The following is a 144179-nucleotide window of genomic DNA, read 5'->3' as shown; positions in this document are numbered from 1 at the left end:
CTCACAATCTTGGACCATTGGCCCGTAATCGTTCACCAGCCTGCCTGCCTGGGTGCCCTAACTGCCCCCCTCCCCTTGCTGGCCTGGTCGCCCCTCATCGCTGTCCCGCCATCCTGGTCGCCCCACACAGCCTGCTTGTTCAGTTGTTAGGTCGTTCCTCACTAACCCCCTGCCAGCCTGGTTGTAGGCAGCCATCTTGTGAGGGTGTGAAGGTTAATTTGCATATTACCTCTTTATTATATAGGATAAAGCAGTCAGGTGTCACACTTATTTTTATAGGTGTGCTCCAAGAACATTTTGATTTTATACTCAAAGATATTAGCAATCAAAGTATTTTTGGAAGAAAGGAAACAATAATTTTGCTCACTGATAATGTCTTTTAGCTTTCTAAAAGGTGTATCTCAGGGTCAGGTGTTGAGTCCAATATTATTTCATTGCTTTTACTGAGTAAATAGCTAATATTTTATAAACTGTTTTCTCACTGTCCACATTTCTTCTCAAACGATATCTGTGGATTGTGTCTAGGTAGGAGACATTAAATAGTGAATTGTGTATCTGCATATAAATACACACATTTCACAGTATTTTTCTAGGGAGACTATCTTTGACATGCCACTTAATTTTTCCACAGATAAGTATATCTAATTTTTTCAAACTATTCATGTTTTAAGAAAACATTTCCATTGTGAGAGGTTAACAGTTGCCAATTAGCTATTTGTTTGGTAGGAACTCTAAGTTTACATATAATAAAGCCCATAATAAAGCCCATATATGACAAACCTACAGCCAACATCATACTCAACTGTTTATGTTGGGAACATGAATAAATGAAAAAATAGAAATTCACCCTAAGAACAGAAACAAGACAGGGATGATTGCTTTCACCACTTCAATTCAACATAGTACTGGAAGTCCTAGCCACAGTGATAAGACAAGAAGAAAACAGAAAAGACATCCAAATTGGAAAGGAGGAAGTAAAATTGTCATTATTCTCAGATGACATGATATTGTACAAAGGAAACCCTAAAGACTCCATTAAAAAAGCGACTAGATTTAACAAATCATTCAGCAACATAGCAGGATACAAAATTAACACCCAGATAATGTCTTTATTGCATTAAAGAAATATATTCTTTCACCAACATCTTTCTTAGAATCCTAAAGAATAAATAATTTAAGGGAATAGGATGAGGCTGATTTCATGAAATTTCAGTAGGATAAATATGTTGCTTAGGCAATTGAGTAAAAAATTAGTACAGGCCAGGTATGCAAATTAGGAGTTTTAATCAGAGATATCTGTGTATAAAGTTCTAGTAAATAGAATCCAAATGAGAGAAATATGCCCAGGTTGTTTTCTCCAATTTCATATATATTTATGTTGTATATTTAAAATATAAGTTTGTATACACATAATTTGCTTCAATACAAAAAGGTTTTTCAGGCATATATAGGAAATTATGTAATTTTTATAATTACATGTAATTTGTTGAAAGTTAAGCTTTCTGTCCTCAGTATTATATGTTGGTTATCAACATATTTAAGTTTTATCTTTTTAGTTTATAGATCTCTTATTTGTAGAAGAGGAAACTCTCAATATGATTATATAATTATAACCTTAAAAGCATAAATAGCTTCTCAAAAGAACTGCCACCCAGATGTTAATTATTATATTTTTATTGTTTGTGTAAAATTCTTCTGTCATTTTTCAATCAAGAGCCACTAGAAGTTTCATATGTTATTTTGAAAAGCAAGAGTAAAATCAACTTGGAGTATATGAGGTTGTTTTTATTTTTTTATTTTATTTTTTTTAATATATTTTATTGATTTTTTACAGAGAGGAAGGGAGAGAGATAGAGAGTTAGAAACATCGATGAGAGAGAAACATCGATCAGCTGCCTCCTGCACATCTCCCACTGGGGATATGCCCGCAACCCAGGTACATGCCCTTGACCGGAATCAAACCTGGGACCCTTCAGTCCGCAGGCTGACGCTCTATCCACTGAGCCAAACCGGTTTTGGCTATGAGGTTGTTTTTATTCACTATATACTATTTTACCATCTCCAACTCTATCCAAGTCTGATAGACAAGAAAAGAGCAATCATCAATTGAGACATTTGTAATTTTTTCATGTGGTCACATTATAAATAAAACCTATTAGTGTTCTGTGAATATATTCAGAATAGAAGTCATGCAAAAGGGACTGCATTCTCCCAAAAAAAAAAAAAAAGGATTTTCTGCACACATATTCATTATCAAAATGTTGCAGCTAACAGAAACTAGGGCTGCAAACATTACACGTAACCCTGGACAGCTATAACTCTGAGTGGGTCCTATGAGGAAAGGGATCTACACAGCCATCTGTTCCCAGAGATTCCTGACATTCTAGAATCGATTTACTGCTATCATAAGTCAATTAAGGACATTTGTTTTAAATAGGGCACACAAAAATAGGCAAAATAACATTGGATTGCCAACTTTTTGCTCTGATGGTTCATCCTGAGAATCTGAATAAATGAAAAGAATAGAAATTGTGAATATGCTTATTTTTGAAAGTTATATGAACAGCCCTAACATCTCACAAGTGAGCCCTCTCTCAAAGAAAGACACAGACATAGAGATTTGAGAAACCACAGGACTACTTACTGCTCCATTTTCACAGCTGGTACTTATCAAATCTGTATTAACACTGACGATTAATGAAATTATTTTCTTGGGTTCTCTAGAGCTTTGTTTACAATTAAAATAAATTTGAAGCACAGATGTATGATTTGCTACTTTGATCTGGAGATCTAAAACTGCTTGCAACATGTTAACATTTTTAAAGGATGATTACATTCAAATTCACATAAAAAGATAAGGATGCTGGAAAAATCTGTTATAAAACTTAGACATCTTCTCCAGTGTGTTAATTATAGCAGTACATGCAAGGTGATGCAATGGCAATAATCACTACTACAGAACTACCGGAAGCCGATCCATCCTTGCTGTTTCAAGGGACCTGGCATATATGGCATACTGTTCTTAATATGTTTGCTCACCTTCTTGGCACTATGTGTTTTAACCAAGGTCTCCTCTCTGAGAAAGGTTGCTTCCCCAGGTAGGGATTTTCCCCTGAAGTTAGGGAGGGAATAAAACCCCTCAACTAAGTGCCAGGCGGGTAATTAATCACTTTAACTACGAACAATCATGCTTAAGCTACATAATCTTTACTCCCTGGAATGGAGATAAGAAACGCCCTAACCTTTGGAATAGAGATTGATAGGATTGGAATCAACTGGTATAAATACAGATGTAACAACACAGAACTTAGAAGACAGAACCTACACTCAGAACCTAGACACAGAACCTACACAGAATCTAGAGACAGAACCTAGCGAGAGAACATGGCAAAATATCCTGGACTGAATCTGACTACAGAAATTGGCAAGAGAACCTGACTAGAACCTGGTGACTGAACCTGGCTGGAGAACCTTGACAGAACCTGGCTGGAGAACCTAGCAAGGGAACATGGCTACAGAACCTGGCTGGAGAACCTGGAGAACCTAGCAAGAGAACATGGACACAGAACCTGGCTGGAGATCCTAACCAGAACTTCGCTGGAGATCCAGACCAGAACTTGGCTGGAGATCCTGGCTAGAGATCCTGGCTAGGCTGCTGATCAACTGAACACTGTCTCCGTGTCATTCCTTCTTCGCCGACTCCGTCCACACCTTTGGGAACCCCTGGACCTGCTGGGGTTGGACCCTGGCACAGAACAATCCAGATCTCACAATATACTTGAACCCTCCTTTCATAGAATCTGTGTGATCTTGCCTTAGGCCGTGGTCGGCAAACTGCGGCTCTTTGGCCCCTTGAGTGTGGCTCTTCCTAAGCCTTAGGAGTACTCTAATTAAATTAATAACAATGTACCTACCTATATAGTTTAAGTTTAAAAAATTTGGCTCTCAAAAGAGATTTCAATCCTACTGTTGATATTTGGCTCTGTTGACTAATGAGTTTGCCGACCACTGCCTTAGGGGAAAGGTAACTGTACTTAGCATATGAAAATGCAAATAGTTCTTTCATTTTTAAAACTATGTAACCTCATAGTTCAGGGGTGCTGGTAATGATAACTGTATGCTGTAGATAGGCAGCGATTTATTTTAAGGGTGATCTGGGCACGGCATTTCACATCTACCCCATCTCTCCAGCATTTTATCTGCATTACCTAACAGCATGTGGCTAGGGATTTTAAATAATTTACTGGTTACAGAATATTCCTTGCATATATGATCCCATTTAATCTTCACACCCATCTTGTAAGGTAGGTTTGGAGCAAAGTGTCAAGCAATTAGAAAAGTAGGAACTGTAGATAGCAGATGTTGTCATTAGACTGTAAATGCAAGACTGTTGTTGACTATATTTTTCAATTATAGTAACTAGTGACTATATTTTTAAATTATGGTAACTAGTAAATATTTTTAGCTTAATTCATTCCTGTCAAGTTGAAGTTATAAGATTTTAGGTGTACATTTAGGAGCAGCATATTATGAATGAGACTGCTGACCTTCAGTAGCTGAGGTCAGTGGAGTTTCACACCAGTCATTTTTACCTTAGAAAATGCGAAAAAAGAGAAGCTTGGCAGACAAACCAACTCACAAGAAGAAATGCATGAGTACTTTTCCAGAGGAAGAAAGTCCACATTTGAGAAATGCAACTGAGTTAGGTTTTATAAGTAATGTAGCATTGTTGAACTAGGGCAGAAGTATGAATAATGTCTATACTTTGTATGTAGAGAGAAAATACACAAAAGTCTAGGCAAAAGGACTAAAACATCAGCCGAGACCGGTTTGGCTCAATGGATAGAGCGTCGGCCTGCGGACTGAAAGGTCCCGGGTTCGATTCCAGTCGGGGTCATGTACCTGGGTTGCGGGCATATCCCCAGTGGGGGATGTGCAGGAGGCAGCTGGTCGATGTTTCTCTCTCATCGATGTTTCTAACTCTCTATCTCTCTCCCTTCCTCTCTGTAAAAAATCAATAAAATATATTAAAAAAAAGGACTAAAACATCAGTACACAGCCATAAAAGAGAGTTAAAAAATGCAACTTTTCTAACTAATATGCTTATATACACACACACATACATACATACATATGTGTAATATATATGTAATATATGTATATGTATATATATATATATATATATATATATATATATATATATATTCTATTTTAGAGACAAATTGACATAGAAAAACTATCACAGATTATTCAGTTATCTAATGCAAAAGGTTGATACAATTAAAATGTTCCTGAATACCCAGAAAGTTTAGGTCTATTGACACTATAATAAATTTTTGACTACCATTTTCTAAGAATTCTGTTATTCTTAGTTTCTCAGCCCCAGAATGCTGACACCAATGAACAGTTAGAACTAAGTTTATGAAGATGCAAGCAATACAGTGATATTTCTAAGAATAACAGCACGTTTGCATATTATCAGCCCAAGCATGCAATTCTGGGAAATCCAAAAATGCTCCTACATTGCTAAGTGGCATGTGGAAATGAGGAGGGACAACGCTCTGTATTGCCCTGGGGAGACAGCGGAGGATGGGGAGCCCTGGGACTCTGAGGACACCACGACTCTTCCTGTGCCGCCTTTCTTGCTTCCCGACTATAGTTTCCTTTGGAACCTGGCAAGGACGATTCTCCTCTGAGGGAAATGCATTGACCTTAACAGACAAGGTGGCCAAGCAACGATGGGACTTTTATTAGATATGCTCTTCAAAAGTGAAGGGTATTTTATTATTATTTAGTTTCAGAAGGTGGTGTGTAAATTACCATAGCTTCAGGGCACCTATAGTTTATGTGCTCAGCATGTATGTATGTTTTATGAAGCTATTTAATCTGCAATTCACTTTTTTAAAAAAAGCAATCGCCATAGCAACGGACATCATAAAGTTTTGTGCTGGCTTTGACACACGAAGTACTGTGCAGATGCTGCCATATATAAACTATGTAGCCTGCTTAAGCTAAGAAAACCCAGTTTCAGAAAAGTGGCAGTTAACTCATTATTTTAGTCATTTTCTTCTCATCACCGTAGGCAAATAATGAGGGTAGTGAAGTTTCAGCGAAGGGAAAATTACTGAACGTTAGCTGCAGCACTGCTATTGGCTGAGAGGGAGACTCTTCCTTAAAGTAGCCTTAGTATTTTTAAAAGAAATTCTAATTTAATATGTCAGAATTTTCCTTTTAATTATAAGGTATTCTCTGTAAAGAAAATAATTACCCCCATGAGCACATACAAAATTCATAGGAATGGTGGAGACCACTTGCTTTATTTTCAGTAGCATAGTAATGCTGTGTCCATAAGAAGTCATTTCATTTCAGATCAGCACAAAAATAATGGAAACATTTAAAAATACTTCATGTAATTGTATCAATAATTCTGAGCATTGTTATATTTGATATTAGAATATATAATTTTTCTGTTTGTAACACAATTAATAGAAAACATTAGCTAAATGTCATGATTTAAAACAGATATAGTATGTTAAAAAAGTTTAGCTATGAAATTTGATTTAAGACAATATAATTCAACAAATAATTCCTAATATTTGAAATCTTTACAAACTATTTTTCCTAACTTTTTATTTTGAAAGTTTGTTTTAATGCTGACTGTTTCTTCTTATTTAAATTGTCTTGCTTATTTAAATTTGTTTTTCAAACTATTTCAAACAAATCAGTTTGTAAGATAATGACTATCTGGGATAATGAATAACTTAAATAAATTTAATATTTAATTAGGCTAATCACTCAATACTTACTGACAAAATTTTATTACATGTACATAACTCTTCTAGATACTATAGGGATAATTTAAAATATTCTTTATATAATCTCTGCCTTTAAAGACCATCTACTTATATAAAAACCCTGGGTGTAACATCACAGCCAGAAGCCCGACCAACTGGAAGGAAGTCAGTCCTGCAGAGGTTGTCTTGGAAACGGCTGTGCCCTCCCCCAGCTGTTTCCTGGAGGGCGAGGTTTCAGGAAGGAACCTGCCCTCAGAGCAGAGCGAGAAAGTGAAATGATTTGTAATGGATCTATTATTGAAGCTACCTTTGGAAATACTATATCTATAGATCGGTGGTTCTCAACCTTGGCTGCACATTAGAATCACCAGGGAATCTTTTTAAAATCCTGATTTCTGGGCCTCATCCTCCAGAAATTCTGTTTCTTTGTTACTAATGTTGTGGACCCACCCCATAACAAAGAAACAATTTCTGGAGGATGGGGCCCAGGAATCAGGATTTTAAAAAGATTTCCAGTGATTCTAATGTGCAGCCAAGGTTGAGAACCACTGCTATAGATAATATTAAAAATATATCTAAATGTGCAATTTTTTGTCCAAACAATGAGCACATTCAAAAATTAAATGAAGAAAATTTGGATATACTCGATGGAGATTTTCACACATATTTGAGTGATGATTCCATTGATTCCACAGATGATGCTGAAAAGGAAAATTTTCCCATCGAATTTCTTAATAGTATTACTTCTTCGGGAATGCTGTGTCATAAATTAAAATTGAAAGTGGGTACAATCATCATGCTATTGAGAAATCTCAATAGTAAATGGGGTCTTTCTAATGGTACCAGATTTATTATCAAAAGATTACGACCTAACATTATCGAAGCTGAAGTATTAACAGGATCTGCAGAGGGAGAGGTTGTTCTGATTCCAAGAATTAATTTGTCCCCATCTGACACTGGCCTCCCATTTAAAATAATTCAATGACGGTTTCCCGCAATGCCAGCATTTGTGATGACTATTAATAAATCACAAGGACAAACTCTAGACAAAGTAGAGTTTTTCCACATCGTCAGTTATATGTTGCTTTCTCTCGAGTTTGTAGAGCATGTGATGTTACAGTTAAAGTTCTAAATACTTCATCACAAGGGAAATTAGTCAAGCACTCTGAAAGTGTTTTCACTCTTAATGTGGTATACAGGGAGATATTAGAATAAGTTTAATCACTTTATCAGTCATTGTTTGCATCACTGTTGTTTTCATATCATGTTTTTGTTGTTTTCATATCATGTTTTTGTCGTTTTTATATCATGCCTCTGTTGTAATATCCTTTTGTTACTGTGTATTTATTAATAAATTTATATATTATTTTCATATACATTTTACTAATTTCCTTTCATCTCTCACACTTCTATTATAGAAAGGGCAAATAAAAATATTAAAATATCACTGCTAATTAATTCCCTTTTTAAAAAATATATTTTATTGATTTTTTTACAGAGAGGAAGGGAGAGGGATAGAGAGTTAGAAACATTGATGAGAGAGAAACATCGATCAGCTGCCTCCTGCACACTCCCCACTGGGGATGTGCCCACAACCAAGGTACATGCCCTTGACCGGAATTGAACCTGGGACCCTTGAGTCCTCAGGCCAATGCTCTATCCACTGAGCCAAACCAGTTAGGGCAATTAATTCCCTTTTAATGTGCACTAATTTTGTGCACTGTGCTACTAGTATTTTATAAAATGGGATAATCAATAAGAAACAGCTTAAATAAGAGGTGTATTGTGTGATTTATGAAATTAAAAATCATCTAATTATCTTCAAATCTACTTTGCATAATCCCCTCATTACTGCTACATTTTGTTGTTACATTTATATTATACTAGAGGCCTGCGACACGAAATTCGTGAATGGGTAGGGTCCCTAGGTCTGGCCAGCGATCAAGGCCAATTGGGGCCTTTTGGCTTCCGGCTGGGGCCTTCCTTCCCCAGCTGCCAGCTGCTGGCCAGGACCTTCCTTCCCCATCTGCCAGCTGCTGGCCAGGACCTTCCTTCCCCAGCTGCCAGCTGCTGGCCAGGGCCTTCCTCTGTTCCGCGCCGCCCCTGGTGGTCAGTGCACGTCATAGTGAACAATTGAACTCCTGGTCTCCCACTTGAACTCCCACGGGGACAATTTGCATATAGATATAGATAGATATAGAGATAGACATAGACATAGACATATCGATATTGATATCGATATCGATATCGATATAGATATAGATGATATAGATATAGATGATGATATAGATATAGATATAATCTAGATAGATATAGATATAGATTAGATATTGATGTAAATATAGATGATATAGATATATAGATAGATATAGATAGATATAGATATGAAAGAAGATGATACAATTCTATTATTTACCAAGAACAGAGATATATTCATGAAAGATTACATATTTAAGTTCACATTCTAAACAAATCCAAAAGGTACTGAAGCAAAACAATCAGGGATTTTATTCAGATAAAAGTTTGCATACTGGGAGACACAGCCTCTGGTAGAAACTGAAGTATGCTCTCTGAGAGTACTTCTTTTTTCAAAGAAAGTTTCCCACCTATAGTTCCTATTTTAGTCTGTTTCATGTAAATGAAGTTTCCAAATTATTTAGTTTGGATGGGTCAGCATAAATGCAAATAAGGATACATTTTATGCAGTTTTGATCTGTGTGGGCAGGTTATTCTGTTGGTAAGTGATAATATGGCACTGATGGAATAAAGAACTTCCCTGTACTGCTTGACTCAGGGCACATAAACAGACAGGAAGGAATAGCATGGGAAACCAAGAGTTTAGCTTGTGTTCTTCCTCCCATACAGGGTACTACTAAGCCCCTGGTGGTAATTGACCACTAGGTTCTAATTTTGAATTTAGGGCCAATTAACCAGAGGGAGCCTGAGTCCCCCTCAATAGATAAATTCCATCTTGGGGTTCACATTAGATAATCTTCTTGGTATCCACAACATATATGGGGGGGGGCCTTTGAGGTATAAAATTTAATATTGGCTTTTCCTCTGTGGGGGAGCACTGATTTCTTCCTTGCCTCTGGAAATAAAGAGCTTGACTCAGGGTGCACAAACAGCTATAGAGACCTCATCTAAAAGCTTCATCTCTCCAGAAGATTTCTCCCCGGACAGGCTTGTGACGTGTGCTTTTCCTTGTCTGGTTGCACCTTGGCTCTGAGTTACAGCCTCTCTGAAAGCTCAACATTCAGTTTCATTTAGACTTGGGAATCTTTGTCTGGTATCAACCACTGTCTTACATGATATCAGGTAGTGTGATTCCTCCAACTTTGTTCTTCTTTGTCAAGATTGCTGAGGCTATTCGGGATCTTTTATGGTTCCACATAAAATTTTGAAATATTTCTTCTAGTTCTGTAAAATATACCATTGGTATCTTGATGTCGAATAGGAATTGTGTTGAATCTATAGATTACTTTGAGCACTATGGACATTTTAATGATGTTAATCCTTTGTATCCATGGACATGGTATAAGCTTCCACTTATTTATATCTTGATTTTCTTTAGTGTCTTATAATTTTCTGAGTACAGGTTTTCCATCCTTGGTTAAATTTGTCCCATGCTTTTTGTTTTTTTGTTTGTTTTGTTTTGTTTTGTTTTGTTTTGTTTTGTCTTTTATTGTTTTTGCTGTTGTTTCTGAGGCAATTATGAATGGGATTATTTTCTTCGTTTTCTTTTCTGATAGTTCATTATCAGTGAATACAAATGCAACTGACTTCTGGATACTTATTTTGTATCCTGCTACTTTACTGAATTTATCTATCAGTATAGAGGATTCTCTATGTACAGTATTATGTCATCTGAAAATAATGAAAGTGTTACTTCTTCCTTTCCAATTTGGGTGCCTTTTATTTATTATTTTTCTCTTGATTGCTATCGCTAGAACTTCCAGTGCTATGTTGAATAAGAGTGGTGAAAGTGCACATCCCTAATTTGTTTCTGATTTTAAGGGAAACCCTTGTAGTTTTTGCCCATCGAGTATGATGTTGGCTGCAGGTTTGTCATATATGGCCTTTGTTATGTTGAGGTATGTTCCCTCTATTCCCACTTTCCTGAGAATTTTTATCATAATTGAGTGCTAGATTTTATAAAATACTTTTCCTGTATCTATTGATATGATCATTTGGATTTTATCCTTCATTTTGTTTATGTGGTATATCATGTTTGTTGATTTGTGGATATTGTAATAACATTACATCCCTGGAATAAAGCCCACTTGATCCTGATATATGACCTTCTTTAATGTATTGCTGGATCCAGTTTGCTAATATTTTTGTTGAGGATTTTACAATCTATGTTCATCAGGGATATTGGCCTATAGCTTTTTTTTCTTTGCAGAGTCTTTAGCTGGTTTTGGAATTAGGGTAATGCTGGCCTCATAAAATAAACTTGGAGTCTTACCTCCGCTTGAAATTTTAGAATAGTCTGAGACGGATAGGTGTTTATTCTTTGCATGTTTGGTGAAATTCACCTGTGAAGCCATCCAGTGTAGGGCTTTTATTTGTGGGAGTTTTTTTTTATTCCTACTTAAATTTCCCTAGTTGTAATCTGCCTATTCAGATTCTCTGTTTCTTTCTGTTCTAGTTTGGAAGATAGTTTTTTTCTAGGGGTTTATCTATGCCTTCCAGATTGTCCAGTTTGTTAGCATATACTTATTCATACTATTTTCTCACAATCCCTTGAATTTCCGTGGAGTCAGTTGTTACTTCTCCTCTTTCATTTATGATTTTATTTGGGTCCTCTCTTTTTCTTGATGAGTTTGGTTAAATATTTGTCATTCTTTTTATCTTTTCAAAGAACCAGCTCTTGGTTTCATTGATCGTGTGTGTGTGTGTGTGTGTGTGTGTGTGTGTGTTAATTCTTTTAAGATTATTTATTGTTTATTTCTGCTTTGATATTTATTATTTCCTTCCTTCTTCTATGAGCATCATTTGTTGTTCTTTTTTAAGTTCCCATTAGTGTAAAGTTACATTGTTTATATGAGATTTTTCTTGTTTTTGATATAATCCTAAAAACTGGTTTTCTTTTTAAAGGATAATCAATCATATAGATACTAAAACTAAGCATTAATAATGTGAAAATTAAACAATATACTTAGTGTTTTATTTCTTTCACATTTATAATTCAATACAATGTGTTTTGAAAAAAATCTAGAAATAAATATTTTGAATTTTGTGGCCTGTGTTTCAAACCCAAATGTGTTCATCTCATTGCAACATAACACAATTTGCCAAGTGAGTTGGTGGCTTATTTCTTTCTGTGTAAACTCGATGTTTATTTAGTGTTTCAATCTTTAACAAGTTATAAAATCTTTATATGTGCCAGGTACTCTTTTGGTGCTGATGATATAGCACCCAACAAGACCCACCAAGTACCTGCTTGAAAGTAACAAATTATAATATAAAAAGAAAATTTAAAAAAACCCATGTAATATCCTATAGCAATAAATACTATGAAGAAAATAAAACAGGACGAATGATGAGTGGGATGGTCAAGGAGGCTTTGTGAAGTAGTCACAGTTGAGTATCTGTTTAAATGATAGGAGAGCTGCCTATGAGAAAGTGTGAAACAGGAGTACTCCAGGCAAAGGAAACAGCTGAAGCAAAACCCTCATGGAAAACAAGATTGACCTGCCTGACAAACCAAAGAAGATTATTGTGACTATGCCTCAGAGGGCTAGAGCAAGGCGATTGGTTATAGATGAGAAGGGAGAGGTGGATAGAAGACAGATCATGTTGGGTCTTATTGGCCATGTTAAAAATATTTGGGTACAATATTAAATATTTTAAAGGTCTATTTAACAAAAGAGACTACTATGAATGTGATGTGGACAATTACTTGTTGAGGGTGGGAAGAAGAGCAAAATAGGGCAGCCAGTCTGATAGCTGTTCTGGTAGACCAGGAAGACACACTGGTGGCATCTACGAGAACTGGAGATGGTGACTCAGAGATCAATTCAGGATTCATGTTAGGTCAGAGATAACAAATTTTGCTAATACAAAACTGAGAGCAAGAAAGGAATCCAGGATGGCTTTTGGCTTTTGACCTGGGTATCTGAATGGGAAGATAGAGGAAGAAGCATGATTAACAGGACTAACGCACACATTCAGGCTTGGGATAGAATACCCAATTCCATGCAAATCTAGGCACAACCTCTCTGTACCAAAGCAGGGGAAAAATGCCTTGCTAGTGATTATGAACACTTTCTAATCTGTTTTAGCTAGTATTTAATGAATGACAACACCCATTAGGTACAGTAGCATATGTATTATCGGGGAGGAAATGTTTTAAAAACATTAACTTCAACTTAATATGCATGACAATATTTAAATTTCACAAAGCAGGAAGCCAGTCTTATCTGTAGTGTAAGTACCTGTTATACCCTTTGTAAGAAGTGACTAGTAAATACTAATTAATAAGTTGCAGCTCAAGGCCCAGACTACTTTCTTTGTACACCTACATCAAACTAACTGAACATCATTATTTTCTTAAATAATCATGTACTGTTTCTTTAATCCTCACCCTTTCGTTCTGAATTATGAATTGACTTAGAGTCCAAAAACTAGTTAAAATATTTTTATATTAATTTTCCCCATCACATGATTGAATAGATAAAGCATACTCTATAAACACATGTTAAATGAAAGAGATTCATACCTTGGGGAAAGAAATAAAATTAGAAAATAATTTTAAAGTTACATTTTTTTTCTGTTTTCTGCATCAGGAATATAATGGCTAAGGCCATAATAGAAAAATCAGCTTTTGAGACTCTATCTCATACTGATACCAGCATGTGAAACTCAGCAGGGACACTACATTTTGAGCACTAACCAGGTTAATCTGCACAGCAAATACCTTAGCTCTCAAATCTGAGGCAGCTTTCCGACCCTTCATGTCAGCTCTCTTTATAAACCATATACTTCACATAAGGATTCTGTATTTTCTGATTAAGAGAGGAAGGGAATGCTGTCAGCTAAATCAATACCTTACTAGTGGGAAAAAAAATAGAAAATTGTAAATAACAGCAGCAATTTTCTGTGATTGGTGAAATGCTCTGGGCAAAGCCAGCATGATTCTGTCCTAGGCTAGGAAATTCAAGTGCCACTCTAGACTTCTTATTCTGATCATTTCAAGATTTATAAGAGGAACAAAAGGACAACAATATGTTTGTGTAGCATTTTTCCTGCTGTGATATTTTAAGCTTTGTGAACAAAACTATTGTAATTACTGATAATTGACACATGTACCTATATTAATTATTTCATGGGCTCTCATGAGCTGATATTTGTGAAGTGCTTAGAACATTGCTTGCCATATATTAAGCATCCTATTCAGGTTTTAGAAATAAATAAATAAACAAACAAATAAGTAAAGAAATAAATAAAATGCCATTATATCAGTGATTTTCAAACTTTTTCCTCTAATGGCAGACATAAAGTAATTACTAAAATTCTGCAGCACACCAAAAATATATTTTTTGCCAATTTGACAAAAAATATGTATAGTTTTGATTCATTCAATGGATAGCTACTATTGTGTTGACTGATATCATTTTTTTAAAATTTTTTTTACAATCTAAGGATGAAGAAATCAGTGGCCCTGACTAAACAGGTACCGCATGTTTTCAAAATTCTTGAGGCACACCAGTTGAAAATCACTGCATTATATGGTAAGTGTGGGGACAAACTTTTGGGATGTTTCTTTGTGTTGAATAGCAAGCGTTACTGTGACTATTCACATCAGTAAGCTGTGGTAAACAGTGGTGTGCTGGCAAATGTTCTGCAACCCATTTTCCAAAGAAATAAACAAACAAATAAAAAAAACCCAATTTGTAACATTTCACAATTTCTGTGGTACAAATATTCCAACTATGGATGATTTCAAGCTTTCGATGTGGTATCATTGAATAGTGTAGTTGGAGGAAATGGGAATACTCACACACTGATTATGGGATGATCACCATTGTTTTTATCACAAATCAAAAGTCCTAAAAAATAACAACCTAAAATATCTTTATCACTATGTGTTTTCCAAACATTTTATCTCAGTCTGGACCTTCTTTTTTTTATTATACGTTCTACACTTTCTCAATTCTCCTCATTGGCCTTTGTTCTAGGGTTTTGCCAGGCTTAGCTTAGAACTAGAAGGGCAAACACAGTACACATGCCATCACTGGCCCCAACAGTATCTTTTATGCACCATCTACGTAACTATAATCTTTCCTGATCAGACATTAAAAATCCATCATCCTCACCAGCACAGCACTCCAAAAAGCCACGTCCAGTTCACTGTAGTTTGACAAATGGTTACAACTGTTTTCCCAATCTCTCTACTTCCAGCTCCGATCATCTACATTCAGTCATATTATCAATCACTAACATTTATGGAATCCCTTCCATGTGCAAAGCAGTACTCGAAATGTTTTACATGTCAGAATTTTGTTTAATCCTCCTAGCACTATTAAACAAGTTCTATTTTAAAATCTATTCATACAGGTCAAATCAAGAAACAGATTAAATCAATTTCTCTAGGTATATGTCTTATAAATGCAGAGCCTGGAATCAAAACCAGGTATTTGACTTTCTTATTTGACTTTCCTATGGTCTTTAACATTGCTTTCAGGAAGCCTTTAACAACCCCATTTCCCCACTTCTCCTGAAGCCCCCCTTTTTTATTGGTCTTTTAGTCACATCTATTCATATGATAATCACATTTTTTTTCCTTACAACTTTGAGCATAATTCAGTGCTATATCACAGTTTTATATTGTCTAACTCAAACCCATAAAATCATTTTTCCTTATCATTCACCAAGAATTTGAATTCTAATAACTAAATTGATTTTTTTTCTAAAATAATTATAGGAAAGCTAGGCTGGCTTCCTCTTTTCATTCCCCATATGGTTAAGTTATTCTCATATTCTTTAGGAATGATATAAAATATGCACTCATTATCTAAGCCTTAATAGATATTATTGTGTATTTAAAAATGGTATGCGTGCTTTATTCCTATGCTTTTCTATTTTCATTGGTTACGTTTTCTTTATTTTAATTTAAATGAATATAATTATACACTTAGCAAGGTGTTTATGTACAAATATATAATACATGAATTTTTCATTTGCAAAATATATGCTATTGGAAGAAAAGTAGAAAAATTCAGACAGATTAAAGAACAATGTGAATTCAAACTGTATTGTTGGCACAATAGCTTTAGATAATCTTGAATAATTTAGAGAGTGTGTATTTCAATTGTTTCTACTCATAATTCTAAAATTTATAAATGCTTTAAGCATATAAGACACCTAAAATAAAACAAATCTTTTCATTTAAGTATAATGTATACAAAAAAGGATAGATATTACATGCCTCTTCTTTATCAGCCTCATCACTTAATTCTTTCTGATTTGTGGCCTCAAATTTAATTACCATCTTCAGGAATTTATTTTTTCCTGTAGAGGTACTACTGGCATTAGGTATGATATTAATAATCCATTTTAGAAGATAATTTTTTTTTGTAGTGAGCCTCACTTCTTGGTTATCTGGCTTGTTCTTTTTGAGAAAATCATCCTGCTTCTGATGAGTCCTAAATCATCTGAAAAAGCAGTGTGTCCAGCACCACGCATCTGCTCGGTTGCAGGGCTCTCATTTCATCACTCCTTTTGTCCATCAGAAAGACTGGCTCTAGAATGTGCAGTTTACAACCTAAGTGGAGTCTTTTCACTGATTGGCTTACATCCTCCAAAGTATGTAAAAAAAATTATTAGTCTAAACATTAATGACTTAAAATCAACATTTTACTAAAAGACATACATAATTGACTACTTAGAAGAAAGCTGACTTTTATTCTAGCCAGGTTATGTTAAAAATACAAATCTCTTTAAGTAATGATAAGTTTTTAAAAAGATATACTGTATTTTAGCTAAATACATTTAGAATGTCATTCATTTCTCTTTTATCAATTTTATGAGGAGAAAATTATAATTTTGTATAGGAAATTTTTTAAGAAATACAAGATCTGATGTTTCTTGCTTCAGTGCCCAAGTGCACAATAGCATTATTGTACATATGCAATGGAATTTGTGGTGAAGTATACCAGTAATGGATTATTTCTGCTTTTGTATTTTTGAAAAAATTATTTATTTTGACTTCACTATTAGTAAGAGAATTCTAGGTTCCTATATTTTTCCCGTCTTCAATACTTTAAGTATGCTGTTTCACTGTCTTTGTCGTCCATGTTTCTGACACGATATCTACTGCTATTCTTGTTTTTGTTTATTTATATGTGATATGTCTTCTTTCTTTAGCTGCTTTATAGTTTCCCTTTATTAATTGATTTTAAGCAATTTGATTATAATACTAGTAGCCTACTGCACAAATTTGTGCACATTGAAATGAAATTAATTAGAAGAAATATATTGGTATTACTATTCACCCTTTCTCTATAATAGAAGTGTTAACCAAATTAACAATCAACAATGACAGTTCGAAACACAGGCATGTGAATAGCTCCAGCGAGAGCTTTGTGTGTATTGTTCATGCGTGAGTGAACTTAACTTTTTATATATAGAGAAGAAACTTGCTTAATTAGATCTGCTTTCTGATTTAGCTAAACTTTTTCCAGCCCAGTGAAGCACCCCAACTTCTCTTTCAGGTAATTCTCAGCAACACAGCAGTAAATATCAACACAAAGCAGATTATTATTGTAGATCACGCAGAGAGAACAAAGGGTAAAATATTTAACTGCAGCAGTGTTTGACTATATTCTGTGCTGTGACAAAAACTTAAGTCATTTTCAAGGTCCACCATTTCCTACTTCTTTTCAGTCAGGTCAAGTTTCTAAACTTTCTAAATTTCCATTTTCTGGCTAATGAAAAGAAAATAGGATTCCACTGAGTCTCCTATACACCTACTCCACGACTTCTGTGAGGATCAAATGAGATGAGACATGGGAAAAAGTTTCACAGACATTTGGTTAAAGTATAAAATGTGTCCACCTGGCTATAAAGCAAGTTGTGCTTCTGAGTTGAAGAAACTGCAAGGAGGCTAGTTGCTAGGGGAGGAAGCGGGATATTGCTTTGTGATGTCATTACCTGGACAGACACTTAGCATATTAGCTATATATATATATATATATATATATATATATATATATATATATACACACACACACACACACATACTAGCGGCCCAGTGTACAAAATTTGCACACGGGTGGAGGGGGTGTCCCCTCAGCCAAGCTTGCATCTTCTCCAATCTGGGAGCCATTGGACATCCCTCTCACAGTCCTGGACTGCTGGCTCCTAATCACTCACCTGCCTGCCTGCCTGGTCTCCCCAACTGTCCCCCTCTGTTGACCTGGTCACCCCTAACTGCTCTCCCCTGCCATCCTGGTCATCCCCAACTGCCCCCCCACCCCCCGCCAGCCTAGCCACCCTCTCTGCCCCCCCTGCCAGCCTAATCACCCCCAACTTCCCCCCATGCCAGCATGGTCATCCCCAATTACACCTCTCTGCCAGCTGGGTCATCCCCAACTGCCCCCACTGCTGGCCTGGTCACCCCCCCCCCACTCACGGTGCCCCCACCAGCCTGGTTGCCCCACGCAGCCTGCTGTTCAGTTGTTTGGTCATTCCTCATTAATTCCCCTGCTGGCCTGGTCGCCACATGCAGCCTGCTTGTTCAGTTGTTTGGTCGTCCCTCAGTAACCTCCCTACTGGCCTGGTTGTAGACAGACATCTTGTGATGGTGTGAGAGTTAATTTGCATATTACCTCTTTATTATATAGGACTAGAGGCCCGGCACATGGAATTCATGTGTGGGTATGGTCCCTAGGCCTGGCCTGTGATCAGGGCCATCTCCCCCAGCGGCCGGCAGCTGGCCGCACCCCCCACACCTCGACCCCGCTGCCACTGACCCCCAGTTCCCTGTTCGCCATCCGGTGAATCAGAGCCTACTGGCCGGGGGTAGGAACCAAGAGGGCAGCTATTCCCACCCACTCACCGGCCTCACCACGGGTCAACCTCTGTGTGTGGGGCGACCAGCAGGATGGGGGCCTTGGCCTCACACTGTCTGTGTCCCCCGCCACCCACCCTGGTTCCCCGTTCACCATCGGGTGATTGGAGCTTGCTGGCTGGGGGAAGGGACTAAGACAGCCGTGGGCAAACTATGGCCCGCGGGCCGGATCCAGCCCGTTTGAAATGAATAAAACTAAAAAAAAAAGACCGTACCCTTTTATGTAATGATGTTTATTTTGAATTTATATTAGTTCACACAAACACTCCATCCATGCTTTTGTTCCGGCCCTCTGGTCCATTTTAAGAACCCATTGTGACCCTCGAGTCAAAAAGTTTGCCCACCCCTGGACTAAGAGGTGGTCAGTGCGCCTCATAGTGACTGGTTGAGCAGTTGTTCTGGTCATTCTGCTGTTAGAATCAATTTGCATATTGCCCTTTTATTATATAGGAGATGTGTCAATGTAATACTCTTTTTAAAAAAATGTTATTATCTTTTTATTGACTTTTTACAGAGAGGAAGGGAGAGGGATAGAGCGTTGGAAACATCAATGAGAGAGAAACATTGATCAGCTGCCTCCTGCACGCCCCCTACTGGGTATCAAGCCTGCTACCAAGGTGCATGCCCTCGACTGGAATCAGACCTGGAATCTTTCAGTCCATGGCCCAATGCTCTATCCACTGAGCCAAACAGGTCAGGGCTCAGTGTAATATTCTTAATGTCTCTTTTGATTGGGGCCTATTGAGCTTTGTGAACTTGGTAGTTAATGTTAAACTTTACATTTTTTGAGATAACATTATTAAAGGTATTTTTCATCTCTTATTCCCTTCTCTGTCTTTTAAGGGCCCTTATTATACTTATATTAGACCCAGAGCTAGTTTCAATTTTGTTGTATTTTTATTGCTTTGTGTAGCTTCAACTTCTATATTTTGTAGTTAGTTAATCTTTACTTCTGCTATGCCTAATCTGCTTTTTTTTTTTTTATCCAAGCCAGTGGTATTTAAATTTTCATATCTTTTTTTTTTTAATTTGTGGGATTCTGAGTTTAACGTTTTACAAATACCTTTCATATCTCCATTTAATATGCTCTAGTTTTATAGTAAGTTATAGCTTTGTATCCTCATTCTATCATCTGGATTATTTTTGGGTCAGTTTCATCTAATTTTTCTACTTTTTTAAGTTGTAATTGCCTGCTTATTTCTTTCATGAGTGTATTTTTTCATATTACCACTGTAAATGTTATCCTTTTGTGTTGTGGATATTTTTATATTATTTTAAATACTCTAAAAGATTTTTTCCATTTTTTTTTCTTGGAGCCAGTCAAGTTACTTGGACATTATGTAACGTTTATTTAGGTTTGTTTTGAGATATTTCTTTAGGGTTTTTTTAGATAGGACCAGAGCAATATTCAGTCTAGGGCTAATTTTTATCCACCATTGATACACCTACCTTCTACACACTGTGATGGTCTGGGCATTACAAGCCTTTCCATTTGATTACTAGGAACAACAACTCTTCCTATCCCTGTTTGAGCCTCAGAATTTTTCATTTCCAGCAGCATGGGTAAGAGAGAAAATTAGCCAAAAGTCTCTTGGAAATAATGAGTCGAAAATCAGAGTAGAAGACATATTTTGCAATATAAGTTAGTTAAATCCTTGACCTGGACCTAACTACAGAGGACCCTGGGAAATAACTTTGTATGTACTGAGAAAAGTAAACAGGATTAGGAGTATTTAGCCAGTGTCTGCCACAGGCCTATGAATGATTAAGTTTGCCTTATGTGGAATGGCTATGAATACTGTAAAGTAGGAGGAAAAAGGAAATTTCTAAATAAAATGAGTCAAGGATTTGCAATCTACACATATAACTCAGGAATATAGAGTAAGCAATATAGAATTATTTGAGTGTCTTGAAAAAGTAATGGTTATTATGAAAGATAGATTTGGTGAAATAAATGTTATAAAAATACTAGAGGCCCGGTGCATGAAATTCATGCAGGGGAGGGGGGTCCCCTCAGCCCGACCTGCACCCTCTCAAATCCAGGAGCCCTCAGGGGATGTCCTACTAATGGCTGGGGCCCGCTCCCCAAGGTTCTCTGGTCTCTGCGGGGCCTGCCTGCTCCACACCACGGCGATGGCCAAACGGGCCCTGCTGGGTGCTGCCTGGGGGTTCACTTGCCTGTTGGGCTCATGTTGCCGGGGTGACACCACCAGCATCCTGCCCGGCCACTATGGGCGCCGCCATCTTTGTCGCAGAGTGATGGAGTCATGGTTAATTTGCATATTGCTCTTTTATTAGATAGGATGTCAGATAATTAAAGGGGGTAAATGATTGAAGTGAGGATTTTGAAGTTTTGTTTTATATGCTGGTAAAAATTGATTAGGTCAAAACATTTGACATTTAGAAAGTCATGAAAGGGGAGAATCAAACTAAATTTCAAAGGGATGAGCTTGGTGATTAATGAGCAACCTGGGATAAACAGAAAGGAAAATCCTCATGGAAAATAGGGACTGTGTGTACACAGAACTCCCTGGATAAATTTTTTAAATTAGAGGATTAAACCACATCGTATTGGTGATAGATGGAATGCTGTTATGCATTTTGCTTCAAAGCCTATAACAGAAGAACAAAGGGACAAAAGGAGAAAAGTGTGTCATGAGTAAAGAGCTTGCTCTTCCATAGTAGAAAATAATCCCTTAGAACATTTAAGAATTCCGTATTAGTAGTTTATAACATCTTTCTGGTGTGCTATGTATTTAAAGTGTCAAACTATAAAATCATTTAAATTGCACAAAATTAGAAGTTAAAACCCTGTATGTGACTAACTAGTCACAGGAGTATTTAAAGTGAAGTGGAAATGTCAAGACCATAAATTAACTTTTACTTTAGTGGACTTCTTGACAAATGAAAGAACATAACTTTTGAACATAGAGGAAAATACCTGTTAGCAACCATTAACAGCTTACTAATGTCTCTTCCTTAAACCTGAGAGTGGTTTATCCGAATGCAAGGTATATTAGTATTAACTAAGATAGCTTGTTTTTATTCACAACCATCAACCCCCCCCCCCCACACACACACACACACTCACACTCACACTCACAGATATGAATATGCAAAAATGTGAACCTCTGCTTAAACATATTTGTTTTTGAATAGCACTTCCTACAATCTACTTGTGAAAAATATTTGCCATTTTATTGACCTTCATGCTCATCTCTACAATTGTGTTTTACACATAATGTTTCTGTTCATTTGATTGGCACAACTACACTTTATTTTACCACTGAGTTGACTGCCATTTTGATAAAGATTAGGGACAGTGTTTTGCTATTAGAACATTAGGCATTGATTTTTAAGTATGAATTAGAACAACTTTCCAGGGTAGGTGAGGAAGACTTAGGGGATACAGGATAAGATTGGAATGTCTACTGTCGCCAAACAGAACATTATTTCTAATAGAAAGCACTTAAATTTGAATATATTATTTCTCCTAAGGACACATTATGTAAGTTATCCCTGTAGTTGAGGAAGAAACAAAGGGAATAGTAACATAGTCCCAAGGTTTTTAGGTATACGAAGGATATGTTAGGAGAGGTTAGGGTAGGTCTTGCAGGCTTACTTCACTATCTACACCACTATTGGTCAGGACAGCCAAGGTAGCAGGCAAAACCATAAGAAGGACTCACCAGTGAGGACTTTAGTCACATGGCCACTTGGCTATTTTTAAGAATTATCAATGAACCAGGTGGTCTTAGAGCTATCATTAGAATCTCATGACCAAGGAGAAAAAAAGAGCTTTGAAAATGATTGTAAAAGGGAATATAAGAAAGTTTATAATAGCAAATTTGATTGCTTGTTGTGACATTGAGGAAACTAATATCCATATATACTAATACAGAAGTGCAATATGTCTGATTTGAAAACTATACAAATTTTCTGAATAAGCAGAGATAAATGAGCAGATTATAAAGAGATAGAAAAGTGTAATAGCTAACATATAATGGTAGCAATAAGAACAGTAGTTACAAATTTGAATAATTACATTTAGACATTTTTAATGTAATTCCCCTGGAGAAATCTTCATACAGAAAAAGAAAAGATAGCTATTTGGGTGAGAATAAATGTGGGTCTAACAATAAACAATTTTAGTCGTAATTTTTGAAGTGTAACTAAGATTAGAGCTGAAGTTTATCTTTAGTAAACATGAGAAAATTGAAACATTCCTATAATAGGAAAATTAGTATTTGAATTACATTAGGATAATGTGTCTTATAATGAGTTATATATGTACCTTCATTAACATGCTCAAACACAACACACACACACACACACACACACACACACACACACACACACCCAGAGCCATTCATTTGTATTGTCATCAAACAGTTATTGAGGCAACACTAAGTGACTAAGTGTCAGGCACTGAGCTACAATTTAAAGCATGGGTATAGATGGCTATAGAGATAAATAGCATATGAACTCCATCCATGAAAGACTCCTACCAGTAGTATTACCTTTTCTGTACCTTAGTACCTAAGCAGGGATACTCTAGATTGCATCTTCAAAACAAGCATTTTCAAATCCTTACTTTATAGAATTTCCATCAGAAAAAGTATATTGTATCTATTGGCCAGTGTGACCTGTGAAGAAATTTTATTAAAGCACGCAATTGAGTTGAAGCCTTAAGAAAATATCTTTCTGTCTGAACTGTGATTCTGTACATAGGCTATTATTCTATGATTAGAAATATATAAAGAAAGATTCATAAAAATCTGGTTTTAGACAATATGGTGAGATCATCTAGCTATATATTTTTTTAAATATATTTTATTGATTTTTTACAGAGAGGAAGGGAGAGGGATAGAGAGTTAGAAACAATGATGATAGAGAAACGCTGATCAGCTGCCTCCTGCACACCCCCTACTGGGGATGTGCCCGCAACCAAGGCACATGCCCTTGACCAGAATCGAACCCGGGACTCTTCAGTCCTCAGGCTGACGCTCTAACCACTGAGCCAAACTGGTCAGGGCATCTAGTTATATTTTATATATATTTTGAAAATATATAAATAAGGTGATATTTAATTGTCATTAGATGTTCAAAATATCAGACCTGATTGTTATAATGATACTAGAGGCCCAGTGCACAAAATTTGTGCACCGAGGGGGCAGTCCTTCAGCCCAGCCAGGACCCTCTCACAGTCTGGGAGCCCTTGGGGGATGTCTGACTGACAGCTTAGGCCTGCTCCCTGTGGGCAGATGCTCAACATCTGCCCTACCTAGCATAGTAATAAGTGCTCCTTTAAAAGGATAGCAGCAGGGAATGTTCTGTTGAGCAACATCAGTGAGTGAAGGATGGCAAGTGCTATATGGTGTACAGGATGATGAAATGCATCAGGATTTAGAGGCAAGTTAGGAAAAGTACAAAGGAGGAGTTGATCAATCACATAAAAGATGAAATGCCCTGAGTTGGTTTCTAGTAGTTTTCTTGTTCAAAGACAGACCAAACAAAGAAATTATGTTATTTCACTGAGAATAAAAGACTTTGTTTTGTTGTTGTTGTTTTGTTTTATTTTTCAGAAGATGGATTATGTGCTGCTTATAAAAGTATACTATTGGTTTAAACATTAAATTATGGCTTTTATTTAGTTATATATGCCTAACGCTGCACAATTTTGTTTGCAATTATTAAATAATTCAACCTAACCGTTCAGATTATACTGAATAAATCAGGGAATGATTGAGAGTCAGAGGAAACTGACCCGTGGCGTTGGTGGGATGTATAATATGGCAGAGAATGCTTTCTTCCACAAGATTACGTCTCTTTTTTCCACTGTGCTCAGAAGGTTCAACCTGGATGCAGTCAGTGAGAGCAAAGACTGCATGTGCTGGCCTCCACTATATGTGAGGCCACATGAATATGTTTGTGCCAATGGCATATTCTCAGAAACATGAAATATCGGCTCCTGGAAAACTTACTTAAAGTACGTACTACAGGCTCTATCCTCACTTTTTAACCGTGTTTCTTTAGCATTTGCTGTTTGGATCATGAATGTGTGAATAGGTACTCTTAATGGGTAGTGAGGACCAGAATTATTTCTTTTTAAAAAGTTCCATAAAGACAGATTCTTGAGGAATCCATGGATTCCAGTCTCCATCCTTGCCCTGACCAGTTACTTCTGGAATCTGTTTATGAAAGACAGAAATATATATTCTAACTTATACCAAACTTCTTTTCATCATTGGAATTTAATATTCTAACTGAAGCAATGGAGCATCTGGAAATGGTGATTTTTTTTTCTCTTCAAGGATTTAAATAAGTGATTTTAATGAACAGTACCTATGGTACTTTTGGCTATATAATTTCCCCAAAATCTTAGAAGGCATACTTGCAAATAACCACAGACAAAGATCTTGCCTAGACCTAGTTTTAGGATTTGCATTTCATATTTTTCTTTTGAAATTGGTTTTGAAGTAGACACTTTAACCTTGTCTGATGTCAATGCCGTGGATGACTTATTATAGAGAATGACATATTAAATATTAAATATTTCTGATTATATTAGCACCCATAATTTACAAAGTAAATACATGGAGCCCTTCTGCATTGCACTCATCTCCCTCTGTTTGAATAGCGGTATTAGTGAAAATTTCTTGAAATTTGGGGCAATAGTCATTTCCTGCTAAGGATTCCTCTTCCATTGTCAGTGTTTTTATGCTGCTTCACTTTGAAATCCAGATGCAACGAACCTTTTAAATCTTTCAGGATTCCTACTAGTTGTACAGCCTACAGTTTAGATTTTAGAAAGCAGATTCTTCCTTGGGGAAATTATAATGTTTCTCTCTCTTTATCCCTCTCCATTGCTTTCTGAAATAAATAAAAGTATATTTTTTAAATTAAAAAAATCTATAAACCTCAGAGAATGCATGATGTAATGTTTATTTGTGGAATAATATACCCACTAAAATAATCAGTATAAATTATTGCTACACCCAGAATTATAACCTTAAATTCAATTTACTGTATCTTACACCTACTTCAACCCTATTTCCTCATAAAGTCAATAAGAAATACTAGACACCAGCATAGAAAATTAGAGGTTGAAGGAGGGGAGGATGGAGGGTTGCACAGGTGAACTCAGTTTATGCCTGACAGAGTAGTTTATTTACTCACTTTGCTACTTATAAATATATGTATAAAGCTGCTTTGGAGTCAGTGAAAAGAAAAAAAAAACATTCAAAAGGAAGTGGCTGATTTGGTTATAACAGTCACTCTGGTTAATCAGGTTCTCCTATTTTAATTTGTCTGCTGGTAATTTCTCCACCCCCACCCTTAGTAAAATAAAATTTGAAAAAAATAATTGTGAGAGGCACCAGGTGTTCCTCAGGACGTCAGTATGTTCCTGGCTCATTTCATTAACAGCAAATGAAAGCTCAGGCAGTCCAGCCCCATTTTGCAGAAATTAAACAGGAAGGGCTGAGTTTAATTGCTTTGCAAGTCTGTTGTTATTGAATGACTTGCGAAGTTGGGTTTGAAATTCATTGGGAAGCAGCTTGATTGTCGGAGCTTAATCTCCAGTTAGCAGTTCCCTCTCACTCTGCTCTGCATTCAGACGCGCTCCCTCTGCTCAGATGAAAATACACAGAAGCTCCTCTTCCCTCAGTCTCTTCTAAGCAAAGAATGTCCCCAAAGCCATTCTCCTATGTAATAGAAATGGCAGTAAAAACCACTAGGCGCATTTTACCCAGGACATTGTGTGCCTGACTGTTCAGAATGATTTTTCAGTCTTCACTTTTTACTCTATTCGGTTTCAGAAAAGGGCATTGAAGTCCGTATGTGTTCCCAGTCATATAGCTGAGATGAGGCTGCTGAGAAAAGGTAACAGGCAGGAAAATGTTGGGGAGAAAAATGATGATGCACCTCTGGGACTATTCCATAGAATGACACACATGAGTATAGACATGTACTCCAGCTAAATGCTCTACCTATGTGTTCCTAAATTGTTATGCATTTTTTAATGGGGAAATTCTTTTTTTTTTTTAAGAGTGGGATGCATACAAACTATAGCTAGGAAATCATAAGCACACCAAAAAAGTGTTATTATGCAATCAGGAAAACAAATAAAACAAACAAACAAAAAAACCACGAGGAAACTTCTCCATTTACTACTAGTAAGAGCCATTAAATTGGAAATAAAGTGAGAGATTTGTGAAGGAAAAGACCAGTAGTCCTTGCTGGCCTCTTAGGTAGCCCCTCCCCTTCACGTTGATGTTGGTGATTAGCAATCTCATTTTAAATATCCCTTTCAAGGTTTCGTAGTAAGAACCAAAGGTTATGTTTTTATACCCCAGCTACTTCATGTCACAAACATTACAAAGAATCCCTGACATCGCCCTAGTCAGTTTGGCTCAGTGGATAGAGCATCAGCCCTCAAACTGAAGGGTCAAGGTTCAATTCCTGGTCAAGGGACTTACTTCGGTTGCAGGCTCAATCCCTGGCCCCTGTTGGGGTGCATGCAGGAGGCAACAAATTAATGTGTCTCTCTCACATCAATGTTTCTCTCTCTGTCTCTCCCCCATCTTTCCCCTCTCTCTAAAAATCAATGGGAAAATGTCTTCAGATGAGGATAAAAATGAAAGAATCCCTGAAATGTGCCATGGAAAAATGTGGGTGGCCCCAGAGTGAGATATCTGGTCTAGTGTAAATTAATCAAGAAAGAAGAAACACAAAGTATTATGTAAACATCACAATATGAAAAAAAAAAGATTGAAAAGAAAATTTTATCCTCTTGATTATTTTCTTTCTTTCCAAATATCTCTCCCTTATATGGCTCCTTCTTACTTGCTCACAATTCTGCCTTTTCATTTCATATTTCAACATTTTTTTTTCCTTTCCCGCCCCCTGGTAGTTACTACTTATACAGGCTTCCTGTTGCTGGCAATATGACTTTTAAGTTGAAATATGTAATTATTTATCTTTAACAATCTGTTAAAACTTTAGACCAAAGATGGGTATGTCAAAGTAGGCACTTTTAGAGAGAGAACATTGTTTTATATTCTATTTTCAGAAACTAGTAATGACTTCAGACTTGTGATGTTACTGAGGATATTGAGAGACAGACAGACAGACAGAGAGATACAGAGAGGAAAAAGGTAGAAGAAAAGGAAGAAAGGAAGGAAGGAGGGAAGTAATGAAGGAAATTACATAGGCATCAGATTTGTATGGAATCACTGAAGACCCTGAATAGTCAAAGCAATCCTCAGGAAATAGAACAAAGCCAAAGATATCACAATACCTGATCGCAAATAATACAACGGAGCTATAGTAATCAGAACAGTATGGTATTGGCAACAAACAGACACAGGTCAACGGAACAGAAAAACACACAATGGAGCGAAGAAAGCCTGTTCAATAAGTATTGCCAAGAAAATGGAAAGCCACATGCAAACGAATGAAACTAGGTTACAGTTTGTCCCCATATTAAAAAAAAAAAAAATTCAAAACGGATCCAAGGACTAATTATGCTGTTTTCTGATGTGGTATAAAGGAGGAAAACATATAAACATGTTTGCATGCTTATAATAAAAATAAAGAGGGATTAAGAAAAAGGGAGGAGGGATGAAAATAATGTGTATGTGCATTTTATATAGTTTAAATTTTCTGATTTTTGTAAATATTTATGTCATTAAAGGACACAAATTAAATTATAAAGAATATTAAAATAGCCATTTCTCAAAACTAAAACAAAACAAAAACAATCTAAACAACAAAAAACAACCAATTATAAAATGGAATAACAGACTTAACTGCATATCTAGTTGAAGGCCCAACCTCACAAAAAGATAATTACTTCAAATTGTTTAGAGAACAATATTTTGACTATACATCTACAATGTAATAATTTCAGAATAGAAAAATATGCAAATGTATCATACCTATATCTAGTAATTGTATTGTTATTTATAACTGTTGTATTTCTGTTTGGTAACTAAAACACAGCACAGCATAAATATTGAGTTACGCTGACTACTGTTAGGGACTGATCATTATCAGAGTTGTACTTTAGGCATGACCATATGGGGAGTTCTGCCAACTAGTTACCCAGTGAAATTGGTGAAAATAATGAGGGGAAAAAAATTTCCCCAAACTCCCCAATTCACAACCTCTGCAAATGGTCCAAAGAATAAACAGCAAATGAAGAAATATCTGTGCAAACAATCTATGAAAAGTCTATGGTATTTAACCCATAGTGGGCCCTTCCCATGCACTCACTCCTTGAGGTGGGGACTCCATTCCGGATTGCTGTAGCAAAGCGTACACTAGCTCTCCCCTCAGGTCCCAGGCAGAGGGCTGTCTTCCTTGGGGAAGTAGGACTTCAACAATTCCCATCATACCCCCACTGGCCTATTGCTGAGGCTATGTTCCTGAAAAGTGCAATTGAGAGTGGGGGGCTTTGTCCAATGTAACCCACTCTTAGAAAACTGGCTGTACCCTGGACATGACACACTGTGAACACTGGGGTGTCAGTAGACCTTGCCTAACTCATGGTTCCATGATCTACAGAAGACAGGAGAGAACTAAGGAATAAGATGATTGGGAGTAAACCTCCTGGGGTCAGAACAGACATCAACCACTCTCTTCAGAGACTGTACCTGCACAGGAGCCACAGTTTGATTGATTTATTTTAGAGAAATTTATGACTTAGGGCATTGTTGAAAACAATAGAACAGTTTGGTAGTGGGTGTTAACAGTGGGATATGGGGTATGATGAGAGAAACAGTGGAAGAGAGCCCTATTGGTATCTCAGTGTTGTCAGGGTAACTGTGACACATCCAAAGCTGTCCTTCCCAGAAGAGCGCCATGAGAGGCTTAACTCTATCAGGGATGGAAAATAGACCTCACTAACGTAATCCAACCATGCATGAAACAAACAACAGAGAAAATCAGTAAAAGCTCCAGGGATGGGGGATCACACAAAGAGGTACCATAACACATTATCTAAAATATCCGTATTCCAATAACAAAATTATTGCCCAGGCAAAAAAGCAGGAAAATAAGACCCAGAAAATAGAAGAAAAAGGGAGAGAGAAACTATCTGAGAGACAAGACATCAGATTTAACAAAACACGATTTCAAAGTAACCATTATAAATAAGTTCATGGAACAAAGGAAAAGCATGATTAAAAAGTAAATGCAGATATGATCAAATAGAGAATATAAGTAGACATAGAAGTTATTAAAAATATTTAAATGGAAATTGTGAAGTTAAAAAGTAAACTGAAATTATAAGAGAGTCTCAACAGTGGGTTTGAACTGGCAGAAAAAAATTAGCAAGATTAACAACTAACTTCTCAGCAGAAAACTTTAAAAAATTAATGCCAAAAGGCAGTGGGATAACATATTTAAAATGTTCAGAAGAAAGAAAAACAGAACAAAAACCCTTTTTTAAATGATAGATGTAAGCCTGACAATATTAATTATTCCTTTACATGTATATTGTTTAGACAATGCAATATAAAAGACAGATTTTGACTGGATAAAAGAGCAAGACCCAACTCTATACTGCCACAAGTAACACATTTTAAATATAAAGACACAATGGTTAAAAATGAAAGGATAGCCCTGGCCAGTTTGGCTCAGTGGATAGAACATCAGCCTATGGACTGAAGGGTCCTGGGTTTGATTCCAGTCAAGGGCACATGCCCAGGTTGTGGGCTTGATCCCCATTAGGGGGTGTGTAGGAAGCAGCCGATCAATAATTCTCTATAATCATTGATGTTTCTATCTTTCCTTCTCCCTTCCTCTCTGAAATCAATAAAAATATTTTTTAAAAATGAAAGGATAATAAAATATATACCATGTTAATACTAGCAAAAATAAATGTGAATAACTCTATTAATATTTATGTTTATATTAATGCACCTACAAATAGTGCTACAAAATACATAAAGCAACATTTGTAGGATTTCAAGGAGAAATAAACATTATCCAATTACATTTGGAGATTTTAATCTTTCTACTTTTGTTTCAATAATTTATATAACAGGTAGACAGATTTAACATGGTATAGATATCTTGAACAATGCATCAACCAGCTTGACTTGATTGACATTTATAGGCCACTGTTCCTAATGATAGCAAAACACATATTCTTCTCAGGTTCATACAGAACATTTAAAGACCATATTCTGGGTCATATAATATGACTCAATAAATGTAAATAGTTTCAAGTAATACCACATATATCCTCAGAACATAATGGAATTAGATCAGAATCAATACCAGAAAGCTGTCTAGAAGACAATATCCAAATATTTGGAAATTAAAGAAAACACTTCATCTGTATGGATCAAAGAAGAAATAAAAAGGAAATTATTTTAACTGAATGAAAATTAAGCCTCAAAATCTCACAATGTATTAAATCAGATATGGAACTAACTCAATGACAGAGCAGAACGGTAGGATGCATAACAGTAGTAAAAAGTAAGCTCTTATACATGAACATACATTTATATACATGTGAGATGTTGCTGAGAGGGTATCTAAGAAACAGATAGGTATTTTCATATGGACAGTGGAAATATAGGTCCTTAGAAGCAAAATTAAATTTTCATTGTTTACATTCTATGTTGCATGGAAGTGACATTCAGTGTTTCATAGTGTGTGGAAGTTTATTCAATACTCAACCTGTAATCGGCTACCCTAACACTGATTTGATTTCTTGAGTTCATATTTTGATGCATTTATCATTGCATGTATTTATGTTTTAGAAAGAAAGATGAAATATAAGTGATCTATCTTAAAATGGTAAGAATTAAAACCGACATTTCACTTGGTATTAAAAATCAATATAAACATCAATGTAAAATTTCCTTTTTGAAATAAATATGTGACCAAATGATTTTAGGTATGAGCTCTATCCAAATTTGTTGTTGTCTTTTTAATGTCTTTCTTGGTAAGTATGCACTTCAAAATGTATGAACTATAAATCAAAATTTCAGTGTGATCTAGTACAATAGGTATTATTTTTTTCTAGCATATAATTGGCAATGCATATGCACCACAAGATTTTTTTTAAAGAATTTGCAAGTGATATTAAAAAACAGTAATTCTTCTACTGAAATATATGAAAGTAGGCAGAGATAGTATTGTAACATTTTTTAATTAATTAATTGATTTTTTTATTTTATAAAGTATTACAAATAGTAGAACATATGTCTCCTTTTTCCCCTATTGACCTCCCTCCGAATTCCCCCACCTCCCAGGCGCATGCCATCACCCCCCTCCCCCTAGTGTCTGTGTCCATTGGTTATGCTTAAATGCATGCATACAAGTCATGTGGTTGATCTCTTAACTCCCCACCCTCCCCTGCCTTTCCACTGAAGTTTGACAGTCTGTTTGATGCTTCTTTGTCTGTGTATCTATTTTTGTTCATCACTTCATTTGACATGCATCTCATCTCACTAAATTGTAAATTTTAACTTTGCAACATATGTTTAATGTTGTGAAAAATTAGGCTAAAGATAGAGGATACAGTTAAAACATTTTTTCCTCTACCAAGAATGAATCACCACCTCTAATTTTACCAGCTTTCCGTGTTCTTTCAAAATCCATTGCTTCCCTGGGCTAATTAATGACCCTTTTAATAATGCTCCAGAATAGAATAGTACTCTCTCCCAAACCACTGAATTCTTTTCCCACTTAGCTAGGAATGTCATTGCAGTGCCTTTGGATGAATGGCTAGGGCTTCCTAAGCCTTGGCTCAGCATGTGTTATATACTGTTCTATGTTGTATTCCTGCAATCACTGTTAAGATGTCCTCTGCATTCTTTCAATTTATAAAAGTCTCTTTCATTTTAAAGCAAAATGCGTTTATGATTTCATACATTAAACATACAATCTGGGAGAAGGGGGTCCTAATATAAGGTGACAAGAGAAGACCTGACTTTGGGTGGTGGGCACAGGGTGCAATATACAGATTTTGTAACATAGAAAGTCACACCTGAAACCTATATGTTCATGTTGACCAGTGTCACCCAATCAATGTAATAAATCAACACACAGCATGTCTTCCTCGAATGTTCATGTAGCCGGCTGACCATCAAAGATTTGTGATTACTTTTTATACTGGAGACTTGTTACTCCGAAGCAGCTGTCTAGCTCAAGACAATCTGGTTACCTAATTCCCTTGGCTTCCCAGTGGGGGGCCCAAACAAGTTTTCACAGGTAGTATGTGAACAAAAGTGACATGCATCACTTCTTGGCTGAGGCAGTTAAAACAAATGCAAATCTCTGCACAATTTCTTCTCTCACCTTCCAATTGGATCCTAATACATAAGGCAAGGACAAGAACCAGTAGCTGTACAATCATAAGATGAAAGCAGGCTGGGTCCCTGAATGACCTCTTAGATAGTAGCTTCCTTAGGTATGGAACACCTTTTCGGACTTGAACAAAGTGAAGAATAAGCATCTGCATATTTTAACCGTTGCATATATTTGCCATTGTTTTGTAAAGTAGCTGGTATTATCTTAACTAATACAAATCGTTTTCTCTTCCAATCAAATATGTTTTAACTATTTTTTTAGCAAAAAAAAAAAAGGCCCCTGTACATTGGTAAATGCAAATAGTTGTGTGGAGGAAACGAAGGAGGTTATTATTTAAAACCTATCATTAGAAGTATTATAAGGTCCGTTCTTACCAGGCGGTTAGGATAAGTCAGACTTATGCAGTTAAATTATTTTCCAAGGCAATTTGGCTCCTAAAGTAGAAAGTGAGAATTGAAACATTTCAAATTCATGTGCTCTTAACTACAATGTATTACCTGATTTATCCCATTTCTTTGCAATTCGTGGGGAAGACCCTCTTTATAAAGAGGCATAGAGACATAAAAAAGCAATTTATTGATTTAAATTTATTGATAGAACTTTATTTCACTTTGAATTTAATCACAGACATAAATTCTCTGGGTATCTTTATAAGGTCTCTTTGCTTTCAGGGCACAACTTGGTTTTAAGATTTGAAAGATGTTTTGGGGAATGGGCAACCAAATATAATACATTTCAAATGATCATAATTGTTATTCAAGTTGGCAGTGCAGGATATGAAAACTCACAGATTTCCTGCAGTGTCTTACCACTTGGAAAGCTTTGACTAGCACACGCTAGGCTGAAAAAATGCTTCACAGTACTGTTAGGGATATAAGGTAGCATGGATTATCTGGAATTGCACTTTATCCACCGTTCATACAAAGGGAATAATAAAAATAAATAGGGAATAATAAAAATTAGGATAGGAGAGAGGTAACAATATGTATGTTGAATGGTGTTAGTCAGATTCTTGGCATTTCAAAGGTTTTAGCAAAGCTACAAGTACAACTAAAAAATACAGTATTATAGCCCTCACTGGAGTTTCTCAGTGGTTAGAGTGTCAGCCCATGTACCAAAGGGTCACCGGTTCCATCTCCAGCCCTGGTGACCCTGGTGACCCTGATGGGGGTGTTTGTGGAAGGCAGCCAATCAATGTGTCTCTCACATGGAGATCTCTCTCTCTCTCTCTCTCTCTCTCTCTCTCTCTCTCTCTCTCTCTCTCTCTCTCTTTTCTCCCCCTCCCTTCCTTCCACTCTCTCTGAAAAATCAATGGAAAAAATATCCTCGGATGAGGATTAACATAAATGGTAAGCAACAACAACAAAAAGTACAGTATTACAAATATGCAAAGACTGATTCATTAATGACAAAACACCTTCATCTTTTACCCAGAGCTGACCAACTCTAATCCTTATTTCATAAATGAGGAATGGCTGTAAGTAAAGTGATTGCTATTTTATTTTTTAAGTTTATATACATGATTAATGTACTTTTCAAAATAATTACAGAAAAAGAGAAATAATTTTCTGAATTTTATGAGGGCCATTCCCCACCCTTGACCTATAGTTGAACTGAACAGATACTATTTAACATAGAAAAGCTCTGTAAAAAATATTTGAAACAGACATTAGAAGAAATGACACATTCATCTACACTAATAAAAAAGAAACATGGTAATTGGCGTACGACCGCTACCCTTTTCATTGGCTAATCAGCGAGATATGCAAATTAAGTGTCAGCCAAGATGGCGGCCGGCAGCCAGGCAGCTTGAAACTAACATGAGGCTTGCTTGCCTCAGTGACGGAGGAAACCAACGTTCCCTGCCTGCGGCTTCAGGCCTCTGAGCGGGCAGTTTAAGAAACATTGTAACAAATACCGCCTGATTTCAGCCAGCAGATTCGCAACATTGTAAGCAAAGGCCAGAAACCTACTTTCAGCACCGGAGGGAGGCCTAAGAGCTGGAGCCAAGCCTCAAGCTAAAGCTGGCCCAGAATAAAAAAAAGAAAAAGAAAAAAAAGGAGTGGTTGGGAGCTTCAGTCCCAGCCTGAAAACAGCCCTCAGCCCCTCACCCAGACTGGCCAGGCAACCCAGTGGGGACCCCCACCCTGATCCAGGACACCCTTCAGGGCAAACCAGCCAGCCCCACCCATGCACCAGGCCTCTACCCTATATAGTAAAAGGGTAATATGCCTCCCAGCACCGGGATCAGCGGAGCCGAGAGGCCTCCCAGCACCGGGATCAGCATGACAGGGGGCAGCGTCCAAACCCCCTGATCGCCCTGCGACTCTGTGTGTGACAGGGGGCGGGGCCACAACCCGAGCAGCCCTGCTCTGTGCCTGATAGGGGGGAGCTCCTCCCCCCATGGGCCCTGCTCTGTGTGTGACGGGTAGAGCCATAACCTCCCCATCAGCCCTTCCCTGAGTGTGAGAGTGGCGGCGTCCCAACCCCCTGATCCGCCCTGCTCTGTGGGTGATAGAGGGCGGTGCCCCAACCACCTGATGGGCCCTGCTCTGTGTGTGATGGGGGCAGTGCCCCAACCCCCCTGATCGTCCCTGCTCTGTGAGTGATAGAGGGCAGTGCCCCAACCCCCTGATGGGCCCTGCTCTGTGCGTGACTGGGGTGGCGCAGCAACCTCCCCATCGACCCTGCCTTGAGTGTGACAGGGGGCGGTGCCCAACCCCCCAATCAGCCCTACCCTGAGCGTGACTGAGGGTGGCATCACAACCTCCCAATCTGCCCTGCTCTGTGCATGACAGGGGAAGGCGCCCCAACTCCCCAATCGGCCCTGCTCTGAGCCCAACCAGGGGCTGCACCTAGGGATTGGGCCTGCCCTCTGCCACCCGGGAGCAGGCCTAAGCCAGCAGGGTGTTATCTCCCGAGGGGTCCCAGACTGCAAGAGGGCACAGGCCAGGCTGAGGGACCCCCCTACCCTCGAGTGCACAAATTTTTGTGCACCGGGCCTCTAGTTTAATAATATTTCATTATGGAAAACTTTAAGCATAGTCAAGAGCAGAATTAACTTTCTTGTACTCATGACAGCTTCAAATATTATTAATACTTACCAATCCTGTTTCATCTATTCTCTACCGCAATTTGTGTATGTACCTACTCAATTTCATGTATACATACATATATACTTATTATAGTCACACACACACACACACACACACACACGTTTTATTTAACATCTCCGTAACACCTAAGAAAGTAACTAATATTCCTCAATATTACTTAATCCTTATTCAAATTTCCCTCCTTATCTCAAAATTGTCTTTTTTGTTTTGTTACTCTACTGTTGTTTTTATTAGGATTCAAAGAACTCTATAAGATGTATTTACTAAGAATACCTCCTTTATCCTCTAACACTCCCTTTTGACTTTTTCATTCTAGGTCTTTTCCGTAAGCTGGTGTAGAAATACATGGTATTTAGAGGAAACAGAAAAAGTTTATATCATAGTTTTGGAAAGATTGTAGATTAAAAAAACTCATTGTAAAAACTCTACATTGAGTTTTTACAAAGCATTGGAAATTTTAGTTTCCTTCCTAACATTTTTAATTTAATGCTCTCATTTCTTTTGATTTACGCTGAAAATATTTATATTCCTGTCCAAATACATGGTGGTAAAGACACATTTACCTGTTAGGCAAGGTATCTTATAAGCATGGGGCTTTCTTTCTCTTCCTGTCTTGCACATATTTTTGTTGAAGTGGAGTAAGTGGCTTTTGTGGGAAGCTCTGAATTCAGAAGAGCAAAACAGTCTATATTAGGAATAAAGTTTTATTTTATTTTTTAATGGCTATATTGAGAGGTGATTCACATACCATGGAATTCACATATTTAAAGTCCAGTGTAGCTCAGTTGGTTGAGCCTCATCCCATGCACTGAGGGGTTGCTGGTTTGATTCTGGTCAGGGCACATGCCCAGGTTGCTGGCTGGATCCCTATTAGGGGATTGTGCAGGAGGCAGCTGATCAATGTTTCTCTCTCTCCCTCTCCCTTCCTCTCTCTAAAAATTAATAAAAACATAGATCCATAGACATAAAAGCATCAAACAGACTGACAAACCTCAGAGGGAAGGCAGGGGAAGGGGATTGTAAGAGATCAATCAAAGGTGCTTGTATGCATGCATATAAGCATAACCAATGGGCACCAGTGGTGGGGTGAGGGCCTGTGCTGAGGGGTGGGAGCGGGCTGAGAGAGGTCAATGAGGGAAAATGGAGACATATGTAATACTTTCAACAATAACAAATTTAAATGAAAAAAAGTAAAGTCTATAACTCAGTGAGTGGTTTTTGGTAAATTTATTGATATGTGCAACCATCACAGCAGTCATTCTCATTACCTCAAAAAAATTAATAGTACCCTGTAGTTCTCTTACCACTCCTTCTCCTTTTTCTAATCCCAGCCCTAAGCAAGCACTAATTGACTTTCTCTCTGTATAGATTCCCTTGTTATGGACTCTTATATGAATGGAATGATATAAAATGAAGTTGTTCGTGTCTGCCTTCTTTCAGTAAGTGTAATGTTTCAGGGTTTATCCATGTTGCAGCATATATCAACACTTCATTCCTTTTTATGGTAGAATAATATTCTACCACATTCTGTTTATCTGTTCATCTATTGAAGACATTTGGGTTCTACCTTTGGCTACTATGAATAATGCTGCTGTAAATATTAATGTACATGTTTTTGTGTATACATATGTTTTTATTTCCCTTGGATATATACTTAGGGGTGGAATTACTGAATCATATGGTAATTTGTTTAATAGTTTCAGGAATTACTAAGCTGTTTTCCAAAGCACCTGCACCATTTACATTCCCAAGAGCAGTGTGTGAGAATTTATTTATTTATTTATTTATGTTTAGATATTTATTAATAACAATTTTAATATTTGATACATATTCAAATTATTCCAATTGCTTCCAAAATATTATATAGCTGTATTTGAATCAGAATTCCACTTAGATTGACACCGACTTTTTTATTGTTGATAATATGACAGATATCTCCCCATTCCCCTACCCCTTGTTCTCCCAGTGCCTCCCCACCCCCAGGTCTTCAGTAACCTATTGCCTGTATCCATGGGCTATGTAAGTATACAAGTTCTTTAGTTTATCTCTTCTCATCCCCCATTGTCCTCAACACTTACCTAACATTTATATTTTTCAGTTCCTAGTGGGTTTTCGGGTGGTATAGCACTGTGATTTTGATTTAACTTTTCCTGATGACTAATGATATTAAGCATCTTCTCATGTAGTTATTGCTTTTTAGGTATATCATTCTTGGAGAAAGGTCTAGTCAGATCATTTGCTCATGTTTCAATGGGGTTATTTTTTATTATTTTGATAAAAACATTATTTATGTATTCTGGATACAAGCTCCTTATCAGATATATGATTGACAAATAGCTTCTTCAATTCTATTGCTTATCTTTTCACTTTCTTGATGACATGTTTTTAAATTTTTATGTTTGTGAATTTTCCTATTTTCTTGAAACCAGGTCAAGTTTGGGAGGAGGGACAGAGGCATGCAAGGGGCTGGCCCCACCCCCCCTCCCCATGTGGGTTGTGAATCCAGAGGGATAGCTCAGCTGCAGAGTTCCCTCTCCCAGGAATGAGGCATCTCCGCACCAAGCTGCCAGGCTCCCCCTCCCCGAGCACCAGGGTTGGGAAGAGGAACCCACATAACATCTGGCTGTGAAAAATCAGCGCGAGTCTGTCCACCCAGGTGAGACAGAAGACTGCTAGAAACCCAGGCATTCCCTTAAAGGGACAACACACAAACTCTGGCTCGCAGACACTCACCCTACGCTCTGGCATAGAGGCACCGAAGTCATACAGAGAAAGACAATTGTGTGGCTTTGGAGCGAGGGCTGGAGAGACAGCCTCCATTGCCACGGTATTAAGTCCTTGGCGCACGGGCCATGGGCCCCATCTTTCCTGGGTTAAGCACTACCCCCACATGGCATTAGCCTGGTGAGCTAGGCTAGCTCCACCCAGGTGACTTCCTGGGCCCCCTCCTGGGACAACTGGCTATGGCCAGGGTTTTATCTGCAGCAGCCAGCCAGGGCCAGAGTTGCAGTCTTCCTAGCAAAGCTCCAGAGGAATTCTCGTGTATGACCTCTTCAATGTATTTCTGAATTCAGTTTTCTAATATTGTGTTGAGGACTTTTGCACCTAGTTCATCAGGGATATTGAACTATAATTTTCTTTTTTTGTAATGCCTTTGTCAGGTTGTGGAATCAGGGCAACCTTAGCCTTGTAAAATGAGCTTGGGAGCGAGCCTTCCTGCTTCTTGAATATTTTTTGAATAGTTTAAGGAGAATAGGTGTTAATTCTTTTTTGAATATTTGGTAAAATTCACCTGTGAGGCCATTTGGTCCAGGAAAACGATTACTGATTCAACTTCATTAGTTTTAATAGGTCTTTTCAGATATTCTGTTTCTTCTTGATTCAGTCCTGGGAGACTGTATGTTTCCAGGAACTTATTCATTTCTTCTAGATTGTCCACTTGTTAGCATATAACTATTTATAGTATTTTATTATAATCCTTTTTATTGCAGTGATGTCATTTATTTCTCCTCTTTCATTTATAATTCTATTTATTTGGGTTATCTCTCTTTTTTCTTGATGAGTCTGGTTACATGTTTATCAATCTTGTTTATATCTTGTTTTATTTTTAAATAATAACCACATAATTGCCAGCATTTCTACAGTTTGAATTTAGTTATTTTTTAATATTTCAATATTATAAGTAATGTAGCTTTAGGCATTTAGCTGAGCATGCTTGTGTGAATAGTTCTTGTGGAATAAATTTCTAGGAATAAAGTAGTTAATTTACAGATGGCATACATTTTGAAATTTGATTCCTGTAAACAATAGATGACAGTGTCTCTCTCTCTGTTGTGTAGCATTACTGTCTTTAAAACGTACTAGTTAATTCGCTGCTAGTGTTTATTATAGAAGAGCCACTATTTTAAATGTTTCATATGAATTTACTCATAAAATACTCATAACAACCCTATGAAGAGGGTTAAAATGCTCATAACAATCGTTTTCCAGATGAGGAGACTGAGGCACAGGGGTAATAATAATTGCAAAGGTCACACAGTCATGCATGGCAGAACATGGATTCCAAATCAGGCTGTCTCCAGAGCATTCCTCTTACCTGCATTTCCACTATGCTGCTCACATTCAATCTCACTTTAAAGGCAAATAAAAAGAACCTCCTGAGATTAAATAATATATCTAAATTCACACAGTGGGTGTAGAACCTGGATTCCCATTCTAGTCAGAAGTGGATTAGTTTAAATATAATTCACGCTACCTTATTTTTAAAAATAATTGTATGTATAAAATCAATCCAAACAATCAAGACTATTGAGCAAACTTAGGGACAATCTTTAATGCTAGTTATCATATAAAATTACATAAAAATTTCACAACGCTAGAAATTTATAAGTACAGTGATACTAATTATGGATATATTAAATTACATTCATATATTTGGGCCAGCTTATTTACCTCAGTCAATTATTCATAGATCCATTTCTGTGATCATACTTTAAGAAGTTAAATACCAACATGTCACCACAGATTTATGCCCCAGGAAAAATGTGCAAATGTGATTTTGAAAAATGCAAATGAGGCTTCACAATCCATGCCTACCCATAGAGGAAGCTTGATTGTGTCTCTTATGCAACACTTAAAAAAATATTTTTAGGTATATTTTATAATTTAAAGAGGAAGGGAGAGATAAATTGAAACATCAATGATGAGAGAGGATCATTGATCGGCTGCCTTCTGCGTGCCCCCTGCCTGGGATCGAACCCGCAACCTGGACATGTGCCCTGACTAGGAAATAAACCTTGACCTCCTGGTTCATAGGTCAAGGCTCAACCACTGAGCCACACCGGCTGGGCTATACAACATTTTTGCTTATTCCCTCTGTGACATTAGATGATATGTAAGTAACTGAGGATTGTTACTTGGGCTTCTGAGGTGAACATGTTAAAGAGCAGAAGGTGACATAAAAAATAAGGCTCACAAATTTGCCTCTCAAATAAATATATGGTTGAGTATGTGTGCATATATAGAGAGATGTATTATATATATATATATATATATATATATATATATATATATGCACATATATAAACCTTTATAATGGTTTAGAAATAATTTTTTTGCTTTCCTCTTTTAAAGACATTGATACATTGAGTATATACTTATAGGTATTATATTTTTATAATATATTCAGTATATAGTAACATAGTAATATTCATATATAAACACATATAAATGCATAAAAATATAAATTGGGCAGTGGTATATTGAGGATTCTTGAAAATGGAATGTTGATCTTTCATTATCTGAGATCACTGTGCTCTCAGCATGAAACATCCATTTGCAGGAACATGACAGGAAAATACCAAGAAACTTTAAAACTTAAAATGATAACATTGAGTTCCTTGATTCTCCCTATGCATTTTGCTACCTTTTAACATTTTCACACAGCAAATTTAAAAATTTACATTTACTATGAGCAATGAAAACTCAAAACACCACAAAGTGGGGATTTATGGATGTGAATATTCTTGGCAAGTTTCTCCCAGCAGTGTGTTGTTCAACAGTGAATATAAGCATTTAGGTCAAACAACTATGGCATAATTAGTAACAACCATTTGTTGGAAACAAGGCTTTAATGAGCCTTCTACATTGCTTATTTATAATTCATTTTCACAGGAAATTACATGTATTTCTGCAACTTACGTTTTTGCGAACTCATACTTGATAACTTCTGCACAAAACCAAAGGAACTACTCATAGAGTCACAGGGATTGTTGACTGTTTTGCTCAGTAACCTGACTTAACCACAAGGAAACGAGGCTGAGATATGATTCTGTTCTGGTATTGGATGGCTATGAAATTATGATAACTAAACTCATAGAGGCCTTTATTTTAATTATGCTCATCTATTAATTATTTAGTCTCTAATTTTAGACAGCTTTTGCAATTACCTAATAATTTACCCCTATGACTACGTAGACAGCTGAGAATCTCATGCATATTTTACAAATTTTTAGTCTGCTATAATTTAAATATAAAAATGTTACAAGATGAGAACTGAAGCCAACATAACTCCCTGTCCCAGTGTTAATACTGAGATCAAGCTTAAATGTCTTAGCTCCTTCCCTAAGAAATATCCACTCCAGAGAGATAAGACTGAACCAGGGGAACAGATTACTTGTCAAGACTGATAGCTTGCCCATCAAGAAGTCCTTTCTGCTGTGCTCACCAATCCTAAGGCACTTCATTATCAATTGTCCCGAATCCTAATCAGTTCCCATCTTGCAGGGCATGTCTTATTATCCTCCTTATTCACCCATGGTGAGGCATTACTGAGACTTGGTCACATTGAGATTCTCCCTTACGGTAGAAAGTCTAATATATCTAGCTATACCCAACCACTAGGCTTTTCTGGTGGTCTTTTGTGGAGCTCCCTATACCCTTGACCCAGTTTGAGCAATGTGAACATTTCTTACATTTACTTTATAAATGTTTTTTACATGATTTTATTTGCACAACTTGAGGTAAATTCCAGACATCATGCCACTTGACTCTTTAATGCTTCCGTGTGTAATTTCTAAGAACCAGGACAGTCTCTGATATAACCAGGAAATATTTTTCAAAATCAGGAAACGCCACATTATAAAACAGTATGATTGAATGTACACTCCCTATTGTATATCTTGCCTAAAGCAAATTTAAACCCCCATCAGTATTATAGATATGTATCAGACCTGTTCAAATAGAAGGGTCTGAGTTTTTATCCTCCTCATGAGCTAACAAGTGAGCCTGCTGTTGTGTGTGTATATACCTTTATCTTTAAACTGTATATATAAACATATACTATATATTTATGTGGTATATACACACACGCACACACATGTGCATGCCTCTGTGTGTAAAGTCCCTGCCTCTGAGTCAGACAAAAACATTCCATTACTCATTGCCAAATCAGCTGCTAGTGCAGCAGCTTACTTCATTTCCTCTAACCCCAATCTGGGCAGCGTAACGTGGAGCGGGACAGATTGTACCTGCACATGCAATGAGATTCATTACTGGAGAGTGGCCCTGAAATTGGGAAAACTTTAGCTGCATTCCCCTTCAAAGAGAGAGAAGCTTTATCGTGTGGAATCTCTTGGAAGAAGAGAGGCCTGCATCTTCTCTTCTAATGTTAGTGAAAGACTAAATTAGTTGAGATGTTTGCTGGGAAATTAGTTGAGTTGTTTGCTGGGGTCAGGGGTGGGGTGGGGGAGCGGGGCTTTTAAAAGTGAATATATCACAGCTCTTTCTAGATGTTTTCAAATGAATGCCTTACCTTTGAGAAAACTATGAATAAAAATCGTGGGAACTTCAGAGTTTTTAATATTCAAGGAATGCAGAAATGACAATATTGGGAAAGAGTCTAGGAGGCTTGTTTTGATAAGGCATTTCCCTGGAACGGTGCTGTTTTTACTTAGATTGTGAAGCCTTGCAGTTTGATAAAATTTACGAAGGGATGCCTTCTCCCTCTACCTTGTACCAATCAGCCTTGAATAAGAGAAAACTAAAGGCTTATTTTAACTTTGAGTGAGAGGAATTATTAAACAACTTCAAAATTTATAGGTCTAGATAACAAATGCAGCAACAAATTATTTTAATCAACTTTCTCAGTTTTCTAAACATTGCTATAAATCAGCTAAACTAAATAATGTGGCAGTTTGTTATTATTAAATTTCATTTTTAAACATCTCAGTTGAAAAAAAAAATGGTTTCAAGTATAAATAACAAGTTGATCTACACCATAACTCATTGAATAAACTCAGTATTGATTCCTCATAGTTGTAAAATATTTTTAGTTAATATATAAAAAATAGTTCTATAAATAAAATACTATCACTTCTCATATTTTTTTCTATCTTTATGTAAATTATTTTTGTTAGAAGGAGGCCAAAATAATCAAAATTTAATTGGGATGTATTTTTAGAATGTTGATTCAAAGAATGTTTCAATAAAGTTAGAATAGACTTTTGGGAAATGAGAAAAGATCCAGAGGTGAGAGGTTATCAAGTATAAAGAGTTTAAATGAAGAAACCAATAAAAGGAAGATATTGAGATCTTTTATAGAGGATCAGAAAATATAGAGACTTGATGCCTTTGAAATAAACAAACCAGGAAAAAACAACTGGAGGTTTAGAAGCAAGCTGAACTTCTGCCTGAGCAGTGCCTTTGGAGGCCTGAGGCAGGTGAGCTCAATGAATAGGAAGGATTTACTTGGCTTAGTCATCTAGACAGAAAAAGTATCTATGGAAAGAAAAATGCATAGGGAGTACTAATAATAAATTAGAAGGTCGGGTAGGAACTGTATGTTGATAAGCATCCTTTATATCACAGCAATTGCTGGCTATGTTGTTATATGTTTCTTAGCCAAACTCACCTAAAAGTCAAACTACTTTCTCACAAGCATGGTCTCCTCAGCCCCACACTGTAGCTACTATAGTCTTCTATTCCTAGTCACCATTCAGTGATGTCTAATTTCTGAAGCATCCTACAACCACATGTGCCAATACTGATCTATAAAACTGCTAAGGGAACTATTATATTACTTCATGAGGTGACACAAGAAAGCCACTTCACTGGAAAAGTCTTTGTACAAGTAAATTTCAACTACTAGCCAGACTCTGTACCTAGTATTTTCAATTCTCACATTAACTCCCTTACTATAGTGAACAACTATTTAAAAGTCAAGCATACTTTGACACTTAAATATCTCTTCTCAGCCATTCCCATTCTGTTTATTTGATTACAGTAAAAGCCAACACTGTTTGTACAATTTGATGCTGACACCCTGGCCCCAGCAGATGGGTCCAAGGTTGATCACTTGAACAAAAATGGGTTAATAATTGTCTGTCCACTGGGAATTTGAAATTGAAATAAGGAAAATTTAGCCTAAGTTCAAATATATTTGTGAATTGAGAAAATTTGCAATGACTTTTTTAATTGACATTTTTATGCCCACATGAGCTTATAAATCAACAAAGGATTCTAGAATTGAAGAAAGATAGAGTAACCCATACACATATAACATTGAAGTGAGGCCAGCTAGTGTGGTTCAGTGGATTGAGCATTGATGCATGCACCAAGAGGTCACCAGTTTGATTCCAGGTCAAGTTACATGCCCAGGTTGAGGGTTCTATCCCCTGTAGGGGGAGTTCAGGAAAGAGCCGATCAGTGATTTTTCTCTCATCATTGATGTTTCTATCTCTCCCTCTCGCTTCCTCTCTCTCTCAAAAGTCAATGAAAACATTTTTTTTTTAAATTAAGTGACATTCTGTCCACTTCCCAATACTGTAGGACATGATTCCAGTCTATTTGGAATCTCAGCCACATTCCCATTTTTGAGATTTATGAGATATCTAAAAAACATTTATCCTAGTAACAAAGTCTCCCCTTTTCTTACACAATTTTCAGTGGGTTCAAATGTTTACAATTAAAAGCATAATTTTCATTTCCAGAAGTCTAAACTAAGGCATAGGGAGATAAATTTAATTTTCAAAAACGACATAAGTTGAGAGGCAATAATAACAGCTCAGTCTTTTTGAATCCAAAGTTCTTGCACCTTTTATCAGAAAATACTGCATTGAGAATATTTGATGTTCACAAAATTCTTAGAACGTCTGAGATGAAGTAGCTACAGACAATATATTATAAATAAACATAAGAATATGTATGAGAATTTAGGCAAATTTGAATATCAGAATATTAATATATACTTTTTTGATTAAATCAGACAATGCAGGATAGCAATGCCTTTGGAGAATGTCTTTAACTGCATATTACATTAGAAACTAAAAAATTATACTCCTGACAGTTAAGTATTTTAGAAGTTTGCCAAGAATATTTGTCATCTCTGTTAAACTTTGAGACTAGAGACAGATGATTTTTAAAGAATTTAACATATTAACACTGGAATGTCATAGCACATCTTTTTAAAATATGTCATAGATGAGCACAATTGTTCTTTCTGTATTGGGCTAATCCATTGTAAAGTGAATATCATTTTAAGAAAATATGTAGATGGCGAAGCAAAATCAAAATTAATGAGGATATATAGAAAGATGTTTTGTTCATGATACAGAAATTCTTTCTCTAGATATCTTCTGAAAGATAAGAAATAATGAGGGAAATTTAACATTACTGTCATAGAGTGTCTTTAGCCAAAGTCAAAATTTGATAACCAAATTTGGTGACAACTACATTTATGATTTCTTCCCCTCCCCCAAGTTTATATGCAAGGGACTTTTTTAATCTAAAAAAAAAAAATGGGTAGATGGAAATAATTAAATAATGACATGACTTCTCTTTGTTTAATCTGGACAAAGTGTTATTGTAATTTTTTATGAAGAGACAAAAATATATAGGTAGTAGCAGAAGGAACCTTTTTGAAATGACTTTGAACAGTGCCATCAACTAAAGTGAAAAAGTATGACATAGTTCTGTTATAAAAATCATTTTTTTTTTAACTGATGTAAGTCTGACTTTTTAGCTTTAGGAGCCCATTGGAAAAAAGTACAGTTTTCTTAGAAGGCATCAGCAACCATTGATGTTATTCTCTTATGTGGTTTTGAAAATAGACAGCCTGAAAAAATGTGAGACATAATGAAAGTTTCTAATAAATAATAAAAAAGAATTTTAGGAAGCTATCTGGTATCATAGTTCACTCAGTTATGCGTGAAGAGATAACATGCATACAGCTATTATTTTTAATAAATCCTCAACCTTTGTATATCTGGAGGCATTTGGGATATAAGATCAAACTGAAGCACAAAGCAACAATTTTAAATTTAGCCACTTTTAAAATCCTATCTAGGAATCTTTGTTTCCTGGCAGCATATTGGACTAAGTGCCTTCATTGACATTTTCCCCTCCATCAATCTTCCCATTTAAAACAATGAAATATGCTGACAAAAATATTTTTAATGTAACATCTTAAATATATTCATGAGTAGCAGTAAAGTAAGTCATACTCAATTAAGTAGGCATTGAGGGCATTTGTCTAACCTCATGAATTTGAGCATGAGAGTTTTCAGACATGTGTGGTTTGGGAGACATAAAATAAAACCCAGACAAGCTTATACAAGGTTTAAAATTCAATAAATACCTTCTTCTAAAACTAAATCTCAAATGGATTAGAATACAAGTTTCAACACCAAAATATCTCTCCTATTGAGCTTATATTTTAATGGGAGGTGAGCACATACAATAAATAAAATGCTATACAGTTTATCTGATGGTGATAAGTGCTATGGAGAAAACAAAGCAGCCAGAGGGATAAGAAGTATGAAACTGGCATTCTAAACAGCTTGGTCAGAGAGAGCTGGCAAAAAATATGTTTTTAAAAAACATCTGAGTAAAGGAATGACTCGTAGATATTCTGGAGACATGCATTTCCGGCAAAGAGAACAGCCTGTGAAAATGGGCAAGTTCCCTTTGCATTTTGGAGAATGAACAAGGTGGCCAGTATGGCTATAGCAGAGATCAATAGGATTAGTAGAAGGAGTTGAGAATAAAGGGGTAACAGGAGACAAGATTGTAGAGGCCCCTTAAAGTCATTTGATCGTATGGCCAGATTTGTCTAAGCCAGTCTTCGTTCACATCTGTTGGCCAGGGTCATTATGACTGAAGCTCCTTTTCATTTTTAAACTCACCCCGTTTGGAAGTTAAGGTCACCTTATTTGTAAGGCATTATAAGAAATGTGGTTTTCCTTCTGAATAATATGTAAAGGCACTGTAAGATTTGATCTGATCAATCCCTTGAGTTGTCATATATTTCAATAAGGCAACTCTCGGTTTTTAAAAAGAAATAGAGTGATGTGAGGCATGGGTGGACTTCATTAACCACTAAAGGCTATGATGGTTACCTGAGCTAACACCAATGGAAATGCAGACCAGATTGATTTGGGAATGGATAAAACATTGTCTGGATTCCAGATATATTTTTCAGATGAAAGCAATGGAATGTTGTGACATATTAAATGTATAATTTGAAAGAAAGCATGAGGTCAAGATGACTCTAAGATTTTGCCTGTTAAAAAGAACAAGTGGTGTTGCCATTAGCTGAGATTGGGAAGAAAGCAAAGTTTGGAAGGAGCAAAATTTGGAAGAATAGACAAGTTCAATTTTGCATAAGATAAGTTTGTAATGACTATAAATAGACTATTGTATATGTAAGTGGAGTTTAGACCTGGTTATAGACATAAATTGTGAGATATCTTCCTCCAGTTGGTATTTGAAACCATGAAATTGGATGAGATTTCCAAACAAGTGAGGTAGACAGAGAATATAAGTACACTAAAGATTACAATTTATCAGGTAAAAAAAGAAATATTGGACGTTTCAAAAGGAAATGAAGGTAGGTATTTCTGAAACTATATTCACTGTCAGATTTCACCCTTAGTCATCTGCATCTCTCTTCTTCAGTTCAGTCTTACTTTCATGCATTTATTATGATCAAAGAGGAATTGATATTCCTCTAGTCATACTCATTTACTTTGTAACTTAAGGGGTGGATAAATCCAGGTGTGTTTTTTTTGAGTTTGCAGACTATCAAACAGTGTAGAAAAAATTATTGACCACCTGACAATCAAGGTTGAATAAAAATGGAGATACAGGAATAAAAATATGAGATTAGGGCCCTGATCAGTTTTGCTCAATAGATAGGGCGTTGGCCTGTGGACTGAAGGGTCCCAGGTTCGATTCCAGTCAAGGGCATGTACCTTGGTTGCGGGCACATCCCCAGTGGGGGGTGTGCAGGAGGCAGCTGATTGATGTTTCTGACTCTCTATCCCTCTCCCTTCCTATCTGTAAAAAAATCAATAAAATATATTTTTAAAAAAATGAGATTAGGTTGGGGGTTAATGGGGAGGATGAGGACACATTTGTAATACCTTAACTAATAATAATAATAAAAATTTTTTTTAAAAAAATGAGATTAGGACTATAATATAGTCACTGAATTTTGAGTGTCACTAATTTTTGGATGTGTGCATTAGCCTGGTTAGTAAAGCTTTCATTTCTATTTTAATATTCATCTCAAATTATACAATATAATGTAATTAGTAAAAATAATAAATAAACTTGTTCTTATAGTTATGCAGTATGTCTTCAGTTGTAGTTGTCCACTGCAAAAATAGGGTACCTATAAATTTTAGAGACAATCTAAATATGCTATTTCTTCCTAGGGATCTTTTTTTTTTTTTTTTTTTTTCCCTAGAATGTCATTCAATAATCTTCTGAATTTTACTCTTTTGACTTTTTCTTTTTGGTGAAAAGGAGCAAGTGTCAAACATTATTTCATTTATCAACTGAAACTTGACAGATGTCAATTTAAAAAAGACTAAAAATATAATATGCTAGCATTTTTTATTTAAACAAAGCAAAATAAAACTAGGTAGTCGTGTGAATGACAAGATATACCCACGATACCAAAACCAGTCAATTAGCCCTATCAAGACATGAAATGATGACATTCACAAGAGCACATTATCTGATTAATTATGCTGAAGGCATCAGGTAAATTAGATCTAGTCAAATAAAGCCAGACTTAGAGTCATCCAATTTAGCTATTAAAAGGTTGTTAAGTACATTTACTAATGTCATGTTGTTTGAGAAGCCAGCTCTCCATTCAGATTATTTTAAAGTACAGAAATGTTTTATTTTCATCCTTCAAAATGACAGAAGGGCCAATCATAGTCAAGAACACAGAAGCTCACAAAAGCAAAAACCTTTTAAATCAGTGGTTCTCAACCTTCCTAATGCTGGGAGCCTTTAATACAGTTCCTCATGTTGAGGTGACCCCCATTTTCATTGTTACAAATTGAACATAATCAAAGCATAGTGATTAATCACAAAAGCAATATGTAATTATATATGTGTTTTCCAATGGTCTTAAGCGACCCCTGTGAAAGGGTTGTTCCACCCCAAAGGGGTCGCGGCCCACAGGTTGAGAGCCGCTGATTTAAATAGAAACAATTGCTTTTGAAAATAAGGAACCACAAAATGTGATTACAGGTTGCCTTCCTTTTTGGCAGACTGGATAAGACAAGTTTTGTCACACTGATTTATTGATGCCAGTTTGCTGAGCTTTTAAAAAATACATTTTAATGTTTGTTTTATTATGTTTTTAACTGTAATGTTTTTTTAAAGCAAAAATCAAAAGGGGATCTTTTATAAATTTATTCATCATAATAAAGCTACAAGGAAATATTCTAAAATGTAAGGATGAGAAATTTATAATGGGGGAAAAAACTATAGAAGTCTGTTGATCATATGAAAAATTAAAGCACACTATTGAGTAGGACAAGAGGCCAAAAAGATAACTTTTAAGGATCAAGTAATGAGGATATCAAAATAACTCCTAATGGTAGAATCTCCAAGCCAAGACTTTATACACAAGCTCTTGCTTTACTGTACAGGGCAAATAAGTCAAAGTTAAGTATTTATTGTTAGCATTGTTTATCACAGTATTTTTTTATTCATAATGTAATCTTAATATTTAAGTAGGCATTGTGTGTACTCCCATTTGGGCTAATCTCTAATGTTTTAAAAATAATATAGAATGTTGTTAGTATAGCTAAGGTAATCAAAGAATAGCAACTGAATTAACTAAACATTATCTTATCTAGAAATGATTTGATTTTGTTTTATCATTATTAGTAGTAGTATTGTTGTTATTTAAATTCCAAAATGATTTAAATATTTTGTATCTAAATGAGGAAGTCATTAAAGGGTGTCTTAGGTTGTGATTAGCAATAGTCAGATTGGGGATAGCTAAATCAAGTTTAAGGATTAGTAAAATCCAAAAACACCCAGAGGAGCTAGAGTCGGGTATGGGTAAATTGTGAGGATCACAGCAAAAAGTGCAACACCCAGAAATCTATGGGTTTTTTATACACCAGGAATGAACTCACAGAAAGAGAAACTAAAAAACAAACAAACAAAACACAACACACAATCCCATTTACCATTGCACCAAAAAAAATTAAGATACCTAAGAATAAACTTAACTAAGGAGGTAAAAGACCTGTACTTGGAAAACTACAGGACATTGAGAAAAGAAATAGAAGAAGACATAAGCAAATGGAAGAACATACCATGTTCATGGATCAATAGAATCAACATCATTAAAATATCCATACTACCCAAAACAATTTATAGATTCAATGCAATCCCAATTAAAATACCAACAGCATATTTCACAGACCTAGAACAAACTCACCAAAAACTCATCCAGAATAAAAAAAGACCCTGAATAGCTGCAGCAATCCTGAGAAAGAAGAACAAAGTTGGAGGGATCACAATACTGGATATAAGCTATATTAAAAAGCCACTGTTCTCAAAACTGCCTGGTACTGGCACAAGAATAGACATATAGACCAATGGAACAGAACAAAGAACCCAGAGATCTACCCAAGCCATTATGCTCAATTAATATTTGATAAAGGAGGAAAGAGCATACAATGTCAGACATATGTCGTAGCAATATATTGACCGATATAGCTCCCAGGGCGAAGGAAACTACAGAGAAAATAAACAAATGGGACTACATCAAAATAAAAAACTTCTGCACAGCAAAAGAAACCATCAACAAGACAACAAGAAAGCCCACTGCAGGGGGAGAATGTATTTGCCAATACTATCTCAGATAAAGGAATTAATCTTTAAAATTAACAGGGAGCTCAACAACTTAACAAGAGGAAGATAAACAATCCAATCAAAAAATGGGCAAATGACCTAAATAGACACTTTTAAAAAGAAGACATACAGAAGGCCAAGAGACATATGAAAACACTAGGGTCCCTAGGCCTGGCTGGCGATCAGGGTTGATTTGTAGGGCAACTGGTGGGGTGATCGGGGAGCCCACACCGGCACCTGCCTTGGCCGACCTGGTGCTGCCCACTCACTGACCCCGCCCCCTGCCACCGCTGCAGGTCGCCTCCCTCTGTTCAATGTCACTAATCATCCGAGATATGCAAATTAAAATGACAATGAGGTACCATCTCGCACCTGTCAGACTGGCTATCATCAACAAACGAAAAGTGCTGTGGAGGATGCGGAGAAAAAGGAACCCTCTTGCACAGCTGGTGGGAATGCAGACTGGTGCAGCCACTGTGGAAAACAGTATGGAGTTACCTCAAAAAATTAAAAATGGAACTCCCATTTGACCCAGTAATCCCATTTCTAGGACTGTCTCCCAAGAAAACAGAAACACCAGTCAGAAAGGATATATGCAACCCTGTGTTCATAGCAGCACAATTTATAATAGCTAAGATTTGGAAACAGCCTAAGTGCCCATCAGCATATAAATGGATTAAAAAACAGTGGTACATTTACACAATGGAATACTATTCTGCTATGAAAAAGAAGGAACTTGTACCATTTGTATCACCATGGATGGAACTTTAGAGCATTATGCTATGCAAAATAAGCCAGTCAGAGAAAGATGAATATCACATGATCTCACTCATACATATATGCTGGATATAATGAACAACATAAACTGATGAACAAAAAATAGATCCAGAGACTAAGAAACACTGATTAGACTGTCCAACCTCAGAGAGAAGGCAGGGGAGGTAGTAAGAGATCAACCAAAGAACTTGTATGCATGCATATTAGCATAACCAATTGACAGGGACACTGGGGCGGGAGCGGGGGGCGGGGGACTTGTCCTGGGGGGCAAGAGTGGGGGGGTCAATCGGGGAAAAGGGAGTCATATGTAATACTTTAAGCAATAAAAAAAGTGCAACAGACATTAGACAGAGTGATATTAATAGGCGTAGAGGAATTTGTGAATGCAATACAGGCAGTGTGTCCAAATGGGAAAAAAAGAAAAGAAACACAGGATATGGAGGAATTAAAGGCCAGTGCAAAATAACAGGTCGGTAGTTAAAATGTGCAAGAAATTTAAAAAGTATTTAACATTAGCTAATTTTTTTTTCCATCTTAGTTTCAGCTAACATGCTTTTGAGTCCAAATATCAGAACTCTGCAATCAAAGTGGTCTAAAAATAAGCTATGATAAGCTATGAAGCAGAGCTATGAAATGTGCCACTTTAACAGAGCACCTAAACTCTGTTCTCTCTGATATATATATATATTGATATATATGTGTAATATCCAGTACCCTTGAAACAGACTATTTCAACTAAGGTTGCCAATGGCAAAAGCTAGTGAATCATGTATGCCTAGCTTAAAATAGGAGGACATGCTGGTTATCCTCATGGTAGTGTTGAAGGTTTCTGTAAAATGAAGCCAATGGGAGTTTGAAATTTTCATAGCCTGACAGTTTTCACAGTTGTCAAATAGTTATCTTTTGCTGGGAGGGATCAAAGAAACTGTTTGTGCATGGAGAGATCTGGAGAATATTATGCTGAGCCATATCAGCCAGTCAGAGAAAAACAAGTATCATGTGACCTCACTCATATGTGTAATCTAATGAACAAAATAAACTGATGAACAAAATAGATCCAGAGACATAGAAGCATGAAACAGACTGTTGAATCTCAGAGGGAAGGTTGGGGAGGGTGTATGGATGGGAAGAGATCAACCAAAGAACTTGTATGCATATATGCATAACCCATGGACACCGACAATAGGGGGGTGAAGGCCTGTGGTGAGGGATATGGGCAGGCTAGAAGGTGTCAATGGGGGAAAGAAGGGGACATATATAATACTTTCAACAAAAAAGATTTTTTTTAAAGCTTTGTTGTTTTTAAACTTCATTAAAATATGTTTTTGGAGTCATAGATTTATCTGAGACAAAAAGAGCTATTATTTAGGTGCGTTTAGGGCTCTGCCTGAAATAATAAGGTTTATATCTCAGCTTATTTTTATCATCTGTTGGATGGCAACCTTACCTCATTCAGCCTATAAAATAGGGTGCTATTCCAAGTACAAAATGTTATGATTTTATGAGAAATTTTGATCCATCATGTAGGACTTATATTGAGCTCCTACAAATAGGGTTTTTTATATTATTCTACCCAAATTTATTTTTAACACTCAGAATTCTGTTAAAAAGAAAATACTTAGGAGAGATTTATGAAAAAAAGGGGGGAAGAAAAAACGTTAGTGCGGGCTTCAGGATGGTTATTAAAGGAACAAGATTGTCATTGGGGAGCAGTTCTTTCTTTCTCTTTGTTCTGCAGTCATCTGTGATGGCTTCCTCCTACTGCTGGTTTGTGTTGTAGTGAAAGAAATCAATTAAACTAAAAAGCTGCCTACGATAACTGGAGGAAATGTTTCCTTTTATTATGCTCTTCAAGAGAGAAAAAGAGAGAAAGAGCATTCTCTTAAATATGCAACAAAACTAGCACCAAAAGATTCTTTCCTTCCACGTGGTTGGCCCAACTTAATTCAGGGGACAAAACCTAGACTAAAAACATGTCTGGAGAATGCCATGCTTCATGGACTTATTAGAATCCCTCCTCTGAATATGGAGGCAAGATATAGCTGAAGAACAGGAGGCTTTAGGAAGAAAGAGGAAGGGGAAATGATTGGGTGATCTATTAACTATGAAAAACTGACTTGTTTGGTTGAGAATGGGAGTAAGTCCCTCTTTAGAACTCGGAGCAGAATATGACATGAGTAGGAGGAGGTATTTTGGCTGTTTGGTTATAGTAGCATTTTTTTTTTTGGAATGTTGTCAACCTGGGTACAAACATTAGCTCTGTCATTTTTCATCTTTGACAACTTAAGAAATCAGCTTTTTATTGCCTTTTCACCCCTCACTTCCCAATAGGCATAACAGTATCTACATCTTGGGGTTAAACTGTAAACATAAAACCACACCTAGCCCATAAGAAATGAAAAACACACACCCCTATTTGTATTATTATTAATGTTGCTGTCCATTATTATATATTAATATTATTCTACTGAATGTTTTTAGATAAACCCCTTGCAAACAACCCACATACAAGGACATTGTGATTAGGTAGGAAAGGGGAGGAGCCAGTGTGTAGGTGCAGTGATAAAGGAGGAAGTTTGAAAAGCACAATCAAGAAGACATTCTACATATGTATGATGAGTAGCAGTATTTGAGATCAGCATGATGAAAGCAAGCTTTGTTATGAATGAGTGCGGTAGAGAGGTCCAAGACCCATCAGGACCGAGATGTGCTGGGAAGCATTTTTAGCACATAACTGACAGGCAGGATGCACTTTCCATAGTGCTATGTCAGGTACTAAATGTTGAATATCATATTTCACCTATAAAATTATTTCTCATAGTTTTCATTTAGTTTTCTCATAGCTACACGTTTAATTCTTATTTGCCTTTGTGATTGTTTCCCTAGAAAATAAACCGTTGGCAACTGGAGACTTGAACATTGATTAATGAGAATTTCTCCACCAAGAATATAGTGTGCTGAAAACACTAACCAAATGAGACTTCCTCTGATCTGAAGAAACTAGCAACTATTTCACAACCACTGATGATGTCATGCAGCAGCACAAGCAGAGTATGTGCTTAATGTAGGTGCTGTAACTTGCTCTTAGCTCAGTGACTGGTCCCCAGGAGCAAGGAATTGTGCTACCTGAAAGGAACCCAAGAATACAGCCTGGTTAAAAAGCTTAACTTTTCCAGCTAAGGTTTCTCAGGCCAACATAACGTTTCTCAGGCACACTTGAAACAACAGAACAGCAGCAGTAATACCATTGCAATGATAATTCCTGTGAAAATTAATGACATGCTTAGAGATGGGTCTGAAGGCAAAATAAAATGTACACTGTAATCGTTTTATGAGATGGAGAGAACCTGAAGTGAAAGGACATCAATAATCTCAAAGATAATTATACATTATTTACCCTCGTCGTAATACCGGCTTTTCCTTATTTATAGTAATTGCTAATTAGTATTATTCAGCCATTTGTAAGGATGGAAAAAAGGTTCAGTTAAACTACACAGAAAACTTTATATTCTCAGATAGTCTATTTAATTGAACTCTTCTGTAAAAAAAATCCATGGCTGTACAGTGTATTTAACCAAAAAAAGCTCTGAACGATTCCAGCATAAAAGAGATCATACCGATTTTCACTTCCTACAGCTTTCAGGGAGTCTATATTTTATTATGCTCCAGTTTCTAGGCCATTTTATATATAATGTGCACATGTCTACAGAATGGAGAGGATGTTTCTAAGAAAAGCCACAGCAGAGGAATCATTCCATTGCTCCCGTTTTAATGGGCAGAGAGAAGATGGCAGCGCTGCCATAGAGCATCACAGGGTCCCCTGCGAGCCACGGTCTGAAGTGCCGCACAGCTTGTCGGGGCCTCTGAAGGCAGCCGCCTGTGCCAGGTTCTTCTTACAATAGTAGCAACGCCTCTGCAAGGTCCCAGGATCAAAAATATTGATTTATTCTTGTCACCGGCGTTCTGACTTCTCCTGGCTCCTAATTAAATCCCACTTACATTCTTCTCTGCCATGTACCCTTCTGTTTTACATATGATAAAGCCGATGCCGAACCTAATCACCCTCCTCGGCGACGTGGCTAGGGCTCTAACATGGGAAAGGAGTGGGGAGTACCCAGCGACTGTAGGTTTACACCGTAAGCTGGTTGTTCAGTATATAAATGAAATGACTTAAAGTCTGAACATCTGCAACAAGTTTTTGTTCATGGTAGGATTTTAGCTCTGCTCATTACATTTTAACTCTAGGTGTACTGACTTATACAGTTCTTTAAAGTAGAATATACATATGTGCTTTAACTTTGTCTTCTTCCACTGAGCCACAGACGTGCCTAAAATTTAAGAAGATATTATTTTTTTATTTGGTTACTAGAGACCCGGTGCACGAATTCGTGCATGGGTGGGGTCTCGTGGCCTGGCTGGTGATGGGGGCTGATGGGGTGTGGGGGAGCTGGCTGACAGTGGGGAGGGACTGCAGGAGGTTGGCCTACCACGGGAGGTTGGTTGTGGGAGCACACTGACCACCAGCGGGCAGCTCCTGCATTGAGCGCCTGCCCCCTGGTGGTCAGTGCGCATCATAGCAATCGGTCTACCAGTCGTTCAGTCACTTAGGCTTTTATATATCTAGATTTTTTAGAGACTGTTTATTTTCCATCAACTTTACCTCAACAGTTTGTGGAAGAACAGTTTAAGACCACTGGGGCCGGGCTGGCATGGCTCAGTGGTTGAGTGTTGACCTACGAACCAGGAGGCCACCATTGGATTCCTGTTTGGGGCACATGCCAGGGTTGCAGGCTCGATCCCCAGTGGGGGGCGTGCAGGAGGCAGCTGAGATCTATGATTCTCTCTCATTGATGTTTCTCTCCCTTCCTCTCTGAAATCAGTTTTTAAAAAATCCCACTCAGTGGTTGTCCCTCCCCATTCGGTGGCCTGAGCAGTGGGGCTGCAGACCAGCCTTGGGGGGCAGCTGAGCGTCCGGTCCTCAGTAGGGAACTGCTGAAAGGCACCCAGGGCACCTACGCCTCAGACCAGTCTGCGTCCTCAGCTGAGCAGCAGTGAACTCAGTAGCTGGAGCCGTCCATTCACCCTGAGACTCCTCTAGGTCACAGCCTTTTCAGCAGTGGCTGCTCTTTCTTTTCAGTCTCATCAGGGTCTCTGCAGACATAGAGATTGGGTGTGATCTCCCTTGGGTGTTCATGGGAGATGGTGCCAGGCACGTGCAGTGCTTCCTGGACCAGCATCCACCACATGAGACCCACTGAGTGAGCCCCCTTGTTGCCAGGGCTACTCAGAGCTGGGGCCCATTAACATGAGACGCCTCTGTGGGAGGTGACGGTCATCCCTGGGGTGAGTAACCACAGAAGTCTCTGCTCCGGGAAGGCTGCCTGGATCTGGTTGGTGAAGCTTGCAGGAGTGATGGGGTCAGCAATAGGAGTGGCTCCAGTGGCAGCAGCAAATTGCAGCACAGCTCACTGGCTGGTGTTCCTGGATGATATGACACTGACATCAGTGGGGTTTTCCCAGGCAGCAATGGCAGAGCGGCCAGCAGAAGCTTCTCCCAGCTTCTTCTCAGACTTACGATGCAGGTGCCATCACTTTTCCTTTCGTAGGTGGACTGCTCCATCTGGAAGTGAAGATTGGTGCCACCTAAGTGGGTTCCTGCTGCAGGGAATCTGAGGACATCCTCCCCCTCCATTTGCAGGACATCAAGGGCTCTGGAAATTGTGAACTTTCCCCTTTAAGTTATGTGGAACCGAGAAAAACACCATATGGGCCCTTCTCCAGGCCGGGGGGTGTGGAAAGGAGAGGAAGATATAATTTTACTTAAAAACAATGAATAAGTTACTGCATAGTAGGAAAGCTTCATGGTGACATATAGAATCTGTGTCAAGATGTTTATCCTGGTTCTGCCATTCATTATTTGTGTGACCTCTGCTATGTATGCAATATTTCTAAGCTTTTAGGATAGATGGATTCCTGTCATAGATTCTTTCACTTTTTCCTTTATTCATGCATTCAGTATTAATGACTGATGCATTGGAGTCCTGAGTTCATGACTTCTTCCTCCAAGGGTAAGGCAAACATTTGGTTAGGGTATTGCTGCTTAAAAAGGCTAGCACCTAAAAAACTTTGTGGCTAAATACTCTATGGTTTAGTTTTCTTTCCATAAGTAACATTAATATTATTTCTTAAAACTTAAATTGATAATTTACATACTTAACACGTTAAAAAGTATCTTGTTAAGTATAAAGTTCTATACATATCAAGAGTGTAATTTTTTCTAGGATATGACTTAAACAATGACATTGTTATTGATAAATAAAATACATTCTGATATAAAATTTCAGGAAGGGAAATGCCAAGGAAGCCGAAGAAAACACTTTTACATAGAATTAATTTTATTCTTCTCAAGTTCTTAAAATGATATCCTCTGCTTTTTAAATGCGTACGTATCTGACATTCTGCTAGGCTTCTTCCTGCAATTCCTTTGAAGTCAGATTATGTATTTCTTACTTGAAACCCTTATGCTTGTGTTAAGATGAAAAAATATATCTATGAAGAGGACAAACACAGTGCTAGACGTTTTACTGTTGTTAAAGCTCTTTCTGCCTCCACAGAGAGAAGTCTACTGAAACTGTCACACAGGCTCACAATGTGCGACTATGAATTTTATGAGAGACAGAAACAGAGACAGAAATGTCAATAACAGCATCCATTTCAAATGCAGCGATTCTGTGTTAGATAAGGGGCAGCAGGAACTGTGACATGAACACCTGGCTCAGTAAATAGGAATTCCAGTCTGGCCTATCACTGGTCCATGAACAGGTTAAATATAAATCTTCTCCCTTTAGTTATCTTTATACATTTCCTATAATAATAAAAAAATGCAAAACAAGAGAGAAAAGAAAGTCGTTATGAAGTACAGACCGATGGCATCTAACTGTATATTCATCTAACTGTGTGAATATACACACATCCTACGAACAAATAATAAAATTTGTTCCTTGGACAATATAACAGGTGCCACCTGGCAACTCAAATCTAACTAATACTTAGCATTTTTCTACATTACACTAAAAGCCGATACATTTTTTTAAAAAAAAATAAGCTAAGAGTCATGACACTGAGGATGAAATACACAACTGTTTTTTGGGTTTTTTTTTCATTCCAATCAGAGCTGTAGAAATATACTTCTGTTTGTTTTGTTAGAGGCACCTCTCATGGGCACCAGAGAGATGTTACTGGACAGCCCCCTGAGTCAGTGGGAGAGGGCTGTCCCCAAGCCCCATCCTTGTCTTCTCATGTAAATGAATTTATACAGAGACCTTGGCTGCGTTGTGCAAAGCCCATTTATTAAAGCATGTGCCTGTATTGAAAAAGCAAAGCAAGCACATCTGTCTTATTTCATCCGGCTTGGAGCACAGATGGGGGTGTTTTTCTGGCTAGTCTGGAAAAGTGAATGTCTGTAGGTTTCAAAGATTCTTTTGCTGAGTATCTCGGTACAGGTTAAGTCTCAAGGTTTTCTTGTTGTGGTCTTCCCAGAATCCTAGCAACTTTATCTTGCCGAGCCCTGAGACTGCTGGCTTCTCTGCGTAGGGAGTACACCTGCCCTTTTTCCTTTCCCCTTTCCCCCTCTCTTTCTTCATTCTCTCCTTAGAGAGGTTTTTAATCATTTGCTCTCGGAGTGTCCTTGCCTGGGGAAGGTGGTGGTTTGGTATTTGCAGACCAGCTGCAAAGTACGCACAGTGTTTGGCCTTGTCCTAATTCTCCTGCCTCAGTTTCCCCTATTCCTCCTGCCCTGGAATCCTATAACACCTTTATTTGATATTAACTGGTGCTGGGCTTAAGGAAGTCTTCTTCTATTGTATGCCCTCTTGTGAAATCGAAGTACAAAATAGGATTGGAACTATGACTATAATGCTTTCTCTCTGTGGAATTAGAAAGACAGCCATCCCGTAACAGTCACCTCTCACTGGCTTTTGCCTCAGAGCACGTCCCCACATTCTCATCTTCTGCCTATAGCTCACCTGACTACCTAAATTTGCCCAATTAAGCAACAGGGATGAGATAGCAAGTATCATTCTGAATAATCTACTTCTTCTCCAAAGTTGGAGGGATCACGGTACCTGATATCAAACTATATTACGAGGCCATTGTAATTAAGACAGCCTGATATTGGCACGAGAACAGACATATACTAGTACCGTGGTTGGTAAACTGCGGCTCGCGAGCCACATGAGGCTCTTTGGCCCCTTGAATGTGGCTCTTCCTAAGCCTTAGGAGTACTCTAATTAAGTTAATAACAATGCACCTACCTATATAGTTTAAGTTTAAAAATTTGGCTCTCAAAAGAAATTTCAATCCTTGTACTATTGATATTTGGCTCTGTTGACTAATGAGTTTAACGACCACTATACTAGTAGATCAATGGAACAGAACAGAGAGCCCAGAAATGGACCCACGCCGATATGCTCAATTAATATTTGACAAACGAGGAGATAGCATACAATGGAGTAAAGACGGTCTCTTCAATAAATGGTGCTGGGAAAATTGGACAGATACATGCAAATAAAAAAAGAAACTAGACCACCAACTTACACCATACACAAGAATAAATTCAAAATGGATAAAATAATTAAATGTAATTCACAAAACCATAAAATGCTGGAAGAAACCATTGACAGTAAACTATCAGACATATCTTAGAGAAATATTTTTGCCAATTTGTCTCCTAGGGCAAGGCAAACAAAGGAGAAGATAAACAAATGGGATAATGTCGAACTTAAATGCTTCCGCACAGCGAGAGAAACCATCAACACAGTGAAAAGGGAGCCCACTGCGAGGGAGAACATAATGGCCAATGATACATCTGATAAGGGGTTAATCTCTAAAATATATAAAGAACATATACAACTCAACACCAAGAAGACAATAAAATTAAAAATGGGTGCCCTGGGTAGTGTGGCTAAGTTGGTTGGAGCTTCCTCCGGTATACCAGAAGGTGGCTGGTTCAATTACCTTTTTCTATGTAAATCCCTGATACACACATCCTAGTATTGACTAATTTCTGAAATGCACAATGCACTGCAAGTAGCTGATGCAGAATAATGAGCAAATGAAAGCCACTTTCTAAACTACAATGTTGGAAGGAGTCCCTCCCTCCATGATAGTTTAGACCTAAAAGACCCACTTTGTGAAGCATGCTATATAATAAACGTCTAATATGCAAACCGACTGAATGGTGCACTGACCCCAAGGGGCAGATGCTCAACTCAGGAGCTGCCCCCAGATTGGCCCTGATCTCCGGCAAGGCCTAGGGACCCTACCTATGCACAAATTTCATGCACCAGGGCTCTAGTATACACATATGTGTCAGCTCATTATTTGAGAAAAGAGGAATTGATACTCAAACATTAAATTTAGTTTCATCATTGATATTTATTTCTAAGATTGTTGTGCTGTAAAGATACAAGAAGCAAGCTTGATGAACAAATGAATTAATGTGAAAAAAAGATTATATTTTTGCATGTGTATATGCTCTTGGCTCTAAGAGTCTCTACTAAGAGAAAGTAATGAATTAGGTATGGAACTGAATATATTTGAGAGTGATCTTAAAAAAATTGTATTTAACACATATGCATGCAGTCCCTGAAAGTCAGGTCTATGTTTAATCAGACATATAGGTGGTTAAATAATAGAAATTAAGAGAGGAAAACTCTAACAAGGAAGCATTTAATTTTTTAAAATAAAAGAATCTTCTGAATTTTGTGAGATATAGGTTGTTTCTATATTCATTATGTCATGATTGCATTAAAGTTATTTTATTGCTAGAATGAATAAGTATAATTCAAATAGTAAAAGAAGACTGGCTGGTGCTATGTTGTTTAAAGCATCATCAAGATGCCAGTTGCACTAAAACTGATCAATTCTACCTGCCAAAAGTTGTTTTACTGTGAAGTATAAAGCTGCAAAATGAAAGTTTTATTTATATATGGCAAAATAATTCTTAAAGAGTATGGGGATGAAAACAACATATAGTACAATTTTTTCTTTAGAGAAAACATGTGGTTAGTAATTGCCACATTGTGGTGTTCATAGTTACTTCCTAAGCTCAGCTATGGATATGCTGGTTTTTATGTTATTGCTGTTATTTCCCAATACCTTTATTCATTCATGTTTTGTGTCTATATAATACAGCCATAACAAGAATTTTAAATTGCTTTGTATTTATTTTCAAATCAACTGTGCTTCTTCAGAAATGACAGTTATATTTATCACTTGGAATTAAAGTATTAAAGCAGTGACATAACAATTTAGGCAAGTTTTATACTAACATCCCCAAAATAAATAAATAAATTGCTGATACAAAATTTAGTTTTAGGCTTAACTTTTTAGAATTAACTGTCAATTACAGGCATGAGGGATGTCCCTATATTATAAAACTAGTTTTTGAGAAAACTTCCATAAAAACACTTCGATATAGAGAGTTTAGAACCAGATACTTTAAAAAATATATATTTTTACTGGTTTTAGAGAGAAAGGGAGAGTGAGACAGAGATAGAAACATCAATGATGAGAGAGAATCAGCTGCCTTGATCAGTTTTTACTTTCAGAAAGTAAAACATATATAGCATGTGCCCTAATTGGGAATTGAATCTTGACCTCCTGACTTATAGGTCTATGCACAACCACCAGCCAGGCTAACCCAGAGACTTGTTAAAGTCCATTTTTATTAACAATAAACACAGAAGAAAATAAATTTAATAAAGTCTAGGTGATACTGAATTGCTCCTGCTAAGTAATGTGTGATTATGACAAACCTTTATTTCCCCTCTGGGACATTTGTAAAGTAACTAAAAGAGAGTAAGGTTCCTTTTAAATCAATACTTCAATAATTTGTGTTATTTTTACAGTCTCTGAATGAGTGGTGATGTGGTCCATGTGATGCAAAGAAATAATGCATACACTGTATCCTTTCTTCTCCTTTTACTTTTTAGTAGGATTTAAGTTTTATTCTTTTATAATAATACTAGAGACTCAGTGCACGGATTCATGCACCAGTGGGGTCCCTTGCAATGATGAACAATCAGGGCCAGGAAGGAACCGTGGGAGGGCTCCTGGAGGTATCTGTCCCATCTAGCACAGTACTAATGAGGGTGACCAGGGCCGGCCAGCCAGGGAGGGACCATGGGAGAAACCATGGGAGGTTAGCCGGCAGGGGATGGACCATGGGAGGGCTGCAGGGCATGTCCGGCCCATCTCGCCCAGTCCCGATTGGCCAGAACCCAGCAGCAAGCTAACCTACCAGTCAGAGTGTCTGCCCCCTGATGGTCAGTGCATGTCATAGCTACCAGTCAAACAGTCAAATGGTGGAATGGTTGTTTAGGCTTTTATATAGAGAGATTTTGGGGTGGAAGGTGGGAGTAGGAGCTTGTTTTTATTTGTCGAGGAAGAAGTAGTGATCATTTGTGGATTCAGCATAGGTATCCTAATAAGATTCTGAACTAGGAGAACATTGGGAAAATCCCTGAATTTCCATTTCCAGGTTTTATAGCAGATAGAATTTACAGTTTAAGAATTACAGGACATTAAACACACACACACACACACACACACACACACAACATAGCAACATGGGAAAATACATAAGTGAATTTTGAATTCATTTCTAGTCCAATGTCTTCCTATCATTCCAATAAAAATCAAGATAAAATATGTTAACATCTGAGAATATGAAAAAAGTTAATATATTTATGCCCAGGAGAAAATAATTACAGTGAAAATATATATATACCAAAATGGTATGATAGAATTAAACAAATTTTAGCCTAAAACAACATTGAAAAGAACAATTAATATTTGTGACCAGCTGTAAAATATAGGATACAAATATTAAAGAAGAATGAACTAGAGCTTTTCTCAATTACCAAAAATTTTTAGGAAAATACATGCTTATTTGGAGATCTCTTATAAGTCTATATTCTAAAAAAACGGCAACACAATCTGTTGTTTATATAACAGAGGAGCTGGTCAGACGTGGAAGGTACCCACATGGGGACATTTACCCTTAGAAGAAAATAATCATGCACAAGTTGGGGAACCACATCTGCTCAGCTCCCTGCTGACTATTCCTGTGTCACCCCAGAGAAAAGGAGGAGCCAAGCAGCATAGATGTGGCTTGAGTCAAATTAGCAAAGTGGTTTCTTTGGAATAACATGGGTTTACAGCTTTGGAATCTTATATTTGAAATTAAAATGTTTTCCTGAAAAGTGACAGAAAAAAAACAAAAAACAACACTCTATCAATATTTTACCAAGAATCAGTGCCTACACATCCTACCTCAGTTCTGCATTATGAGCCAATGGCTAGGACTCATCCTTTTGTAAATGGAATTTGAGAGGAATGTGATAAGGTTTCAGGAGTACAATTCTATAGCATGTCATCTGTATACTGTACTGTGTGTTCGCCACTCCAAGTCAAGTCTCCTTCCATCACCATTTAACTCCCTTCTACCCTCTTCTACCTCCCACTAACCCCATTTTTCCTTTGGTAATCACCATGCTGTTATCTGTGTCTGTGATTGTTTTATTGTTTTGTTTTTTTGTTTGTGTTTTTTTTTTGGGGGGGGGTGGGTTTGCTTAATCCCTTCACCTTTTTTACTAAGCATCCCAGGCCCACTCCCCTCTGACAGCTGTCAATTTATTCTCTATGAGTCTGTTTCTATTGTATCTGATAGTTTATTTTGTTAATTAGATTCCACATATGAGTGGAATCATATGGTAATTGTCTTTCGCTAACTGGCTTTTATTCACTTAGCATAATGCTATCTATCTTCTTAGGGGAGCTCAAATTATTTGATCACTGGTCTGGGAGGAAAATACTATACCATATGCTGTCTAAAGGACCTCTCATCTCTGTGAATTCACATATTCTCATCCAAAGCAGTGCACTCAACTACCTAATGAGTGGTAAGGAGACTAATTGATGCTTCCTGTCTAGTGGTCATCTCTTACATAATCCCCCCGTACTTTACATGTGCGATGTTGGTACATAAGTGTTGGAGATACAATGATGTAACAAACAGATATATCTGTCAAGTTCAGTCAATTTGTGTTAGCCATATGTAGTTGGTCAAAGGATATGAACAGAAAAGTAAACATTTTTATTTTAACTAAAGGTCTTTACCTGCTATGATCTACTGACTACTCAGCACAAGTTCTAAGACAAACACAGGTTTAAATTTCAGCTCTGTCCTATAGTATTTGTATAATCTCAAGCAAGTTAGTCAACATTTTTAAAGCCGTTCTTGCAATTATAAATTGGATAATTACAGTTCACGTGTGGTGATTATGTGGGTTATAAGGGCAATGTACACACAGTGCCTGACACATCCTAAGCCTTTGATAAGTGTTAGCTATGCTGCTTGAAAGTTCTCCTGGTCTTGTAAACTAAGCTTATCTTCAGAAGAATCCCAGGGAAAACCCAACCACAAAGCCTGTCTCATGCTGGTTTCTTCTTATCTCTTTCTTCATCACATTTGCTTTATTCTCTCTGAATTTTCTCCCTTTGTGATAACAACAAACAAGAACAAACAGTACCATCTAGTCTGAGTTTGATCACTGAAGACAAATGAAGAAAACCTAGAGAAACAAATGTAAGAAAATATTATTTTTTTCAAAACTTAGTAACAAAGGCTCTCTTGGTGTTATAATGACTCAGTGCTCATTTTGGTTATCAATAGATATGCTGGGCTTGTTTTATCATTTTTACTAAAAATTAACAAATAAATCTATTGCATAACACATTGCTTAAATTGGTATGCTGGCTCCCAGAATGATATGAAACTAAAAGCTAGGGCTGTTTCTTAATATTTTTGAGATTCAGTTTTATTCTTTAAAGGGATCCTAATAAGAGCTACCTGGAAAGTTATGTTGAGATTTAATTAGCAGAGCATATAGAAAAAGTCAAGCACAGTGGTAGACACATGAACAGTTTTATACTATTCCACTTTATTGGAAAATAATTATGTACAATAAAATGCACACCTGATACATTTGCAATCTTTGGGCAAGTATATACTCCTGTGTAACCACCACAATACTAAAGACATACAACATTTCCATTATCCAAAAAATATTTATTATGCTCCTATTTAATAGTAATAACCCACTAATCCTGGAAACAGGCATTCATTAATCAGTTTCTGTCACTATGAATTCATTTCACATTTTCTAGAACATATATATATATATATATGTATATATATATATATATATATATATACATATATATATATATATATATATATATACATATATACATATATATAGTATTTTAGCTATGGCATCATATATTTAACAAAAGCATTCTGGATATCGATTATTTCAGAATAATACTTTAAAATTAGTCTAAAAATAAACAAATATAATATGTTCACTTCTAATTGCTGAGTGATATGCCTTTATAATAGTATACTATATTATATTAATCCATTTATATATGAGTAAACATTTAGTGTTTCCAGATTGGGGCATATATATTTACATCAACTTAAATATGTAAATACATATATAACTATATACATAAAATATAATATATGTATATAAAATCTTATGATTAAATATATTATATTCCTTTAAAGAACCAGTTTGATTGTATTGCTTTTTCTATATTGTTTGCTAGGCTTTTATTTTATGAACTAGAGGCCCAGTGCACGGACTCGGTGGGGTCCTTTTCCTGGCCTACTCCCTCTCACATTCCAGGACCTCTCAGGGGATGTTGGACTGCCAGTTTCAGCCCGATCCCGACAGGCCAGGCCAAGGGTCCTCACCCATGCATGAATCCATGCACCAGGCATCTAGTATACATTAAGATCTTTGGTTAATCTCTTCCCACCCTCTCCCCTCCCCACTTCCCTCTGAGATTCATCAGCCTGTTCCATGTTTCCATGCCTGTGCATTGAGCATCTGCCCCCTGGTGGTCAGTGTGCATCATAGCTATCAGTCAAACTGTGAATGGTTGAATGGTCGCTTAGGCTTTATATATATGAATTCCCCCTCATATTTTTTTTTTCTACTTTGGGTTTAATTTATTTTTACTGTCTTTTTTCTTTTAATCCTCACCTGAGGATATTTTTCATTGATTTTTTTAGAAAGAGTGGAAAAGAGAGGGAAAGACAGAGAGAAATATCGATGTGAGAGAAACACATCAATTGGTTGTCTCTTGCAAGTGCCCGGACCAGGGCCGAGGTGGGAGGAGCCTGCTACCTAAATACATGCCCTTGACTGGAATGAAACCTGGGACCTGTCTCAGGTCCATGCTCTATCCACTGAGCTAAACTGGCTAGGTCTACTTTTACCTTTAAGTATAAGTGTATATCGTTACTTGTAGTACTTTTTATTTTTTAATGCAAATAGTAAAAGCTATACACTTTCTTCTAAGTATTGTATTTAGTCACACATTTTGATATACTCTGTTTCATTATATGCTTGTTAAATACTATCAGTTTCCTATGTTATTTATTGGACCACACATTACATACAAATGTGTTTAGATTTTAAGGTATTTGAAAGATTTTTCAGTTTTATATTTGTTATTTGTATCTAAATCTATGTGTTTGTGGAATATATTCTGCACAATGTTCATTGTTTTCAATTTTTACAATGTTTAATAATTTTACATGTGGTCTGTCTTTGTGGCTATTACATGTGCAGTTGAGAAAATATGTATATTGTGTTGTTGAGTAGAGTGTTGTATAAATGTCATTTAGGTCTAGTTTGTTTGATGGTATTATATTATCTGTTCCTATCCTCATTGATTTTCCTCTGTCTACTTGTTCTATCCATTATTGAGAAAAGTGTGTTAAAATTTAAAAATAGAATTATGGACTTGGATACTTTTCCATTCAGTTCAGGTCTTTTTTTCCTCATGTATTTTGAAACTGTTCTGTGTTGCAAAATGATGTCATATACATTAATTGACAATTTTATTGTTGTGAGATATTCTTTATCTCTGGTCATATTTGTTTTGCAGTTTACTCGCTATAATGTTCACATAGTTAAGTTAGTTTCCTTAGTGGTTTTGTTTGAATGATATATATTTTTTATCATTTTATTTGTAATCTATATGTTTATAAGTTTAAAGTGTGAGTCTTTTTGAGAGCATAGAGTTGTGTCTTTTTAAAATTGTTATTCATTTAGACAGTTCATGCTTTTTATTTTAGTATTCAGATTACTTAAAATTAATAAACTATTAGTACGATTAGGTTTCATTCTAAATTTGTTTTCATTTGCTATCTGTTCCCTTTATCCTCATATTTTTCCTTCTTTTTTTAGGAATAGAATATTATTGGTATTCTATTTAGTCTCTACTCTTGATATCTTAGCTATGACTCTTTTATTTTTAGTGGTCAACTTAGGGTTTGCAATATGTATATTTAACATATAACTTTCTAAGCTGATATATTCACATTTAATTTAAGAATCTGTAAGAATATGCTTTCATTTTTACTTCCTCTTATTTTAGGTACTATAATTATATATTTCCCCATATTTTATAAAATCATAAAATATTCTTGTTATTTTTTTTACACAATCAATTATTGGTTTAGCTCATCAAAAAGGATCAAAAATCTTGTGCATATGTGTGTATATATATATATATGAAAATTTATAATTTACTGCTTTTTAACTTAATTTATAACTTACTTTTGATCTAATATAATTTCCCTTCCATATTATGATAGATCTCCTTTAAGACTTATTTGGAACAGTTCACCTAAGAATAAATTCCTTTAGTTTATTTTAGTCAGAAATCAGCCTGGTTTTGCTTTAATATATGGAGAATATTTTCAACGGAGAAAGAATTATAGGTTGACTTTTTTTCTTGCATTTTCAAAAATGTTTTTTTGTTATCTTCAGTTTTGCATAGTTTCTGATGTGAAGTCTGATGTGTCTATTATTTGTTTTTCTGTATGCAGTTCTTTTTCTTTTCTGGCTTTAAATTTGGTTATGATATGGTTCAATGTGCTGGAATATGATTATCCTACTTGCCTTTAATTTTTCCTGTTGTATCTGTGGATTTTGTTCTCATAAAATTTGGGGGGCGGGGGAAGGGGTGGAATCACCCACTATATTAAATAGCCCCCTTCTCTTTTTTTAAACAGTAATTACAAGACTGTCAATCAAATCTATAGCCCATACTCACTAAAGCTTGCATTTTTAAAAAAATTAGTTTGTTTTGTCTATTTTTTGCTCTGTACTTTAGTTTGGAAAGATACTACTATCTCCAGATGTTTAAGGTCATTGGTCTTTTCGTCAGGGTGTAAACTTTTCTTGATGTATCCTAGTGAATCTAGGTTGTTCTTGTGAACGCAAAGTGCCTCCACTTTAAGAAGCCAGAGTTAGAGCTTATGATTTTGTTTCCTAAAATGTTTTAGGTTGATTTCTGAGCTGTGCAAATATGGCCTTTGCAATTACTTTTGACCTATCTGATTGTTATGTAATGTGTAATTTTCAAAATATACTAAACATACTCCATAAATGGTTAGACATACTTAGATTTTGTCTTTAATAATGCTCTTTCAATTCTGGAAAGAATTTCCACTTTATTTCAGGACAGAATGATTTGGATTTTTCTAGAAACAACAAATATTTATTCCATTACCTATCACATACAAATCCAAATGACTGAAATTGTAACAAAGTAATTAGCTTATGTTACACTTTAAACTGAGAGAGGCAATTGTAAACTGCCATAACACAGATTTAGTAGAAAGCAAAGTTCATGAATACAAATAACATACATTTCTACAACTATTCATATTTCTTCTTCTTTACCTAATATTGGCAGAAATTCACCTGAAAGTTAAATGACCCAACAGTATAGCATATAAAATTAAGAAGCAAAAGGTATGTAAAATTAATATATTTAATAATCAATGTTTCAATATTCCATTTTACTAAGAAATTATTTAGCTATCTAGTGGTTACCCATTAATTAGTCTAATAGAATATTATGCCAAAGTTTTACCTATTAAGTTATCTAAGGATCTTGGAAGTTATGTTCAAATGTACCAAATATGAAACATAAAGCACTGCTGTAAAAATTTGGACAGGAATATAAATCAATATAGTTTATTAGAAATTTTTAACATTTATATTCTTAAGTGTTAAGTAAAAACAGCGTTACATTATTTTATCAGTAAACCAATATAAGATGTTTCAAAGGTTCAATAAATTAGGTAAACAGCATAATTTGATTGGATTTGTCAGTCCATGTTGGCATCTTGATGGAACTATCAAAATTGCTAAAATATCATTTCAACAGCTAAAATCATGATATTTTTCAAATATAAAATGCCATTTGTCAAATATTGTAGTCAACACAATAGTTAATAAGAAAGGAAGTAAGATGTGGAGACCAATTCAAAGAACATTTGAAGGCTTAGTTATTTATAGAAATGTTCACAATGACAATTTAAGATTGATGGCTTAATTTCAAAACTGACTAATATCCTGCTGAGCAGCAATCTAACATTTAAGTTATCTTTTTTATTGGACATAAAATATTTACATTTTAGTCTGTCAAATTCTATAAGTTAACATGTAAGTCTGGGAACTTTAATCGATAGTAAACAGTAAATTCAAGAAATGCATTGACCGAGAAAAATTTTAGGTCAGCCTAAGCCCTCATCTATACTAATAAAAGGCTAATATGCTAATTAGACTGGATAGACTAGACGTCTTCCAGATGTCCTTCCTGACAAAGCCAGGGCCCGGGCAGCACTGACCGGGGTTCTGGGTGCCTCTGGCCAACCAGAGGGAGGGAAGCCCAGGTGTCGGGTGCCTGCAGCCGGCCAGAGGAGGGAAGCCTGGGTCCTGGGTGTGGGGGCCGAGGCAGAAGCAGTTAGGGGCGATCAGGCAGGCAGGCAAGTGGTTAGGGGCGATCAAGCAGGCAAGCAGGTGAGCAGTTAGGAACCAGAGGTCCAGGATTGCGAGAGGGTGCAGGCCAGGCTGATGGACCCCCCTTCCATGCACGGATTTTGTGCACAGGGCCTCTAGTATAATATAAGTTCATTACCCAACTTTGTCCCTATTTCTATGTTTTGGATACTTTTTAAAAAAATATTCCACAAAATTAAGCACACTGATGAATAGACAATATTAAAAAAAGAAAAATATCTGGTTTTGGTAGTGTTGTAAAAATTAAGGAAACCCTAACCAGTTTGGCTCAGTAGATAGAGCGTCAGCCTGCAGACTGAAAGGCTCCAGGTTTGATTCCAGTCAAGGGCATGTACCTTGGTAGCAGGCACATCCCCAGTAGGAGGTGTACAGGAGGCAGCTGATCGATGATTCTCTCTCATTGATGTTTCTAACTCTCTATCCCACTCCTTCCCTCTGTGTAAAAACAAAATCAATAAAAAATATATTTTTAAAAAATTAAGGGAAAAGATAGAAATGGCACTAAAACTCACCTCCTACTCTCTCATGCATGTCCCCTGGCCTGAAATGGATTTTTCTTTTCTTCAGATGGACAAGGCTGATAATACAAGCAGTAGTAATATTTTCTGCTTCACTCTGCCTCTTTGTGGGAGTTTCCTTTATATTAATAGTCAGAGAGTTGGCAAACTAGACCTAGGGTTAGGTATTTATTGATTAAAACAAAAAATTATTAGAGAGAGAAGGAAAGCCTCAGACCAGGGCAGGTTCCCATAAGCCTCTGTATGTCAGAGCCTAAGACCTTCTGGTCCACCCCCTCCAGGGTTTCCTGCTTGGATGTATTTGTTTTTTGTTTTGTTTTTGACTCAACTGCAATAACTTACTTAGTATTCTAGGAATGTACTTTTTGGTAATTCATGTAGAACAACATTACAATATTTAAAATGTATTATATGTTGTAAACCAAATTATACTTGATATATGAATTTTGTACCTGTTAATATAACTTTCACTTCTCTTTCATTTTTTAAAGATTGTAACACTATTTTGCAGTAGGAAAACTCCAATATATAGGATTAACATTCCCTTTTCCAATAACAGATAACCATAAACACAACTTTAAAAACAGCTTACATAATATTTAATATTGCATATCTTATAAAATAGCTCCTAACATTGTTAGCAATATAATCAAATAAATAAATATTATCTTATTACTAAAATTGTAATAATATCCCATGATAGTTACATTTTTTGGTAATGTAAAAACCAATTCTAAACATATTAAATTTTATTCTTTCAAAAATTCTACGAGGTAGTAAAATAGGTATTACTAACACAATTTAACTTATAAGAATGCAGTAGTAAGAAGAAATCAATATTATAAAACATTACCTAGAGCTAATTTATACATACACCTGCTCTTTATAAGAAAAATAGAAATCTGGACTTAATATCAATATTGATGTCAAGGTGCAAAGACTAAACTATAAGAGAAACATCGGTATATAACTTTAAAAGTCATAATGATAAAATCATGAAAGAAAAGTCACAACAAAGCTTATATTCTAAAAAATTATTGAGAATAAGAAACTCTAGAACGTTGCAATGGAGTTTCAAGTAAGGGCTTATTTTTTCATTCACCTGGTGCAAAGCACTCAAGAAAAAAATTAATTACAAATGATAAACAGTTTCTTCTGGGTACATGTTCTTTTTCATTTAGTGTATCCTGAAAGGAATTGATCTTCTTGCTAATAAATGATAATGATTTTTTATATATTCTTCCTAGTTTTATTTTAATGTTGCTTTCTCAGTTACCAGTGATGGAATTTTCCCAGATTGACCTGTAATTAAAGCCAATTATTATAGCCAGCTTATTATAGCATATATCAAAAGTCACAGCATATTTTTCAGTAAAAGCAAAAGGAAGGACTTTGAAAATTTTATGTTCTTTGGATGTGGTATGTCTTTAATAAGACAAAACACATTATCTTTCAGTGTAACTAGCATGACCTATTCTCCAGATCTCTTTTTGATATGCTATGACCAAATGCAAATGATTAGTGAGATGGAAATATAACCCCCAATTAATGGTTGTATAATTCTTATCTCCAAACGGGCATTTTGAGGTAAACCTGAGATAATCATAGTTATAATGTTCAACTAAATGAAAAGGAGTCAGCCTTCTCCATGTTTCCTTAATTATTCTTTTATTATGGCCTCCTTTCATATTTAATTACATGGAGGAAAAAGAAGGCTCATTGTTATTACTATAGTATGTAGTCAATTAGTTATTTTGTTTACTTTGTCAATAATTTGAATCAAACTGTACACATAAATTCTACTTCCATTTATAGAGTTTCAAAAAAACCCCCAAAACAATTGTAGTTGCATACAGTCAATCTTCTACCAGTCACTGTTCTAGGATGTTGTAGAAAGAAACATTCTTAAGATGTTTAATGATATGATTATAAGAATTTAATATTTAGGAATTAATTAAAGAAACCAGATTTTTCTACAAAAATATACATTTTAAAGGGACAAATATAAGAGCCTATGATCTAAGGCAGGGGTGGGCAAACTTTTTGACTGGAGGGCCACAATGGGTTCTTAAACTGGACCGGAGGGCCGGAACAAAAGCATGGATGGAGTGTTTGTGTGAACTAATATAAATTCAAAGTAAACATCATTACATAAAAGGGTACGGTCTTTTTTTTTAGTTTTATTCATTTCAAACGGTTTGCCCACGGCTGAAAGGGAATTAACAGAAAGGCAAACAGTAAAACAGATGCAAATAAGGAAAGAAATATATTTGCAGTAAATATATATTTCTAGGTAATTATATCTTTTAACAATCAAATAATATTTTATAAAAGATGGATCTATATTTATAGGAATAGTGAGGCAAATAATTTATGAAAGAAGATTTTGTACAAGTAATGTAATTATAAATCATAACTTTATGTTTTATATTTTAAATTCAAACTATAATTTTATAACAACATTTTCAAAGAAATAAATTTAAAATGTTTAATAAGACTCATAATATACAACTTCATGGACAGAATCCTAAATGTATTTTTAAATTATTCTTGACATTGTTATTATCTAAGTATAATACAACACGATGGCATCTTATATAAAATAAATGCACCAAATATTTATAAAGTAAACTTGCCAAATATAAAACTTAACAATACTAGCTCCTCAGATGCCTCTTTCATAAACACTAACTTCAAATTAACCCCAAATTGCTAACTATAACACTATAAAATAATACAACTGTCTTTAAATTTTATAAATAATAGTATAGAGAATATGCTCTTTTTAAAAAATATGTTTTTATTTACTTCAAAGAGAGAGAGGAAGAGAGAGAGAAGCATTGATGAGTGAGCAGCATCAATGGGCTGCCTCCTGCACGCCCCCTACTGGGGGTCAAGCCTGAAACCTGGGCATGTGCCCTTGACCAGGAATGGAACCAGTAACCTCTTGAAGGACAGGATGATGCTCAATCAACTGAGCCAAACCGATGAGGGCAAGTATGTGCTCTTTTTTGGGTCTGGCATATTTGTCTCTACATTTTTTTAGTGTAATATGTATTCATATTTTTGTGTTTGGTTATAGTTGATTCATTTTTACTTCTGTATAATATTCCATTTAAACAATTGGCTAAATATATTTACTCATTCAGCAGCTAATGGGTATCTGATTGTTTATAGCTTATGGTTATTTAAAACAGTACACCTACATATATTATTCTTCATGTCTTTTGGTGAACATATGTGCATATAACTTTTGAGTACATATCTTGACATGGGTCAAAGTTATACATTTGTTCAATTACAGTAAAAAAACTGTCAGGTAGTTTACAAAAACGATGAAAACAATTTACGTATCATTCAGAGGTGTATAATTTTGTAACTGGTTTCACATCTCTGTAAAACTTGTTATATTTAGTTTTGTTTTTCAATTTAATCATTCTCCAGTTTATACAGTGGTATCAAATTACAGTTTTAATTTGAAACCCCCTTGAAGACTAATGACTATTAAGATCTTTGCATATGTTTAGTAATAATAGATATCTTTTGTAAAATGCCTGTTCAAGTTTTAGCCTTTTTATCCAGTGGGTTTTCTGCCTTTTATATGTTAACTAGAAGCCCGGTGCGTGAATTCATGCATGGGTGGGGTCCCTTGGCCTGGCTGGCGATCAGGGCTAATCGGGGCTGCGAGAGGTTGACTGTGGGGAGGGACTGTGGGAGGTGGGCCGGCAGCCTCGATTGGGGTCATTGTGGCCAGTCTGCTGGGGGAGGGACCGTGGGATGTTGGCCAGCCACCGGAGGTTGGCTGTAGGAGAGTACTGACCACCAGGGGGCAGCTCCTGCATTGAGCATCTGCCCCCTGGTGGTCAGTGCGCATCATAGCAGCCAATCAACTGGTCATTTGGTCGTTCGGTCACTTAGGCTTTTATATATAGAGATGTATATGACTTTTACTTATATCAATATTTATACATCCTATATAATAAAGAGCTAATATGCTAATTAGACCAAACAGCAGAATGATCTTCCGGATGACCATCCGGACTACCTTCTGGACAAAGCCAGGGCTGCGAGGGCCGAGCCTCTTGCATGAATTTCGTGCATCGAGCCTCTAGTTCTATATAAAATTTTTGTCATAAATATAAATGCATCTCCAACGTCTCTTATTCTCTGTCCTGACTTTCTTCTCTCTTAATGGTGTCTTCTGATGGATAGAACTTAATTATTTCTTGCAGATATTTATATATGTGATTGGGTTTAGTGCTTTTTGTGTCCTATATAAGAAATTTTAGCCTACTCCGCATCATTGCAAGCCTTGGATATTGTCAGTGTTCCAGATTTTGGCCATCCTAACAGGCATATAGCAGTATATCATTATTGTTTTAATTTGAATTTGCAACGAGATAAGCTATATTGTATCTTTTCAAATGCTTATTTTCTATTCATATATATCTTTTGATGAGATGCCTGTTAGGATCTTTTGTCTATTTTTTAAAAATTGGACTGCTTATTTTCTTATTGTTGTGTTTTGAAAGTTCCTTTTGCACATTTTAGATAAGAGTCCTTTGTACATAGAACTTTTGCAAATGTTTCTTCCAGCCTGTGGCTTGTCTTCCAATTTTCTTGATATTGTCTTTCATAGAGCAGATGTTTTTATCTATCTATCTATCTATCTATCTATCTATCTATCTATCTATCTATGCATTAATGTCTTTTAATGAAGTTCAGTTTATCAATTCTTTCTTTCATGAATTGCACCTTTGGTGTTATATCTAAAAAGACATTACTATACCAAAGGTCATCTAGGTTTTCTCCTACATTATCCTCAAGAAATTTTATATTTTATAGTTCCATGTTTTAAACTTAGGTCTGTGCTCAGTTTTGAGTTAATTGTGAAGACTATAAGGTCTGTGTCTAGATTTTTATATTATTTTTGTATGTGAATATTCACTTGTTCCAGAATCATTTGTTGAAAAGAATATCTCTGTTCCATTGTATTGTCTTACCTCCTTTGTAAGAAAATAATTTATCTATATTTATGTGGGTCTGTTTCTGGGCTCTCTATTATGTTCCACTGATCTATTTGCCTACTCTTTCACCAAGACAGTGTGATGTACACAGTTTTGATTATTGCTGCTTTGTAGGACATCTTAAAGTTGGGTAGGATAAGTCCTCCAAATTTGTTCTTCTTTTTCAATATCCTTTTGTCTATTCTGGGCCTTTTGCCTCTCTGTATAATTTAGAATCAGTTTGTTGATACTTATAAAATAACTTTTTGAATTTTGATTGAGATTTCATTGAATCTATAGAACAAGTTGGTAAGAACTAACATCTTGACAGTATTGAGTCTTCCATCCATGAACATGGAATGTCTCTCCATTTATTTAGTTTTTAGATTTTTGTTCATTAGAGTTTTGCAGTTTTCTTTATATAGATCCTGTACATAATCTGGTAGATTTATACTGAAGTATTTCAGGTTTTTTGGATGCTAAAGTAAACGGTGTTATGCTTTCAACTTCTACTTGTTCATTGCTGGTTTACAGAATAGCAAGTAACTTTTATATATTAACCTTGTATACAGCAATCTTGTTATAATTTCTTATTAGTTAAAGGGTTTTGTTGTTGATTCTTTTGAATTTTCTACATAGATGATCTTATAATCTGTAAGTAATGACAGTTTTATTTCTTCTATCCTAATCTATATACCTTTTAACTTTCTTTCCATATATTATTGCATTAGCTTGTTGAAAAGGTGTGGTGATAGGGGATATCCTTGCTGGTACTCCTCACACTCAGAGAAACTTCTTTGATAATAAATTGTAAAAGCATTTCCTGAAAGTATAGTCTTTGGTCTGCTTTTTCATCTAAATCAATATTCACAGACTATTAATTGAGCATATTAGTCTCTTTCATACTGAATAATATAGGATACCATGGGATTTCAGACTATCATCTAGTTTTTGTGTTTTATTGGTTCATTTGTGTTCACTCTGTACTTATTTTCTACTTATTTTTTCCTCTTTTTTTCTTTATTGATTAAGGTATTACATATGTGTCCTTATCCCCCCATTGTCCCCTTCACCCCCCAACTTGTGTCCTCACCCGCCTAGTGTCTGCATCCATTGGTTATGCTTATATGCCTGCATACAAGTCCTTTGGTTGATCTCCTCCCCTTCCCCCCACCCTCCCCCGCCTTCCCTCTGAGGTTTGACAGTCTGATTGATGCTTCTCTGTCTCTGGATCTGTTTTTATTCATCAGTTTATGTTATTCATTATACTCCACAAATGAGTGAGATCACGTGATATTTATCTTTCTCTGACTGACTTATTTCGCTTAGCACAATGCTCTCGATGTCCATCCATGCTGTTGCGAATGGCAGGAGTTCCTTCCTTTTATATTAATTGTTTGTTTGCTTTTATGTTTCCATTTTATCTCCTTTTTTATCTTATGAAATTTAACTTTTGTTTATTTTTTAGTGATGCTTTAGTACATATTTAGCAATGATGAATTAGTTTTAGTAATATAACACCAAATTCTAAGCCTATTGTATGTATTAAACAGGTAACATAAACATACCTGGCATAATAGTCTTCACTTATATAATTAGAGATATAGAAAACAGATCATTTCCATACATAAAAACTTATGCACACACAGACACACATAAACATGTACATGTTTAACTGTGGTATATATGTAGAAGAATATAAAATATGAAATTAACTTTGTGAGTTATATGTATTTATACATTTTGGGGAGTACAATATGTTTTATTGAAATGTCATTACAATTTTAATAATATTAGTAATGTTGTCTCACACACATTATACTAAAACAAAAATAATAGGATGGTATATAATATATAAATAGCATTATTTCTCTTTATTATCTGAAAAACATAAAGCCTCTTAAATTTTGCAATTTAAAAGCAATAAATGCAAAATTACTGACTATATGGCTACATAGCAATGGCTTTACAAACATTTTAAAGTGATAAAACAAAAATAACAATATTGTGAAAACAATATACTGCAACTAAGCTTTTTTATGATGCGCAATCAACAACTAAGTTCTATTCAGAACTCCAGTTAATGTCCTTGTCCCTTTGTTATTTTGGCTAGAAAACAGAAAAATTTTTCAACATCATCTACAATTCACTCTGTTGGATGAGGACAGAATTATGTAGGGAATAATTAAGAAACATAAATGGAAGAAAAAGCAATAATATTAGCTACATGATAGAATTAAAAAGACTGAGCAAAATGTTTTCTTTTATAGCTAATGGTACTGCACTTTATAATCATGCATAAATATAAATTATACATTTGGTGAATAATATAAATACTATAACGCATAATAACTTGAGCAATGTATTATACTTCTCCTGAAATAAGAACATTGATATTGTACAATGCTATTAAACAATAAACATGATAATTGGAGTAAAACCTGCATATATATGACTTCTCATCACAAAACAATACTGGTTGATTTTATAGCCTGTATATCCATAAAATACAAAGATAATTACTATATCTCCAGTATAAAATCTACTGATAAAATATGGTGATATGTATCATAAGTCTTTAAAGAATACCTAACTTTGATTTTATTTGGCTATATTTGGCACCCTGAAAGGTAAATGCTAGGCATACCTGATGGGCACCATCGATGTATCTGGTTTTTGCTTTATGTACTTGTAGTGCAGTAAGGAAGTCAGCTTGCGTACTGGGCTTTTGTACTTCCTCTTTGTGGTTACTATATTTTCCAAGTTTTGAGGGATTAGTCTGCTGAGCTCCCAGATTTACAACTCTCTCTGAGATGGGAATGACCAATTACTGTATGCATGGCAAGTTTAGTGTAATCATCTGAGTACAACATGGAAAATCTAGAAAAATGGGGTTAATGCTCCAGAACATAAGGCTATCAGAAAAATCCGGAGGCTCTCCTTGCTTTGCTCTTTATCTAAGGAGAAAATGTTGATACTCTACATGTATGTTAATAATAATTTGACTAAAATACATTTATCACTTTCCATGTTGTACGTAAGCTTATAACATTCAAAATTATTAATTTAATTAAGCATGGAGGCATGATTTATAAATGCATAAATTTTTTCCATGTTTGTGGAATCATAAATTAGACAGGTTATTTACTTCTCAGAATTGCTGAGAAACTAAATCAAATAATTGATATAAACTTTCTAATACTATATTAAACATCCATGTTAGTTTGCTGATGCTACCCATCTTTCATCATTTATTATTTTCTACCAGCGTTCCCTTTTAAGTCAACTAAATGAAGGACCATGATGTTCATGATATAGTACCAAGTTCAAGGATGATTGTATCATTCATTAAAATATTGAGAAGGAGCAACTGACTCATTGTATTAATAATATCTTACTGCTGTTGTAACAAAAAGCTGCAAACTTGGTGGCTAAAAACAACATGAATTTATTATCTGTGTTATTTACTAAATTTCAGTTTTATAGTTCAGAAGTCTGGAACGGTCTCACTCAGCTAAACTCAAGATGTAGTCCTGGTGTATTTATTCTTTTTAGCAGCTTCTAGGGCAGTGGTTCTCAACCTGTGGGTCATGACCCCTTTGGGGGTTGAATGACCCTTTCACAGGGGTCGCCTAAGACCATCGGAAAACACATATATATTTATATATTGTTTTTGTGATTAATCACTATGTTTTAATTATGTTCAATTTGTAACAATGAAATTGGGGGTCACCACAACATGAGGAACTGTATTAAAGGGTCGTGGCATTAGGAAGGTTGAGAACCACTGCTCTAGGGGAAAAGCTATTGTCTTCTTTTTCTAAAGTTCTAGAGTCATTCCTTGACTCATGGACCCATTCCTCATCTTCAAAACCTCCAACAATTCACTTTCTCTCACTGTGTCCCTGGGACACAGTTTTCATTTTGAAATCCTCTTCCCCGACTCTGAGTCACACTTCTATCTCTTTCTTCCATTTTTTAAAGATCATTGTGATTACGTTGGGTTCACCTAGATAATCCCAGATAATCTTCCCATGGTACCATTAACTGTTTAGCAACTTTAATTTTATCTGCAACCTGCATTTCCCTGCACATAATATCATATATTTACAGATTCTTGGGATTATAGACATCTTTGAGGTGCCATTATTTCGCTTGCCACACACACACACACACATGCTGAAAACTGATAGAAATGCTAAAAATTTCAAAATTAAATAGATCAGACATTTCTGGTTAAAATTTTGGAGGCAAAACAATTTCCTTTTCTTGAATCTCTACATTCAAAATAAGTAAAATTAATGGGTAAAAGTCCAAGTTTATATACATTTTATATATCTAACATATATATGTGAAACATATAAATTGTTTAAATCTTAAACCATATAAGAGGTTGATATCAAAATATTGTTCCTCTAAATCTGTGGCTTAGTACACATTTATTTAATAATAACTCTACAAACTAGCAAAGTAGCCACGTGCTATTTTCTTTTCATTGTAAGGGTAAAATTGAGATATTTGGGGTCGGGGGAGCAGTCACATGGGAACTAGTAGAAATCATGTAATGGCAACGTTCACACCAAGTAATACTAAGCGCGTAAAAATAGCATCTTGCTGAATGAAAAAAAGTATCCTGTCATTTTTATTTAATATGCTCTATCCTTCAACTACGGGCCTGACTTGAGGGTAAGTTATTATGGGAAAGTAAAAGCATCAATCTCTTTTGTAACTCTTACACTCTGATGGATGAGCAGAGCTAGATTCCAGGTCATAACAAACAAGACAGTTACAATTCAAGGAAAATACTGGAAGCCAGTGTCAATGAAAAACATGCATATAACACTTAAACAATCAACATTCAGTTATGTGTTTAATAATAATTTATCATGACCATGTAGAATTCGTTTTATGTTATTTGCCACAAAATAGATTAAAGGTAAAATATGTGATTATTTAAATTACTACAGAAAAATTATTTGACAATATTCAACAACCACTCATGAAAAAAATCTTAATAAATTTTAAATATAAAGAGACTTCTTTAAGCTGATCAAAGTCACCCACAAAAATCATTATTGCAAAATATAGGAATTAAAATTACTGGTGAAAGGTAATTATTATTCCCTCAAAATGTGACGAAGTCATTTGTGCCATGTTATGACCAATTTCATTTTGTGATTGAAGTCTAGCCAGCTCAGTGAAAAAGCAAAAGACATATAGGCATTTAAAACTTATCTATATATAAAAAAGCCCAGTGACCGAACGGCGGAACGACCAGAACAACCAGTCGACCAGTCGCTATGATGCGCACTGACCACCAGGGGGCAGACGCTCAATGCAGGAGCTGCCCCCTGGTGATCAGTGTGCTCCCACATTGAAAACACCAATCGGCTGACCAGAATGAGCAGCTGCCCCCACAGCATGCCGATCCCCACAGGCCACACACCCCACCAGTGCACAAATCTGTGCACCGGGCCTCTAGTTTTAATATAATTTTACATAAGAGTTACAAAGATGATACAGAAAATCCCCATATATTCCTTACCCAGGTTCCACTAAAGTTAACATCTAAAATAATTATAGCATATTTTTCAAAAATGAAGTAACTGACATTGTTACTATACAACTAAATTATATATTTTATTTATCTTTTATCAGTTTTTCCCATGAATGTCCTTTTCCTGTTCCAGCATCCAAACTAGGATATCAGCATTTTTCTTTTGTCTCCTTTGAATCTATGAATGTTCCTGAGACCTTACCTGTTTTTCATGACCTTAACACATCTGCATGATACTGGTCAGGTATTTTGTTGATTGTCCCTGCACATAGATTTGTTGCTGGTAATTTTAATATCGATCACTTGGTTAAGTTAGTGTGTGCCAGGTGTCTCCACCACAAAACTGTTATTTTCTTATCATATTGTATTTGTTAATGAGTCACTAATCCCAGCTTCCATTCAAAAAGAGGGAAATTAAACTCTACTTCTGGAAGGAGGACTATAATAATATATGGGAATATATTAAAACAACCACAGTAATTGACAAGTATTTGGGGGAAAATATTCAGAAACTATAAAACCATCCTCTTTCTACTTAAAATCCAGCCTTCTAATGTTAACATTCCTCAGTGGATCTTGCCTGTGAGTATTCCAGTGGACTAGTGGTAATTTTCTATTTCCCTTTATGATTGCACATTTATTAATTGCAATCATTCTATAAAGAAGATTTGTCCTGTTGGTCCTATTTTTTAATTTAACTTTATATTTATAACACTATGAGTCATAAATATCTATAAAATTATTTGGTTTATGATCCAATGTTATTATTTATTTGTTTCTGAAAACCTTAGCAAAATACATTTAAGATTCATCTGTGTTGTTGCATAAATCAAGAACTTATTCTTTTTTTGTTGTTAGTCTTCACCTAAGGACATTTTTTTCTTTCTTTTTTTATTTTGTAATCCTCACCTGAGGATATTTTTTCAATTATTTTTAGAAAGAGTAGAAGAGAAAGAAAGAGACAGAAATATCAATATGAGAGAAACGCATTGAGTGGTTGCCTCCTGCATGCATCCATACCAGGGCCCCGGCTGGAGAGGAGCCTGCAAACTATGTATGTACTCTTGACCGGAATCCAACCTGGGACCCTTTGGTCCTCAGTCTGATGCTCTATCCACTGAGCCAATCAAGCTTGGGCGCAAGGATATTTTTTCCATTGATTTTTAGAGAGTGGAAGGGAGAAAGGAAGGGGAAAAGAGAGAGACAGACAGACAGAGAGAGAGATGTGTGATGTGAGATAGATACATCAGATGGTTGCCTCACACACAAGTCCCAACTGGAGCAGGATGTAGAATCTGCAACCGAGTTGTATGCCCTTGACAGGAATCAAACCCAGACCATTCCTTGTGTGGGCTGAGGCTCTAACCATTTAGCAACGCTGTCCATGATAAGAGCTTATTCATTTTGATTATTGAGAAATATATCATTGTATGGATGTATTACAGATAGTTTATCCATTAGTTAATTGAAGAAAATCATTGTGGTTAAGACTGAGATGTGCCTCAAATGAAGGCATCGGTTTATGACTAATATCTGGTTTTAATAGATAATACACTGACAAATATTTTTATTGAGACTAGTCTATTCTTTTTCTCTTTTTCTTTTCTACCCTCCTAGATGACTTATAAGAAGCTTCTTGAGTTGGGCATTCCATATCCCAGTGACAAATGGGTGAATTAAAGTACCTACCAAAGTCATTTAATCCATGCCACTATATGCAAAACTAGTCTTGCTGAAGACTAACCACTCCTAGGCATTCTTTATCACACCACCTTATTTCCTTCATTCTGCATAATGAATCTCAAATGATCACATTCATGCCATGTTCATTTTCTGTCTTACTCTACTGTACTCTATGCTTATTGAGGTCAAGGCACAGACTGTGCTAACAGCCAGAAGCCATATTTTTTGCCATCTTTTCTTTTCTTTCTTTTTTTTTTTTTTTTTTTGCAGGTGGGGGTAGGAGGTGAGTAGCAGTAGGGGTAGAAGTTTGGTGGTGATACATCAAATGGCATGAACAACCAGAATGGTTATAGCCTGGCTGATACACTATGTTGTTTCAAGTGAGTTTTATGTTTCCTTTGACATTAACTGACAATTAAAGGGATATCTATATATAGACAAGCCAAGTGACCGGAAAAACCAGAACAACCAGAACAACTGGAACAACCGGTCGCTATGACTGACGTGCACTGTGGCTGGCCAACCAGCCCAATCCAAACTCCCATGCCCCCCCCCCCCAGTTGGTCCAGCCCCTGATCTGCCCTGGATTGGGGTAGGCTGGCCAGACCCCATCAGTGCAAGAATTCATGCACCCGGCGGGCCTCTAGTATTAGAATAAAAGCTACTAACACTTAACTCAATTCTGAAGTGTGATTTGTGGAAAGTCTTTTCAGTGGCTCATGTTCAACAGATTAGAAGAATCCTTTTCAGTACAATAGCAGGGTACTATGGAACTTGGAAGTCTTTTTAAAATAATAAATTAGTCATCAATCTGCCACTCATACTGAAAACATTTTGTGATTTTAATCTTTACTTTTTACATAAGTGAATCATAGGTGCTGTATTTTTTTTATAAAAAAATATTGTTTACAAAGTGGAATATAAACATAAAAGTTATGAGATAATGTCCTTAAAATCAACTTTAAAGTATTAATTTTACCAATTATCAATTGTTAGGACTACTTTAAATCTCCTTAAAATATATAAAAAGATTTTGTTTCTTTTACCAAATTTGTAAACTGATTTTGGGTTTCTTAATATAAGATATACTATTGCTCCCCTGAAGGAAAATATTTTTTATCTCACTTTCTTAATATAGAGTAATTTAATTTTGCAACAAAATATATAGATACCACTTTCCTACATCTTGGCTAGTGAAAAGAGAAGAGACATTCAGAATATATTATAAATATTATCCTTTGACAATTTTAGATGACAAACACATTTGCATAGTTCTTCATTTAGTTCAGGATTTCATCTCATGATTAGTACTGGAACATTTTCTAAGAAAATATTAATTTACATACATATTCAAGGAGATTGTCCAGGATGTAATTGCATAACATTGCTGATACCAGTATGTACATAGGAATCACTATTCATTAGATGAAAGTGTCTGATTAAGTTGACCTGCACATAAGTATCTCTAATCTAGTTTTCTAGTACTGTGCCCTTTCTTCCCTAATTATACAACAAACTGACATTAAAAATCCATGACTGAGAAAAAAATTGCAGTGCCAAGATTAGTGCATGTTTACTTTCATCAGTATTTACCATGACTGAAATGATTGCATAACCCCACAAGAGCTTATTATCTAGTTGAGAAGAGGAGAATAGAATATGAAAGATAAATACGAGTAAGAAACATTATCTGCAATATCTCAATAATCTATTATTTACTTCCAAGTAAATCTTGATAATAATATTTTCCAAAGGTGTTAAGAGATTTGTCTCCATCAGTGTATCTCAAAACATATCTCCTCTGTGTTATGAAGACCAGCTATGATATTAGTCATATACAATATTTTATTAGGGTCATAACCAGTTTGGCTCAGTGGATAGAGTGTTGGCCTGCAGACTGAAAGGTCCCAGGTTCAATTCCGGTCAGGGGCATGTACCTTGGTTGTGGGCACATCCCCAGTGGGAGGTGTGCAGGAGGCAGCTGATCGATGTTTCTCTCTCATCGGTGTTTCTAACTCTCTATCTCTCTCCCTTCCTCTCTGTAAAAAATCAATAAAATATATTTAAGAAAAAAAATACTTTATTAGGGCTCATTATAGATCAACCTAATAAGGCCTAAATCAAACCATCAATCAACTTCTCTGGCTCTATAATTTTCTATTCCTTTAATTCCTCCTATACATTTAAATTTTGTTTCAAATTCTAAACTACTTGTTCTCCTTTGATTCTTCATTCTTATTAATTATCTTTTCAAATCTCAATAAGTTATTTATTCTTTTTATTCCACTACCAAATTTTTACTAATTTTATTCTGATATAATGGTAGTAAGAATTCCCTAAGTGGCCTCACCCATAGCATCTCCTGTCTCCCTCCATCCTGTGCTTTATTCTATAAAACCATATCTACATACTTTTTCTCCAGTTCAGTGCAATCCTGGCACTAACTGTCCAGAGTTAGACTAAACTTCACAAGTTACGTGTGCACAGGTCTCCACAGGACTGCTCTCATTTCAAACACCTGCCACAAGCTAGGATGTACCCAGGCCACCCAAACAGCAGGCAACTAGCTACAAATTCAGAGGTTCCTATTTTCGTCGGCTGTTAGGCATTAGCAGAGTAGGAACAATAGGCCAGGTGCAGAAGGTCACCAACTTGGAAAGCCCCAGATACCTTGCAATGGGCAAAACTGAGAGACCTTCCCTCCTCTAGCATATCATTGGTCAAGCGGTTTGGACCCCCTCACCTTCCGTATCACTGGTCATGTGGTTGCGACTGTTCCCTGACCTTCCGTCCCCTGGTATGTTGCCCTTCATGTGGTCGATCCCGTTAGAGGAGGAACAGGGGCTGGAAAATAGCCTCATATTACTCCCATGCAAACCTTTGCACAACCGCTCCCTTAAGCAATAAGGCCCCAGGACAATGAGGTTCGGACCTACATCAAATGATCTTAGGAACATAGCCTCTGGTCTATTGACCGCAGAGACAGAGTTTGATCAAATTGTAGAGAACATTCAGGCCTCAGTTGTATTTCAGTTCCAAGTCCAGAGAAGCAGCAAGGCCAGGCAGGGGCAATAACTAATGGACCACCTGCATAACTAATGACCCTTCCCCCCCACCCATCTGGTACTGACCAATCAGTGCAGACCACAAACCTGAAAGAACACACCTGGAAAGCTGTTGAGTATTCCATTGTGGTCTTCCTCTGGGACCTCCTCTGGTGTCCTCACCTTTGGAAAGTTGATAAAAGCCCTCAAGACAAAGGACTCAGTAGTTTCTCTTTCTCTCTTTTTGTTTGTCTTTCCCCCTGCCCGCCCCCTCCACACACACACACACACACACACACACACACACACACACACATGCATGCACGTGCACTCGTGTCTTCCCTCCCCCTTTCTACCTTCAAGGAACATACTTTTGCTTCCTTTCTCCTAAGCTCCAAGGGCCCTTTTTTCCCCCCTCCATAACTTGTTTCCTGAGCCCATGCAGCCCAGCTGGCTCAGTTCGTCCAAAGCTCACTTCTACCTCTGTGACTGTCTAAATAAACTCTTGCTTGTGTTTGAGTCCTTGGCTCTGAATTCTTTCTTAGCCAAAGTCAAGGACCTAGGTCTAACATCTGCTGCCATTCACCATTAACACCTCTGTCCCCTCAGGTTTGACAGGTCACTAAAATGATTCACAGATCTCAGGAGAATTTGGTACTTAGGATTACAGTCTTATCATAGTCAGAAGGATCCAAATACGGACCAGACAAAAGAGGAAATGCATAAGGTAAGGTCTGGGTGGGACCCAAAAGCAAACCTTCTGTGTGCCCTTCCTGTGGAGTTAGGTTGCATCGTGCGCACAGCACATTGATTTGTTACAATATTTAGGATATTATTAACCAGGGAGGATTACCTGAGCTTTGAGGTTTTGTGTCCAGAGTTTTAATTGGGGATCAATAGGCACAAACTTTCAGTCGTTAAAAAAAATAATAAGTCATAGGGATGAAATGTAGAGCATGGGGAATATAATCAATGATATTATATTAACTTTGTATGGTGACAGACAATAACAGGACTTATCGTGGTGATCCTTTCACAATATAAATGAAGATTGAGCCACTGTGTTGTACACATAAAACTAATATAATATTGTATGACAATTATACTCCAGTAAAAAAAAGTGAAAAAATTCCCCAGCCAGTGTTCTCAGTGGTTAGAGCACTGTCCCATAGACAGAGGGCTGTGGGTTCAATTCCTGGTCAAGGGAGCATATCTGGGTTGCAGGTTCATCCCCAGGCTGGTAGGGGTGTGTGAGGGAGGCAACAAACAGATGAATCTCTGTTTCTCTCTCTCTCTTCCTCCATTCCTCCCTCCCTTCCACTCTCTCTAAAAATCAACTGGAAAAATATCCTCAGGTGAGAATTAACAACAAAAAAGTGAAAATAAACAAAAAAAACAGTTTTTATTGAGATTTTATTACATAGTCTAGCTTGATTGAACCATGGCCTATGTGACTCAATTTCCAGTTCTCCTTTCCTCCCCAGAAGTCAGGCTAATTTCACATGGTTCATGTCCAGCTCTCATCCTGGGTAATTATATCAGCAAAACTCAAATGTTGTCCCAGGTAGCACCATGAATAACAAAGACATCCCAACCACTTGGGAAACCAAGTATTTAGTGGTCCCCTCCCAGGAACCAGGGGCAAAAGCCAGCCAAATTATTTATTAACTACACCAAATAAACTAAACCATATTCTAGTCTTCTTTTCCATTTCACCTTAGATCAAAAAAACTACTTTTTTATTCCTACATGTGGAAATACTACCATTCCTTCAAGTTCATCACAAATACCACTTCTTTAGAAGCAATTATTCCAACTTTATACATTTTTAATTCTAACAGCTCTTATTTTGTGACTTTTATTATACTTGTTGCACACAAAAAATATTAAAGCTATATCATGCACTAAATTATAGATTACTTTGTAAGTGGTATTCTATTCACCCTTGTTTTTCAATGTTCATCAAATGATTTTTCACATATTACATGCTCAGATATTTAATAAAGTTACTTACTTTGATGATTACTTTGTGCCAGACACTGAAATAAGCAAAGAGAATATAAATAAATACATAACAATAATGGTTTCTAACCCACAGTTGCTTTTACTCCTGAATAGAGCTAAATTATAGAGGAAGATGAAAACATTCAATTGGTACCTCTAGAAAGAAATCCTTCATGTGCAAGAAAAGAGTTAAAAATTACCTCTTGGGCCCCACTGGCTTGGTTCACTGGTTGAGCATCGACCTATGAACCAGGAGGTCATGGTTCAATTCCCTGTTAGGGCACACACACAGGCTGTGGGCTTGATCCCCAGGTTGGGGGAAGTACAGGAGGCAGCCAATCAATGATTCTCTCTTATCATTGATGTTTCTCTCTCTCTCTCTCTCTCTCTCTCTCTCTCTCTCTCTCTCTCTCTCTCTCTCTCTTCCTCTGTAAAATCAATAAGAAGATATTGAAAATTACTTCTTGGAAATATGATTTGTAGTCTCAAATGTTTGTGGATCCTTCTCATTTGACACTTAGTTTCCTATGTAGCTTCCGCAGTAGTAGGAGAGTCATTGTTCTTTTTCCATTAGAAAGCCCAGACCTAACTCACTTGGAGAATTGTCAACAAGGTGTAAGAAACACACAAGTTTAATCAGTTTCAGGTCTAAACAGATTAAATGCTGGATACTTACAGAGCTTGACTAACCGTATCTATAGCTATGTAGGGTTCGAGGCTAAAAGTCTTAGCAAGTATTCGATTCCTTTTCCAACAGGTATTATAATATCTTTTTAGGTGGCAACAATGATAAAATCTCTTTAATTGTGTCTGAGGGACCTGGTAAAGTGAAGTTCACTGCTTGTTTGGCATAGCTAATATCTGGCATTATTAGGAGGACAAGGTTTATTTATTTATTTTTAATATATTTTATTGATTTTTTACAGAGAGGAAGGGAGAGGGATAGAGAGTTAGAAACATCAATGAGAGAGAGAAACATTGATCAGCTGCCTCCTGCACACTCCCCACTGGGTATGTGCCCACAACCAAGGTACATGCCCTTGGCTGGAATCGAACCTGGGACCCTTGAGTCCGCAGGCCGATGCTCTATCCACTGAGCCAAACCGGTTAAGGCAGGAGGACAAGGTTTAAATATGGCTGCTGTTTGGGGAGCATCCACTTGTTCATTCTATTGGGTTTTGTAGGAAACACAGCTGGTAAAATCTTGTTGGTTTGTTCTTGTGATGAATGAAATAAAACATATATGAAACAGGCCTTTTCTCAATTAGTGAAATATGGTATTTTGTTTTTATATTTCCTAATTTTGTCCTTTGTGATAAATATAATTGTTTCCAAAGTAACAAAAACATGAACTATAGCTTTTATTTTTTTTAAGTAAAAATTGGTATCTGTAGGATCATGAATATATTTCTTAAGCTTTCAGAGCCGGTTTTCTTATATATATGTGTATGATCAATTCTGCAAAGTCTTGGTGTGATTATAAATTTTGTTCCTATTTATAAAAACACCTAGTGAGTTGCAAATATTTTATTATGTAAGTAAATTATCTTAGCTCTCCTTACAACAATGACTTGAGCAAGGTAGGTATTAAATTTTCTTTTTAACATTCAAACAGATCATTGTCATGTCAACATGACAATGATTTTAAGAAATTGTAAACTTGAATACATATAGATAATTAATTTAATTATCACCTTGTTATCTTTCTTCAGAAGAATGTACTCTATTCACAGGAGTAACTATCATTCATACATAAAAAATGAAACTGACTTAGATGAATCATTGCCTCAGGACTGAAAATAAAATCTTTTTCCAGAGAAAAATGTTTGCATTCAGGCAAGCTGTGTACAGCAACTAATGGGGTGAAATTCAGAGGAAAAGATCTTTAAGTTTAAAAATATCTATAATAATGAAAGCATAATATCCTAATTAGACCGGACATCCTCTGGACATTCTCTGGACGACCTTCTGGATGAAGCTGCGATGGTGGGAGTCGAGGCAGAGGCAGCCGCCATGGAGGCAGGGGCCGAGCCCCTTTCCGAAATTTCATGCATCGGGTCTCTAGTCCTATATAATAAAAGTCTAATATGCTAAGTGTCTAACCATTCATTCAACCGTTAGACCAGTCGCTGTGACATGCACTGACCACCAGGGGACAGATGCTCAGACCAGTAGGTCAGCCTGCTACTGGGGGACATGCCCTGAAGCCCTCTTATGGTCCCTCCCCAGCTTGCCAGCCCTGATGGCCCCTGATCAGGACTGAGTGAGATTTCCCCGATAAGCCCAATCGGCCCCAACCAGAACTAGGAGAGATGGGCCAGACACACCCTGGAGCCCTCCCACGGTCCCTCCCTGGCCCTGATTGTGCATTGGTGGGGTCCCTTGGTCTGGCCTGTGCCCTCTTGCAATAAGGACCCCTTAGGGGATGTTGTAGAGCTAGTTTTGGCTTGATCCCTGCAGGCCAGGCCAAGGGACCCCACCAGTACATGAATCTGTGCACCAGGCTTCTAGTCTTTCTGTAAAAAAGGAAGAAGGGAGAGAATAGAAAATTTCTCTCATGGTGCAGTATGCAATAACATTTGAGCCTGATAGTGAGAAAGGCTGTGGAAGTCAGTGAATAACAAGAGTTTCCTGATTAATGGCATCCACATAGCTTTCGCAGACCCATCTGACATTTCTCTGTGTGAATCATTCAATTTGAAATCAGGTTGGAACCAGAATCTACACAGTTGTGTGGTTCTTTTACTTTCTTGTTTTGATTCAATGGCATAGATAAATTTAAGAAAGCCTGTATGAAATAGAGAAGCACTAAGTAAAAACTGTAAGTCATTTTCAAGAGCACTGTTAAAAACTTAGCTGCAGAAAAAAATAAAAAAGAAAGATATAGAATTGGTTATTGTAAAGCCCTGAATTTTTGTATGAATGTTTATTTTGACATTGTACATCTCAAGAATTTGCCTGAAGAAAATTAAGGAAATAGTATTATTTATCCTGTCATTTCAATCACAATAAAAGTGTTCTCAAAGCTATGATCCTACCAAGAAAATAATTTACAAGTGTTGGGTATACAAGGAGAAAAATTCCACCTTTCAAGTAGGAAAAATTGGTAGTTTGTATCTAGTCTCACTGGTATTTATGATTTAAAACCTTGCCTAATATTCAACTTTTAAAAAAACTAATATAAAAAAATGTCACATTGAGTCAATTGAAACCATCATTCCTATTACCATTTATTTTTTTAGAAATTCAGGATTTTAGTGGGCAGATGTTTTTACATTGCAGGAACATCTGTCAATTAGTACTATTTTGTGCCTTTCCAATAATATCTGCAGATAAATAATATTAGAAACAAAATAGAAACTGATATATATTCCCACAGTGCTCTGGAAAGATTCACTTTTTAGTAATTGTAAAGAAATTTTTCAAATTTCATGCTTCATTTTGTTTTTTATAAAAGTCTTAGGCATTAATCAATTTTAAGATGATTATTGAAATAATGTATATAGATATTTCCCAAGTTAAAAAGCACCATAGCCCAGCCAGTGTAGCTCAGTTGGTTGAGTGTCATCCCATGCACCAAGAGGTTGCAGGTTCGATTTCTGGACAGGGCACATGCCTGGGTTTCAGTCTTGATGCCCAGTAGGGGGTGCGCAGGAAACAGCCAATCAATGTTTCTCTCTCATTGATGTTTCTCTCTCTCTTCCTCTCCCTGCCTCTCTCTCTAAAAATCAATAAAAACATATTTTTTAAAAAGCACTGTTACTTCCCTCACACATATATCCTTAAGATGAAATTGTTTAAAATGTTAAAACATTGTGAAACTAGAGATAAATTTGATGAATCATATAAGAAAAGTTGGCAATTGAGAATTATATATTTGTAGTATTTGAAAAATTAGTAATGTACAGAAAATAATGGTCAAGTATTTTAATTTGAATAATATATATGAGTTTAAAATCTTTGAGGATCGTAAACATTTTTTATGTTTATTCTTTTTAAACCTTTGTAATCTGAATTCAGTTATACATCCTGAATTTTCTTTCCTAAGTGTAAATTTATTCAACATCAAGTCTAGAAAAAGATTATTTTCTGAGGAAGATAAGATCTTGGATATTTAAAAAAGTAATAAAGTATCCTTGAGTAGTTCACATGTTCTTAACTTTCACACAACTAGAGTGTACAAATTTCAAAAAATAACAGTAACTTTTTACAGCCATGAATTGGTTTATTATGTGTTTGGTATTTATATATGTTTGTGGATAGTTTGGGGAAAGGGGTTGAATGAGAGAGGTGAACGCCTTATGAAATGTGATTAGTTTGAAAAAAGTCTGGGAAGGAATTTTGATAAGTTTCCTATTATTAATCTTCAAACAGGATTGAGAACTACATAGTACAATTAATTTTTCAGTGCTTTTATTTTGAAGATTAGAATATCAATCTGCTGTTTAGTTTAATATCATCTATCTATCTATCTATCTATCTATCTATCTATCTATCTATCTATCATCTATCTGTATAAAACCCTAATATGCAAATAGACTGAATGGCAGAACACCTGAACAAATGAACAACTGAACAACCATACAACTGGTTGCTATGACATGTGCTGACCACCAGGGGGCACGTGCGGAACATTGCGGGTGTCAACAGCAGGTGGCAGAGCATGGAACATGGCGAGTGTCAGCCATGGTGGGATGGTGGAGCAGGTGGGTGAGGATGCCAGACCAAAGCAGGGTGCTAGTCGCAGTCATCAGGGTGAGCCTCTGGTGGTTACTGAAAATTCTTTGCTCCTGTGCACCATGGTCTTGGCCCAGCACTCACACCTGCTGCTGCTGGTGGCCCTACTCACACCAGCTGCTGCTGTCAGAGCTGCTGCTCACCCCTGCTACTGGCGCCCAGTGCCGGCCCCAATCACTTGGCACCATCAGCAGGTGCAAGCAGCGGCTGCCAGCCCGATCATCCCTCAGGGTTTCTCCACCTCCCTCTGTTCCTGAGGGGCGATCAGTGCTGGGAGCAGCCTCTGGCACCCACTACCGGTGATGGCCCTGCTTGCACCAACTGCTGGCACCGGAGCTGCCACTCACACCCAATGCCAGCACTGGCCCTGATCGCCCCGAGGCTTCTTCACCTCCCCCTGCTTTTGAGGGACAATCGGGCCAACAGCTGCTGCTCACACCCACTGCTGGCGCTGGCCCCAATTGTTCCATGCTGTCAGTATGCGTGAGCAGGGCTGCTGCCGTCAGTGCATGGGAGCGGTGGCAGCAGGAGCGGGTCTGCCTGCAGACAGGGGACCCAGAGCTGTGGTGGGAGGGGCCAGGTTGGGGCGCAGAGGATGGGGCAAGACCTGCCCATGTGCCCACTGCAGCCTTGCATACCACAGTTCCTTTCAAAGTGCATGAATTCGTGCACTGGGCCCCTAGTGTGTGTGTGTGTGTGTGTGTGTGTGTGTGTGTGATGTTCTGTAAGAGAACCCGAATAGCATCTTGATCATATGTTCAAGCCTGGAATCATACCATGTGGGTTTGCATGGAAAACATTGGAAGGCTATTTATTCTGGTGACTGTTCTTTGCCTGATGTTGATACAATTGTGTCAGGGAGCTACATAGCTTCCTTCCTTTGTCTTTACTATGGCTCAAAGGTTCAGCTGTGGCTAGAGGTGATAGTTGAAAGAATGGACAGTTTTGAGAGTTGACAGTTCTGGAGCTGTATGTTAATATACTTTACTAGCAGAATTACAAAGAGAATTTGATTCCCAGAATTGCATTTCTCTTATATTGAAGTTAGGGCAATCATTGGGTAAGAATGGAACTCTAAAATTTGAGTTGGAGACACATGGGCAAATTTATAGAAAGAAAATTTAAACTCTGAATTTCTCCTGAGGCTCTTTGCCATTGGAAACAGAGCCACTTTTCTGTTTGAGTAGGTGAATTTTCATTTGTCTGAAGAAACTATAATGACCAGTCATGAGGTAGTGACTTTACCAGAGACACCAGTCTTCCTTACAGTCTCCCCTCACCATCTCTCCTTTACCTATAATCATTCTAAAAAGGTTATCCACACTTCACTCCAAGAGCTACCAGCACTGATTTTCAGTTGTGTTCTTTCCAAGTCCCCAACCACATGTACTGTTTTAAATTCTGTCTACTGGAAGGATTCCTTTTCAACATTGTCTGTAATACAAACCCTGAGTGGGATTGTAATGCTACTGCTATTTGCTTTTGGGTAATGCAAGCATATTGTGCATAACCCTTAGTTAATTAACCCAATTTTTTATTTTTCAAATAGGAATAATGAACACCTCAGGAGACCATAGATGTAGACTGAGATACATCAATATTTCAGGAGACGCAGACATATGAATTGGAGTCCCTTGCTAATGCAAATTATGTGTGCCTTCTGGAACTGTGCAAGCCAAATCTTATGAATATCATTTTACTCAATGACAGAGTGATACTTCGTCTCCCCAACTTTATGGCTGGATGTGCCAGATTATACCAAATTCATGATGTGTAACTCAGGTTACATAAAATCTTGACGATCAATGGCAAAGCATTTAGTGCTGGCTAGAGTCAAAACCACATTTTCAGAATGAGAATAGTTATCCACCCAGGGTAGAATTACTTTGCTTAAAAATTCTAAAGGTCTGTACCATTATTCACTTACAGCAACCTGACCAAAGTTCCATACAGCCTTGCTGTCTCATCATTAGATTTGCTGAGTCATATAACTCAAGAAGTTTGCTTGCAATCATGAGCTATTGCGATCTTCTCCCCACCCCAAAAATGTTTTTATGTCATTAAACTAAGATAAAAATGAAGGGACTACTTTGCTTTTTGGATTGATTATTCTTGAAAATCAAGGTAGAATGAGTTGTTTCTGCATAATGGAGAGAAAGTTCTGTGTATAGACCTTAGAACATCCTTTGGAGATCTTTTTGGTAGCATTTTAAATAGTGTTACCCCAATTCATTGCTCTAATTGTTTAATTGTTTAAAATGTTGCCTCCCTTGTGTCTGTGGTCATTAAAGAAAATAAAAGAATCACAGTGTTAGCTGACAGTGATACATGCACAAAAGAAAAATGTATAAGAGACAAAATAAATATAGAAAATGCTGCAGAAATATTAGTCTCAAGGCAGAAAAAACAAGAAGAAACATCAGCAATACACTACTCTTCGAAGGCCACCCACAAACATTTTATGATAGCCTTGCTATATTATTTTTGTGCTAGTTATTTGTGAATATCCTATATCTTTCTAAATTATCAGCATTTATATACCTCAAAGAATGTGCCGTACATATCTTTCTATTGGCTAACCGCCTGCTCACCCTTCTGACACACACCAGGCATCTAAGGCTGTATCTTGCACAGAGTCACTCTAGTGACCACATGTTGCTTTTGTCTGGGAACATACTTCTGTAGATATCTATTCCTCTCCTATGCCATAGGTTTCTTCTGGGGCTATCAATCACTTGATCCAAGTTGTCTTGTTATATTGCTTGTGTATGTGCATGTGTGTGTATCTATATGTGTGTGTATTTATGAGAGAAAGAGCTTTGAGAAAACTATGGATGGTGCTATAACATAATTTGGAAAGCTTTGCCTAAGCTTTCCTGTAAGCTCAGTTTTCATGTTAGCCTAGGTAGCTAGCTAGTTATTAATAAAGGAAGGGAGCAAATGGAATCAGACATTAAGTCTAATAAACTAGGGAGCTGATTGGATATTAAGCCTGATTTAAGAGGAAGCTACAACATTCACAGGCTCCCCAGGGGACTGTAGCATCCTCTACTGAAGAGACTTAATCCCCTGCAATCTCCTAGCAGGCAGGAAGTATCACTTTCCAATCTCTCCAGGGTGGGAAACCAGCCAGGAGCAAGGATTATGGGAGGCAGGAATAAAACTTTGGCGGGGGGTAGGGGGGGTGGGGGGTTTCTTTGCTAGGCATATGCACAGTAGAAACCAAGATGGTGGAGGGGGAGGTGAGTGTACGTGTAGTGAAGACCAGATAACAGAACTTTGAAGCATGCACAGTAGGAGCCAAAATGGGACATAAAGAGGTAGAGCCTAACCTGGGAAAATTTGGGGAAAGAATCATATTGAGTAAGGGTACAAAACCCATGAAGATCTAGGAAAAGGATCGGTTAGGGGGAGGGCCCAGCACAAGCCTGGGAAAACCCAGGAAGTAGGTTAGATCATTTGAAAGAAAGCTTGGTTATTCCCTCAAACCAAGAAAATATATGGAGGACTATCAAGGATCTTGGAGCAGTTGCTACCAGAGCCTGCAGGACCTCAATATCCCCAAGGGCGTATTATTACCTCCACCCCAATAAATCCTGCCCCTGCGCTTAACTTTCTCCCACACATGTGCCCTTTGAAATTCCACCGAAGAACCCGTTTTCACTGGCAACAGTCACACCTATGTGTGTCAATGAATTATCTTTTGTTTATGTGGTTTATTTGTATTTTCTTACTCGCCCTCCAGTTCTGTCCAACATAAACAGTGTTATGAGAAGTGTGAAGTTACAAGTGATGACTTCGAAACTACAGAATTAACGAAATGAATTTGATTTGACAATTTTGCAGTATTTATTTGTGAAAAATTATATCAGAATTTGGAGTATGCATCTATGGCATAGAACAGTTTAGATGTTTTGTTGAAAAATTAGTCTTGAACTCTTTGCTACCTGTTTCCACCTGCAATTGAATGTTTCAAAACAAAGTTTTAGGCTCCTTTTAGACTAAGCCTTTCTAGAGAAGAGAAGGAAGCAGTGTGAACTGCCTTGGATAATTGGCACACATTATGCCTACAATCAAAGATCTGAAATTGCAGAATTTATTTTTTTTAAGGTAATCATATCCTCACAGAAATATGAGTCTGTATTTCAGGCAAAATTTAGTGTGAAGAAGGGAAACAGAAATACAAACTGGAGACACAGGATGAATAAAACAAATGGTAAATTTAATTCTCCAACTGGATGGCATTATTAAAGTAGGGGAAATGTTACTTCTTACTATTTTAGCCCCTGGCAAGATAGGATCTATTAGGCTAAGGGTTTTGGACATGTACAGCACATAAAGACTTGTTTCTAAGGGACAAAATCTCATCATCAGTTTCCAAATTCAAGATTTGTGACTCCACTCAATCTCTGACTGGTTACAGCATCTGAAATAAGCAGAAACAAAGCTGAACACAGCCTTTCTGTTTTCCAGTGATATATTACCAGAGGAAGGCTTGTGAATGGGTGATTATTAACGTTCAGTCCTTAAAGCATCCTCCTTAATAGTACACTTAGGCAGCACACAGAAAAGTCTGAATACCTCCCTGAAGAGAAACCCACCTCTGCTTATGTCAGATTAGTTCATGGTGCACCATAGGTAAGATTTCTCAATTATCCAAAGTGAGAAATCTAATAGGAGGACCTTCACTACTTAGGAAGAAAATTCTTGTTGAGCCTTGCCCCCAAAATATGGTGTATGCTAAAATTATTAAATGCCTTATATGTCTTTCTCCCCTAAATTATTCTTTTTCATGGCATATTGACTATGGATCTTGGTTAAATTCTGTATTTAATCATAGATTGCAGATTATTGCAAAGGGGTCACCACAGAATTAAAGGTGTATCTTGGGCCCATTATGTTATAACCTTAGAATGAGGTAACTAGTGAGTACTTTGGTTAGATTCTGTTGTGGAGATGGCAAGATAGTTTCTAGTTGTATAGAGGATAGTCATAGTATGGTAACAGGAATGTATTGGAATAAGTGTATCCTATGTGACTGATGAACAATGCAAGGATTTGATATTCTGCACTTTGAGCTAAATTACAGCTATTTTATCCATCCTGTGAAGAGATTATACACAATGACTGAAGTTAGGCCAAACTATACAGAGCTTATATATTGACAAAGGCTTCTTATTATAGGAGTTAAGCCTCTGAATACAGTTCTGTCTGAAGACAGGTCCTTCCTTGGAAAATTATGAGTGATAAGCCAATAAATTTTCCTTGTTAAGAGTACTTTTCATTCTCATGGTTAAATATTATGTTGCATAAATAAATTGCAAATCATCCTTAAGATATTAGAACAGGTGTGGATAGGACCATGTATACTGGCTCAGAGACAAGGAATCCAGTGAAATGCTTTCTGATGCAGTAGCTGGATGTGACTTTGGGTGGTCTATTTGGGGAAGGACCATCAAATACTTTTTGATACAGTAGCTGGACGTTCTGCTTGCTGAATAATCAGAAGCAATTGTTATAGTCAGAAAGATAGATTATAATGGGTGGCCTGTCCTTAGTGACATGCCTATCCTTAGGCAGCTGAAGACTGATACTAGACACATTTGCTTAGTGTCTGCTGAGTTTTTTACATTTGCACCTAAAAGTCTTGATTAATATAATATGAAAATTTTAAAAACTTAAATAGGTTTCTTATTATGAACTGTACCAAATTCTACAAGAGCCTAATTCTATACTTTCAATAAACAAATGAATTAATTGAATTCTAAGTGAAGAAGTAGCTGAAGAAGATAGTTATCATTTCAATAAAGAGTTTAAAAATAAATGAGCCCTAACTGGTTTGGCTCAGTGGATAGAGTGTCGGCCTGGGGACTAAAGGATCCCAGGTTCGATTCTGGTCAAGGGCATGTACCTAGGTTGCAGGCACATTCCCAGTGGAGGTTGTACAGGAGGCAGCTGATCGATGTTTCTCTCTCATCTGATGTTTCCAACTCTCTATCCCGCTACCTTCCTCTCTGTAAAAAATAAATGAGAACCACTAGCTGTGAAATGACCTAAAATGTAAATGAAGAGCCCAGACTTAGGACATCAGAGTCAAGCATTAAAGTATACTGGCTCCATTTAAGAAAGGGAGTTGGGAACCAAAGCCTAGGAATGATGCCTATTAAGATTTTAGCTGAAGGGAACATTTATCTTCCCTCAGTGATGTACAAAAATGTGTACTTGTATTCATTAATTAATAAGTAGAGCTTTATTTTTTATAATGAGTGATTTATTTGCCTATAGTCTTTCAGGAAATATGACTTGTCTGCACATTTATTACTTAAATATTTTTTCAGATTAATATAGAAAGAATTTATATGTTTTATTTTAATTTATAGGTATATAGTAAATTATTTGGGTTAGTTTACTAGTTAACCACATACACACACAGTCAAGACATAATCTCATTTTTAAAATCTGTAATTTTGTAGTATCTCACCCCCTTACCCTCCACTACTAGTACTATATAATATTAGCTGTGTTCTCACTGTGTCAGGTAGTGTACTTGATGTGTTTTAAAGTTTATCTTAAATATCCTAGAGATTGGGTATTTTTACTATTCCTGTTATTGAAGAAATTGGGGTAATCCTCTTCCCCACTGAGTGCTGGGGGTGGGGTCCTTATAGTACCTTGAGTAAACGAATTTTCTGAGACTCACTTGGGAGGACGAGTAATTTTTTATTTTCATGGAATTATATCCCTGGGTGTCCTATTCATCTTATTCCAGTCATAGAAGGATATGTAGCTGGGGTTTCAATAGAGCTAGAAGCAAAGCAGTATCCAGAGTTTTCTTTCCATGTTGGAGCCAATTCCAGTTCAGCACCAGGCAATTTGCAGTACATTAGTCCATTTCCTATGGGGTCTGCATGGCCATGGGCCACATGGGAAAATGCCAGAAGCAGGGTCCAGAGAGCCCTGCAAGCTGGGAGTGAAGCCCAACACGCCAAGAGGAACCAAGAGAGAAAACTTTGATTCGGGAATTAAATACCCCAAATTCCCATGTGCTTGCAGTGGCCATACCCATTCTGGCCAGGGACCTGTTCCTGATGCCGTTGTACTGGGCTGTTTATTATCGAGAAGGGAGTAAAGGGAGGGCCAGATAGCATAGGTATGCCATTTGTACAGCTTTGCCAAGAAACTAACACTCTCCAGGTCTGTTGCCCACAGATGGATGGGGGAAGGGGCTGAACAATGGACACATGCCCAGTAAGATCTGGGTGACATGGGAAGGTGCTTAGCAGTTAGTCACACATGGGAACAGTTCATTGGCCAGAATAGGCATGCAGGCATGGCCACTGCACACACAGGAAGGTTTGAACTCCAGTACAGAGGGAGTTCTCTCTCTTGGCTCTTGGCTCTCTTGCACACCTGGCTCTCTTACTGCAGGGGGCACACTCCCCTGCATTTGCCCACATGACCCACAGCCATGTGGACCCCAAACACAATGGACTGATGGACTGAAATTAGCTTAATGCTGTGCCGGACTTAACTCCTTCATGGAGCAGAAACTCTGGACACTGACTTTGCTTCTGGCTCTGCCAACCCCCCAGCTGCATATTTTCCAGGACTGGTTGAAGGGAAATGGGACTTTGCACACAGAGGGATATAATTTCACACAAATAAACCTTTCTACTGCAACTTGTTCTCCCATGCCAGTCTTAGAAAATTCTTTTTCTCAAGATGTTCCAAGAACCCTACTTCCACTAGCATCAGGCAAATCCCACCCAGGCAATCCTCTAATGACATTCCCAGGTGTGACTGACAGGCAAGTACCTTCCTGATGTCACCACAGCTTACTGTGCATGCATCCATCTTCCCTTTGTCTAGTCCCATGGGCAATGTAAAATTGTAGCTTCCTGGAGAAGACACCCAAATGACATGGCTGTAATATTTGGTCTTTCCTGTGCTCTTTTTATTAATAGCTAGTAATTATAATGGTATCATTCCTACTCAACACATAAGACTGAGGCCCAAGAGAGGGAAAACAATGTTGAGAGAAAATTCTTCATCAGACTCACCTTTTTTTTTCAAAGCTGTGAGACATGCCGATAGACTTTGTTTCAGACTACATTTTCCTTAAAAGAGACAGTATCTCCCCCGGGAACAGAGGGCAGCTGTATTTCCTCTCTAGTATAATAAACATAACGTCTCCCTCTGGGGAAAGCTTGGGTAGGTTTTTATAGCTCATTATAAAAGAGCGGGGAATTCTAAACTTTGTCATTGTTCTCTCAGATGCAACTCTATTGTGTGTGCTGAACGAATCTAGGCCAAGGGTGGGCAAACTTTTTGACTTGAGGGCCACAATGGGTTCTTAAACTGGACTCAGAAGAAGGAACTGTGGCCGTGTTTCCTGACGTTGCCATGTTAACACTGCTGCTGGTGAAGGAGCGGAGGGGAGAGCAAGAGAACCCTCCGCTCTTTCGGCTCCACGTGCCGGATAGAACAGCCAAACGGGCCAGATCCAGCCCGTGGGCCGTAGTTTGCCCACGGCTGATCTAGGCCCACCTGTGTTTCCACCATGGGACTGGGAGGCATAAAATAATGGTGTTTCCATGAAGCTCATGCTACTCACTACATCATGAGTCATAAAGACTTTTGTCATTGACCTGGAATGTTGTGTCAGTGTTGTGGAACAGTGAGATAGAAGGTTAACTTGTTAGTTTGAAAGTAGGGTATGATCCCAGATCCTTCATAATTCTTGTCAAGCAACATGCTTAAGACTACCAGCTACAGTCCACCAGAGAGCCAAATCTTATTCCCATAAGAAACTGTCTCTGGATCCCTTTTTATTTAATAACTAGAGGCCTAGTGCACAAAAATTTGTGCACTCGGGGGTAGTGTCCCTCAGCCCGGCCTGTGCCCTCTCGCAGTCTGGGACCCCTCGGGGGTGACCACTTGCTGGCTTAGGCCTGCTCCTCAGAGGATTGGGCCTAAGATGGCAATCAGACATTCCTCTGGCAGCCCTGCAGCCCTCGGGGGATGTCCATTTGCCAGCGGGGAGCAGACGTAAGCTGCAGTCAGACATCCTTAGCGCTGCTGAGGAGGCAGGAGAGGCTCCCACCACCACTGCTGTACTGGCAGCCATCAGCCTGGCTTGTGGCTGAGCAGAGCTTCCCCATGTGGGAGCGCACTGACCACCAGAGGGCAGCTTCTGCATTGAGTGTTTGCCCCCTGGTGGTCAGTGTGTGTCATAGTGACCAGTCATTCCCAGTCGTTCTGCTGTTAGGGTCAGTTTGCATATTACCCTTTCACTATATAGAATAGAGGCCTGGAGCACAGGTGGGGACCAGCTGGTTTGCCCTGAAGGGTGTCCCGGATCAGGGTGGAGGTCCCGCTTGGGTGCCTGGCCAGCCTGGATGAGGAGCTGATGGATGTTTGCAGATGGTCACACCCCCTTCAGGGTGGAGGTCCCCACTGGGGTGCCTGGTCCATCTGGGTGAGGGACTGAAGGCTGTTTTCAGGCTGGCGGGAGAATGAAGCTCCCAGCCTCTTTTTTTTCTTTTCTTTTTCTTTTTATTCTGGGATTTATTTACCTTCTATAGCTGTCACTGGAGCTGAGAGCCAGCTCCAGCTCTGAGGCCCAGCTCCAGCTCTGAGGCTGTGGCTGGCTGAAAGCAGGTATCTGGGTTTGTTTGGCATCTATAATTGAAACACTGTTGCTGTCCTGCTCGCTCCAGCTCTGAGGCTGTAGCAGGCTGAAAGCAGGTATCTGGGGTTTGTTTAGCTTCTATAATTGAAACATTGTTGCTTCCAGAGCTCAGAGCTGGGCCACGGCAGGCGGGGAACCTTGGCTTCCTCCATCACTGGAGCAAGCAAGCCTCATGTTCACTTCAGCTGCGTGGCTGCCGGTCGCCATCTTTGTTGGCAGTTAATTTCCATATGCTGCTGATTAGCCAATGGGAAGCATAGCAGAGGTATGGTCAATTACCATGTTTGTCTATTATTAGATAGGATTGTATTGTGTTGGCTCCTATACTAGTTACAGAGGATTACTATAGAAATATATTAGTATATTAAGGTTAAATTGTATGAATAAACAATTATATTACAATGATATTATTTTTACATTTCCTTATAATTCCACCTCAGAACAACAACAACAAAAGAAATATAAAATCTAAGCTTTCAGAAAATCCTATATTGCCTTTAAGAGGATATGAAACGAAGACATAGTTTTAAAAAAGCCATTTCTTTCTAGAATAGCATTTTGAGATTATATCTTTCAATTTGGTGGCTAGCATTGTAAATTTTTAGAAAGGGAGAGCCAAAAAGAGTTTTTGAGATGTAGAATGAGTTGGCTGATTTAGTTAAATAATGAGTTGACTAAGAAAAGGATATGGTATCTGCAGTAACTGAAATATTTTATAATCTAGGTGTTTGCTTTATAAATATTTTGTCCCACTGAAAATGTGTGTGTATACATATTTTCTATAATCCCATTTTGGCATTATATATATGTTTATATATATAATATTGAGAAATATTTTATTCTGGTTTTAATATGCAAAAGATAGTTTAAAATTTGAAATAATATGACTTAGATCATCAGCATGCATGGTGAACTGAGGACCTCCAAAAATTATCTTCTTCTCTGGTGAATTCTACCAAATGTTTACAGAGGATGTAACAACAGTATTTCATAATTCTTTCCCTCAAAAAACAGAACATAGAGGAATTTATCATTCAATCTATAAAACAAGTAGTAACCTAATATCAAAACTAGTTAAAGATATCACAGGAAAAAAATTACAGCCAATATTCTTTATGAATATAGGTGTAAAAATATGCAATAATATGGTTGCAAATTGAATATGGAACCTACAGAAAGCATTATAAACCATGACTAAATGGTATTTGTTCCAGTAAGGCATAGTTGTTTTAATATAAAAAACAATTAGTGTCAAAGAAGATGGCAGAGTAGAAAATACCCAAATCTCTATCTCCAATTAAACAACAATTTCACTGGCAGAATCTGTCTGATGTAACTAACTCTGGAGTCTATTGAGGTCTTATACTTTTTAAAAGAAGGCTTAGATGGTAAAGTGAGGTTAATTTTAGCTCTTAATACTGTAGCAGCTATCCATCATCCCCCCCTTCTCTCCCCCACCCCAGCCCCTGCCACATGGCATGCAGCTGTCATGTGTTCCTGGAGCAGCTTGCACACATATTACTGGAGCCAGGCTGGGCAAAAAAGGATCCTATCCTCCAGCTTTCGGGTATCCGTACTCTGTTGTTTGTTTCTTCTGATCACAGAGGTGCAGACAAATAGGTGGGTGGCTATTGCTGTTACACCTCCCGCCATTATTGAAAGTTCCTCCTCCAACTGAGGTGACTCCCAGGAAATTTAGCGGCTGGCACCCTTGCCCATCAATTCATTTTTCTCTTCTCCCCCTTTTGGGAGCCAGACATTAACTAATGAGACATTAAAAAAGCAACTGCATATACGGGGGAAATTAGGAAGTAGCCACAAATGACAAAGGAAAGGCTCATAAAAGACCTGAGATAGACTTAAGTTTACACTTAAGACTGACCTTTGGCATGGAGACTGCAATAATCCAAAAAGTGAAAACAATTTAAAAAAATCAGTAAACCCTGGGAAGAATCTGATTATCAAATTATTTGATTCAAGTGTCTAGTTTTCAACAACAAAAACACACACTATACATTCAATGACAAAAGAAAGTACAGGAAATGAGTAAATCAACTAAAATAAATTAATCAGCAGAAACTGTTACTGAAAAAGACTTGATGGTCAGGAATAAAAAAATGGTGTCTACCAACTCAACTTCTATTCCACACTAAACTAGAAGATCTAGGTAAAGCAATAAGACAAAATTGTATTTTCTTAAAAACCAAAGTAACAATTTAGGCATTTTAAAGAAAAATTTATTTTTCAGAGATTGTTATATTATAATCAGAATACAAAAGAACCTATAATAAAATTATTAAATCAAGAAGAATTTAATGTTTGCTACATATATTAAAACATCAATTAGAATTTTATTTTATACTCTTATCAACAGAAGTATATTAAAATTTTACATAATTTAAAAGCTATAAACTTTTCGGAATATAATTACAATATTTATAAAGCAATTCCAAATTAAATGGAGAGATATAGTGGAGTCATTATTTAGAAAGATTCTATTTTTCTAATGGTGTCTATTTTGCTTATATTAATTTATACATTCAGTGAGATTTCATTCAAATTCTAAAATTATTATTTGTGATGCAACTTTGCAATCTTTTTTCTACTTTTTTAATGGAAGATCAAAGAACTAAGAGCAAGAAGACCTATTACATAGCAATGATGGGTAAAATCATGTGGTTTTATAACAGAATATAGACCAAGTAAGACCAATGGGACAAAATAGACAGCCCAGAACACAACACATGCATAGATGAAACTTAATAGAACAGTGGTAGCCACATAAATCAGTGGAGAGGAGAGGGCCTAGTCGATGAATAGTGGTGGAGCAATGATTTTCCATATACATATACATATACATACACATACACACAAGCACATACAAATACACAGAACTATAAAAAACATTAGGAGCAAAGAAAGTTTCCAATTGCATTAACATTTCTTATGCAGTCTCTACTTTTATGGCTTCTGTTCTTTTTTAATAAATCCTTATAAATCATAACGGGATACAGGTATATTTTATGTTTTTTGAAAAGCTATATACTTTGCAGATTTATGTGTTAAATTTTATGTGTATGGATATGGTAATCTTAATATTATTCATTATCTTTTTCCCATATACTATCTTGAATATAGGGATGGGCAACAAAGGTTAAATTACTAGTCATCATTACCTAAAAGATAAATCATGGGTAAGGATACAAAATAATAACAATAATAAGACAAATTATATAAATAAATAATGCATTCATTAATAAGTAATAATATACAAATAAACTCTTGTGTTACATGTACTCACAACTGCAAACTTTTTGGCCCCATCCCGTATTAAGTATTTTCCTAACTAATCCTACTATTTCCTAACAATGCCTACTATTACATGTCATGTAGAAAGTTTTCTTTCATGTTGTTACTACACTCCTTATTCTCATTTCTAAAAATTACAACAGTTAACCATTATATTATCTTACTCTATGAATGAGGTTTCTCTCACATTTTTAATGAGAAACCAAAGATCTTTACTGTCCAGTTATGACAAATCTGATCCTTGAATTTGTTTTGCACAAGAGCTTCAGATTATGTATGGTAGCTATTCTTCCCCACTCCATCACCGTTAGATATGTATTAAAATTCACCTCTTGGAATACTTAGATAGTGTGTGCTGTCTTATGCATCTGGTTCTGAAGTTCTCAATTATAAGCCTTCTTTGAGTCAATATTTACTAATTAAACTATAATATATTTTTCAAAGCACACTGGGATCCATTTATCTCATATAAAATTACCATCTTTATCTGACTCATATTTTATCAAAATGTCTATAACCTAATAAGTATTTTTCTCAGTAACTATGCAAATGAATGAATGAATGAATGAATGAAGCCTCTAGATTGATGTGATTGCTGTTGTTCTTATACAATATTAGTTTATTAACATAAAAATTTACATTTTAAAATATCGGTGCCTCTGACTAAGGGCCACTTATTTCCACATCTATTTTGTTTTGAATGGGGTTTTAGGGATAGGTTTTTTCTTCACAAAATGATATAAAGGTCAAATGGAATTTTTCATTATGTCTGCTGTCACCTCATCTACAAATCTAAAAATAGTACATTAATAGATTTATCTAGTGTTCCCCTTGGGGTGATTTGATTTTAACAGAGGATATGGCATATATAAACCATACTAGAAATTTCCCTAGGGAGACTTCAAAACTGACCTTTTATGCAAATAATTTAAAATACTACATTATGAATTTACTGGTACAGTTCCTTATGATTTCCAAATAATGTGGATGTATATTTGTAGGCTTAATAATGGTTATGGCAGAAGAAATATGTGAATGATGGTAATTAATTAAAAAATATGAGATTTACCAATAAAATTCAATGTTCCAAAAATGTTCATATCAATGGTAGCAGCATTGGGACAACTTGGCAGCCATTTCAGATGACTATTTTGAACAAATTTACTCTATTTGGATGACAAATTTTTGTACAGCTTTGAAAGTTCAACTTAGCAATTTATAGTTATGATTTAGATACTGCTTTTTGTCCAAAGAATTTTACCATCTCTTTCCATACAAGATGACAATGCTATAATTTTGACCCAAGTGCCATTACAAACCAAGTTCACTAGTAAGCAAAAGACAGCTCCCATTGTCAGTTAAATATATTGTGTATCTTTCCAAAAGAGAATTCTGTAGAAGTGCGTTGAATAAATGCCAAGTCAGCAAAGCACTTCTGAGGTTCTCAGTTCATTGGGGGAGATCAGCGGAAGGGCTGGCTGCAACTGGAATACATGCTAATCACCTTGGCATAAGTTGCAATTTCTGCCAAGAGGTAGCTCGGGGTTGCCATTATTAAAACTGCATCAGCCTCCAGTAGTCAGTCACTTTTTACCTCTTAGATTCAAAAGGCCACGCCAGCAACATAGAGGAGTTTGACTTTAAGGATGATGAGATAACTCAACTCGGAAGGTCTGTTTTATGAGGGTCTTGCCTCCAATGTAGGAAATAAGGTACAGCCTACTTTGACTTCCTTACTTGTATTCATCAGAAATCCCATATTTGTACTGGCTACATCTTTGTTAATGGGCAGGCACTTTCCCAGTAAAACTAAAAGTTTTACTTTTCTAATAAGGTTGATGATTTTCCTGAAGGATAAGGCCTCAGAGGAAGTACAAAATAGCACAGTAAATTATCTAGAAATTACCTGTGATATAATCCTGTACTTATTACTTTACATTTTATATTGACACAATTGCCTGATCAGGGCTTCCAACATATCCTAACTTTTATATAAAAATAATTACCAAATACTGATTAGAGAACACTGTGCTCAGTATCAATTCAATATTTGAATAATGAACTGAACAGGAACATGGTCTTTCCAATATTCTTGCCTCCAAAGCATGTGAAGCCACAGTAAACTTTCTTCAAAGGCATGTGTTGACATCAATAGCAAAACCACTGAAAAAGTACAAGTTGTTACTGAACCGTGTCTAGCATGGCCAGGAGTGAACCTGAGTAGGGGTGGTGAAGGATTAAAGACAGACAAGAGAATATAGTTGGGACCAGGTGAATCACTGTGCCTGGAAGGGGAAACAGTGACACAGCCTATAAGCCAAATTTTTATTTTATAGTCAGATCACACAAAACAAAACAAGGGCAAGATGTTTACAATGTTCTTGTGAATTTCAAATCTGCTTCTTTCCTGTTGTTGCCATTCTCTGAACTCTATCAAGCCTTGTTTAGGCAGCACTTGCTGCACTCCCCACAGCCCACATCCCTTAGCTACCTAGTACTGCAGGATCAGACTATAAGGTCAGCTTACAACCATAGACTTTTGGCTATAATTGTGCTGGGAGGGCTTTGCCCTCCAAGCTGGGACTTGTATGTGGCTTTGCCACAAGTCAGTCCAAGCCTTGGTCCTGTACAAACACTATAGCTGGTCTCCACAATTACTTCCGAATGAATCGTAGTTCCATCTTCCTTTTCTTTTGCTCTTGGTAAACCTTGGGCTTTAAAAGGAAATGCAAGTAATTCTTAAATCAAAAATATTAAGAAGCATTTTGTGTAGATTTAGTTTTTTTCATTTTTACCACCTGACAAAGTTTTATCACAGATGAAGAAACATGGCTTAGTGTTGAAGATCTCCCCAATGTCTAGGGATGTGTGCCCAGCAGCACATGTAGTGTTACAAGGAGAACTAGACAACAGTGACCCCTCCAGGTTGTAAACTAAGCACTAAGGATCTAGCTCCACATGGACGAAACAGATCACTGCACCATTGCAGGAAAAGAATGTTCATGCAAAATTACTGTTGCCTATAATGGTGCTTTGGTGATGTTTGTCCCCATTTCCATCGTAATGTTAAATGTTGCTCTAAATTTACCTGGAAAGAAATGTCTAAGAACAAAAGGAAACTGTGAGTTTGTACTCCAGGAGCCACTCCTTAGAAATGGCTCTTGCCAGCAGCTAGGTCCGCTATGTCATGAAGAGGAAAGTTGGAAATGCAGAAGTTCCAGAGACTTGAATGCAGATGGATGCAGGTGGCTACAGATGGGTGGCTTATTTCTGTTCAAGGATAAAGATTTCATAACATATTTATTTTGCCAGAAAAATATGAGGCTCTAAGTAAGAATGTCAGGGTCTTCATTCTGGGAATTTTTTTTAAAACATATGGTCTTTCTTACAGCATTATGCTTTTCTGTGGTATAAACTTTTTCACTGAATATTATGGGCATTATTCTAGTAGAATGGGAGGATAGCTAGGTCACTGAGTTCAATCCAACTACATCCAGAAAGAATATGCCATCTGTACAAAATAAGCAGAGGACAGTGTTGGAAATTGGATTTTTCATCTCTTAAACCATGTGGATTGGTATATGTGTATATTGATATACATGTGTGGACAATTAAAATGGAATATATTTTTAGAATATATAGCATATACAGTTCTACAATGGTTTTCAAGATGCATTTAAATCTCATTTGCTATGACTTTAAGCATGAAAATGTAATGCAATACTTGTCACACAAGTAGCATTATTGTAAATCAATCTGATCCTCAAGTTGAGAAAATGTGAGGGAAAAGGAAAAATTGATAGATGAAGAATTGAGATTTTAGGAAGATTTCAGTTTATGCCACAGGGTTTCAATTTGCCCATCTGCTTTTGTACTGTATTAGATGACGACATGCAGTTGTGATATTGCATCTATAAATATTTAACACAAACCATGATGTCAAGAAAGTGCTCCATGAAGATTTTCACTTTCCATTCTTTTGTTACAGTTGGATAAAATTTTAACTCCTCAAATTCCAATATACTTTGTTAAGTTTTAATTTTTTTCCCAATTATAGTGGATTTTACATATACTAATTTGTAGCTTTTTGGGGGTAGGTGGAAACATTTGTTCCAAAAAAGTGTCTCTTTAGGTCTTCCAAAGAAATATATGATACATATGATCATTATCATACTAGAGGCCCGGTGCACAAAATTCGTGCACTGGGGGGCAGTGTCCCTCAGTCCAGCCTGCACATTCTCCAATCTGGGACCCTTTGGGGGATGTCCAACTGCTGGCAGTCGGACATCTCTCTCACAATCAAGGACTGCTGGTTCCTGCTGGCTCCTAACCCCTCCCTGCCTACCTGCCTGATTGCCCCTAACTGCTTCTGCCTGCTAGACTGATCAGCCCCTAACTGCTCCCCTGCCAGCCCGATCACCCCCAACTGCCCTCCCCTGCCGGCCTGGTCACCCCAGTGGAAGCTGCGCGGAGCAGCAGCCAGGACCTGCACACCCCCACTGCCGGCCAGGATGAGGGAACTCTGGGGAAGCCACAGGGAGCACCAGTGGGCACCTGCCTCCCAGCAGGGATGAGGGAATTCTGGTGCCAGGTGCCAGGGCCTGCCCCTGGGTGCGGCTGCGGGAATCCCAGCAGCAGGTGCGTGGAGCAGCCACCGGGCCTTCTGCCCCCTCACGCGGTTGCAGGGTCTGCGTGGCAGGTGCACAGAGCAGCTGGCCCTGCTCCCGCTGTGTGCACCTCAATCTTGTGATGGTGTTACAGTGTGAGGGTTAATTTGCATATTATCTCTTTATTACATAGGATACGTAAGACAATTATCACATAATAGAGGCCCGGTGCACAAAAATTTGTGCACTCGGAGTGGGGCAGGGGTCCCTCAGCCCGGCCTATGCCCTCTCGCAGTCTGGGACACCTCGGGGGATGACCACTTGCTGGCTTAGGCCTGCTCCCCGGGGGACTGGGCCTAAGATGGCAATCAGAGATCCCTCTGACAGCCCGGCAGCCCTCAGGGGATGTCCACTTGCCAGCGGGAGCAGGCCTAAACTGCAGTTGGACATACTTAGCGCTGCTGAGGAGGCAGGAGAGGCTCCCACCACCACCACTGTACTGGCAGCCATCAGCCTGGCTTGTGGCTGAGCAGAGCTTCCCCATGTGGGAGCGCACTGACCACCAGAGGGCAGCTCCTGCATTGAGTGTCTTCCCCTGGTGGTCAGTGTCTGTCATAGTGACCAGTCATTTCCAGTCTTTCTGCTGTTAGGGTCAGTTTGCATATTACCCTTTTATTATATAGGATAGAGGCCTGGTGCATGGGTGGGGGCCTGCTGGTTTGCCCTGAAGGGTGTCCTGGATCAGGGTGTGGGTCCCACTTGGGTGCCTGGCCAGCCTGGATGAGGGGCTGATGGCTGTTTGCATCTGGTCGCACCCCCTTCAGGGTTGGGGGTCCCCACTGGGATGCATGGCCAGTCTGGGTGAGGGGCTGAGGGCCGTTTTCAGGCTGGTGGGCAACTGAAGCTCCCAGCCTCTCCTTTTTTTCTTTTTTCTTTTATTCTGGGATTTATTTACCTTCTATGGCTGTCACTGGAGCCAAGAGCCGGCTTTAGCTCTGAGGCTCAGCTTCAGCTCTGAGACCTCGGCTGCTGAAAGCAGGTATCTGGGTTTGTTTTGGTTCTATAGTTGTAACACTGTTGCAGTCCTGCTTGCTCCAGCTCTGATAGCTGAAAGCAGGTTTCTGGGGACCGTTTAACTTCTATAATTGCAACTTTGTTTCTTAGAGTGCAAGCTCAGAGGCCGGCAGTGGCAGGCGGGGACCTTGGCTTCCTCCATCACTGGAGCAAGCAAGCCTCCTGTTCGCTTCAGCTGCCTGGCTGCCGGCCATCATCTTGTTTGGCAGTTAATATGCATATCACCCTGATTAGCCAATAGGAAGGGTAGCGAAGTTACGGTTAATTACCATGTTTCTCTATTATCAGATAGGATGGTGAAGGCCTGGGGAGAGGGAGAGGGAGGTAGGTTGGGAGGAGGGGGTCAATGGGTGTAAATAAAGGGGACATCTGCAATACTTTCAACAGTCAAGATAAATTCTTCAAAAGTAAAAAAGAAAAAAAATAAATACACAAAGTTCAAACCATTGAAATCTGAAATACAGTTCTTATAGTTGACTGGATGATTTTTCTCAAAATAATGAAAAATATGTCAAGACACAGACATAAATGCTTAATCTTATTCACTATATAAAAATTTACTTTTAGGTAAGTTAATATTTTGCCCTATTTTTAATTCTTATTGAATAATCTCTAATATGTGATTAATGTGGAAGTAGAAATGGTTTGAAGTAAATTATTTTTGTCTTTGGAAATGCTAATATAATAAATAGTGTTGTAAAGTTATTTTTTATTCTTTTTTAAAAATATTTTTTATTGATTTCAGAGAGGAAGGGAGAGGACAAGAGAGATAGAAACATCAGTGATAAGAGAGAATCATTGATCATCTGCCTCTTGCATGCCCTAAACTGGGTATCGAGCCTGCAACCCAAGCATGTGCCCTGACCAGGATCAAACTATGACCTCCTTGGCTCATAGGTCAATGCTCAACCACTGAGCCACACTGACCAGATGTTATTTTTTTATTCTTAATGTAAGTATTTGTAATAGAAACAAAGAAACAAGCTGTTAGCCCATGTCTCTGACAACTTGTATATCTTCCAGTTTGATTTTATGCATACTGGATGAATACGTGGAAATTATAAGATGATTATCATGGTGAAGCAATTGATTCATAAAAGTATAATTTCAGTCTATCATTGTGTTAAGCCTAATTAAAGATATATTATCAAGCAAAGATGGGTGGGCAAGAAGAAAAAGGAAGGCGGGAGGGAGGAAAGGAGGAGTCTGTATCAGGGTAGAGGTGCTACAGTGAAGCCAAGATGCGAGGTGTGAGTCTGAGCTCCTTGTCTTGCTAAATCGAAGAATGAAGTCACAGACAAAAACAGCGGAACCAAAGTTTATTGAGAGAAGCCAGTCCTGGCAAAGTTGCAGCTGGGGTTCCAGGGGCAGGCCAGTGTCCAGAGCTTCCTTTACATGTTATAGCTGGTGTTAAAGTCTACTAGTCCATGTGTAGAGCCCCACATGGCCATAAGCCAAGTGGGTGCAGGGGAACATGTCTCCTGCCATCAACTCAAGCATCCAGCATCTTTGGGGGCAGGGGTGGGGTGGAGTGGGGGGGAAGAGAAGCAGAAGATCGTGCTTTTTTTTATATATGCTTGTTAGTTCCTGATTGGTCCTGTCAAAGAATTTTGCCTTAACAACATCCTTGGGATTGGTTTATACGCCTTAGTATTTTGTGATTGGTTACCTGCAAGCTAAGTGTCTTAGCAACATTCATACATTTTAAAGCTCATGTCTCCCATGCACACCCTTCCTTCCTGCCCAGTTGGGGTGTCTTAGTAACTACACCTCATTGGGGTCCAGGTTGTACTTCCTCTCACCCCTGCTCCCCCAATGATCCCCATCCCTGTCTACCTAGTTTACCTCTGTTTCCTCAATAAGAGTTTCTGATATTCTTAAAGGAGACATTATAATGCACCAATTAGCTATTTGACTTCAGGCAAATATTGTAAATTCTTTGTCATTTTTTCCTCTTAAAAAAACAAAACAAAAAACACACCAATGTTCCCAATCATTGGGATATTGTGATTGTGATACTGGAGATACAAGTATGCATTTAAAAAACAATAAAGCATTATAAGAATTGTTATAATCCTAAACATTTCAATGTTTAAATTGGGCATGCTTCATGCTATTTGGATGGGTTCAGTAAAGTAAAAAATAAACTTTAGAAAAAATTATATTAAAAGAACTGGCTTAAGGAATAATAGAGGAAGAAGTCAGTAACTTTTCAGGAAAAAATTATTGGAAATGTATATGTCAAAAGACAAATTGAAGAAACAGTGCCTAGGTACCTTTCAGGACTCTGTCACCTAATTGCATATTCCTGGATATATGACTTAATCACTCTAATCTTTAGCTATCTTTTCTGAAATAGACAGTGACTGGTCCTTTGTATATCAACTATTAATATTTTTCTACTATAGTCAATCCTGTCCCTAGTGAGAGTTTTGAGGGAAAGAGCTTTTAATCATCTCAGCCCATTTGGAATGAACTTTTGTGTGTTAGGCACTTTTATAGGAACTAGAGGTAAAGAAAGGTAAAATAGGGCCTTAAGAAAAATCAGGGTTTTGAGGATATATAAACATGTAATTATAAGACAGTATTTAAATGTTAAATGCTATTGTGTTCAATGTGTTACAATAGCACAGCATTAATAAGACTGCTTAGGACACTTGTAGAAGGCTTCCCAGAGGAAGGGGTATTCGGTTTGGATTTGAGTAATGAGCCAAAATGATACCTTTCTTCTTTTAATGCTCAATTCAATCATAAGAAGATTATAATTACAAAATAAAAACCTAGATGAAGCTGGTTTACATTGCCTTAACACAAGTATAGGATTAAAATACACAGAGATGAAAGATTTAAAAGTTTGCAAGTATAAATCTCAAAAGATGAAACTTGTGCTCAATAGGGCTTTTTTTAAAAAGAATAAAAACATTATGGTATGATGTCATTTTTATAAAACCGGCAGGTATTCAGATGGCCATCTTTATAGATTATCAACTATAGCCATAATTTAAATCAAAACTTTACAGTGGAAATAGATTGAGATAAAATATGAGCGGCAAGCAAAGGGAAAAGAGAGTAATTTGTTAAAGTGTTTGCTTTTACGACACAGATTTTTCAAGTGCTTGTATAGTCACATTCAAAACATCTCAGGGATCTAAAGTCAGAGCTCACATTTCCATTATAAAGCAAACACACTTGACTCAGTGTCAACCCTTATTAGGGAGATGCTATTTTCTCAGGGCCAGGGAAATATGTTTTAGGGCAGTGGCTTACAAAATTTTCCTTCTTGGACCCCTGAGTAATGATAAAAGCCATCCTCACGGTTTGTCTCCTAGTCACTTTCCTACATTATTGAAAGGTAAAATATAGCTGCTTCTGAGACTCTATGACTTGGGAACCTCTGAATACCAAATGATATGTTTTCATCATTCTCAATTGGTAAAGAAAAATCTGCTATCCAGCACGATCCCAGGAGTGGAATGTTCCAGTTAATCAGGCGGTCATACGCTCTACTTCTTTCTTCACTCGTGAAATCAATCTCTCAGCATCACCACCCCTTCCACAGATGCCCCAGCCTGCATTTCCAGATGCCCATTGGTTAATATCAGAATCTAGTTTTGTGTCATCCTGTATTCTTCATTCACTGGCTCAGTGACCAGGCGGCAATTTTTTGGTTTATTTGAAAAGTGAGGATAGAAATGATATCTGGCTCTCTCATCAGATCAAGGCATTATTGACGTTGCAGAAGCCTTTCTTTATGCCTCCTTCTAATATTATTAATCCCAGAAATTACCAATATTCTGACCTCTTTCATGATAGCATAGTTTTCCCTGACATTAAATTCTAATCAAATAGCAGTTTACAATGTTTGTTTTTTGTTGCTGGCGTCTATCACTAGATATTATGACTGTGACACTCATTTGAGTATACAATACACTTGTCTTCAACCCAATCCAATGTTGATAGACATAAGCTTTATTTCTAGTATGGGACTACTATACCGCTACATATGCTATTTTACATGATTCTTGGTGTATTTTGATTTCATATATAGTTAATGAAGCAATTGCTGAGGGACAGGGCTGGTTTATGCTCAGCTTTTGTCAATTCTGAACAATAGTCTTACATAGCTGATATACTAATTTATATTTCTACTAACAGTGTCTGAATGGTTTAGAAGCACTTTGTCCACTCAGAGGTTTATAATTATATCTCATCATGGTTTCAATTTACATTTCTCTAATAAATATATCTCTTGAAAGAAAGACTTGTTTTGCCATTTTTAAGGTTAATTCATTTCTTCATTAATTCTTATTTCTATATTTATTCTACAGGAGTCCTTTATCTGACATATGTATTTCAGTATCTTCTCCCATCATTGAACTGGCCCATTTGCTCACTTATTGGTGTGTTCTGATGACTGTGCCCTTCATGTTATAAAGTTTGATTTTCTGTGTTTTTTCTTTCTTATTAGCGCTTTCTGAGTCCTGTGGAGGAGATATTACATCAAGGTAAGAAAGATGTGCTCTTATAGTACAATTAAGAAACTGCTTTATCTCTTCCACTTATGTCTACAATCCACGTGGAATTTATGTCTGTATATTGTGCGTTGTATTTTATTTTTTCTGTATAGATATTCAATTAATCTACTTAAGTAAAGTTGGCAGTTTCCCTTCTGTATTGTTTTCATTAGTCTTCTTTTACCAGGGTTTTATTTGAGGAAGGGTTCTTGATAACAGTCTAATTCTTAAAATAGATATGGGATTTTTCAGATTTTTGTATTTATTCTTCTAATAGTTCTTACGTTATAGTTTTCTGGTATAATTTTTTTCTTCATCTAAGTTACTTTCCTTGTTGACAAGAAGTTATTCACTCCGTCCTCTTGGTATGCTTTTAACTGTCTATGGTGATATGCCTTTTTATATTCCATATGTGAGTATTTGTGTCTACCAGTTTGATTAGTCTTTCTAAAAACATATCATTTCTTTTCATCTTTGTTATTTAAAAAAACCCTAAAAGCTTTTAATATATTTTTATTTTTAAAAAAACTAAAAGCGTTATATTTTTATTGATTTCACAGAGGAAGGGGGAAGGAGAGAGCGACAGAAACTTCAATGTTGAGAGAGAATCATTGATTGGCTACTTCCCGCAGGGCCCCCACTGGATATTGAGCCTGCAAGCCATGTGCCCTGACCAGGAATCAAACCATGTCCTCCTGGTTCATAGCTTGATGCTCAACCACTGAGCCACTCCAGCCAGGCAAAAGCTTTTAGTTTTTAACTTTCTCTATTTTATTCTAATTTGCCTTAATTATGCAATTATTTGTAGTATTATCTATGATGCATAAAATTCCTTCCCTTATACAAGCTTTCTTGTCACAAGCTTTGAGATAGATATTTACATTCACTTCAAAACATTTTATAATTTTACTAGAGGACTTGTGCATGGATTCCTGAACTGGTGGGGCCTTTGGCCTGGCCTGCGCCCTCTCACAATCCAGGGCCCCTAGGGCGATGTCAGAGAGCCAGGTTCGGCCGATCCTCACAGGCCAGGCCAAGGGACCCCACTGGTACATGAATCTATGCATCAGGCCTCTAGTATACATATAAGATCTTTGGTTAATTTCTTCCCACCTGCCCCTTCCCCCCTTTCCTCTGAGATTCATCAGTCTGTTCCATGTTTCCATGCTTGTGCATTGAGCATCTGCCCCCTGGTGGTCAATGTGCATCATAGATACTGGATGGCCAGTTGGCCAGTCAGCTGGTCAGCCAGTCGATTAGGCTTTTATACATATACTAGAGGCCCAGTATAGTACAAAATTGTGCATGGGGGTGGAAGGGGGTCCCTCAGCTCAGCCTGTACCCTCTCCAATCTGGGACCCCTCAGGGCATGTCCGACTGCCTCTCACAATCCAGGACCACTAGCTCCTAACCCGCTCGCCTGCCTGCCCACCTGATCGCCCCTAACCACCTCTGCCTGACTGCCTGATTGCCCCTAACTGCTTCACTGCTGGCTTGATCGCCCCTAACCACCTCTGCCTGGCCCCACACCCGGGACCCAGGATTCCCTCCTCTGGCTGATTGCAGGCACCCAGGACCCAGGCTGACTTTGCATGGGCTGGCCACAGCCGCAGGGGACTGTGGGTAGGCGGCTTTGCCTGGGCCTTAGCCGCAGGTACCCAGGACTCTGGGGTGAGCAGCTTGTCCCTCTCCCGGGCTGCAGGAGCAGACCCAATCACTGGCACCTGGGACCATGGAGCATGCAGCTTGTCTCTCTCCTGGGCCGCAGGCACAGCTGCTGGCACCTGGGACCACAGGGTGGGTGTCTTGTCCCTCTCCCAGGCCACAGGCACAGTCGCTGGCACCTGGGACCGTGGGGTGTGCAGCTTGTCCCTCTCCCAGGCTGCAGGCGCAGGCACAGCCGCTGGTGCCTGGGACTGCAGGGCAGGCGGCTTGTCCCTCTCCTGGGCTGCAGCCTGGCTGGTCCCCATTCCCCTCTCCCCAGTGTTGAGTGTCTGAGCCATTAAATCATGACGGCGTGAGGGTGTGACGACCCTTTGCAATTAGCTCTTTATTATATAGGATAGATCTATGATTTTATTTTTTGACCCTCTAATTCAGAAAAGGTATATTACTTAATTTCCAAATATGCTGGGGTTTTCTAGTTATCTTATTAGTGATACCCTGCTTAATTCTACTCTAGTCAGATTACATATTCAGCATCAGTTTGAAACACTAAAATTACTTGAGCTAAATTTTGGTAATTGTTCCTTAATCACTTTTTAAAAATGCACACTCTGCAGTTGTTGGGTGCTATTTTCCATATGTCAGTGTTGCTAATTGCCTGGTTCAAGTTTTCTATCTTTGGAAAGACAGTTTTCTATACTTGTTACTAAGAATAGTTTGTTAACATTTTCTAGTGTAATTTTGAATTTTATCTGTTTATTGATTTGTTTTTTTTTACTTTATATATTTTAAGGCCATATGATAAGATACATGTAAATCATAATTGTTTTATCTTCATTTTAAATTGACCCTTTTTTATAACTATATTTCATTTTCATCTTCAATAATATTTACTTTCCCAGAGTTCATATCTTCTTGCTCCAACATAGTTACACCAGTTTTCTTTTTGTTTTTTAATATTTTTTATTATTGATTTCAGAGAGGAAGGATGAGGGAGAGGGAGATAGAAACATCCATGATGAGAGAGAATCATGGATCGGTTGCCTCCTGCACGTCCCCCACTGGGGGTCGAGCCCACAACCCGGGCATGTGCCCTTGACCGGAATCGAACCTGGGACCTTTCAGTTCACAGGCCGACACTCTATCCACTGAGCCAAACCGTCTAGGGCCACCAGTTTCCTTTTAAATGTTGTTCCTATTGTATATTTTTCTTAGTTCTTCTACTAACATTTGGTGAGCTAGTATTTAAGACGTGAATTTTGCATAAAGCATATATTTGCTTTTTAAAATCTGGCTTATAGTCTGACTCATAATTAAACCATTTAGTCTTTAATTTAAATGTAATAATTTATATAATTGGTTTTAATCTATTTTTTCCCATTTATTTCAAATTTGGTTTCATCAGTCCTTCAGTTTTTGACTTTCACTGTTTCAGTTGAACAATCAGCTACACAACACTTTTGTATATACATTTAAAAGTAGTGCTCTTATTTGTTTCTCTGGTAATTAGAAGATACAACTTTTTTATTCAAATATATATGTATGTATATATTAGTTGATACTCTAATGGTGGCAATAAAGATGTGAAGGAACGTGTTGATGTCTTCAGTTAAAAACAAAACTACTTTTGGATTTGTTAGATTGGAGAATATGAGTGGTCTACATTAGTGCACGTTTCAGAGGAACTCAGGTGTTTAGAAAAGTGACAGTGTGCAATTGTAAGAAGCAGCAAGCACACCTACCTCAGTATAGTCCTTGCATTGGCTGATATATAATGAAAATTTGACAGCTGCTCACTTGATGGGGACACAGTTAAATCAGAATGAAGAGAATTCAGAAAGTTTTAATTAGAATAAAACTACCTATTATTTAAAATGAGCAAAAGTTAAGATTATAGGGGATTTTTCTCAACACAGAGCTTGAGTGTTCATCATTACTTCAGAGGCTTTTCCTGCTGGTATAAAGCATCGTGAACTATTAGGAAAACCTTATGATTCAATTAATGCCATATGCTAGGGACTAGTCTCTTGGGAAGATTTTTGTGATAAGGTGGGCATAATTGAGGATGCAGAGTGTTCGACCTATATATAGACTTAACATATTTAACTCATAAAAATACCGGACATTCAATTACATTTGCATTTCATATAAACAACAAATAATTTTTTTTAGTGTAAGTGGATCCCAAATATTGGGACATATTTAAACTAAACATTATTTGTTGTTTATACCAATTCAGTGTTAGCTGGGCATCCTGTCTTTTATCTGGCAGACTATCTACTCACATACATGTCTCCAGGCTGCTATGATTAAGTTTGGGCCAGGGAAAATGATCTTAGAAACTATCACAATGTAAAATTCTAAGGTATTGTATGAACACAGGACAATTCAAAAATGTAATTATTTCATAAGTGACTGCTATGTAAGTCTAGAGATCAAGCCTTCAATGATAACAGTGGTTTCTAAATGGTTCCATTGCCTTTTTTTTTCTGAAAAATACTTTATTTCTCCTTTACTTTTGAAGTGGGACATTTTTTCCCTTAACACCTTAAATATTGTACTGTATTCTCATCATTTTTGGATTTTTTTTTTTTTTTAAGAATGGATTGCTGTAAATTGCATTGCTTGTTATTCTATAAGTAAGGTCCCTTTCTCTACCTATCCCCCCGAATCGCCCAATTCTTTCAGGATTTACTCAGTGTATTTAGTTTAATGCACTTTGAATGTGGTGAACCTGTGTGCACATTTACAAATATTTCTCCTGCTTGGTCTCTCTGAGCTTTCTGGATCTGTTATTAATGTTGGAAAAATTGTAACCATTATTATTTCAAATAATTTTTTCGTTTTCTCTTCTCCTTCTGATATTCCAATTATGCGTATGTTATATCTTTTGAAATTGTCCCACAGTTCTTGGGTTTTCTGATTTCCCCTCATTTTTTTTTATCCTTGTATTTCAGTTTGGATAGTTTCTATAGACATCTTTAAGCTCACTGATTCTTTCCTTAGCCATGTCCAGCTAATTGATGAGCATATAAAACACATTCTTCATTTCTGTCAGTGTTGTGGTTTTTAATTTCTATAATTTTTTAAAGTCTTTGTTAGAATTTCCATCTCTGATGACATTACATAGTAGCTTTTGCATGTGGTCTACTTTTTTCACAAGAGCCTTAATATTTTCATCACAGGGATTTTACATGCTGTCTTATGACTCTAATATTTATGTCATATGTGAGTCTGGTTCTGTTGTTTGCTTTCTCTCTTCAGAATGTGTTTTGTTTTATTTTTAAATTTTACATTTCTTTGTACATTTTTTTTCTTTTTTTCTTCTAAAAGCTATCTATAATACACCAGGTGGGAGAGATTAGCTAAAAGGCCTCTAGTGTGAGGATAATTGACGTCATTTAAGATTAATTGCTAGAAGTTGGGCTACAAGTTGGCTGTAATTGTAGGTTTAATGCCCTTGTTTTTGCCTTTCCTGTTGTCTTTGTACTTCCCTAATAATTCTTCTTTAAATGGAGGGCATGCTTTGTAGCTCCTTCAGTTCTAATCCACAGTTATTATACTGGAGCCCTATTGATGTGGTTATAAGGCATGGGGAGGGAAGCTCTAATAATCTTGTGATTAGATTAAATTATTTTGGTGGGTCTTGCAGTGATTCTCAACCTTCTGGCTCTTTAAATACAGTTCCTCAAGTTGTGACCCAACCATAAAATTATTTTCGTTGCTACTTCATAACTGTAATGTTGCTACTGTTATGAATCGTCATGTAAATATCTGATATGCAGGATGGTCTTAGGCGACCCCTGTGAAAGGGTCGTTTGACTGCCAAAGGGGTCTCGACCCACAGGTTGAGAACTGCTGGCTTATAGTGACCTCTTCACAAGTGTTTCTTATTTTCCCACCCTTTCTAATGGGCAGAAAGATCTGGCATAGCTGTAATTGGATAAGTCAAGGCTTTCCTCCAGGTGAGTGAGATAAGGCTCTCCTAAAGTCAATCACCTGGAGAGTAAGCATTTATAAGTGGTGAATCCTCTGCAGGTATTTTAAGATGGTTACTTTTCCTCTCAGCTTGCGGGGATGTTTTTCGACTCTTCCCTGTGAGAACTTGGGGGGGATTCCTGCAGGTAAAACCCATGAAAGTGTGCCTCCCCCGCAAGACTGCAAACCCCTGGATTTCTCTCTCCTGCTAATTTATATTCAGCGTCCGCAATTCAAGTGTTTACCAGTTAACCACTCCACGGGCCTTTACTCCAGGTAAACAGATCTCCATTGTGCCTCCTTGTATGAACCTGTTTCTCCAAAATTAGGATGACAGCTTGCCCTGCAAACGAATTTCTCTGGTGAGTTGACGAAAAGTTGTTGCTTTTCATTTTGCTCGGTTGTTTACTTATTGAAAGGGTGGGAATGATGAGTACCAAGCTCTTTAGATATCAGAGCTGCAATTGCCTTTTGAAACCAAATGTGATTATGCTCTCGTCATACCTTCCGATGTGGGGTCTTTTGGCTATTTTAATTTTCTTGTAAATAGTAGGACAAAGGAAATGCTTTAAATATGTTGGCTGTTCTTATATGTGCATTAAACAATTGAAACGACTACTTTCATAGACTAATGGAGGTTTCCTCTGGGAGGTCAATTTTTTAAATATATTTAAACAATTAATTTTCATTATTTTAAAATAATTGCTGTATTTTATACATAACAATTGGGTAAATGTTTATAATAGCAAGTAGTATCATTTGTAAAATGAGGCTACCAGTTGCAGAAAGAGGGCATGTTGCTATGATAAGCACAGAAATGCTGAGCAGAACAGACAACTTGGACGCTGAGGTTCTCGATAGCACTTTCATAATGTCTATGATAATGAACAATATTGCAGTTTAGACAATATTATAGTGTAAACATGAGGTATTGGAAGGCTGTCTTGGACTAAGTCCTTGAGGTGTTTGTGTGCGTGTTTTGTAGGCCCTGATATACACTTTTGGAACTAGCATCTTACCATCTGAATTCAGTTATCTGAAATGAGAAAAGGCATAGTCACAGGTTCCATAAAAGCTGTGTGACCTAGTTCCCCGAAGACAGCTGGACTGGTAGCGGGAACCTGAGCTTTTATTCAAACTGGCCCAGGTTTGCATCCCAACTGTGTTACTGTCACATTTAAAAAGTCACCTCTCTGGATCTACTTATCTTTCCTCCAAGTTAGGCTGGTGGATTCCTTCCTTTTATCATAGCTCCAGTCTTTACTCCAGCGGTTCTCAACCAGTGGTCGCGACCCCTTTGGCGGTCGAACGACCCTTTCACAGGGGTCACCTAAGACCATCCTGCATATCAGATATTTACAATCTAATTCATAGCAGTAGCAACATTACAATTATGAAATAGCAAAGAAAATAATTTTATGGTTGGGTCACAACATGAAGAACTGTATTTAAAGGGCCAGAAGGTTGAGAACCACTGCTTTACTCCTTTCCTACTGTGTATATCCTTTGTGCTGCTACAATTATATTCTACAAATAAAACCCTAAAGAATTAAAATCTCCAAATTCATCTTCCAGATACACAAAGCATTTCCTAGATTTCCTATTTCCTGTGCCTCTCCAGACACTTTTTTTCCCTCTCTTTCTTCAATCTTCCTACCTTCAAATATCAGGTGTTTTTGTGGCCATAGCTTTTCCCTCTGTCTGCTCCTGCATATTTGTCCTCCAGAGTTCTACCATTCTCAGATTTTATTCATGTCTACCATTATTGAGAATTACTTCCAGGCCCTAGCTGGTTTGGCTCTGTGGATAGAGTGTCAGCCTGTGGACCAAAGGGTCTTGGGTTCGATTCCAGTCAAGGGCACACACCTTGATTGCAGCCTCCTCTCTGGCCCAGGCTCTGGTCAGGGCTTGTGCATCGTGTTTCTCTCACATCAGTGCTTCTGTTTTTCCCTCTCTCTCCCACTCTCCCTAAAAATCAATGGAAAAATATCCTTGAGTGAGGATTAAAAAAAAAAAAAGGAATCACTTCCAGGTCCCTGTATCATATATTTCTATTTTAATTTTTTAGATCATGACATATCTAGACACGGTTATTAAATGTCTGCTGCATTGGCTAGTTTGTGAATCCATAGAATTCAGAAATTAGACACACACATACATACACTCATATTCAAATCACTCATGATGTTTTGTCCTTAGTAAACTCTCAATATATAGTCTGCCCAGGCGAAATTTTGCATTGACCCAAATGTTGTCCATAAAGCATATTGGATTATTCCCAGACCATGATCTTGTCCCACAGCAAGCCTCTAAAATTTCATTGGAGGCTAGTTGCTTCACTATTGACTAGAAAAACAACAACAATATTTTAATGCATTTGGTCCTTTTAGTTAAAGAGGTTTGGGGCCAGGAAGTCCATGTTTTCTGTTTTCTAATACTGTTGCTCAGCTTAAGTCGTGCCCAGGGATTTTTAGTTGGAAATCACCAAAATAATATGAGGCCATTCAAGGCTTTTATAAAATGGGAAAGATTATAATTACAGTGGGGCCTTGACTTACGAGTGTCCCGACTAACGAGTTTTTTGAGATACCAGCTGTCTCTCGGCTGATTTTTTGCATTGAGTTGATAGAGTAATTTGAGTTAATGAGCTCCTTAACGAGCTCTGTCTCTGAACGAATTAAACTCATAAGTCAAGCACTGTATACAAAATTATAAGAAATTATGTATGTCGTAAAGGTCCTTTATTAGGACATGACTGATGCTTCAATTATCTGAAGGTTTGTTTGTTTTTTCACATTAAAAAGGCTTGGATCTGTACAATATTCAATACATTTTCTGTGTTTACCTGCCATTCTTCTGAAAGTAATAAAACTTATAATATTCACATAAGTATATTAAATCTTTAAAATATAATGGAATGTATGACAGTCAGTAAAACCCTATAATCCTTTGACTGAAGCTAGAATTCAAAAGCATCAATATTGTATATTTGAACTCTCCCCTTACCTTTCCAACATCAAATAAAATTTTATATATACATTTGTATACACATAAATTCATATATTGCCTCCGTTGTTTTTCACTTGTATCCATTTTTACCCATAAAATATACAAATAAATTAATCCCCTTGAATGACTCAAAATACATTTTGTTAAAAGAAAGATATGTATCATCTTTTGACATTCAAACCATATCAGTCACTATCCATTTTCTCTCCAAATCTCTCAAAACCCATTGAGCTTTCTTATCTTACCTCCAAAACCTATAGCACTTGTGTGAACTGACACTGACATTCCTACCCCCATCTTCTGGGGCAATTAGCTATGAATTAACATAACCAGTCATTTATTTCTCTGTTTGTTATTCATCTTTACATCCAAGCTTTTTCTATATTTACTTCAAGAAATATAAATTACATTTTCAAGGAAACTTAAAAATAGTTAAAGCCTTGACTGGCTGGTGTTGCTCAGTGGTTGAGTCTTGACCCATGAACCAAGAGGTCACTGGATTGATTCAGGTCAGGGCACATACCCAGGTTGCAGGCTCGATCCCCAGTGGGGGGTGTGCAGGAGGCAGCCAATCGATGCTCCTTTCTTATCAATGTTTCTATCTCTCTTTTTCCCTTCCTCTCTTTCTAAAAAAAAAAAAAAATCAATATAAACATATTAAAAGAATGCCTTGTCAGAAGGGTAGAGAACTTTAGGAGAAATGATTTATATTACAGATTATGAAATGTATATGTGGCGTCTCCAAAATGAATAGGAAGAACCGTGAATGTATATTGAGGAAGTGTCAGCCTTGTGAGAGGATATGATGAGCAGGGCTCACAGGGCTGGTGAGGAGAGAAAGGAGAGGTGTAACTAATATACATACAGCCAGTGCAAAATGTTGGCTGTGGAAGGGCCAAGATTAATCACAGCCCGTGAGGTATCATCCAGAGTCAAAATTAGTTTTCAGTATCAGTTTGCTATATCTTAAATATATTATTTTAAGCTACTTACAGATTCCCTCTTTTTGATACATGCTGACATGATTGCATTCCAGCAATAAGCTGTAATATCGTTTGGAAGAGAATACCTAAAAGAGAAAAATTGTTCGTACTAGTTATCATGATAATAAAATATTAGTACTGATTAACCTTTATACTTAGCAAGAGCATTCCTGCAGATATGATTTAATGATTATGTCTTACTTCAAGTATGTTCATATAATCTGAATTTTTAAAAGTAATTGGGAATAGAATTGTCCCCTTGTAGTACTTGCCTGATTATTTCAAACTCCCAACTGCCTATCCGGGAACAAAAATCAAAATGAATAACTTGAACCGGGACGCCAACAGGGTGCATCCAGGGCTGCATGGTCTCCTGGGTCAGGCACTCTTGGACTCAGATGGGAGCTAAGGTACCCCAGATACAGAGGAAGGTTTAAGTGGAGAAGAATGCCTGGGAGTCTTGTGAATTTCAAAAGGAGGGACAGCTGGTTCAGTCCAGGGGTAGAGTCTGCCTAAACAGAAAGAATCTGACTGACCTGTGATTGCTCCTGCTTCCTGTGTTTGGGGAAGGGGTGACACGTACTGAGGAGATCAGGGAGCACAAAGCTTCTTGATACCTTTAGGAGAGAAATAAAGTTCTGCCAATTCATTCAACACTAGCCTATTTGGGTAATAATTCCCTCTCACTGCTTATACCCTTTTTCTAAAGTACTGATATGTATAAGCATTAATGGATTTAAAACTATCATAACTAAATATACATACAACACACCCATATACATATGCATGCACACAACTCAAAAACCTAAGGGAGGAGGTTCAGGCTGTGTATCACAAAGTGATGTCTAGTAAAAAGAACTGCTAGATTATCAACTGGGAAAGTCAATAAAAATGTTCTTTAAAAAATAAAGCAAAAATAAGTTCTAGAAATAGTAGAAATGAAATTAGAATTAAAAAATATATCTAATGAACAAAATAGAATCATACACATGACGTGGAAGCATGCAACAGGCCAATGAATCCCAGAGGGAAGGGGCAGGAGGTGGGGGGAGGGTGGGAAGAGGCTAATCAAAGAACATATATGCATAACACATGCATAGACAATAGTGCTGTGAAGGAGGGGGCAAGATCAGGGTGGAGAGGGTCAAGGGGGGGGAAACGGGATATTTGTAATACTGTCAACAATAAAGATGAATTTTAAAATATATATGCATATATATAGTGGGTAAAATGAGATTACAGGATCAATCCTCCTGAGAACAGAATTAGTGGTTTCAAACATCCAATAAAATAAATTTCAGAAACTAGAATAAACAATAAAATATAAATTGTTAGAGGAAATATGAGAGATTTGAATGAAAGATCCAAAGATATAGTAAAAATGAACAAGAAATTTTCCAAATGGATGAAAATATGAGGACAATTAATGAAACAAATACTATGAGAATTTCTTTCCTCTAACACAAAGACCTGAGTTTGTGGATTGAAATTACTTGATAAATCAAGATACTTTTTTTTTTAAGTCTCAGTCATGAAATATTCTGGCAAAATTCTTGAACTCCAGAAAAAATAAAAAAATATTAGAAATTTTCCAATGAATAATAAGACTCTGTACTGAGGATTAGTAATGCAACCAGCATCTCACTTCTCACCTGCATTCTTATAGGCTGAAATCAATAGAAAGCTGTGTGCATGGAAAGGAAAGAAACACAATTCATTAATTTTATATCCAGTAAGATATCTTAGGTATCTTCTTTTGCATGTAGAAGACGTTTTATAGGCTAAATAAGTTGGAAGGAAATTGCTAATTGCAGAGTATTAACGTCTTCACCTTTACTAAATATTATTGTTCTTATGGCTTCTCTTTTTCTTAATGATTTGTGCATTTAAAGCTTTGATGTTAATGCTTTCTGTATCTACTTGGGAAAGTTCTGATTCCCAGTTTATAATTTACATTTTTATTTGTGGGAAAAAAAATTAATGTTAAACACATCCATTTTTTGTATGTCTATAATGATAGTATTATACGCCTCTACATTTCTTAAAAATATGTATTTTCTTCTCCGCACTTAAAAGATACTTTCTTCTGACTTTTCTGGTACTGTTGTGAAGTTACTTTAAGTCTTAATCTTGTTTCTTTGTAAGCAATCTTTCATTCTTTTGATTACATCTAATACTGTTTCTTTATATTTTTATGGTCTGCCATTATGATGCTTAGGCATGTATTTAACACTAAATGCAGGTGAGGGAAGACCCAAATTAGTACTTCCTAGAAGATTCATGTTACCTCCAAGAACCAAGGTGTGTGCATTAACTAAGCTTCTAATTTGTCTTTTTTTCTTCTGAGGACTGATTTTAATCTACCCTTGTAGTGATGGTAAACATATTTTTGGTTTCGAGCTTTATCTTAGACTCCCAATTTTCTTCCTATCTTTTGTGATCTGTCATTTCACTCCTTTAACTTTTAGGCTGCTAAAAAGCACTCCTTTACATTACAGAAATATTGTATAAATAATAATAAATATATAAACATATTTGTAATATATGTTTGCTAGCACTACCAGTGTAATATCCTATTATTGTCCCCCTCATCAATTGTTAACCCTAGGGAATGTTTCTTACTTTTTTACCAAAATCATGGTGTTAGAAAGACAGTTTGTTAGATTTTGTTAGACATTTTTTTTGTAGTAGTATAGTTCATAGTATTGCATATTGCTGGACATAGAATGATCTTTGCATGGTATTAATTTATATCTTACACTTTTTTATTTTTTATTATGATAATTGCAGATTCACGTGCATTCTAAAACATAATATGAAGACATCTGAAACACCCAATTTCCACAAATGGGTAACAATTTGAAAAACGATAAAGGAATGTCACAACTAGGATATTGACATTAATATAAGCCACCATCAATGTTTCAATTTCTCAAGTTATGCTTATATTCCTTTGTATTGTGAGCGTGTGTGTGTGTGTGTTTAAGTATACACATTTTATTGCTTGTGTACGTTTGTGTATTCACTATTAAAGTCAACATATAGACCAGTTCTATCACCACAACATCTTTCCTGGTGCCCTTTTATAAATACACTTGCCTTTCCTACTTCTCCACCTTCCTCCGATGCACCCCTCTCTAACACTTGACAATCCCTATGTGTCCTCAATTTCTAAATATAGCTTATCTTCCTACCCTATTCACCTGGTCTTACATGGTGCAACAGTTCATAATTTAAAAAGAATGTTTGTTGAGATTCAATTTATCAATTATTTATCTTATGAATTGTGTTTTTGTGTCAAATCTAATAAACTTTTTTTAGTCCTAGATCTAAAAGTATTTCTCCTGTTTTATTCTAAAAAATATCATACTTTTGTATTTTATATTTAATTTATGATCCATATGAGTTAATTTTTATATAAGGTGTGAGGCTTAGATCAAGGCTTAATTTTTACCCAGGCATTTTCAGTTTTTCTAGCAACGTTTGTTAACAAAAATGTCATTTCTCCATTGGATTGCTTCTGCACACCTATAAAAAACACTTAAGCATATTTGAGTGGGTCTATTTCTGGGTTCTCTATCCTGACCCTTGAATTATGTGTCTGTTCTTCCAACAAAGACATACATTCGCTATTACTGTAGTATTTAGTAAGCTTGAACTAGGGCAGAAGGATTCCTTTCACTTTATTTTTTTATTGTCATTTATTATCATTTTTAGCTATTCTAGGTCCTGTGTCATTCCATAAAAATTTAACAAGCTCATCTATATCCACAAAAATCCTGCTGGAATAGTATAGAAATTTCATTAGCCCTGTAGATCAATTTGAGGAGTGTGGACATCTTCATGCAGTCTTCCAATCAATGAACACAATGTAGCTATTTCTTTATTTTGCTGTTTTATTTCTTTCATTAGTATTTTATAAACTTCAGCATACAGATCTTATTTAAATTTCATTAAGTGTGTATCATATTTTGTTAATGAAAGGGCGAGGGCTATGCCCTCTATCTTGCCCTGGATCCTCCATGTTGGGGCAGAGGCCATGTGCTCGGAGGAGTGCCTTCTTCCCGGAGGTCCAGGCCTCTCCTGGCCACGCCCGGGATTTCTTTGAACTAACCAATGGCAAGCAAGGGATGTGCGCGCCATAGAGATGACCACATCCTGTGTAACAAGACCCGACTTGGCGCCTGGCCAATTGGAGGGCCCACAGTCAGCTCCCCTCCCCTCACTATTAAAGGCCCTGATTTTCTCACGAGTCTCACTCGGTTTCCGGTCGCTGCGTCGACTGGAGGCCCGGGTCGGGTTAGCTAACTCAATAAAGGACCTTATGCTTTTGCATCGGACTGGCTCCCTGGCGTGGTTTCTTGGGGATCTTGAATTCTGGGCATAACATTTTGGGGGCTCGCCGGGATCCCCAAAACCAGCGATGGACTCCCAGTCCGTAGGGCCTGACTGACCGCGGTAGGTCTCTTGTTTTGTTTGTGTCGTGTTTTTTTGTTTTGTGTCTATCCCGTGTGAGCTCACTTCTGAAATCTGTAAATGCCTGTAAATGCCTGTAATAATGATCTGAGTGAATGCACGGGATCAACAGGCAGGAGGAGACGGGGGACGCTCCGTTCCTCCATCTGAAGGGGTATAGCTTTGCTTCCGCGGAGTCGGAAGGCCTGTAGGAATCCCCTTAATCTGAGACAGGCAAGGAGGAGCCGGGGGGCGCCCCGATCCTCCATCTGAAGAGGGGAAATTTTGCTTCCGCGGAGTCGGAAGGTCTGTAAGGAACCCCTCAATCTGAGGAAAGGCAGGTCGCTCCTGCTGGTTGGTGCGCAGCCATCGTCTAGCTTTCGGTTTTTGCTTCCATGGAGTTGGAAGCTTGTTTTGGTTTCGCTTCCATGGAGTTGGAATACTATATTTTCGGGCCCCTTAGTTGTCTGTGTTTGTGTTTTTTCGGTTTTATTTTGTGGATTAACTGGATGGACAGTATGGAACAGGCTCAAACTACTCCTTTAAGCATTATGGTCGATCATTTTAAAGAGGTAAAGGGAAGGGCCAGCAACCTCAGTGCGGAGGTCCAGAAGGACCGGTGGCGGACTTTTTGTTCTAGGGAGTGGCCGACTTTTAATGTTGGGTGGCCGCCGGAGGGGACTTTTGATCTCCCCACCATTCGCCGGGTTAGGGATGTCGTCTCCCAGCCCAAAGAGGGACATCCTGGTCAACTCTCTTACATTGTTACTTGGCAGGACCTCGTGGAAAATCCACCACCTTGGCTTAGGCCCTTCCTACCTCCACACCCTCCGGAGCCAGAACCCATTCTTGCCTTGCAGGAAGCGGAGAAGAAGAAGGAGAAGAAAGCCACCCTGCCGTCAGCTCCAGCTCCCCCCTACCCGGTTTTGCAGGGGGGAACTGGAGAAGAGTTAATTTTTCCTCCCCCGTATCATTTCCACAGGATGCCGGAGAGATTCGATCCTACCCCGTCGCGGGAAGCTGACGCAGTTCCGGGAATGGCCGGGGGCGGGGTTCCGGGAATGGCTGGGGGCGGGGTTCCGGGAATGGCCGCGGTTCCGGTTCCGGTAGGAGGCCCGCCTCTCACCCGGCAGAGAGCTCAGCGGGAGCTGTCTGTCGCAGCGCCCGACTCCACTATCAAGACCCTGCCCTTACGGGCCACTGGACCCCCGGATGCGGATGGCAACCAGCCCCATATTTATTGGCCTTTCGCAACTAGCGACCTCTATAACTGGAAGGCACAGAACCCTAAGTTCTCCGAGAAACCGGGGAGACTTATTGACTTGCTAGATTCTGTTCTTTTCACCCATCAGCCCACATGGGACGACTGTCAGCAGCTTTTACAGGTTCTGTTCACGACGGAAGAGAGAGAAAGGATCCTCAGTGAGGCCCGAAAGATGGTTCCCGGTGTAGACGGAAATCCGACCACAAACCAGGCCCAGATAGATGTCTCTTTCCCCTTAACTAGGCCTGAATGGGACTTCAACACGGCAGAAGGTAAGGAGAGGCTCTTGGTCTACCGTCAGACTCTAATGGGAGGTCTCCGCAGGGCTGCTAGAAAGCCCACCAATTTGACCAAGGTAGGGAACATACAGCAGGAAAGAGATGAGTCTCCAGCTGCCTTTCTAGAACGAATCATGGAGGCATATCGCACCTATACCCCCATGGATCCAGAAGCCTCTGAGAATAAGGCAGCTGTAATCATGAGTTTTATAAACCAGTCAGCCATGGACATTAGAAAGAAGCTACAGAGAATAGATAGATTAGGAGAAAAGAGTTTACAGGATTTACTGTTAGTAGCAGAGAAGGTGTTCAATAACCGAGAGCTTCCTGAGGATAGGCAAGCCCGCGCCATGGTGGCTGCCAGTGACAAGCAGACTCGAAACCTGGCCAAGATTCTGCTAGCCACCACCATGGAGTCTCCTGGGGAGCGGTCCCGCCACCTTCGCCAGCTTGCTGATGGCCAAGAAAGAGGTAAGAGAACTGCCCGGGACGGGAAAAGGAAGCTGCAACAGAACCAGTGTGCTTACTGCAAAGAGATAGGGCACTGGGTCCGAGAATGCCCAAGGAAGGCCGGTAAAAAGGGGAACAAGACAGACCGGGTGGAGGTCTTGGAGCTGGAAGGACTGAGTGATTAGGGAAGTCGGGGTTCGGATCCCCTCCCCGAGCCCAGGGTAACTCTTAAAGTGGAGGGGACGCCTGTTGACTTCCTTGTCGACACTGGAGCACAACATTCGGTTCTCCGCACACCTCAGGGGAAGCTAGCCAGTAAAAAGTCCTGGGTGCAAGGGGCAACTGGCATGAGCCAGTATTCATGGACTACCCGAAGAACAGTAGATCTAGGAACGGGCCGGGTATCCCATTCCTTCATGGTAATACCAGAATGCCCCTACCCCCTATTAGGACGAGACTTGCTAACCAAGATTGGAGCCCAAATAACCTTCAGACAAGGGGGGCCTCAAGTCACCGATGGCGGAGGCCACCCCATCCAGGTTCTGACTCTGAGACTGGAGGATGAATATCGCCTCCACCAGGGGGCGCCCCCAGTAGAGAACAATATGGACAGGTGGCTGCGAGAATTCCCCACAGCCTGGGCAGAGACAGGGGGAGTAGGGCTGGCCGCCCACAGGGCTCCAACGCTGGTAGAACTAAAACCAGGAGAAAGCCCGATGAGAGTCAAACAGTACCCTATGTCCCAGGAGGCTCGGAAGGGAATCCAGCCTCACATCCGGAGACTGCGAAGCCTAGGGGTACTGGTTCCATGCCAATCTGCCTGGAACACCCCCCTCCTGCCAGTCAGAAAGCCCCATACAAATGACTATCGGCCAGTTCAGGACCTCCGGGAAGTAAATAAAAGAGTCCTGGATATACACCCAACCGTTCCTAACCCATACACTCTGCTAAGCTCTCTGGCACCCTCTAGAATCTGGTATACTGTATTAGACTTGAAGGATGCCTTTTTCAGCCTGCCGCTAGCGCCTCAAAGCCAACCGCTGTTTGCCTTCGAATGGCACGACCCCGAGGAAGGTTACAGTGGACAATTAACCTGGACGCGATTGCCCCAAGGTTTCAAGAATTCGCCCACCATCTTCGACGAGGCGCTGCATGAAGACCTCGGTGAGTACAGGAGGGAACACCCCAATCTCACCCTTCTTCAATACGTAGATGACATCCTGATTGCTGCCGATACCGCCAAAGATTGTGAGCAAGGGACCAAAGATCTGCTGGCCACCTTAGGAACCTTAGGGTACCGGGCCTCGGCGAAGAAGGCTCAGATATGCCAAAAGAGGGTGAGTTACCTGGGATACATACTGGAGGGCGGACAGCGGCGGTTGTCAGATGCTAGAAAAGAGACAGTCTTGAAAATCCCTGCTCCCACCTCCCGGAGGGAGGTGAGGGAATTCCTAGGATCGGCTGGCTATTGCCGCCTCTGGATACCGAGTTTTGCTGAGATCGCCAGGCCCCTATACGAAGCCACCAAGGAGGGGAAGGCCTTTAAATGGACTGAGACAGAAGAAATTGCCTTTAATCAGATAAAGAAAGCTCTTTTGGCTGCTCCAGCCCTGGGCCTACCAGACATTACAAAACCCTTTCGCCTCTTTGTAGACGAGCGCAAAGGAGTAGCAAAAGGAGTTTTAACCCAGGCTTTAGGCCCCTGGAGTCGCCCAGTAGCATATTTGTCTAAAAAGCTGGATCCCGTAGCCGCCGGCTGGCCACCGTGCCTCAGAATCATTGCAGCAACCGCGCTCTTAGTCAAGGATGCTGACAAACTGACCCTGGGACAGGAGATCTGGATCACAACCCCGCATGCCATTGAAGGGGTCCTAAAACAACCTCCCGATAGGTGGATGAGCAATGCTCGCATGACCCACTATCAAAGCTTGCTGCTCAACCCCCCTAGAGTACGGTTCCATCCCAGTGCGGCCCTCAACCCTGCTACCCTGCTACCTGACCCTGACCTAGATGCCCCACTGCATGACTGTGCGGGAATCCTGGAGCAGGTACATGGACTTCGGAAGGACTTGACCGATCGGCCCCTCCCGGATGCAGAGGCCACCTGGTTCACGGATGGAAGCAGCTTCGTGCGGAACGGGTGCAGGTACGCGGGTGCAGCGGTGGTCACAGACACGAACACCGTGTGGGCGGAGGCTCTGCCCCCTGGGACATCAGCTCAGAGAGCAGAACTCATTGCACTCACCAAGGCACTGACACTGGGGGCTGGAAAACGGCTTAATGTTTACACAGACAGCCGTTATGCATTTGCTACAGCTCATGTTCACGGGGCAATCTACCAGGAAAGAGGGCTGTTGACAGCAGAGGGACGGACAATAAAAAATAAGCAGGAAATTCTCGACCTGCTCGCGGCCTTATGGCTTCCTGCCAAGTTAGCCATAATCCACTGCCAGGGACACCAAAAAGCTGATGACCCGGTAGCGAAAGGCAACCAAAAGGCTGACCAGGCTGCAAAGGCAGTAGCCCTTACCTCGGTCCCTACCATGGCCTTACAACTCCCAGACCCAGGGGACCCAGTCCTACCAGACCAGCCCAAGTACTCCCAGGAAGAATTGCAACGCATCAGAAAGCTCCCCAGAGCCCAGGAAATAAAGGGATGGTGGCATACACCAGAAGGAGAACTTATACTGCCGGACTGGCTCGGGGACACGATGTTAAAACATATGCACCAATCCACTCACCTGGGAACCCGGAAAATGAAGGACTTAATCCAACATGCCAGGATCAAAATTCACCAGCAGAATACCAAGATAGATCAGGTTGTGTCTGCCTGCAAGACCTGCCAACTTACAAATGCAAGGGTCGGATCAAATGAAAGAGGGACCAGGCTCAGAGGCACTAAACCGGGAGCACAATGGGAGGTCGATTTCACTGAAATTAAACCAGGGAAGTATGGTTATAAATATCTTTTAGTGTTCATAGACACCTTCTCTGGCTGGGTAGAGGCATACCCAACCAAGCACGAAACAGCTCAGACGGTGGCCAAGAAGCTGCTGGAAGACATCTTACCCAGGTATGGTTTTCCTGCTATGATAGGATCCGACAACGGGCCAGCCTTTATTTCACAGGTAACGCAGGTAGTAACTAGGGCTATTGGGGCAAATTGGAAATTACATTGTGCTTATAGACCCCAGAGTTCAGGTCAGGTAGAGAGAATGAATAGAACTCTAAAAGAGACCCTTACCAAATTAACCATGGAGACTGGCGGAGACTGGGTGGCTCTCCTTCCATATGCCCTTTACCGGGTGAGGAACTCCCCTTACACCCTGGGTTTTACTCCCTATGAGATCATGTTTGGCAGGCCACCCCCTATCATTCCTAACCTTAAAGCTGACTTACTCGCTGAATTTGAAAATCAAGAACTATCTCTTTCCTTAAGAGGGCTCCAGAGGGCACACGAGGACATTTGGCCGCGCCTCCGCGCCATCTATGAGACCAGCCCAAACCCAATTCCTCATCAACACAGACCAGGAGATTGGGTCTACGTCAGAAGGCATCATCGAGAAACCCTTGAACCACGTTGGAAGGGTCCCTATACTGTGGTGTTGACCACCCCCACTGCTCTCAAGGTGGACGGCGTCGCGACCTGGGTTCATCACACTCACGTCCGGTCAGCGGACCCCTCCACGATCCGGAAAGACTTCATCACCAAGTGGAGCGTCGATCGAGATCAACGCAACCCGCTCAAGCTCAAGCTACGGCGTGCTCGACCTGCGTGATGCTGGTAACATTAAATAGATTTAGATAATGCCGGCACCTTCATGGACACGGCTCCAAAATGACAAGGACAATTCATAGGAAGATCAGAAATGGACTTTAGTGTCACATGTCTAGTATCATGTTTTATTGTATTGATATGTTATATTGACCTTTAATTCTCTTGCAGGCTTGGGTGTGTGTTGGCTGTCCTGGAAGGGAGCTGTGTGGGGTGACCCCCAAAAGTAAAGGGTGTCTAGCTGCCAAGAGGACAAGTGCCCAACTGGGCAGGGAAGGGTGCCCATCAGGTTTTGGTCTCTGTTGAGAGACAGCTAACAGTTGACAGCCTGTAATACTGTCTTGCAGGCCTGAGTCACCATGCCCATGTCAGGGGTAGTAAAGCTGGAAAAAGCCTGCTTAGACTAGAAAGTCTGAGGCATGGACCAACAATTACTGTTTTGTTTTAAATCCATGAAAAGAAATTAGCAAGGAAAGTCAGAAAATCTTAGAGTAAATCAGTATGTTTTTCTCCTTATGTAATTCCTCCGAAATCTGGCAATGCTAAGTAAGTACGTGTCTTTGCATAGATTCAGTAAGACTGGTTCCTAATAGTGGTTTTATTAACGGAAAACTTTGACTGGAGTATCATGTTTTAAAGAGCCCTGTCTGAGCTCTAAAGACTTGAAGCCACTAAGAATGCCACGAAGAAAGCCTGGTATCCTGCCTGGGAGCCCTGAAGATGGCTGGCGCTGGAGCGTCAGGCCCATGCCCTACCATCACTGGCGGTTGGTAAGAGTAGAAGGGGAGCAGTAAAGATGCCTCTGCATCCCTGCAGAACCCCCACACACTCTGGGCCGCAACGAGTAGGAGGGCTACTGAGATGGGCCTTAAAGCCTGGAGCGTGGGCTCAGGTGGAGTTGCTACAGGTGAAGGATTCACCTAACTCAGCAGATACTGCAGGCAGGCCTGATGGCAGCTGGATGGCTTGGCTTCCTGACCCTACGGGGCACATTAAGGTTCAACCATGAAATTCCAGCAAAGGTAGTCAGTTACCATTCTTGTTGTGTTTATGCAAACATCAGGACAGTAAATAAATTAATCTTGATTTGGCTTTTTAATAGCCATGGAGGAATTTTAAGAAGAAAAATCCTATTTCAATAGAAGTTGTTAAAGCTAAAATGATTTCTTTCCCTTCCACCGGACCATTTGTTAAGCTTATAAAAATAGTTCAATTGATGGTTCTGTGTGCCCAGTACGGGCCTCTAGCAACGGTGGAATAGAAATGCAGTCCGTCTCATGATTGAGCCGGAAGTTCCAAGACAAGGGGGGAATGAAAGGGCGAGGGCTATGCCCTCTATCTTGCCCTGGATCCTCCATGTTGGGGCAGAGGCCATGTGCTCGGAGGAGTGCCTTCTTCCCGGAGGTCCAGGCCTCTCCTGGCCACGCCCGGGATTTCTTTGAACTAACCAATGGCAAGCAAGGGATGTGCGCGCCATAGAGATGACCACATCCTGTGTAACAAGACCCGACTTGGCGCCTGGCCAATTGGAGGGCCCACAGTCAGCTCCCCTCCCCTCACTATTAAAGGCCCTGATTTTCTCACGAGTCTCACTCGGTTTCCGGTCGCTGCGTCGACTGGAGGCCCGGGTCGGGTTAGCTAACTCAATAAAGGACCTTATGCTTTTGCATCGGACTGGCTCCCTGGCGTGGTTTCTTGGGGATCTTGAATTCTGGGCATAACAGTTAAGTATTTCTACTTTGTAGTGATTACAAATTGTATTGTTTTTTATTCTGCATTTTCATTGTTCATAAACAGAATTGTAAACAATAATACTTTTTGTGGGTTGATCATGTGTCCTACAGCATTGCTAAATTTATAAGAGGTTTGCTTTTTTTAAAATCTAGATTCCTGTGGACTTTCTCAATATGTCATTATGGCATGTGCTTGAAGGACTGATTTTTTTTGTACTTTAGAGGACGAATTTTTTTTTATACCACTATATACACATTTTCCATGTCATAATGCAGTACCTAGAATTCCTACTGTCAGGCTGAATGTGAATGGACATACTGGCCTTGTTGCTGATCTTAAGGGAAGCAATCACTTTTTAATCATTTATAGAATGGTGTTAGCTTGGAGGATTTTTTTGGAATATATCCTTTATCAAGTTCAGATAATTTCCCTGTATTCTGACCATGCCAAGGTTTTATTCATGAATGTAGAATTTTGTCAAATGTTTTTTTTCTGAAACAATTGATATGATAATGTGATTTTTTCCTTTTTAATCTGCTTATATAGTTGATTGCACTGATTGATATTCAAATATTGATCCAAAGTTGCACCTCTAATAAATCTCACATGGTCATGGTTTATAATTTTGTATACACTTTGGTATTTTTGATTTTGTGTTTAAGTTCTATTTTGGCAAATTCATGAGAGATTTTTGAGCATAGTTTTATTTTTTGTAGTGTTTGTCTGATTTTGGTATTATGGTAATTGTGATCTTAAAACATTTATTGGGATTTGTTTTGTTTTTTCCATTTTCTGGAGGAGATTTTATAAAATTGGAGTTCATTGTTCTGAAAATGTTTAGTAGAGTTCTCCAGTAAACCATCTGGTCCTGGAAATTTCTTTTTAAAAGTGTTTAATTACAAATTCAATTACTTTAATTGTTATAGGATGATTCTGATTACCTATTTTATCTTCGTTCAGTATCAGTGTTTTGTCTAAGTTGGAACCTAAAAGTGTTACTAGTATTTATTTAGCAACCTAATGTAGTTTATAATATTCATTTACTATCATTTAATGGCTGTAGGATATGTAATATCCTATATTTAATTCCTAATATTGATGAATGTGTCTATTTTTCAGTTTTATAGTTTATTAATTTAAAAATAATAACCTACTTGTTGTTAATTATTTTCCATTTTTTTTCAATTTCATTGATCTGTTATCTTTATTATCTTTTTTCTGATTGGTTGATTTTGCTTTACTTGTTCTTGTCTTGAGGTAGAAAATGAGATTATTAGAGAAATTTTCTCATTTCTAATGTTGCTGATTTCTGGTTTCAATTCTGTGAAGATAAATTTTTTCTATCTATGATTTCAATTATTTCAAATTTGTTGAGTTTCATTTCATGGCTCAGAATTCTTGAGAATTGTTTCTTGCATGCTGAAAAAAAATGTGTACTCAGCCGTTGTTAGGTTGAGAGTTCTACACATGTTATTTAGGTCTTTGCATTTTTTTATATCTATACTCTCGCTTATTTTTGCCTAGTAAGTCAGTGTATTAATTGTTGAGATGGGGGTATTGAATACCACACCTAAATTTGTGGATTGGTCTGTTTCTTTATTCAGCTCTTTGAGTCTTTTTGTTTGGTTTACTTATGTTTATGATTATTAGGTCTTCCTGATTGGCTTTATATAAATTATTGTGTAAATTCTACTCTTTGTTGTAATATTCTTTGTCTGATGCCTATTTTTAAAATATATTATATAGAAATTCCTAATTTTGTTGAGTAATGTTTGTGCTATAATATTGTTTCAACCTAGTTATGCAATTATATTTGAAGTAAATTTCTTATATAGAGCATACATTTCTTTTATAGGTCATTTTTTAATATTTTATTGATTTTTTTACAGAGAGGAAGGAAGAGGGATAGAGAGTTAGAAACATCGATGAGAGAGAAACATTGATCAGCTGCCTCCTGTACACCTTCTACTGGGGATGTGCCTGCAACCAAGGTACATGCCCTTGACCAGAATTGAACCTGGGACCTTTCAGTCCCCAGGCTGATGCTCTCTCCACTGAGCCAAACTGGTCAGGGCTATAGGTCACTTTTTTTTAACCTATTCTGCCTATGTCTGTCTTTTGATTGTTATATTTAGACAAGTTATACTTACAGTATTTAACAATTTAAATTTATGATATTTATTGATATGTTCAAAGTTATGTGTGCTAATTTATTATTTTCTGTCTTTTTTTTCCTGGTTCTTATGCCTCTATTTCCCTTTTCTTGTGTTCGTTACCTAAAAATTTTAATTCCATCATGTTTTTTTAAAAAAGTTTTTTTAAATCATTTGGAATAGTTTTTAGAATGGTTGCAGTGGATTTTGTAAAATATATATGACTTATCACCATTAATTGGAATCATAATTTATCATCTTGAGTGAAATGTGGAAATCTTAATTCCATTTATGTTACTTTCCCTTCCCCATGATTGAATAACACTGTCTTGAATGTCAGCTTGTGTTATAGCTTATATTCCATTCATCAAATATGATTTCTAAAACTCTGGAGGATATTTTATTGTCTATAGCCACATTTCTGCTTTTTTCCCCATGATATTCTTCCTTTCTGATGTTCTACCTTTGCTTTTCCTTAATTCTCTGAGTCAATTGATTTTTTCTTTTCATAAATTACAAAGGGTGCTCTCTTTGTGTTGTATATTCTATGGCTTTTGACAAATGTACCCACCATGGTAATATCATATAGAATAGGTTAAGGTCCCAGAAGTCCTCAAATCTGTGTCTTCCTCACTCCGGCCCCTTAACCCCTGGCAACAACTGCTTACTGTCTCCATAGTTTTGCCTTTTCCAGTATGTTATTTTGCATACAACCTTTTCAGATTGGCTTCTTTACTTAGTGATATGCATTTATGGTTCCTCCATGTCTTTTCGGGGCTTGATAGTTCATTTCTTTCTAGCATGGAATAATATTCCATTACCTGAATGCACCATAGTTTATTTATTCATCTGCTGAAGGACATCTTGGTTGTTTTCAAGTTTTGGCAATTACGAATAAAGGTTTTTTGAAAGTCCATGTGCAGGTTTTTGTGTCAGCATACATTTTCAATTTATTTGAGTAAATACCAAGAGCATGGTTGCTGAATTATATGTGAAAAGTATATTTTATTTTGTAAGACATTGTCAAACTGTATTCCAAAGTGGCTGTACAACTTTGCATTCTCTTCAGCGATGAAAGACAGTTACTGTTCTTCCTTATGCTCACCAGCATTTGGTGGTGTCAGTGTTTTGCTATAGTCATATGTAGTAACTCATTGTTATAATTTGCAATTCCCTTAATGACATATGATGGTGAACATATTTTTTATTTGGTTTTCTCTTATTTCTTATGTCAATTATATTTTTTGATAGTTTTTTAGTGGTTTCCATAGAATTTGCAACACACATTTAACCTAATTCCAGCCCACTTTCAAATAACAATTTACTGCTTCATATGTGTCTCATATCATGACTGTCATTCATTTAATTTATACATATGCATCATAAGCTTACATATAAGTATATATGATCAAATACATGGTTGATATTTCAAAAAATATTTGAGCTCAATCAAGAGAAATGTTTTTATTTTACTTCACTTGTTTCTTCTTCAGTGTTCTTTCTTCAGATTTGAGTTTCTGACGTATCGTTTTACTTCTCTTTGAAAATCTTAAAAATATATATTTCTTGCAAAGAAGGTCTACTGGCAACAGATTTCCTCAATTTTAGTTTGGCTGAGAAAGTCTAAATAAAGTGTTGAAGAATAATTTCTCAGGGTACAGAATTCTAGGTTGTGTGTTTTTCTCTCAGCATTTTATGTATTTCACATTATTGTCTTCTTATTTGCCTGTTTTTTTAAAGAGAATCGAGATAAAATTTTTACGTTTGCTCTATAATTTTTTCCTCTGAATTCTTTCAAAATATTTCCTTATTTTTGATTTTTTAGAGTTTGAATACAATATGCCCATTTGCATTTTTTTAATTTTATTTTTTTTTTTGTATTCTCTGAGCAGCCTAGATTTGTGGTTTATTGTCTGACATTCACATGGGAAAATTCTCAGACATTATTGCTTCAGTTCTGCCTCTGTTCCTTTTTTCTCTTTCTGCTTCTTCTGGTATTTTCATTCTGTGTATGCTACAAACCTCTTGCAATGTTGTCCAGTAGTCTTTAATATTTTGTTACATTGTTTTATATGTTTTTCTTTTGCTTTTGAGTTTTGATAGTTTTTCTTGGGATACTCTTCAGCTCAGATTTGTTGCTCAGTAATGTTCAGTCTACAGCCTACTAATGAGCCTATCACAGGTTTTCTTTTCATTACTTTTTTATTTCTAGCATTTCTTTTTTTATCATTTCTTAGAATTTCCACCTTTCTGCTTACATTATCCATCTGTTCTTGAATGCTGTCTGTGTTTTCCATTAATAAAGTTAGTATATTAATCATACTTAAAAAAAAATTGGTCAGATACTTCCAAAACTCTACCATACTAACTCTGGTCCCAATGTCTACTCAGGATCTTCAGATGTATTTTGCCTTTTTGTTTGTTTTGTAATTTTCTTGATAGCCAGACATGATGAATCAGGTAAAAGGAGCTGCTGTAAATATACCATTCTTCTTCTATGATTAGGTTTCAGTATTTTGCGAGCTTATGCCTCTAAATTGTGAACTTCATTATTCTCATTTTTTTTTCTCCCCCTTTTGGTGGAAGAGTTTGGTTAGAAGGCACTAGTGTTGGGTACTAACCTTCTCCCAGGTCATGTAGGCTCTGATAATAATCAACCCTGCAGGCCAGGTTCCCATTAACTAGTCTCTCCTGAGGGCAGACCTTGTCAAGAAGAGCATAGTTTTCTGATATATTTCATTAATGGTTTCTTTCCCCTCCTCCTGACAGAAGCACAATGAAAGTTTCTTTACCCGCCTTTACTGTATCTGGTCAAACTCCTGCAGATAACTTGCAGTATTGTGGGGGTTCCTCTTTGATGGGGTTCCTCTGGATATTTTAACTCTCAAGAGTTTTCTCTTCTGAGACAGCAGCAATTTGTCAATTATAGTTCAGGTTTCCTTATTCTGTTACTGGTTCCTAGGGCTGTTGCC

At 37.6% G+C, this 144179-nt stretch overlaps 1 pseudogene across 1 annotated transcript; it reads right to left on the bottom strand.

Moving 5' to 3' along the window:
- Positions 1-57772: 57772 nt before the first annotated feature.
- Positions 57773-127465, bottom strand: LOC308525549 (small ribosomal subunit protein uS2-like; annotated as a pseudogene). The gene is made up of 4 exons: positions 127371-127465; positions 127109-127184; positions 124126-124142; positions 57773-58492 (listed from the first exon to the last, which is right to left on the bottom strand). The product of its transcript is annotated as a small ribosomal subunit protein uS2-like (transcript).
- Between the last annotated feature and the right edge of the window lie 16714 nt (positions 127466-144179).

The sequence above is a fragment of the Myotis nattereri genome, assembly GCF_964212035.1.
Source record: "Myotis nattereri genome assembly, chromosome: 9".
Taxonomy (NCBI): Eukaryota; Metazoa; Chordata; class Mammalia; order Chiroptera; family Vespertilionidae; genus Myotis; species Myotis nattereri.
Note: the sequence above shows the minus strand (reverse complement) of the source record. Positions and strands in the feature narration are given on the sequence as shown.